At 42.7% G+C, this 144,179-nt stretch overlaps 1 long non-coding RNA gene across 1 annotated transcript; it reads right to left on the reverse strand.

The window, feature by feature from the left end:
• Nucleotides 1-25,644: 25,644 nt before the first annotated feature.
• On the reverse strand, nucleotides 25,645-117,467 carry LOC309826670. Its single transcript, XR_014297123.1, has 3 exons — nucleotides 117,281-117,467; nucleotides 74,367-74,405; nucleotides 25,645-25,686 (listed from the first exon to the last, which is right to left on the reverse strand). It is a non-coding gene; the product is annotated as an uncharacterized lncRNA (long non-coding RNA).
• Between the last annotated feature and the right edge of the window lie 26,712 nt (nucleotides 117,468-144,179).

The raw sequence follows: 144,179 nt of genomic DNA on the forward strand, positions 1-144,179 counted from the left end.
TTGATTAGGTGAAGGCTGTCATTTAGTTTGAACAGGGGTCTGTATTAGTATGTTTGAAGTACGATTACTTTTTGAAAGAATGGTTATATTTGTTAAACATTTTACATACTTTTCCTCATTTTATTCTCCCAACAACCTTGCAAGGCTGGCACCATTACTATTATAATTCTCACTTTGCAGATGAAGGAATTGATGCATGGGGGTCTTAGGTGACTTGCACAAGGACACAGGTCTAAGACACACAGTCACAATTTGAACCCAGGTTTTCTGATTCCAAAGCCTCCATCCTTAACCACTACACCAGACTGCTAGTGACAGAAGTCCCTGCTAGGGACACAACGTCCCCCAACAGAAATAGTAGCTGGCTCACAGGCCCCTCAGGGCCTCATCTCTTAAGTCAGAAGGGACATTTAAGCCTTTAAACTAAAAACAGTACAAGTTAGAGACGTATCGGGGCTCTGGAAACCCCCATGCTTCCACCCAGCTCTTCGACCCCTCCATCAGACACAGAAGAATCCCTGAACTACAGACAGTCCAGGGCTGGACAGGGTCACAGAGGGCAGTGGATTCCCTCCATACAGAGGCAGGAGAGGTTGGGCAGCACCACCACCTGCACCGGATGGGCCCATTCCATTTATAAAGAAGCTTTGTTAGCCAAGCAAAGAGAGCAGGAGAGAGCAAAGTCAGGGAGAATAAGAGTGAAGGAGAGGGAAATAAATAAGGCGACATTTTCTGAGTGCTTACTAAACAGCAGGCACTGTGCTATGTGTTTTTGGTAAGTCGTATTACATAGTCCTCCCAACTATCATGTGAGGTAGGAATTAACATATCCAATTTGCAGATGATGCTTGTGCAAGACCACACAGCAGCAGAGCAAGGATTCAAAGCCAGGTTTCTGATTCAAGACTAGGAAGGATTCCCTTGGGTTCTACAGATGTGCCTGGGTGGGGTGAAGAGCAGACTCATGGGACAAGGTTTAGGCTTCTGACATCACATCAACAAGCACTCCATTTTAATTTGCTTTGTAAAGGAAGGGCAGCTCCAGGCAAGGGTTTATTGGAATGAAAGGGTCCCATTGCTAAAAAACCACAGTACCATGCCACATCTGGTTCACACATCCCTTTAACCATCAATCAATCCCACTACATAGGCACATACTAATCACTTACTGTGTGCAAGGCTTCCTGTGCTGGCAGTGGCATTATGAAAACAAACCAGACATCAAGACACTGCCCTGATCTCACACTTTCTACATTCCAGTAGAGGAGAGAAGTACTGCACCTGACAGCAACAGTGCAAGGCAAGTATGGTAAATGCGAGTGCAGAAGCAGGCAAGTGTAACCAACTGCATGAAATAAGGGGAGGTTTTGCTGAAGATGCATGTTAGAGAGGGTCATAGGATTTATTTTTAAGCAGGAGGACAGAAGGAAGCAAAGGCAGGGGAGTGTATGAGGTATGTTCGGGGGATGAAAAGTCGTCCTTATGTCATGGGCACAGTAAGGAACACTTGGACACACAGGGGGCATTTCAGGGATGAGGAAAGCTCTGCCTTTGCTCCCCTTGTTATGCTGAGGAAGATGAGTGAAAGCTAGAGCAAGGTTTGTACCTGACACCCTTGATGAGTCTGAAATTCCTTCTCAGGAGCCAGGTGTGAACATCTTCCCTCCAGAAGATGAGGCCAGAAGAGCCTTAAGATGAGCAGAGATTGTTTGTTTGTTTGTTTGTTTGTTTTAAATATAAAATGTAAAATGTGCATTCCTTTTGACCTGGAAAATTCTCCTTCCGAAGAAGAGATCTGATTACAGAAAATATTGTAATAACATAAATGTCCAATAGTAGTGTGCTTGGTACATATATCAAGACACCTTCCTGTAATCGCACACTACACAGCTATTAAAATTAATGTTGGGGAAGAATACCTACTAACATTGAAAGATGTCCATGCTGTTTGTTAAGTAAAAGAAATTAAATTATGAAATAGTGCTAGAATATTATTCAATTCTTACCAAAAAAATAATGTATGGAGAAAAACACCAAAGTGTTCATAGAGGTTATATGATTATTGACGAGTGTGGACTTACTGATGATTTTGGCTTATCTATATTTTCTAAAGTTTCTACAATAAACACTTATTGTTTTTGAAATAAGAAAAAAACCAAGAAGTCAATTTTAAATGTTCTTTCTACCCAGTATAAAGACCTAGAAAAAGTATGTGGCTGGCTGTGATTCCTAGCTCTTATTTCTGTGACCTGGCTTGTTCCTAGGCACAGAATTCAAGGTTGGATATCAGAAAGTAGAGACTGAATCCTCACACGGCCCCTGTCCACTGGAGCATATGCTTCTCAACCTCTCCATTCCATCACTGCTATTTCATTTAATGGGAAAAAGGTATTTGAGTCAGTTCATACCTAGTGTGTATAGGCTATTATTTAATAGTAAGAGCTGTCATTTATTATGCATTATTTCCATGCAGGGCTCTGTGCTAAACACCTTCAAATTACCTCATTTAACCCTTCAACAACTGTGCAAGTTAGATATCATTATTTCCACTTTACAGCCGAGGAAACAGAGGCCCAAAGATATGTCACTAGCCTAATCCCTAATGACCAGTAAGTGACAGAGCCAGGTTTCAAACTCTGGTCTGACTCCAAAACCTTCTTCAGTCTTTACAATTATATGATTCTGTCCTTGTAAGGAACCCATTTACTAATCTTTATAGAGAATGCATATGTGTTGAAAGAGGTCTTCCAAATGTCCTGGGACTGGAATGAAAACCTCCATCCAGGAAATTGTCAAATGTGAGGTAATAGGTGGCAGCTGTGACAATAAATTATATTAAACAAGGTATTAAATGTTCTATTCAAAACGCCTCACCTCCTCATTAATTTACTACATTCTCCCACCAACTATGGTCTTACACATGTGGTGGAAATACTATAAAATGGTACGCTGCTGCATATCTCTTCCCAATTCTGCATTCCATGACATCTTGTTGGTAGCTTGAAATTGGTTACGGTGGGAGTATTTACAACATGGAAATTAGCAAATGCTATGAATCAAGGCTTGATTTTTTGTTTTGTTTACTGTCTAGACTTAAGAAGGTGATGAAGAAAATGTTAACAATATAAACTTAAACTGTTCTATCTTTGGCTGTTATAATGTGAGTAGTACAAAGAGATGAAAAAACATTCTTCCAGTATCTAATATCTGCCTCACTACAGAAGTTTCTCATGTCATTGACAACTGAATAAAGTACCGATATACGTCTTTGTTGTGTCATTCATATTGGAACTGTACTCATTCATCAATGATGTGAGCAACTTCTTTGCTGAATCAGATTGTAATCAGACATTTATTTGCAGTCTAGCTTTGTCAAACTATGCTTGGATTACTACTATAGGTTGGTTACAGATACAGGAGTTCAGCAAAAATCAACAAAAGCATTCTGTGATAATCAGCTGACTCTATGAGATTTACAATAAAATGTGTTATATTATTATTTGTAAGTTGTGGGCTATATATCTTTCATGTCAATATGTTATAACTTTTATGTTAAACACTTAAAGCGTACCCTTGGACAGAACCACGGACAACCTACATAGCTCCTCCAGCAACAAATTCTCTGTACAGACAAAGTCTTCGGGGATCCCCAGGAATCCCTAGGGGAGTGACAGTTCAGCCCTGGCCCCTTCTCAAAGACACGTGTCCCAACTCCCAACTTCTTAAGGTCACTTGATCTCTAGGCCCATCTCTCAAAGAGCTAACCACAGATCTCTTAATAGAATTAGAAAGTCTCCCCTGGACCATGAGCTGGAAACAAAATAAACTGGGTTGGAACCTTGGAAAAACTCAATCACAGCCTCTTAGTTACATGTGAATACTTCATTGTCACACTTACCAGGTGACATAGTTACTGATTTACATGTCAATCTCCCTTGCTAGACCATGACCTCCATGAAAACAGGGGTGTCTCTCATTCATCCCATGCTCAGCTAGAGTTCAGTCAATGTTCTTGAGCTCATGCATGAAGGCCTAAAGAGAGGGAGGAAGGATCTCCTTTACAAATCTGGTGTTGGCAGAATTAACATCTGTCTCGCTGTGTTATTTAGGTATTTCCTGCACGGTTCAAGAGCAATGTCTTGATGGTGATGTTACATCCAAATAGATGCAATAAGTCATCCAAATTCAATTCAGAAGTCATCCAAATTTTTCAAAATATACTGCACATATACTCGTTGTTCCTACTATGTAGGATACATGACCATCACAATTAATGAACAATATCCTTGGAGTTCATACAAACAAATAAGCCGCCTTTGCAAATATAACCCCCAAATTTCCAAACATATGGACTAAAGACACTTTACAATGTAGACTTGCCTCTTCAAGTTTTGTATTTGTAGAGTAGGGGCAAGAACAACCCATGGTTGTGTGACTCTGTGTGATGGGAGCAGGTCCCACATGTACAATTTTATCCAGGGGGTATCACGTCTACCTGTTTCAGAGTATGTAGGAACCCGTGCCCAGGGTACTTTGGGGACAGGAGACTGAGATGCAGAGAGGTGACTGCTATTCTCCAGAACACAACTGATCCTGACAGCAATAGCTGGCAATACCCACACAGGGACTGCTGCAAAACCAGCCATGGCTTAGACAGTTTCCTAAGTTGCGCATAGAATTAAAAAAAACAAAGAAGGATACCAAGCCATACACTTAAGGTAATTAAGTCATTACTTAATTCAATCAATGAAATAACAGACATCAAAACAGGACCGGAATTCTCCTTTGAGATCCAGATGGATATTGGTACTGGCCCATCAACCTGAATTCCATGCTTTCCACGGCTTTTCATTTTTCCTTTCAATGACTGGAAACCAAATACAGAATTTTATCCTCCTTAATTCTCTCTCACTAGAAGTTGGGAATTTTCTGACATAAGAAGCTAATTAAAAACACATTACTACTGCAAGGGTTGCCTTGCAGCTCACCTGGCATCTAGGGGTTAATCTCACACATTTAATACCCCACCTTAAACAGGAATTATAGGAGCCAGGAAGCAGCTTTCATGACAACCTTCCTAAGATGGTGCTACTTCTTCAGAGCACGACAGTCTAAAAAAAAGGGCATGCAAATGGAGATAAATGGTATGCAGGCCACCGAGGTAATTAAAAATGTATTTTCCATTTCCTAGTAATTGAATTGTGTACAAGCTGCAAGTTAATGAGGTCATCTACCCTCGAGCACTGACAGGAAAGCAGGAATAATTATCTTTCAATTTTTTCTTATGTAGCAATTAATTTTCACCATTCGCCTACACCTCATTTCCACTCCCCTCAATCCAGTCAGTCAAAGTCATGGCTAAACCGAATTGACAAGCAATTGATACGGTGGCAGCACCGAGCTGCCGAGGCGGGCAAGGTAATCAAGGGGCTGCAGCTGTTGAGGGCTAAGCGCTTCCAGGTGAATGTCGCCTGAGATTTCGCATTCTGCCACTCGGAGGACACGGGACACACAGTGGTGGCTGACAGAACATCTGGTGCCAGGTGGGCTGGGAAGAGGCACTGCTGACTTGGGAAGGCAACAGAAGGATGGACAAGGATTGATGGATGGACAAGACTTCGAAACAAAATGTCCCTTGCAAAAACCGTTATCCAAAACCGGCAGAGAAATGCTCAGCCACTCGTCACACTTGCCTTGCACTTACAGCACCATCAAACTTCTTGGAGCTTTCTGGCTGGTTGACTTTGGAGTGGGGTCCTAAGGGCCAAGGCTTCTAGAACTTACGGGCACAAAAAGTTTCTTATTTAGCTCAACAAAAGTTCACTTCTCTATTCAGTCATCTTCCTTCTAAGCCCACTGTCCTAAGGCCAGAGCATGGCGAGGTTGAGAGGGAGGGCATATATTCCAGTTCCACTGCTATCTGGCTCACTCAGCCCCAAATGCATCATGTTATGATAGGTATTGTCTGGAGTCTGTCCATCTGTGACTCTAGTTTGCCCAACGTTTAGATCAAGTCCTGGCCACCCCACTCGACCCCCACTTCTCTAATTGGTGAAATTAGAGCAAAATCTAAATACTTAAGAGAAAGAGAGAGAAAGAAATCAGGTCTTAAGAACAAGTTCCTACTATATAACACAGGGAACTATATTCAATATCCTGTGATAAACCATAATGGAAAAGAATATGAAAAAAGAATGTATATATATTTATAACTGAATCACTTTGCTGTACAGCAGAAATTAACACAACATTGTAAATCAACTATACTTCAGTAAAAAAAAAAAAAAATCAGGTCTTCATTCACTTACCCTATTCAGACTTATTAAGCACCTAGATAGCTCTTAATACTAAGTAGAGTGGTTACTCTGTTGCCCTGATATAATTATTAATAGCATCTACTTTCACTTTGAAAGTATCCCATAACGGATGGTAACTTAACTTAACGGATGGCCACCTGATCATAGGGTGCCACGGAGTGAAAGGCAGATATAGTGAGATTAGCAAGCTTCTTCAAAATTATAAGCCCCCCTCGCCACTCCTTGAGAGCTGGTTGCCATGACTTAACTCTTCTTTCCTTCCGTGTGTCCCCACAGTACCCAGCACCATCAGGGAACACAGCAGCCTCTCACTAAATGCACATCAATCACTTGGTGAATCCCACGTGAGATGCAAGTCAGTACAGGGAACCTACACCAGGCAATATCATTTTCTATCAGCCTCCTGTGCTGAAAAAAGCAGATCTGAGATAAGGCTAGTTTCTCCATTCCCAAATCAAGGTAGGCTTTTTGAAAAATGACAAACCAGGAAGAATACATGGTTGGAAATTTTTAGGTTTTCCCAGATATTTGCAAAAAGGGAATTTCCTTTTGAAAATATGGACTGATAATTTTGAATTAGAAAAATTAGCCCAGAGCAAAATGAAATTTCTCAAAAGCTACTCATTAGGACAACAGATATAAACTGAATGTCTTCGAGCTGAGCAGAAGGGCAAGGTGTGTCGCCTTTTTCTTTGTTCTTGAGGCTTTTGTTGCATCTTCATTCTCATAATGTCTATGCCATTTCCCCCAGGGGACCACAGAAGGAAGAGCACCTTGGATCCGGCCTTACTCTGATCAAGGCACGTGTGACCCAGGAGGGCTCAGAGATGCATGGTGGGACAAAAGAAGAAAGAGTCTCCCTCAAAAGCTACGAGGCATGGCAATCCTACTGCTAGCCATACCCTGAAACAACCGCAGAAGGAGAGTGCAAGGGGAAGCTCTCCCAGGCCACTTTGCAAAGGTGAATGGCTTGTTACAGTTCTGCTGCTCCTGCAGTTAAATGCACATCTGCAAACCCAGAACACAGGGAAGTCACCATGGAAAGATGCACTCTATCCCACAGTTGCTGCGACTTCTCATATAGGTTTAACTCTCACTGTCCCTGCCTTCCCCCAAATAAATCTCTCTCTTAAGAGGATAAAGAAGCTAGCATTGGTTTAGCTCCTACCATGTGCGAGGCAGGTTACATGTGTTTATTCACTTGATTTTCATAGCTATCCTATGCCCTATTAAGGCATCGATTTACAGATGAGGAAACTAAGGCTTGGAGAAGTTAAGGGATTTGCCCAAGACACACAAGAAAGATTTAAGGCCAAGATTTAAGCAAAAGGTTTAAGACCCCAACCCCTTCTCCTTTTCATCACTCAGCTGGACCAGGTGGGTAAGGTTTTCATCAGGTGGCTCTTCTTTAGTGCTACACTCATTTTCTGGACATGTGAGGTGACATCCCCACTGATGCCTGAGTGTCCATTCTTGGTGATGTCTGTGTTGAGCATTGCCCTCTTCCTCTTCTACAGTTGATCTCCACATGGGAGGGGACACATCTGTCTCTAATGCCTTGGTATGACAGAGTTTACTGGGTCACTTTTCTCCTGAATTATGCAGCTGTCAGGATAAAAGTTCTATGAGAAGAGAAGAAACCCAGAACCACGGAGAAGGACATACACGACCAGGCTGAGGTTGAATAGTAATTGGTCAGAGCTTTCCAGAGAAACAGAACCAACAGGATACAGATATAGATGTAGATAGACAGAGAGATAGGAATTTAAGATATTGGCTCAATCAACAATCAATTGTAGAGGCTTGGTGAGTCCAAAACCTGGTTGGAAACCCAGGAAAGAGCTGCAGTTCAAATCCAAAGGAAGTCAGGCTGTAGATGCAGGAAGAGCTGATGTCATAGTTCAAGTGTAAGGCCATCTGCAGCAGAATCCTCTCTTGCTCAGGGGAGGTCAGTCTTTTGATCTATTCAGACTTTCAGCTGATTGGATGATGCCCACCCACATTATGGAGGACAATCTGCTTTACTCAACGTCCACCAATTTAAATGTAAATCTCATCCAAAACACCCTCACAGAAACATTCAGAATAATGTTTGACCTGTGGCCCAGCCATGATGACACAGAAAATTAACAATCATTAGCAAGCAAGGAGGACTGACAAAGCTGGTGTCTTCTCAGAGCATCTCCTGAGTCACGACCTGGAGGAAGTAAGACTGCTGTGCAGCTTTGATCCTTCACATCACGTTTTTGGTTTCCCCAGAATCCCCGCCCCTATGAAATTGAGGAAATAAAGCATTAAGGATGTTTATTGGGAAAGATACATAACTGATTAAGGGTGATGGAAAAAGGTACTAAAGATGGGAGATAGTGGACCATGTGTCTACACTGGCAAGAATGATCCTCTGGAGCGGGAGAGAGGGGTAATTCAGGAGGGACAGGCAATGGCCAAAGGAACCAAGACCTGTAGACTAGGAGCCACTGGTAGCATCACAGAACCTCAGAGCCTGAAGAGACTTCTGAGTTCCCCACATGTCTACCCGTCAGAACATCAAGGTGAAACGACAGGCAAGGCTACTGAGCTAGTTAGTGGCCAAGACTGGGACCCAGATCTTATCAGTGACTTACTGTTTGTTGAGCACTTACTATGTGCCAGGGATTTATTTCACAGAGCAAGAAACTGGGGCTCAGAGAGATGAGTTGTCCAAAATTACACAACTACTAAGGGTTAGAGCTGGGCTTCAAGCCTGATAGTGTGTGATTCAGAAACTCAAACACTTATTCTCCACACTAAAACAGCCTCCCAGGCCAGGGTCCCCACGCCTTGCAGGGCTGAGTCACTCAGTCTCTGGAATGGCTCACCTGAAGCTACTCACATCCTTCTCAGGGCGAAGAGGAATGTCCTGACCTCTTGGAGGGCGGTTCAGACAACAGGTAGTGCTGTATCCGTGACACACAGACACAGAGCCTCTCAAGGTGGCAGACAAGATGAAGATCAGATCCTTGGGAGAGTCTATAAGAACACCACACGCGGGCACGCGCACGCACACGCGGAAGCGCTCACCAGCAGACAGCAGGGTTTCCCGTGGCTCTGTGAGGAGGAGGGGCTGCCAGCAGGATGCTCCACCATCACCTGCTAATGACAAGCTGTCCCACCCCCAGCAGAGCCCTGGAGCCAGTCTGCGCGCAGACACAAAAAAGCCCGACTTCGTTTTAGCAGCCAAGTTGCCATCCAAAGAAAAGATTTCCTGGGACAACAGATTTCTCTGAGGAGAACGCAAAAGGTGGACAGGTGGTTTCCCATCGAAAAGCATCACCCATGACTTCCTCTCCAGACTCCAGGCTGCCTGGTCGGGCCCAGAGAGCAAGGGAAATGCTGGCTCAAGATACAGAGATCTTTTGAAATGGAAATGCACCTTTGGAGTTATTTTGGCATTTTGTTTTAATAGATAATGGAAATTTCTTAGAAAAAAGTAAATGATCATGACAGCTACTACTTATTAAGCTTAATAATGGTAGCTGTAATTTATTGAGCACTTAGCATATGCCGGGAACTATGCTTTACGTGCTTTCTCTAATTTGCTCTTCACAACAAGTGTATGAAGAGTATTCTAGTCATATCACCATCTTATAGAGGAGGAAATGGCGTCTCCAAGAGGTTAATTCACTGCTCAAAGGACACCCAGCTAGCAAGTGCAATTGCTGGGGTTTAAATCCAAATCTACCTGATTCCAGAGCCTGTGCCCAATCAATGTATACGGGTGTGGGAGTGCATGAGTGTATGTGTATCTGAGTGTGTTGTGTGTGTGTGTGTATGTGCGTGTGTGTGTGTGTGTGAGATGATCTAACATAAAATGCAAAGCACCCTGGGCAACTGAACATCCAAGAAGCAAGAAGGACTTCAGGACAGAGTGAAGTCAAACCTTATCCTCTCTCCACCAACAGGTCCACACATTTGGGGGTGTGCAGGTGGAGCCCACAGCTCCTCTGTGCTCACAGGGCAGAGGTGGACAGACCCCCTGCCCTTTTCCACTTTGCCAGACTTCCTCAGTTTTCTAGGCATTAGTAAGATATGGGTTCCCTGGTGCCCTCCCCAATATCCACCCACTGCCTTCCCTTCCAGTATCTTTAATCACACTTAGAATAAAATCCAAAGTCTTTCCCTTGGCCAACAAAGCCCTGCACGATCTGGCTGGCTCTCCCCTCAACACTGCTGAGCTCCCCGGCAGACCCCCAACCTGGACTGCTGGTAAGAGAGAAATAAACCTCTCTCTTGTTTCAGCCCAGCATTTGGCGGGTGGGGGTGGGGGGGGGAGGCGGGTGGGGGGGGGAGGGTGTCTCCTGTTACAGCAGCCTAGCCAATATTAACTCATACTCGTGGTCTCTGACCTTGACATTTAAACTTCCTTCACTCTCCTCAAATCTCTGACCTGCCCTGTCCACTCAACCCCACACTCTCAGCAGATGACTTGATCTTCTATTTCAGAAAGAAAGGAGGCCAGCAGACGAGCAAGCACTCTCTCAGCTTTCACTACCCAACCACTTTAGGTGACATCTGCACCCAGCCTGTGACTCCATGGGAATGTCCCTCCTCCCGTCCCGGCCAGGATTTTTATCAGGGCTTTGAGTCCCATCCCTCCTGTTCCTCAGGGAACTCTCATTTTGTCTTCCCTTCTCTTTTTTATAATTCAACCTCCCCCTCTCAACTGTGTCCACAAATCATGTTCATGATTTTCTCAATAATACAAAAAAACCCACTAAGCCTCCTCTTGAGCACACACCACCCCTAACTCTCAAACGCTTAACCACTTTACAGTAACATTTTTTTTTTTTTTTTTTTTTTTTGCAGTACGTGGGCCTCTCACCGTCGCGGCCCCTCCCGCTGCGGAGCACAGGCTCCGGACCAGCGGCCATGGCTCACAGGTCCAGCCGCTCCGTGGCATGTGGGATCTTCCCGGACCGGGGCACGAACTCGTGTCTCCTGCATAGGCAGGCAGACTCTCAACCACTGCGCCACCAGGGAAGCCCTAAGGCCTTTTTACAAAATGCCACAGTTCCACCCCAGCCTCCCGCTCCAGAACTTGCACTTGTAAGTCATCACCCGACACAGGAACAAGAATAAGGATCTTCCCATTGCCCAGCGTTTCTCATCCTTACAGGACTCCTTCCTCACAATTACAAAACTTCCAAAGCATGTTAGAAATGCAGCAAACCTTCACCACTTTTAATCCATTGGGCTTCCTTTGCCAGTAACAGCAGGACTAAGAAAAAGAGCTACAGAAGCAGGAGATAACCGGTATATTTCTTTTAGTAATTTTCCTTTGCCGTAGGAGCCATTCTTCCCAAGGTGGCTCCTTAACTATTTTATTCTTGTATCTCTTATCCTTCTAAGCAATTAAGGAGCATGGTCACAGGCACAGGGGGAGGAAGTGTGACCAAGGGTCCATACCACCTGACTGGCCAGCAGGCTGTGAACCCTCCCATCAGCCTAAATGCCCAGCTGAGGGCTTGGCACGTGTATCACACTGATATCAACCATGCTTTTACATTAAGCCATTGAGTGGACATTTCTTTTGAAATAAACCCTACGGGCTAATGGTGGAATGAAATTCAATTCCTAATGGAAAGTGAGGGAGAAGCAAGTATGTTTTCTGACTGTGAATTATTTTAAAACGACACACACTCCAAGACAAATACCTTTCCCGGATCCGTTTACTGAAAAAGTTCAAGAAAAATTTTTTACTTGCAAAGCTCATGAGCAACTAGAATGAACCATTCCTACCCTACCAAGTTCATGCGTAGAGTTCCTCCCTGCTGTGGTTGCAGACTGGTGAGGTTGGTAGTCACCTGTTTACTTTCTTATAACTCTGCTTTGTAATCTTTTATCACACAGTCATAAAGTTGAACAAGTGTGTGTTTAATTCCAAAGTTCTGGGGGGATTCTGGAAGATCTGGAGGGAGAGAGGGAGACCCTGCAGCATTAGCTACAACCACCTCCAAAATCTTCAAAAAGAAGAAAATTGTTTTGGTAAGCCAAGCTAAAGAGGCAGTTCTTCAAGTCTTCCAGAGTAACACAAACCCATCCTGTGCCTTGAATCGAAGTTGTTTTTCCCCACTGGGCACCTCAGCAAAGCAGGGAGTCGCACGGTGCTTCTTATCTCTTGCTGTTGGGCTGAAGACGAAAGAGACAGACATTTCCACTGCAGTAGTAGGGTAGTAGGGACTGAATTGAGTTCTCTTGCAAAATATAGCTGGAGAGGACTCAGAAGTTACTGGCTGCTTCACAGCACTTGTGGAATGTGCCATGGAATAACCCAGGCCTTTACTGCCCCTAGCCAGACACCGTGGTCATCATCATGGTTGTAGTTACTGCTCTTGTGGTACCATACATTTCTATAGTCCCCATGTAGTTGACAGTGAACTTCGTGTATTAGCAGAGGTGACACAGGGGCGTGTTTCCTAGTGCTCCTTTCTCCTGACCAGTTCAGCCAGGCCACGCTCCAGTCCCCCCAGCAGGTAGAGCAGTGAGGTCTTCTCAGCATACTCACACTTACCTTGCCCTGGACAAAGAGCCTGAATGCTGAAGTTCAAGGCTCCTACTTTGAAATATCTACTCTGCAACTCAGGCTTGCCTGACCCCCCCACCCTTGCACTTGAGTCTCATTTTCATAAAATGCAAGCAATAGGTAGATTACCTCATAGGGTGGTTGTGAGGATTTAAGTATATTATATATGTATGTTAATCAGGATTTTTCATTGCAACCCACAGAAATGAAGTCTGGTGAATTTAGGAAGAAAAGGGATTTACTGAAAGGATTTTGGAGAGCCCACAGAGCTCGAGAAGGACTGGAGAACGGATCTAAAGCTTATGTTGCCAGGAACAACACCTGAAAGCACATCCCAGAACGAGTCCCCGAAGAAAACTCTGCCATGGCCACTATCCCCAGACACACTCTGGACGCTGACACAGGGTCACTGTCATGGTTGCCACCTCAAGCGGGATGTAGCTCTCGTTGGTCCTCCATCTTGGCCAGAATGGATTCTGCAGTCTCTACATCAACACATCGGTAGCTGCTGATCCACAGCCTGAGGCAGGTGCATTGACAAAGCCTGGGTCCTATGCCAGCATCTTAGGCGCAAAGGAGGCTGGGAGATTAAGTACCTGGCATTTTCAGCTTCTAAATGTGTGTGTTGGGAGTGAGGAGTTTTCTGCAGTTATAGGAAATGTGTTCAGTTGCTAACAGCCAAAAAGAATGACTAATATTCACTAACAATTGAAATAAACCAGTACCTGATGTGTTCCCTGTCACCCTTATACCCTATCTTATCCAAGCCTGGGTTGAGCACAGTATCAGAATGCTGTGTTGTAAAGACATTCACAGCCACCCCACGTGACCCCAAAACCCCATAAAACTTCCCACCTGTAACACCCACCTGTCTCCACATCCCAGTCTCTTTATTCTTCTCCCCAAGAAGCCAATGCCTATCTGATAAACAAGTCTGTGCTAAGTGCTGATGACTGAAAATGGGTTGGTTAGTGCCTGATTCTTTCCGGAATCTTCCTATTTTCCCTAGGAGATTCCAGGGGCCATAAAGGTTCAGCCTGAAGGGATTTAAAGCAGCTGTTAAATTTACCTTGGAGAGGTTCTGGTCAGCAAGGAGGTCTTCTGACTGAGGCAACCACTCTTCAGTAAGTAACCTGGAATAAATCAGTATCACCAACTCCCCATGAGCAGACCCACATGCTTATGTTTGGTGTCACCCGATCTTCCCCCCAAACCTCATATGATCTTCAGGGTAAGTATAATTATCTTCATTTGATAAATGAGATACCCAGAAAGGTTAAACGAATTTCCCAAGGCACTAAATCTGTTAAACAGCAAAGCTGAGACTGGACCCAGAGTTCCTGACTCCTATTAGGTGCTTTTCACTTTCTATAACTCCTGGCTGCCCTTCTCCCGGTCTTGAACAACCCCAGGGCTGTGAGTGAATAAGGGACCAAAGAAACCCAAAAGGCAGTCCTCTGGGAGGCAGGAGAGAGGAAACAACCCCGGGATGATCCCCTTCCTAGCGCACATCCCATTTGCTTTGATTTGACTCTCAGTGTTTTCAAATGGGTTCTGATCCCAAAATATTTACATTCACCAGGAAGACTAAGTACAATGGCTTCCTTTTGGTCTCAAAAATTGCAAAACTTAGGGGACGTACAACTACCACAGATGGAATCCAGGAGCTGAGGTGGGGTGGGGAAAGGGTCACCAAATCTGCAAACCTGTGTGAGCCCTTTTAGCTGCAGTGATGGGGAAAGGGCGCCATCTCTGAGCTGCATGATTAAAGCAACTGCAAATTAGTTTCCGCAAAGGTCTTTCCCCTTAAACTGAAAAGCACCGTGTAACGGAATTTCATAGACACTGCTTTGCAAATGACTTCACACCTCACTCTGTTCAGAGCTGAGAGGTGGCCGCATGCTGTGAATCATAAGAGACTGAGGCTCTGGTGGGGCTGCCGAACCTTCCTCCGACTGACTTCGACATCTAGACACAGACTCCTCTCCCCATCCCTTAACCTGGGAAGGGAATTAGTGAACTGAGAGTACTGGAGTCACTGCTACATGATTAGTAGTCTATCCCTCCCCCTCCCCAGGCTATTTACCCACAAACTGTGCTTTCTACACAGTCGGGCTCCTAGGGGTTGCTAGCTGGCTATGGATTGCCCAGGTACACACATTTTAAGTAAAAGGCTTTGGAAGTCTATGGGGTTTCTGAGCTCTAATGAGATTTCCAGTAGAAATGACTGAGTCAGGCTGAGAAAGCTATGCCGAATGCCGCACCATTTTCACCAACCACCTTAGCTTTCTTGGGGGTATCCCTTGAGCTTAATGTAGGAATCGTATTTCCTAATTGTCAGCAGCTCTACAGTGAATCAAACAGGTTGCATTTCAGTGTCAAGCCTGATTGACTAATATTTCCAGACAGCCCAAATCTCTAATTCATTCACGCAAGAAAAAGGTATTAGCACCTACTACGTGCCAGGCACTATGCCAGGCCCTGGGGTACAACTATGAGTCACGGCTCTCGTGGTGATTACAAATGACAGAGACAGGACACTTTCAAATAGTTGTTCCAACGAATGTAAAACTGCAACACTGACAATGTGATACTGTGGGCGGTCCCGAGAGAGAGCCCAGGAGAGGGGAATTAGACCTGGTCAGGGCATCTGGAAGACATCCCTGAGAAAGTGACCTTTCAGCTGAGAACTAACAGGTCAGAAAGAGCCGAGAGAAGAGAGAAGGGAAACCCTCAAGGCAGAGGGCACAGCACAGGCAAAGCCCAGTGAGGTCAGGGGCTTGACGAGAACTGGAAAAAAAGGCTAGTATACACCAAGCTTGGTGAGCGAGGGCAACAAGGCACCAAAGGAGCCTGAAAAAGGGGAGACCCTGCAGGGCTTTTCAGGACATGCAGAGGAGTTTTGTCTTTATTTGAAATGCAAATTGGATGCCATGGAAAAGTTGTAACTGGGATGAGGGCCATTAGAAAACGTCTCTCTGGCTGCAGCATGGTGGCCATATTAGAAGGGATGGCGGGGTGGAGTTTCCCATCAAGGAAAGTAGGTGCTCAGAGTCTCACCTATCCTGGCAGTGATCTGAGTCCCCCACAATCACAAGGGCAACGGCACAGCCAACTCAGGAATTCAGGACCACAGTGTGCAACCCCCAAACTCTTTCCCCTACAGAATCACCTAGTAGCACAATTTTAAGGTGTGATGTTGTCACATTCCTTCACCTCTCTGTGAAACTACCCATTGACACAGACAACAACACTGACAATAACCAGCACGAAGGTACCAAGTCCAATGGCGGGTTATCAGCACACACACGGTGATCTCTTCCCAACTATATGTATATATCCTCTGCCTAAGAGAGAAGTTCAAGTGTATGCTCTTTAAAATGGTAATAATTTTAAAAACTTAACCTTCACTCACTGTCTATTCAGTGATTCTCCACCGGGGCAATTTTGTCCCCCTCCCCTGAGGACATTTGGCAACGTGTAGAGGCATTTTTGGTTGCCACCCTGGGAGGATGTCTAACTGGCATCTAACTGTTTAGCCAGAGATGCAGCTAAACATCCTACAGTGCACAGGACAGTCCTCCAGAACAAAGAATCCCCCAGCCCCAAAATGTCAATAATCCTGCTATTGAGAAATCTGATCTACAGGGGCTCGAAGCCACAAGGTGGGTTCTTGAGTAACTGCATGAACAGAACATCACACACACACACACACACACACACACACACACACACACACACACACACACATACACACACACACACTGACCTCCATTTGACAGAGCTAGCGTTATTTACTTTAACAAGTGCAACTGGTAGAGGTGAGTCCTTCTGGGAGGACAAGTGTACCCTAGCAACAGAGCCATATGACTTGGCAGGTGCTGGGAAGGATTCTGGAGTAAAGGGAAGGGCAGTGGACACCTGGTCCTATCTTGTAAGTCATGAGGCCTCACAGTGCCATGGGGGTTAATAAGTCAAGAGCACAGTGGATCCTTCATAGCTCTCTCACTCCTAATGACCAGAGGCAGTGCCTTTGCAGAGAAACTTCTAGCAACTCAGTGGAGGAATGCAGCAGGAACCCTCACCACAAGAACAACCGGTAACTTCTCTCATTTTCCTCTTTCCCTCACCCTATTTTTGTGAGACAGGGACTAGCTACAATAGTCAACAAGGTCCGTTTAGTGTATGATCTGGCCTTGCTGTGACTAACAAGATGACTGGTTGTATATATCCTCTTTATGTTGTTCATTATATCACCCTAACGTAAAGTAATTTAACTTTGGTGGGATAATTAGGGTATTTCTAATCTAACTGATAGTCTGAATGAAATGAGATTTTCAGAGGGAGATTTGTGTATCAGGAGACTGGTGACCTCCAGCCCCAATTTTCACACAATGTATTTATCTGACAGCCCGACTTCCCAGGCATACTGAATCCATACATTTCCAAGCCTGTGTGTGATAGAACACACCCGCCAATGAGATTACTCTATTTATAATGAGATTTCCATGGGCTCAAGGAGGTAGATCATAATATTTTAACTGAGGCCTTCAGGCTGAGGGAGAAACTGTATGTTAACAGAGACCCTGAGATGCAAATGTACTCAAGAGGGCAAGTGGCCTGTATGGGGTCTCGGAGAGGCAACTCAGCAGGAGAAATAAAGGCAGAGGCCCCTGAGGTGCCTGCCTGACTGGGACAGCCCAGGGCCACCCCAGCAGGGCAAACATCATGCTGGGAGGGTCACAACAAGGCGGTCTTCACCTGCCCCTTGGAGAAGATGCAGAAAGAGTCTGCCCAGTAAGCCTGAGATAGGGGACCAAGGAAGGAGATCTGGAAAGTGGAAGCAGTAGAGGCCGGCAGGGTCAGGCCAGCAGCCTGAGCAAGCAGGCAGCTGACAGACCTACCGCCTGCTCCCCAGTCCCCCAAACACACCCCCAGGGGCCGACCCGCTCACCTCTGACCTCCACGCTGGCTCCAAACCTTGCCATTAGAGTCACGCTTTTACACCTGTCATCAGAGGCAGGACGCCAGCTCTTAGGAAAATACGCCCATTTTTCATTCCCATTTTTCATTCATTCATTGAGTACCCACATATGGCAAGCACTAGTAAGGCTCACAACAGATGAAGTCTCTCTTCCAGGCTATTTACATCCTTCTGGTTTTGTTGCTCAAGCCTCCTTAGTAAATTCCTGTAAATTCGCTTTAGAATTTAATTTGAGAGAAAAAAGTTTGTTTTTCTGGAAGAAATAATATGTTTTCTTTTATCAGATAATGAGAACTATGCAGCTCATCTGGCTCCCCTTGTTTCCTTGGGTGCCAGGAAGCTCAGAGGTTAATGTTATACTCAGTCGTAGAATTAGGTTGATGTTTTGTGTCTTTTTCTTTCTTATTTTCTATTTCTAGTGAAAAAGATTTATTTAATGCTTTTTATTTGTTGAGGTATTTCGGTATTTCAATACTCCTTTGGAAAGGAGTACTTTATTAAATATATTTATTAAAACATTAAGAAATAAACAAAGACAGAAGCATTGACTTAAAAAAGCCCACTGTTAAAAATCCTCTAGTATTTACTAAGTACCTATCAGTAGCAAACACTGGCTGAGCATGTAACGTGGGCCCTTTTCTAAGCACTTTGTACCTCACGGCAGCCTTTGCGGTAAGTAGTATTATCCCCACTCCAGAGAGGAGAGAATGAAGAACAGAGGCCTAAGCAGGTTGCCTGAGATTACGCAATCAGTAAGGAGTAGAACCAGGATCAAAACCTGGGCAGTCTGGTACCAAGAGCTGCCCTCTTAACCACTGCTTCTCAGCATATACAACTTACTGCACTGGGCAAAGGAAAATGTACAGTATACGTACTGGACGCCTCTACCAGGCTGCCTCACCTCCTCTGGTGCCCCATTTTGTATTCCAGCCATCGCTACAGCAACCGGCCACGCTGGTGCTCAGGTGTGACCTGGCAGCACCTTGCCTGGACAGCGTGGAGAGTCTCTCGCTTTCTGCCCTAAGGTTGCAGAAATCTGCTCAATGATTCTGACGCATGCACACACTTGGAAGAGGGAGGGACCTAACACCCCATGGGGCAAACCTTGACCAGTGAGGGATGGAGCCAGTGGATAAATGCTCCTATTTCTGTCCTGTGGGCAGAGAATTCTGAGGCCCATTCTACACAGCTCCTCGGGATCTCAGTGGAATACAGCTGCTGTTGCCCACACTGCTGATCAGCTCAGTAACGTTGGGTTGGCCTTCCTTCTAGTTCACTCCTCCTAGGTCCCACTCTACCTCCTTGGGGTCCATTTCTAATACAACAGACTACGTGTATGCAAGAGCTTATCTCAGCTCTGCGTTGTGGGGAAACCAAGGCTAAGACATTACAGTTCATAGCTTGAGGAGTTCAGATCAGGGTGACACGTCATCACAACAGGAAAAACTCAGTAACGATGCCTTAACAATCCATGACGAAGCAGCGACAAGAGTGACTTGACCTGTAAAAGGACAAGAGCACGGAGAAGTGAAAGAAGCAGGGAGAGACGATAAAGGTTTCTTGGAGCGCAGACACGCGTTCATTTACATGTCGTCTATGGCTGCTTTCCTACCACAACAGCAGAGCCTCGTAGTTGCTACGGAGACCCACGGCCCACCAAGCCAAAGATATTTCATATCTGGCCGTTTACTGAAAAGTGTGTGGACCTCTGATAGAGAAAAGCCAGAATGCTATGGGGATACAGAGAATGGGCACACATCCAATTTCTGAGGGTAGCTGGGAGGGTTGGACTGTTGAAGAACAGGAGCAGGGCATTCCAGGTAGAGGCAACAGCCGAACCGAAGGCACAGCGTCAACACGCTGCTGGCGAGGAACCACGGGTGGTTTACCACCGCAGGAGAGAAAGGGACCATGAGAGGAGAGATGGGCCATGAGGCTCAGGCAGAGATTTAAGGTCTCTGCTGCTCGGTTATTTCTCTCACTTTAGGATATTTCCTTCAATAGCCAAATATACTGTAACAAAGAGTAACTCCAGAGCTGGGTGTGTGCCTTCTACTGAACGGAGTTTATGGGGAGTTCGGGACAATTCTTTTCTTTTGATGAACAGCAGGAGCTGTTCTCGCGACTCGCGTCTCGCGAAGCAGCCCTCTTTGCACCCGGGCATCCCTGACATTAAAGGCCCACTGCCCTGCCCTCCTCAGGGGGAATGCCTCAGGATGTGCCAGCTCAGCCCTCCTGCCCCTCTCACTGCTAAACCACACAGAGCTGACACGTCACCATGACGGTCAGCCCCAGCTGAGCGCTCTGACCAGTCTCCCTGCAGGCCTGCCTTTTGTTTTCCTGGAACGAGGATGCAGGAACAGTCATGGGGGACTGAGACCTGCCCCACGGCTCCGAGAGGTGGTGCTTCTTCGTGCCATTGGGAAAGGAAAAACCCTGGGGGATCAGGATGGTCTGAGGATGCGTTATTTTGTTCAGTTCTTTCAGGAATATGTATTGAGGGAGGACAAAATACATGCCAGGCGGGGCAATCTTCTCAGGATACAAAAGAATGATGAAGGCCCTCTCCTGCCCTCAAGGGGCTCACAGTCTAACTGGGGAGATGGACGTGCTATTCCACAGCAGAGAGAGGCTGCCAGCTCCCCTCTGATGGGAGTGCAGCCCTGAGAGGTAAAGCTTGGAGGATATTAGAAGCTCAATAAACATCCTAAGAGAATCTGCTTTAATGATTATTTTGGAATGAACTACAGTTACCACATCAACTGCTGACATGAAAGTACATGCATAAAGTACTGAAGAATACTCCAAAATGGTTTATTCCCCCTCAAGAGATTTTCCTGACAATACTTATCTATACTGGTTGGGTGAACCATTTTTGAATAAGCAATGCAAAGGTGAATTTCAGTCCCCAAAGGACAGACTTAAAGATAACTTGGAAAACAAACTGGTAGTGCCAAGCCGCTGGCATTTAGATGCCCATTTCAGTTGTTTCAGATTTGGTTTAGATGGAAATGTGGAAAACCAACATTGATTTTTTTCAAAAAGAAAAAATAGTTAACATTTACTAAGCATGGACATTTTGTCAGGCACTGCTATGGCTTCATATGTTTTATCTCATTTAATCTCCCCAGGAATCCTCGAGGTAGATTTTAGTATTATTACTGTCTCCATGTTACAGACGAGGCAACTAAGTCTTAAACAGACTAAGTAACTTGTCCCCCAGCCATCACTGGAGGAGGCAGATGTCACCTGACAGTTTATCCACAGGGGCCGGACCCTTAACTACCACACCAACTGTCTCCCCTTACTGACTAGTCCCCAGTTCCTGCCTGAGACATCTTTTTTCAGCAGTTTGGCCCAGAACAGATCTCAGGATAAGTTCCTTCTTTGTGATAAGCAGGGCCCACGATCTCTGACAGCTGTTCCCCGCTCTTCATCATCATCTGAAACAATCAGTAAGCATTAGAGAGTACTTTTCCCTTTACAAAGGTGATAATTAGATAACAAGCTGAGATTAAAGTAATTACAGTTAGACAGCTGGCGAGGCAGCACAGTCATGTTGAAATATTGTTGGTACTTCAGCATCTGGTTCTAATAACAGCATAGGCTAAAGGATTTTACATTAATTACAGAACATAATTTAATATAAACATATTTAATTACAATTGATGAGCGATAAACTGTTCGAGAATGACTTAACCCCTTCCGCGTGTCAAAGTGATGGGAACCTTGGGCAGTCCGTGGCCTCTTCTGCTGTCTTTCTCTCCCTCCCCTGCCACGCCCTCCATTACTCCCTGGTTCCCTCGACCAGAGAAACCCCCGCCCCCCCAAAGAGGGAATCTTCTAGACAAGGATGTTGCTCATTGATTATCCCATGGTGTTTGGCACCTGTACAGTGCCACCTATCCTTAGAAAGCCAAGTGGAAGGAGGCGAGTGTGCAAGCCAGGCTGGGATGCATTGCTTCCACCTGACTAGCTGCCTTCCTCACATTGGCTCACACTGGTGAAATGAGGCTGCCTCTCCCTGGCTGGTCTTCTCAGTGTCCTCACACCTCTATATGCTGCTGGCTTGCCTTTTGACAGTCAGTGAGCAACCTATTAAACAATCCTCAGATCTCTTAGAAAACGTATAAAGGTAAACTCATTTTTTTGTCATGATCAGGAAGTCCCTGACCACAATAGTTAGGGTATTTTCACAGTTTTGGAGTCAATGTGTGATACCTGGAGGCTTCCACATGAAACAGGACACTATTCTGGCAGAAATTCTTCCTTACATGCTGCCAACCCCCATCCCTACCCCCAAAATTGGCAGAAGCAGACCTTGGATGAAACGGTTTACAACAAACTGAGACCACATAGACACAACCTCCACTGGATAAAGGACTCAATCATTAACTGCACATTGTCTTTCTAGAAGCCCCATTTACAAATGGAAGACTTCAAAAGTCACAAAAGCCATGTTGTGGACTGCACACATGTCTGTGTTCCCCCTAGATCATATATTGAAACCCTACCCTTTGATGGAATGGTATTAGGAGGTAGAGTCTTTGGGAGGTAATCAGATTTAGAAGAGGTCATGAGGGTGGCTCGATCTCTCTTCCCTTGGCCATGTGAGGATACAGCAAGAAGGCAGCTGTCTGCAAACCAAGAAGAGGGCCCTCCCCAGAACTCAACCATGCTGGTACCCTGATCTGGGCTTCCCAGCTTCCAGAATGGTGAGAAGTAAATTTCTATTGTTTAAACCACCAATTTACAGTGGTTTACAGTTTACAGTTTAAATTTCTATTATAGCAGCCCAAACTGACTAAGACACACCACTAGGTCTCAACTGCAATACAACTGAGAGTCAATCCAAAGAAATTACAAGGCTGATCCTTCCTTAGAAAAGAGTAAGTAGCCCTGGAGCGAACTGGGAAAATTCATTGTCAAGTTTCCCTATGACAAATGATGTGAAATTACAAATAGCCTCAAATACTGTTTTTACCTCCTGCTGTGGATTTCAAAGTATAAAGCACACATTCTCCTAAAAGCTATCATGAGTGCTGAAAAAGACGGTTTATTATTCATAAGTAAGCAAGTACAAGCTACTTCTAGAGGAATCACTGACAGGTGCACAAAAAGTAAAATTAGTGTGACAATTCAGAACCACATAGCATCCAAGAGAATGAGGCACTCTTCAAGTGAAAACATATCCTTTCGAAGAAAAAAAAATTTAATTTCCCTCACATAGTAAATATGCAATGTGAGAACTATAAGGTACTTCTTTTAGGTGAAGTGCTCCTGCAGAAATGAGGAAGGAACAGGAAGGGAAAGTAGCCAATAAAGCATTTGCTATTCAAAAAGTTACCACTGTCATCAAAATTAAAAGCTTGTGTGTGTCAAAGGACACTAGCAAGAAAGTGAAAAAACCTACAGAATGGGAGAAAGTATTTGTCTTCTTCTCCCTTTTCCCTTCATCCTACCCAGTGACGTGAGGCTCTTTTCTTGCACCTTTGCTTGTATGAAATCTTCTGCCAGCTTTCAGTAGGTATTCTGTGAGAATTGTTCCACATGTAGACGTATTTTTGATTTATTTGTGGGAGGGAGTGAGCTCCACCTCCCTCTACTCCACCATCTGGATCTCCAGGGGAAAGTATTTGTAAATCATATTCTATGATAAGGGTCTAGTATCCGGAATATATAAAGAACTCTTACAACCTAACAATAAAAATACAAATAACCCAGTTGAAAAATGGAGAAAGGATTTGAATAGGTATGTTTCCAAAGAAGATGTACCAAAGACCAACAAGCATGTGAAAAGATGCTCAACATCATTAGTCATCAGGGAAATGCAAATGAAAATCAAAATGAGATACCACTTCATACACACCAGGATGACTATAAGCAAACAGGTAAATAATTACAAGCTGTGGAGAAACTGAAATCCTCAGACACGGCTGGTGGGAATATAAATGGCACAGTCACTGTGGAAAACAGTGATGGTTACTGTTGATGGTTACTCAAAAAGTTAAATATAAAGTTACCATATGACTCAAGCAATTCCACTCTAGGTACATACCCAAAAGAACTGAAAACATGTCCACACAAAAACTTGTATACAAATATTCATAGCAGCATTATTCATAATAGCCAAAAAGTGGGAACAACCCAAATGTCCATCAAATGACAAATGAGTAAACAAAATATGGCTTATCCATACAACAGAATAGTATTTGGCCATAAGAAAAACACAAGCTGCAACGTGGACCAACCCTGAAAACATCATGCTGAGTGAAAGAAGCCAGACACAAAGGATTATATATACTATGATTCCATTTATACGAAATGTCCAGAATTGACACATCTATAGCGACAGAAAGGTTGCCAGAGGATGGGAGGAGAGGGGAACTGAGTGACTATTAACAGGTAGGGGGCTTCTTTTGGGGGGTGATGGAAATGTTCTGGAATTAGGTAGTGGTGATGGCTACACAACGTTGCGAATATACTAAAAGCCACCGAATTGTACACTTAAAATGGTTAAAATAGTAGGTTTTGTGTTATGTAAATTTTATCTCCATTTTTGAAAGCTACCACTCTGGGACCTGGAGCCTAATCCCACTAGGGAAGGCTGGGAGCCTGTATTACAGTGTGCAGCTCAGAGTTATCTCATCCAAGAGGTAAGGAAGCTGGGGTATTCATACATTAACTCCCATCAGTCAGTGACTGAAGGTTGCTTTTGGGGAACATTGATTCCTTGCACTTCTGGCCTGCCCGGCCAAAGGGGCTCTGGTGGCCAGAGAAAGTCCTTAGGCAAAGAAATGCTGGTGCTGACAGCGGATGGTCAGACCAGTGTGCCCTGAAAGTTACAGGCAAGGAGGTTTGGGCAGTGGACCAACAATCTGCTACTCTCTCATCAAGTTGTTTTAGGATTGAACAAGAAAGGCTGTGTAAAGGCTTTACAGTGCCAAACAAAGAGAGAGCTCTCAATAAATGCAAGTTATTTGTACAAAAGATGCAATAGGTTAAATAATTTGATCCACACTGCACAGTTAATGCAAGGTGGAGCTGGGATTTACACAGATCTCTCTGTGCAGCTCAATCTTTCACACAGACAATTATATTAACCAAACGTACAGTAACCAATCTTGCAAACACACCTCCGATGGCAACTGTGTCATCACGGCATTCAGAGGCTATCATAAACATCTTTACTCTCTCTCCTCCCCCTTATGCGCCCTTGGTGGGGGAAGCAGCTGCTTTTCTCACAAAAAGGCCTTGAGGGCTGAAGTTACTGTCTGCTCAAACTTCAGGGTTTGAATATTATGTAGATTATTGTGTAGTTGTTTAATTGAGACTCAAAGCTTGCACATTTACTGACAATTTAGTGCAAAGGACCAAGACAGACAAACACCTGCAACTGCAGAAGCAGCAGGACACTATCCTCACTAACCTATCGGTCCTGCTGTTCTCCAGAATAATCTGGCTCAACAAAGGAGGTGTACTAGCAGAAACACTAGAGGAATCCCCTGCATGAACTCCCACCAGAGAGCATGCCAGAGGGGTGACATGAGGATGGGGGCTGCAAAACCCACACCTACCTCATCAGGTACGGGTTGATGATCGTGTCTAAGTAGCTGTAGTACACAGCATTGTTCCCACGGCCGTGCTGGTCATTGTTCTGCCACCTCGTCTGGATGAGCAAGAAGTACCCATAGGCCTCGTGGTGCTGGTGGCAATCCTCAACTCTCTGATTCTCTGATGATGTAGCCAAGGAACGGATATTCCTAGGAAGCAGCCTCAAAACCCAAAAGGTCGTGGCTGGTAATTGCTGCCTTGGAGAGTACCTTCAAGAAAAAAAGCAATAAGGGATAAGAATGGTCTCCAGAAATCTTGATTTTAGTTTTACAAAAGCAATTGCATTACATTTTGGCCATTGGTTTCAAAAGGAAATTAGAGGGGACTTCCCTGGTGGCGCAGTGGTTAGGAATCTGCCCACCAATGCATGGGACACGGGTTCGAGCCCTGGTCTGGGAAGATCCCACATGCCACAGAGCAACTAAGCCCGTGAGCCACAACTACTGAGCCCACGAGCCACAACTACTGAAGCCCGCGTGCCTAGAGCCCATGCTCCACAGCAAGAGAAGCCACCGCAATGAGAAGCCTGAGCACCGCAACGAAGAGCAGCCCCCGCTCGCCACAACTAGAGAAAGCCCAAGAGCAGCAACCAAGACCCAACACAGCCAAAAATAAATTAATTAAATTTTAAAAAAAGGAAATTAGTTTTTTTTTTTCTGCTAGGAAATAAATCTTCCCTGATAATCCAGGTCCTTGCCACAAACCTATTTATTTATTTATTTTTGGCTGCGTTGGGTCTTCGTTGCTGAGCACGGGCTTTCTCTAGCTGCGGCGAGTGGGGGCTACTCTTCCTTGTGGTGCGCAGGCTTCTCATTGCGGTGGCTTCTCTTGTTGCGGAGCACAGGCTCTAGGCATGTGAGCTTCAGTAGTTGTGGCACATGGGCTCAGTAGCTGTGGCTCGCGGGCTCTAGAGCGCAGACTCAGTAGTTGTGACACACAGGCTTGGTTGCTCCGCGGCATGTGGGATCTTCCTGGACCAGGGATCAAACCCGTGTCCCCTGCACTGGCAGGTGGATTCTTAACCACTGTGCCACCAGGGAAGTCCCTTACTTTTTAAAAGGACTCCTTATTTTAAAAGGCTTTGGTACACATTGACAGAAGCAAGTGAAGCCTTTGTTTGAATTTAACTAGTAGGAATTTAAAGTGTATTTGTATGGGGGTGCTCTATTCCACAAAGTATTTCAAGGAGGGTACTGTTTCTGACAAAATCTGTAACATCACCAAGGGCATAGAGTTTGGGTAAACAGTATAAAGTAAAATGTTTACCAGAAAATATTATCAATTGGGCCTATCAACTATAAGGTTTTTTTCTTTTAAGTGCATTAGTTTTCTTTTAGAACAAAAGTAATGTCCTATGGAAAATGTTTAGATTATGCACAAAGGGGAAAAAAACCCCAACAACCCAACAATACCAGCTATTGACACTTCTGTGTGCATTATTCCAGTCTTATATTTATGTATCTACGTACACATTCTTAAATAGGACGTACTGCTCATGTTGTTTTGTAATCTCCTGTGCTTAACAATACTCTCTAACGATAAATAGAGAGAGTGTCTAAATATGCTTAAATATTCTCTTATATCACTTGCAGTGCTGGATTCTGTTATATTCCATTATATTGAAGCACCAAAATTTCTCAAATATTCTTTTGCTGCATATTGAGAATTTTGATTCCAAGTTTGTTAAATGGCACTGTAAATAAACCTTCGCACACATCCACGATCATCTTCTTAGGATAAATACTTAGAAGCAGAATTGCTGGGCCAAAGGGTAAGTGAGTTGTTAAGGATTTTGATATAAATTAATGCCCTCCAGAAAGGTGGTACCAATTCATACCCTCCACAGCAATGTACGAGCAGGCCAATTTCCTTGTCAATTTTAAAATGCTTTGTCAATTTGACTGTGTTCTCTCATTTCCATACAAATTTAATGAAATGTGCTAAGTGGAAAGATGACTGGAATGGAATACCAGCTATGATGGAATAACCGGTATCAGAATAACCTCTCTGTCTGAGAACAACTACAGGAGCTAGATGAAACATAAAAGAAGAGCTGTTTGATCATTGGAGGAAAAAAATCACAGCAGCAGGACTCTACAGTCTGTACCCCCAGGGACAGGGTAACACACTGGCCTCTGCTGTTTCTCATCAGGGCACTTGCCAATTCACCACATGGGGAATAAAGGCTGAAGAGGTAACAGCAACCTAGAGCTTGCAGTGGTCTTGCTGTGTTGGAAGAGTTGACAAGAACTGAAAGGCCAACATCCTGGAGAAAGTGAGCTGCAGAGAAGTGAGCCTAATAGGGCAGATTCCCCTCAAGGACTTTGCTGACTCACAAGCTGCACATGCTCAGAGAAAACAAAGAAACCAGCAGAAGCAACTGTACACGACTAAAATCTCAGGAGGAAACAGGAGTCTCATTGCACTGAGAACCCAAAAATGAGCTTTTAGAGCTGCCAGGGAGGAGGGCAAAGACCCCAGACTGAGTTTCAAAATACCAGGCCAACCAGGAAAGAAGAACAGAGGAATTTTTTTTTAATAAAATAAAATAAAAAGAGTCCCACAGACTCACACAGATTTAAAAATAACTATGAATAATATACATCACAGATAAAAGGCCCAACACATAAAGAACTCTAAAACTGAAGGAGGAAAAAGATCAAAAACCCAATAGAAAAATAAACAAAAGTCACAGACAGACAATTCACAAATAAAGATTTTAAATGACCTTTAAACATATGAAAAGATGGACAACTTCAGTTATAATGGAAATTATAACTGCAAATTATAACTATGCTGAGATACCATTTCTCAATGATTATATTTGGTAAAAATTACAAAGCTTGATAGCACATTCTCTTGACATAGCCATGAGGAAAGAGAGTTTTATACATTGATGGTGGGAATGTCCCCCCACCTTTATGGGAGGAGAATTTGACAGTATGTAACAAAACCACAAGTGAGTTTACCTGCTGAATTGCATCTAAGCATTTACCTTGAAGATACACCTTCAAGAATGTACAAACAAACAAAACAAAACAAAACAAAAACATACGAACAAAGTACATCACTATTTGTGATTGAAAAATACTGGGAAAAAACACACTTAGGAGATTGGTTGAATGAGCTATGGTATATTCACACAATGGTATATTATGCAACTGTAAATAAAAACTATAGAAGATGTGATATGGAGTGATTTCCAGGATATATTTGCTGTCAATCAATAAAAGCAAAGTGCCAAAGGGTATATATAGTATGATACGTTTGTGTAAGAAAGAAGAGGAAATAAGATAATATAAATGTATTTATTTGTATTTTAAAAAAAAGAAACTCAGGAAGAATGAGCCAGAAACTAATAAGGGTGCATTAAGGTGCAGGGGGTGAGAAAGGGGAAGTGACCCTCCTCTCAATATAGATTTCTGTGTAATTTTGAGTTTTGGAAGCATGTTAATGCTTTACATACATAAAATAATGATGATGATGAAGATGATGAAGCTAAATTAACAGAGATGGAGGGGAAAGAAACCAAAAATGGAATATAAATGAATAAGCCTATAATTCAAATGAATAACACTGAAGGGAAAAATAATTACTTTTGAATACAGAGTTTTCATTATATACCCACAGTTTGAAAACAAAAATCTTTTAACAAGTATTAAACACTGGTTAGTCAGTATGATTTTTTATAGTGGTAGGGTTAGCAATTCTGAAACACTTTCTGTGAATCTAAGCCTGGGCAAGTGAGTAAATATACTGAGGATAATGTGAACTAAGTTTGTCATTTGGAAAAAGGACGTACAAATATGGAAAGGAAAAAGACTAAAATGAACCTTCTGGTGTTAGATTAGATCTGGGAGCATCAATATGAACTCCTCGATTAGAGGCAGAGATAGAGATTTCCTAGCCCAGCTGAGGCTAGACATAATGGCACTCCAGTAGAAAATCAGCACACTTAGCGCCCAGATCTTAGTTTATAAATACCCATTTCCACAAAAAGGAACCAGGGCTCCTTAAAGAAAACAACTGATTCTAATGATGGGACAGATAAAGTAAAAGATGATCCTGGAATATCTTACTGTGCCAGAAAGTAAAGAAATGTTCAAAGAATTATGGGCATGTTAAAAGTTCATGGGAGGGGGCTTCCCTGGTGGCGCAGTGGTTGAGAGTCCGCCTGCCGATGTAGGAGACGCGGGTTCGTGCCCCGGTCCGGGAAGATCCCACATGCCGCGGAGCGGCTGGGCCCGTGAGCTATGGCCGCTGAGACTGCGCGTCCGGAGCCTGTGCTTCGCAATGGGAGAGGCCACAACAGTGAGAGGCCCACGTACCGCAAAAAAAAAAAAAAAAAAAAAAGTTCATGGGAGGGACTTCCCTGGTGGCGCAGTAGTTAAGAATCCACCTGCCAATGCAGGGCACATGGGTTTGAGCCCTGGTTCGGGAATATCCCACATGCCGTGGAGCAACTAAGCCCACGAGCCACAACTACTGAAGCCCGCGCGCCTAGAGCCTGTGCTCCACAGCAAGAGAAGCTACAGCAATGAGAAGCCCGCGCACTGCAACGAAGAGTAGCCCCCGCTCACCACTGCTAGAGAAAGCCTGCACGCAGCAACAAAGACCCAACGCAGCCAAAAATAAATTAATTAATTAAAAAAATTTTTTAAAGTTCATGGAGCCTGCTTGAGTGAGTTCCCAACGGCCAATTTGAAACATTTGAGCATCAAATTTCAAAATGAGATCAATGCATTATAACCTTTTGAATTAAATAAGAATTAAATCTACCAAATTAATAAAGGGGGGTGAAGGAAAGTTATCCCTTACATAAGTATGCTCAGTAATAAATGTAGAAAGGATAATGGAGTTAGAAAATCATCATTTTGCAAATATCATAGTAATAATTGATTCAAATATCATAGTAATAATTGATTCAGTCAACAATCATTTACAGATGCTAAAATATACTGGGTACAGGTTTGGTGAGGAGCAGATTATTTGCACTGTCTCAAACTATTTCCCCACAAATTATTTACTCACTACAAATTAATAATGGTACGTTTATGTTGGCTCATACTGGTAAGATAGCTCCTTATCCAAGTTATCAAAGTTAATATCACTAATAATGAAGCAAATGAACATCAAATGCCTCCTGATATGATGGACTGTGAAGGACACAGTATCACTTTTGTGTTATTTCTGCCAACAAAGCAATATCTGAATCTAATCATGATGAAACACCAGAGAAACCAAAATTAAAGAACATTCTACAAAGTAATTGTTCTGTACTCTTCAAAAATATCAAGATCATGAGAGACAGATAAAGAAGAATTGTTTCAATTAAAGGAGACAAAACAAACATGACAACTAAATGCAATGTATGATCCTAGATTACACACTAGACTGGGAAAAAGATGTTGCTAGAAGGGACATTATTGGAATAATTGATAAAATTGTAATTTAGACTGTAGATCAGGTAACAGTATTGTATCAATATTAAACTTTCTAATTTTGAAGTTGTACTTTAGTTGTATAAGAGAAATTCCTTGTTTTTAGTAGATACAAACTGAAGAATTTAGGAATAAAGAAGGATGACATCTGCAACATCTTGCCAAATGGTTCAGAAAGAAATAATGTGTGTGCGTTGGGTGGGTGGGGTGATAATACATGTACATGGAGGGGAAGATGATAAAGTAAATGAGGACAAAAATGTAAAAAATTGGTGAATCTAGTTAGAAGATATACAGTAATGCTTTCCGCTATTCCTACAAGTTTTCTGTAAATTTGAAGTTATAAAAAAATCAAAAGTTACCTTGAAAAGCTATCACTAATATGTTCAAAAAACAGATTAAAAAATTTGATAATTTTACCAGAGCATTGGAATCTATGAAATACAATCATTATATTATGAATTCAATAGATCAGTTAAACAATAGACTAGTCACAGAAGGGAGAACTAATTAACTGGAAGATAAATCAGTCTAAATATTTAGAATGAAGCACAAACAGATATAAGACTTTAAAATACAAAACAAACATAAGCAAAAGATAGGACACTACTTTTTTAAAAAGTAGGAAAGAGAGAGATAATGGGTAATAAGCAATATTTGAAGAAATACTGGCAGAAATTTTCCCCAAACTGAAAGAAATGAAGCCACAGATTCAAGAATCATTATGAACACAAGCTGGATAAATTAAAGAAAACCAAACATAACAAAACTGCTGAAAACAAAGACAAAGACAATCTTAAATACAGGAAAAAAATAAAAGACACTTTACCTTCAAAGCAACAACAATAAGATGACTTATTCAATGGAAACAATAAAAAAGACAAAAGAGTGGCACCTTTAAAATTCTTAAAGTAAATGATTGCAGAGCTAGAATTCCACACCCAGAGAAAACATCCGTCAAAAATGAAAGCAAAATAAATAGTCATTTTAACAAAAACTGAAAGAATTTATCCCAAACAGACCTACACTAGGAAATGCTGAAGAGCACTCTTCAGATAGGCGGAAAATGACCCTCAATGAAAGCATAGTAATGCAGAAAAGAATAAAGAGCAATGGAAAGAGTAGATAGATGGGTAAATTTAAATTAATAATGACTGCTTAAAACAATATTAATAATATCTTGTGGCATTTAAAATATATATGGAATTAAAATATCCCAGAACAGTAGCAAAAGAGATAGGAGGGTAAATTCAGTTATAGTGTTTTATAAGATCTTTTCTTTTTTTAGTAAGTGATAACAATCCTAATTTAAGGTTGAGTATAAGTCAAGGAAGCATGATGTAACCTCTAGGATAATCAGAAAAATATTAGAAAAAGAATATTTAATTAACAAAGGGAAAACTAAACAATAAAGATACTTTTCAAATCCAAAAGAAGACAATATGTCAGGTGAAAGGACCAAAAAATAGATGAAACAAACAAAAAACAAACAGTATAGTGGATTTGAATAAAACTTAGCAATAATTACATGAATTATAACAAACTACTCCAAATAATAGGCATAGACTGTCAGAATGGATTTTTTTAAAACCCAACCACACGTTATTTATAATAGACACACCTTAAATATAAGGACACAGAAAAGTTGGTAGTAAAATGATGGAAAACATACAAACATGAACAAGAAAAAAGGCTGGTAGAGATATACTAATGACAGACAAAACGATATACTAATGACAGACAAAACAGATTTTAAGGCAAGAAGTAATACTACATATAAAAGAGAAACTTTCGGTAAAGATAAAAAGGTCAATTCAACAAAGATTTCATAACACAGACTCAAATATAGTAAAAACTAACAAAACTAAAGGAGTAATAAACCAATTCCCAATTGCAATGCACAGCTCTAACACACCTCTCTCAATAGCTCAAAGAAGAAGCAGAAAATAATCTATAGAAAATTAGAACAACATGATTAAAAACTTAACACAGGACCCACTGACTGTAGAATACACATTATTGGTTTTTTTTTCAATAAATTTATTTATTTTATTTATTTATTTTCGGCTGTGTTGGGTCTTCGTTGCTGCATGCGGGCTTTCTCTAGTTGAGGTGACCAGGGCCTACTCTTCGTTGCGGTGCATGGGCCTCTCATTGCAGCAGCTTCTCCTGCTGTGGAGCACAGGCTCCAGGCACACAGCCTTCAGCAGTTGTGGCTCACAGGCTCTAGAGAGCAGGCTCAGGAGTCATGGCGCATGGGCTTAGTTGTTCCACGGCACGTGGGATCTTCCCGGACCAGGGCTCGAGCCCATGTCCCCCTGCATTGGCATGCAGATTCTCAGCCACTGCACCACCAGGGAAGCCCAAATACACATTATTTTTAGGTACATATAGAAGTTACCAAAATAAAGCATATACTGGGTCATAAAACAAATCTGAACAAATTTTAAAGAATTAAAATCAGAGTCTATTCTCTGACCACAGTGGAATTAATCTAAAAATCAATAACAATAACTACAACAAAAACACAATTTTAAAACTCCCCAAAAGCCTGAAAATCAATTAATAAAGTTAAATAAGAAATCACAATGGAAAATAAGAAAACATTTTCAATAGAACAGTAATAAAAATATGACATATAAAAACTTGTGGGATATACCTAACTTGCAGTTAGAGAAAATACAATAGTTAAATGAAAATCTAAGGATGAAAATGAATGATCTAAGGATCCATCTCAACAAGCTTGAAAAAGAGCAGCAAATTAAACTAAAAGAAAGGATATGAGAGTAATAATGAAGATAAGGACAAAAATCAATAAAATAGACATAAAAATAATAGAGGAAAAGTCAGTAAATTTTTTCTATAAAGGGACAAATGGTAAGTATTTTAAATTTTGTGGGCCATAAGATATGTCACAACTACTCAACTCTGCCACTGTAATCCAAGAACAGGCATAGACAATACATAAATGAATGGAAATAGCTGTGTTACAATAAAACTATATTTACAAAAACAGGCAATGGGTTAGATTTGACCCATGAGCCACATTTTGTCAATCCCTACAGTAGAAAATACAATAGAGCCAAAAGTTTGTTCTTTGAGAAAATAAAACAAAACAAACAAAATTCATAAAAAACCCAGTAAGACTGTAGAAAGAAAAGAGGGGACAAATTATCAATATAAGAAATGAAAAAGGGACACCACTACAGATATCACAGGTATCAAAAAGATAAGATGATATAAATAACTTTAGATCAATAAATTTGATAATTTAGATGAAATGGACAAATTCATATTTAAAAATACTTTAAAAAATACTAACTTACCAAAACTGACAAAAGAAGAAACAGAAAATTCAAATAGTCCTATATCCATTAAAATGTGAATCTATAATTAAAGCCTGTCCACAAAGAAAACTTCAGGATCAAATGGCTTCATCAGTAAATTCTTTAAACATTTCATGAACTACCACCAATCTTATACAAATTATTCCAAAGAACAAATAAAGTGAAGTCATTTCTGAACACATTTTATGAGGCCTGTACAGCCTTGATACCAAAACTTATCAATAAAGAAAAAGTATTACAAGAAAGGAAGAGTATAAAGCCAATCTCTCTTATAAACATAGATGCAATAATTTGGCAAAATCAAATTAAATATTGGCAGATCAAAGCCAGTGATATATAAAAAGAATAGGCCTCAACCAACTTAATTTATAACACTAATACTAAGCTGGTTTAAAACTTGAACGTCCATCAATATAATTTACCCCCATTAACTAACTAAATAAGGAAAGTTATATAGTCATTGAATATATGAAAAAAAGCATTTGATAAAATTCAACGCCCATTTGTGGTGTTTAAAAATCCTAACAACGTAGGAATAAAAGGAACTGCCTTAACTAATAAAGAATATCTTTTTATAAAATCTGCATTAAATATATTAATGGTAAAATAGTGAAAGCTTTTCCACTGAAATTGGGAATGAAATCAGGATGTCTGCAATCACTTCTATTAAACACTGTACTGTGGCCCAAGGAAAATAAATTTATTGTTTTTAATTTTAAGAAAAAATATCACCATTGTTCACAAATGCTATGAGTATATGCCTAAAATATTCAAAATAATCTACAAATAAATTAAGGATTAAAAAGTGAATTTAGTGAAGTCCCTTAAAAATCATATTTAAAAATCAATTGTATTTGTAGATACTAACACTAAACAATTGGAAAATGAAATTTTAAAACAATACCATTTACATTAGTAAAACATAAGCTACCTAAGAATATCTAGCATCAAAAACACCAGATACCTAGGAACAAAACTAGTCAAAAATGTGCAAGACCTGTACACTGAAAACTACAAAACACTGCTAAGAGAAATTAAGAATGACATAAATGGAGGGATATACCACATCCGTGTACTGGAAGACTAAGTACTGGAAGGATATCAGTTCTTCCCAATTGATGTAAGTTCAAGGCAATAAAAACCCTAGCTGGCTTTTCTATGAAAACTAATAAATTGATCATTCATTTTACATGTAACTGTAAAAGACTTAGAATAGTCAAAACAAACATGAAAAAGAATAAAGTTGAAGAATTTACATTACCAAATATTAAGATTTATTATAAAGTATAGGGTAATTAAAACAGTGGTATTGGCACAGGACAGACAAATATATTGATGAAACAGGGTCTAGGAAACAGGCCACTCATATAAGACCATGCAATTTATGAAAAATGTGCCACTGGAATGCAATGGGGGAAAGGATAATATTTTTAATAATTTATATTTTTTAATGAAACTTTATCCCACCTCAAAACATGCACACAATTCAATTCTATATGAATTACAGAACTAAATGTAAAAGGAAAAACAATAAAGTTTCTAGAAAGTAATACAGACTACATTTTTAGCATTGGGGTAAGCAAAATAATCCCTTATACAGGATACAAAAATCTCTTATTATAAAAGATTAATAAACTTAACTTCTTTAAAATTAAGAACTTAAGTTTATCAAAGGACACCAGTAAGGTATGCACTACACATATCCAAAAAGAACTAATATCCACAATATATAGAGAACCCCTACAAATCAATGAGAAAAAAAAATACACAACCCAAATTAAAAAATAAATAAATAAGTTAAAGATTTGAATAGGGACATAATGAAAGATGATATCCAATTGGCCAATAAGTGTAATAAAAGGTACTAAATATCATTAACCATCAAGGAAATGTAAATTAAAACCATAATTATTTCCCATTTAAACCCTCATAATGGCTAAAATTTTATTTTGTTGATGAGGATGTGGAGCAACTAGCACTTTAATACTCTGCTGGTGGAAGTGTAAATTGGTGGACAAAATTTAGCAATCTATTTCACAATATCTACTAAAATTGTACAACTGCATGTGCTATGACCCAGCAATTCCACTCCTCGGTATATAGTCCATAAAAATGCATATATATGTCCCCCCAAAAACACATACAGGAACATCCATAGCAGCATTGCTCATAATAGCCCCAAACTGAAAACAACACAAGTATTCATCAATAGTAGAATGGATGAAGAAAAAGTGGATATTCAGACTTCCCTGGTGGCGCAGTTGTTAAGAATCCGCCTGCCAATGCAGGGGACAAGGGTTCGAGCCCTGTTCCGGGAAGATCCCACATGCCGTGGAGCAACTAAGCCCATGTGCCACAACTACGGAGCCCGCGTACCACAACTACTGAAGCCCATGTGCCTAGAGTTCGTGCTCCACAACAAGAGAAGCCAGCCACAGCAATGAGAATCCCATGCACCTCAACAAAGAGTAGCCCCTGCTCACCACAACTAGAGAAAGCCCGCGTGCAGCAACGAAGACCCAACACAGCCAAAAAAATAAAAATATAAATAAATAAATGTACTTTTAAAAACTGTATATTCCTATAACAGAATACTATACAACCTTGAAAAAAGACTTTCTGCTACACACAATCACATTAATAAATCTCACAGACATAATTTTTAGGGAAAGAAGCCGAAAGAGTAGCTGCTGTATGATTCCATGTATATAAAGTTCCAAAACATCAGAAGTAATCTATGATGATAGAAATCAGAATGATGTTCACTTTTGGGTGGGGCATAACGACAGGGAAAGGACATAAAGAAGGCTTCTGTAGGGTTAGTAATGTCCTATACCTTGGTCTGGGTGGCATTTACATGGGTATATTACTTTGTCAAAATTCGTCAAGCTTCTTTCATCTATAAATGTGTTATACTTCAATTAATATTTTTTCCCAAAAAGTGTGCAATGTAAACAAAAATTATGATTACACTAAGTTAAGACTCTAGTGGCCACAACAATTTACTTTTCCTTCATATACATACAAGGAATTTATCTCTTGTCCATTCACCCTCATGCAAACTCAGAAAGCTTGAGGGAGTCAAGGTTCTTCTTTATCCACATAAGGCCTTGTTATATTGGTTGCTTTGTGGATATGTACATAATTATACAGCCCCAAGCAGGCACTGACAAAGATGGACTTTAATTCTCACGTAGTAGAAGAGCAAGTAATTACTTAGAATCTTTGATGACCTGAAAATAAACTGCCATCCAAGTGACATTTAAAAAGAGACGTTTCTGAACTTAAACATCTTTACTTGAAACTTTCCCAAGGAATCAACCTTCATCGTCTGCACCTCTTGGTAACACGCAGGCTAAAATTCATCCACTTGAGCAAATAGAAAAATCTCAAAATAGAAGAGTGCTCTGCCTGGTACTGAGTACCAGCTGGCATTCTGACTGACCACTAAGAGAAAGCGGGGGGAAGTCATTTCTTAAAACAACTTTAAAGAACTATGTCATTAAGCACACTGGCATAATCCAAAGGAAATCAATTTTGACAAGTGCTTCACAAATATTCAGACTTTACAAATAATACTAAGGGCATTCTAAATCCTTTGGGAATGTGTCTTGACTCCACAGAGAAAGTTGCCACAAATGGGCACTTTCCTGAAGTCTAAATGTGTGGGGGAGGAGGAGCCTGCCGTGCAAAGAAATTCTCAGGAAGCTGTGAAGATATTAGCTATTTTACTCAATTTATTCCAAGCTGAAACATAATAGTACATTATAAATCTGTTTTGATTGTACTTAATCTAATGAAAAAATGTTCATCTTTTTGATAAGTGCTCATTAGTCATTTTTTTCTGACACAAACAGACAAGAAAGATGTTCTTGTGCTGCATTTAAAACACAACTCAACTAATTACAGTGCAATGACTCAAAGAACAAAATCAACGTGCTGAAGTTTCTCACTTGAACTGTCTTTATAGTTGAATTAAAAGTCTAACCAAAAAAAATTTAAAGGGCCCTAGCAGTGTGTTTTATACTTAGGTTGAATAACGTTTAAGTAAACAAAGGCTAAATTTTAGCACATTATATATATACATTTTAATATTTTCTGTCAATTGCTCTCTAAGAATAGTTGCTGAATTTACTAACAAAGGGGTATGTGTTGGGGGCGGGATGCCCTCTGTTTTGGAAGTGGTGATAAATTTGCATAAGCAATTCATTCTGTTTCGTTCATCTGGTTCCTTGGAGACCAAAAGCCAAGGTGTAGATAATACCTGGTCAGGGTTGGGGCCAGTCAAGGGCCAGGGAATAGCATGAAGCTAAGTGATCATATAAGAATCAAGCCTATTTACAGCTCAGGCTTATGCCCAGGACTTTTAGAAATATCAGATGTTTTGGGCTTTTTGGAATCACAGAGTATTAATCTGCTGAAATATTATCTTGAATGAGTCTAACAGAATTAATGCCATTTCCTAAAATGCTTAATTTATGCTCCAGGAAGTATTTTAACTAATCTGACACTTTGGGTATCTTAGAGCTGGCTATGACTCAAATAATCATTTAATTGATTTTTTATAATTTATTTTTTATTACAAAATATATTAACCTGAAACTAGAAACTTTAGAAATTATTTTAGCTCTATGACACATTAATTATGCATATTGTATGCAAATTCCCAGGCAAAACATCACAAAGAGCAGTAAGTAAAATGAATTACTTAAATATGTTACTTCTTCCTACCCTCTCTATGAAGTCAGTATTTAAAGGAATATATGCAACTTTTTAAAGGCTCATTTGAATGAACAAACAAAGCAAGAGAACAGTCTAGCACTGAACTCATTCAGAGGATGGCTGTCAGAGCCACCTTCATGAATGATTTTGCTGGCATTTTATAGTCTTTAGACATTGGCTACTAAGAAAAAACACACATCTTGTGTCCAGCAGGAAGTCAAATTGCTCTAATCTTTGTTAAGAAAATGGCTATCCCTCATTAACAAAGCTGTAGACACAGTATAACCATCTTGAAGCAAAAATGCATAGCTTGGAGGTCAAGAATTCAGGGTGGAGAAACCAAGATTCAAGTCCCAATTCCACCACTTGCTCTTCAAGGGAACCGGGACAAGATTCTTCACTTCTCTAAGATTCATAAATGAGTAGATGTTGGGGGAAAGAACATCCACATTGCTGTTATGAACATTACATTCAATAAGATGACAGGTGGAAAGCACTTAGCACAGGGCCTGACATATCATCAGGATTCAAAATTTAGCTGAGATTAATGAACCATCAAAAGGACTTGAGTCTCAGGGACCTTTCTAGGAGTGAGGAGCCACCTTTCTTCCCTTTCATCCTGTGTCATTTTCAATACTCCAGCGTTGTCTGGAATGAAAAGGCAGACCATTTCCCTATATCACACTAACTGGTTGATTTCAGGCATCAAACCTACAACCTTGACCTTGTTATTATCATCCCAGCAGAACCAGCTCTCTTTATTAGACCTCACTTCAAGGTGTCAGAATGTAAGAGAAATGCAGTACACGGTGCATTTGGTCATTATGGGTCACCACACCTTTTCTGTAATTCTACTTTTGGATTTATATTTCCATTCATACTATTTGGCACAAAGGAAAAGTTTACCAACTTATTAAGTAATGGAATGGGCTACATTCACTTTACTCGAACTTCATCTAAAGCAAATAAAACCATCAGTGTTTCTCAACCCTATACATGCTTATCAAGGCTGACTCGAGTACCTCATTCCTCCCCATTAATATAAAAAGTTAAGAGTCAACTGTTATTGAATGCTTACTAAAGTCCAAGAACTTTATGAAACTCTTTCATGGACTATCTCATTTAATTCTCAAACAATCCTAGACAGTAGGTACTGACATCCTTACATTAGGAAAGTGAGACTCAGAGAGGTTAAGCAACTTATTTAAGGCCATGCAGCTAGTAAGTGACGGAACCAGGATTCAAATTCAAGTTGGTATGACTCCAAAGTTCACGATCTTTATCACAAAACTGTAACACCAGAAAGAAGTCACAGAGATTAGCAGCAAACACATCCAGGGGCATTCACATCAGTAAAAATTAATTGCAATGAGGTCAGAATTCGACACCAATTAAGTGTTATTCTTTTCACTTTGGGGTCATCTGGACACTGCTTAGCAAGTTCATTCTTTCATTTATTTCTGTATGTATTTACTGAACAACCACTATGTGTTGGGCACTGTGCCAGGTGAGAAAAATGAAAACAACGTATTTCCTAACCTGGATTTTCAGTTACTTCTCCCAGGCCTCATCCAAAAGTGCAGGGACATCCACTAGGAGTCCTTTCCTCAACTGCCATGCTTTGGACAAAAACAGTGGACTTGAAAATAGAGGAAGTAAGATTTTCCATACGTTATACAAGTTAATCAAGTTCTCTTTTCCAGTTCTTCAGGCACTGTTGCTGTCTGCAATTCCCCAGCGTTAAACAAAATATATGAGGGGCTTCACAATCTTCCTCAGCTCACCAGACTCTTCTTCCATTGTTCTCCACCATGTGGCCTAAGTTCCAACCATGCTGAGCCGCTCATATTTTCCGAACACATGGGGCTCCTTCTCTTCCTCCATACTTTTACATACGCTGTTGCTTCTGCACAGCATGCCTATTCCTCTTAATATTTCAGTTCACCATGTACAAGCCAGCTCAAACATCACCTTCTTTATGACATCCTTCCTGATCATTCCCCACAGTCTGTCTACAACCTTGAATAATCAGACGGAGTTTGATGGTCACCTCTTTCGTTCTTTCAACAAACTATTCCTGCAGTTGAAACAGATTTATGAACAAACAGACCAATATCCCTGCCCTTGGGAAGCTGACATTCTTGTGGTGGGAGAGAAAATAAATATAAGAAATAGGCAAATTATACGAATGTTATAAGCTGATAAGTGGCATGGAAAGAGATTGGTAGGGTAAGGAGAGTGGGACTGAGGGTCGAGGGGAGGACTGCACACAGGAGGAGCTGCAATTAAAAGCAGTGGTCAAACTAGAGCCAATTAAGGAAGTGAGAAAGACATGCAGAAGGTGAGGGCCTCTGAACATTTTGCACTACTTCTCCCCACATACATTTCGCATCTCTCATTTGCATTTCAGTCTTCCTCATTAAGCTGGGAGTTCTCCAGGGGCAGGGACTAAGTGAATTATCTTTTTCCTCCCAGTGTACAGTTCAGCACCTGGCAGGAACTGCTCAATTTATTGTTTGTTCAATGAACAAATGAAAGAAATAAACTCTTCCCAGGCTCCACAGTCAGAGAACTGGTCATTTCTCCTACCCCTACATTTTTTAAATGGTCATTTACTGTGTTTGCTTTCAGCATCTCCAATAATCTTCCTGTCTTCTTCACCAGTGATCTCCAAAGTATGGGATGTGCACCAAGGGGTTTCCAGGATCACCCAATGATGAGAGGCCTGGAGAAGCAGGAAGGAAACACTAGAACTTCTATTCATGCGATTTTTTAATATCAAAACTAAGAGAAAATAAGCACTACTGAAATATAATATATGGGTTGAGGCTGATACCCTCACTCACAGTGGGCCCTGAAATGCCCAAAGGAAGGAAAGCTTCACTCAAGAATGACATCCCCACTTGGACAGGGCCCGTTGCTGTCACTGTTTTTGTTTTTCTTTACATTATACCCTCATCTTAGCAAGCCCTCAACAAATATTTGATGAATAAATGAATGAATATTACAAATAGTGAAAGTTCTGGAGAACTGTCTTTGCACCTCAGTGACCCCTGGTAAGGGCCGGGAAGAACACAGACGTCAGAGACAAAAAGGGCTACACCCATTATTCAAGTCAAGACTTCCCTGTTACCTCAGTCACCTCAACCAAGGAGCAGCAGCCCTGGTCTATGAAGGGCTTATAGGAGAGGGAGAAAAGGATTTCTTCCTTGTGCCGTTGACTTGTCGAAAGGAAGAAGCTTTTTCATCAGGCTTTTCCTTACCTCCCAACATTCCCTTCTTTATAAACTAGATTCTGATACCTGAGAGATTCTCATGTTGAGTAGGACTCATCCAGCCTCTGTCTTGATGGAAAATAAGTGGTGTGCTACTTAATAAGGATACCAGAGTAAACCTTTGACTTTGGTATCCTGGACATGGCCAGGCAGGGCTGCTAATTAGAAATGGTTAGCCAATGCAGCCTCGTGGTACAGGCCCAACAAGCTCTCCCTCAAACCTTCCCTGGGAACAACAAAGCAAGGGTGTGCCAAGGCTACTCAGTGACAACTGGGCTACTGGGTTCTGATCAAACTGTGTAGACTTTCTTCCTCCTTCTCCCCTCCTCCCGGGGTTGGAGACCTAGTACATGAAGATGACAGAGGAAGGCAATCATTTCAGCACAATGATAGTATAGGAGACACCCAATGAGCTGTTTCTCATACTTTGCAAATAACTCCCCACCCAGAAGAGACACTGTGAAAATCCCCTTTAACCCCATCATTCAGTGCCCTGGTGCCATCTGGTCAAGAGCACAAGGGAATCAACCAGCATAGAAAGAGGTAAAACACTGAGGACTGGGAACAAATGAATAAAAACTGAAGAGGGCACCAGGGAGACAGAGAAAAGGTAGGAGATGAAGAGAGGAAAGACTTACTTAGCTTCCCAGAACCACTCTCACCTATAAAACGGGAATGATCATTGTAAAGTCCTGAAACTAGGTATAAGTTAACACCTGCACAAATATAGGGAGGAGAATCTCTGATAAGAACCAGGGATTTTAGTTGACTACAAGGTCAGTATGACAGTGTGACGCATGCGAAAGTTAAAAAAAACAAATACAGTTTCCAGCTGCGTGAATAGAAGTAAAACTGTTTGCAATAAATAAGGCAAGAACATTTCTCTTCTTTCTGCACGGCTTTGAGGTACAGCATTCAGTCTCAAGAGGAACTCTCTTAAGTTCCAGGGTAAAATGACCAGCATAGCAAAGGCCTAGAAATCACAGCACCTGGGATGATCATGGTGAGACCAGCAGGGATGGCTCCCACAGTAAGTACACAGAAACCCAACCCTGCTGACCACCTTGCTCTTGCCTCCCCACCTTTTATGCGAATCTAGCCACTGTTAGCCTCTTCCTGATTATGAAACCACCCTCGGACAACAAAGGATTTCACTAAACAGGTCAATCTGATCTAATATTTTGTGTGTATGTATGTGTGTCTGTTTAAATATATAAGCATTTGTTTATATCCTGCCTCGTTATATAAAAGGAGTTCAAGGTGGTTTACAGTGATATATATATAAAATGCAAAGTAGCATACAGTGGAGTATAGATGAGAAAGATAAATACTCTCTTATTCTACCTCTTCTCCTCCCCCACGCCCATTTTACCTTGCGTTCCCCAGTCACAACTGCCGTCCAGCTTGACCCAACATCTACTCCCAATAAGCCTGCTTCAGCAACTGCAGCCTGAGTCAGATCTGCATATTCAGAGTCATCTTCTCCAGCACACTCCTTCAATCCCTACTTAACACAGTTGGTTAGGAACCAGAAACATAACAGTGACAAGACGAGGCCACCGCCTACAAAGATTTCACAGTCCAGCAGCCCACCTTCTTCCCAATGGATAGGCAGTTTAAGAAACTGGCCACGTTGTTTAGATAGTTGAAATTTAGGGAGACTGGATTGCTGTTTCCAAACTTTGAAGGGCTCCAACAGGGTTTACCTTTTCTTTCAGTTTTTAACTATGCTATTTTATGTGCACTTTTATTTGAAGAGACCTTAACTTCCTTTTGGATCTAAGTAAGTTATAAATTAGAAATGAGTAAATACAGGGCAGCAATACAGCAGAGCAGTTAAGTGCAGAGGTTTTAGAGTCAGCTATTTTGGTTTCAAATCCAGGCAGCCCTGGCTATTAGCTATGATTTTTAGATTAGATTCATTTAGATAACCAAGATTAGACTTTGGACAAGTATTTAACATCCCTTAGCATCAATTTCCTCATCTTTTTTTTTTTTTTTTTTTTTTTTGTGGTGCGTAGGCCCCTCACTGTTGTGGCCTCTCCCGTTGCGGAGCACAGGCTCCGGACGCGCAGGCCCAGCGGCCATGGCTCACGGGCGCAGCCACTCTGCGGCATGTGGGATCCTCCCGGACCGGGGCACGAACCCATGTCCCCCGCATCGGCAGGCGGACCCTCAACCACTGCGCCACCAGGGAAGCCCAATTTCCTCATCTTTAAGATGAGAATATCAATACATTGTGAAGATTAAATGGCATGATGTATTGGGTTGGCCAAAAAGTTTGTTCAGGTTTCTCCAAACCAACTTTTTGGCCAACACAACATGTGAAGCACTTCGAGCAGGAGCTGGCACACAGTAAGCGGCCAAGCACTGGTAGATAGTTATTAAATGTAAGCGTATTTGAAGGCATATTATGCAGAAAGGGAAATCTTGATACCAGTGAGCTGAATTGTGACTTCATTATCATCAGCTCTAAAAACAAATTCTGGGTTTCCTCAAATTGATATTTTTACTTATTAGTATATGGAATAAGTTTCTAACTACCAAAACATTTAAAAAACTGCAACAACATAGGGGTAAACTCTCTGTTGTTACAAGCGGACAAGCAGCAAGACCCCCTCCATCATGACTGTCATTGGAAGGGAGTTGGGCTCCGGGTCTTATAAATTTCTTTCCTACTGTAAGACCCTGAACTTGAATTAAATCTACCGTAGAGTGAGAACAAAAGAATCATGCTAGCTTGACCTCAGAAGATGAGATTCGAAAAACTGGAGAATGGAGCCTGAGTTTCCACATAGCTGGAACTGCTGGCTCAGGGTCTCTTCCCTCTGCTGTCACTGAGCTGCCCTGGAGCCCAAAGGGAGGGCGGCCTCACTGAGGCTGCCGGCTCTGGAGGGGCCCCACTAGCCAAAGCCGCGACTGTCCTGGGGACTGTGGGCCAGTTCCCTGAAACTTGGACCTTGAAGGCCACCTTTATTCGCACAAAGAAGATTTTTCCATTTGGAGGTCAACATGTCAGAGGAGATTGGTTCAAGATGGTGGAGTAGAAGGAAGTACTCTCACTCCCTCTTGCGAGAGCACCAGAATCACACCTAACTGCAGAACGACCATCGACAACTCACCCCACATCCAAAGACAAAGGAGAAGCCGCAATGAGACGGTAGGAGGGGCACAATCACAATAAAATCAAATCCCATAACCACTGGGTGGGTGACTCACAAACTGGAGAACAATTATGCCACAGAGTCCACCCACTGGAGTGAAGGTTCTGAGCCCCACATCAGGCTTCCCAACCTGGAGGTCCGGCAACGGGAGGAGGAATTCCTAGAGAATCAGACTCTGAAGGCTAGCGGGATTTGATTGCAGGACTTCGACAGGACTGGGGGGAACAGAGACTCCACTCTTGGAGGGCACACACAAAGCAGTGTGTGTGCATCAGGACCCAAGGGGAAGGAGCAGTGACCCCATAGGAGACTGAACCAGACCTACCTGCTAGTGTTCGAAGGTCTCCTGCAGAGGCTGGGGGCAGCTGTGGCTCACCACGGCGAGGGGCGGGGGGGAAGGACACTGGAAGCAGAAGTTCTGGGAAGTACTCCTTGGCATGAGCCCTCCCAGAGTCCGCCATTAGCCCCACCAAGGAGCCTGTGGGCTCTGGTGCTGGGTCACCTCAGGCCAAACAACCAACAGGGAGTGAACTCAGCCCCACCCATCAGCAGACAAGCAGATTAAGGTTTTGCTGAGCTCTCCCTGCCAGAGCAACACCCAGCTCTACCCATCACCAGTCCCTCCCATCAGGAAGCCTGCACAAGCCTCTTAGATGGCCTCATCCACCAGAGGGCAGACAGCAGAACCAAGAAGAACTACAATCCTGCAGCCTGTGGGACTGTATGGGACCTAATGGGACCTAATTCTGACTTAATTAAAAGCTTTTGCACAGCAAAGCAAACTATAAACAAGACAAAAAGACAACCCTTAGAATGGGAGAAAATATTTGCAAACGAATTAACAGACAAAGGATTAATCTCCAAAATGTGTAAACAGCTCATGCAGCTCAATATTAAAAAAAAATCCAATCAAAAAATGGGCAGAAGAACTAAATAGACATTTCTCCAAAGAAGACATACAGGGCTTCCCTGGTGGTGCAATGGTTGAGAGTCCGCCTGTCGAGGCAGGGCACACGGGTTCGTGCCCCGGTCCGGGAAGATCCCACATGCCGCAGAGCGGCTGGGCCCGTGAGCCATGGTCGCTGAGCCTGCGTGTCCGGAGCCTGTGCTCCGCAATGGGGGAGGTCACAACAGTGAGAGGCCCGCGTACCGCAAAAAAAAAAAAACTACAATGAGTATCACCTCACACTGGCTAGTATGGGCATCATCAGAAAATCTACAAACAACAAATGCTGGAGAGGGTGTGGAGGAAAGGGAACTCCCTTGCACTGTTTGTGAGAATGTAAATTGATACAGCCACTATGCAGAACAGTATGGAGGTTCCTTAAAAAACTAAAAATAGAATTACCATATGACCCAGCAATCCCACTACTGGGCATATGCCCAGAGAAAACCATAATTCAAAAAGACACATGCACCCCAATGTTCACTGCAGCACTATTTACAATAGCCAGGTCATGGAAGCAACCTAAATGCCCACCGACAGATGAATGGATAAAGAAGATCTGGTACATATATACAATGGAATATTATTCAGCCATAAAAAGGAATGAAATTGGGTCTTTTGTAGAGAAGTAAATCAGAAAGAGCAAAACAAATATCGTATATTAACGCATATATGTAGAATCCAGAAAAATGGTACAGGTGAACTGGTTTGCAAGGCTGAAATAGAGACACAGATGTAGAGAACACACATATGAACACCAAAGGGGGAAAGCGGGGAGGGGGAGGTGATGGTGGTGGGATGAATTGGGAGATTGGGATTGACATATACACACTAACGTGTATATAACAGATAACTAATAAGAACCTGATGTATAAAAAATAAATAAATAAATCAGGAGGAAAAAAAAGAAAAATTGAAAGCAGTTTTCTGAAGCACTGCAAAGATAAGGGATTCCTGGACCTGGGAGGACTCATCTGGCCAGAGGCCAGAACAAAAAGGGCTGAATTATTTTCGTTGGTTCCTGGAAACCAAATGCAAATCTAACCAATAATCAGTCAATATTTATCATATCCAGGATTATGAAAAGCTCCAGACATGGTCCCAGAAACAGAATATGAGGTCATTAAGGATGACAGTGACCATGAACCTGCCTTTTTATCTCAGGATCTGGGCTGTGTCCTCTGAGGCACAGGTCAACGGTGGTGCTTTCAGTTGTAAGCTGCCAGGCCTAGGTCTCACTCAAATTTGCTCAGAGATACCATTCTTCAGTTCCTCTCCTAGACAGTGAAGCACATGCTTTGAAGAGCCACAGCATTTAATTCTGGAGACAGTTACCGCAAGGCTGGTGATGATATTCCCAAAATATGGTTCCCTTGCAAAATATTGATCAGAAGCATGAAGGTAAGGAGTAACAGAAGAGCCTCTGGCCTGAATATTTTTAAAGTTTGCACCTGAGCGCCTGAAGGAAAAATACATCAAATCAAAGAAATTTTAAAATCTGAAAAATACTTGTCCTTATCAGATAATTTTAAAATAAATTGTTTTTTTGCGGAACGTGGGCCTCTCACTGCTGTGGCCTCACCCGCCGCGGAGCACAGGCTCCGGATGCGCAGGCTCAGCGGCCATGGCTCACGGGCCCAGCCGCTCCGCGGCATGTGGGATCTTCCCGGACCGGGGCACGAACCCGTGTCCCCTGCATCGGCAGGCGGACTCTCAACCACTGCACCACCAAAGAAGCCCTAAACTGTTATTTTTAAAGCTACTTTCCAGTTCCTTACAGATGAATGTTAACTTTGTTCCCAATCAAAAGCTTTTTTATGCATTTGGTCGCAAGTTGTCATGCTGCCTACAATATTTGCAATAAAGCAATTAGAAGCCATAGAGTAAACAAAATGTGTTCAGTAGGATGGCAGGCTCAGGAAGCAGATCAGAAATATTCACACACTGTCTGTCAGGGTGTTTTCTGGCTTTTTCTCTGTTTTATTCATTTATACTAATGTGTGGACAAGGGGGTTGAAAACATTTTGCTAAGAATGAACCCCTGAGTTTTATATGTAATTTCTAAGCTTATCCTCGGGAAAGAAGCCACAATCTGTTTTCAGATAAGAGTAAAACACTTGCAATTCCGCTTGAAAAACAACGTCCAATCTTCCCTTAAATTGAGATGCCAGAGCAACTAGATTGCGATTTAAATCAGAGAACAACATTAGCCCAGGTACACCAGGGTGGAAGGAGAGGCAGAACAGACACTGGTAGATAGCCTATGAATTCAAAATGTAGAGCCTTCCTCCTGGCCCCAGCCAATTTTGACTTCCAACAAATTAGAGAAATATATTGGCAGTTCACCTACGATTCACTGGTAAACAAACATATTTCACCAGCTACTTCGTGACCGTCTTTGAGGTGAGCCTTTTAAAATTCCATAAAGGACTGGGCTGTAACAATAACTGCTGGAGTGCACAATAACCCTTGGCAGGGCTCTAATGAAAAACAAAAATCTCCACCTAATTCCAACAATTTGCCATAGTAACAGAAGCCTTCATATTATTAATATTAGCATGGCCTGAGGAAGAGTTAGAACCTCAGTGAGGGGCAGGGACTGACAACAGCAGCTAAAATACTGCATCTCCTGGTTAAACCCAATGAGATTCGAGTTCCAAGTTGGGTTCAAAAAGCACAAATTCGGACCGATATCAATATCAAGGATGGACTTAGCCAAACAGCTTCATGTGCAGCAGAAATGAACTGATCATCCTGGTTGGATAGGGGCTGGGCCAGCTAAGGCTTCTTTGTGTTACGGGTGGGTAAGTGGATCCGTTTGTTCGTTCTTCTTTTTTTTTTTTTTAACATCTTTATTGGAGTATAATTGCTTTACAATGGTGTGTTAGTTTCTGCTTTATAACAAAGTAAATCAGTTATACATATACATATGTTCCCATATCTCTTCCCTCTTGCATTTCCCTCCCTCCCACCCTGCCTATCCCACCCCTCCAGGCGGTCACAAACCACCGAGCTGATCTCCCTGTGCTATGCGGCTGCTTCCCACTAGCTATCTGTTTTACGTTTTGTAGTGTATATATGTCCATGCCACTCTCTCACTTAGTCACAGCTTACCCTTCCCCCTCCCCACATCCTCAAGTCCATTCTCCAGTAGGTCTGTGTCTTTATTCCCGTCTTACCCCTAGGTTTTTCATGACTTTTTTTTTTTTTCTTAGATTCCATATATATATGTGTTGGCATACGGTATTTGTCTCTCTCTTTCTGACTTACTTCACTCTGTATGACAGACTCTAGGTCTATCCACCTCATTACAAATAGCTCAATTTCTTTTCTTTTTATGGCTGAGTAATATTCCATTGTATATATGTTCCACATCTTCTTTATCCATTCATCTGATGATGGACACTTAGGTTGTTTCCATCTCTGGGCTATTGTAAATAGAGCTGCAATGAACATTTTGGTACATGACTCTTTTTGAATTATGGTTTTCTCAGGGTATATGCCCAGTACTGGGATTGCTGGGTCGTATGGTAGTTCTATTTTTAGTTTTTTAAGGAACCTCCATACTGTTCTCCATAGTGGCTGTATCAATTTACATTCCCACCAACAGTGCAAGAGGGTTCCCTTTTCTCCACACCCTCTTGAGCATTTATTGTTTCTAGATTTTTTGATGATGGCCATTCTGACTGGTGTGAGATGATATCTCATTGTAGTTTTGATTTGCATTTCTCTAATGATTAATGATGTTGAGCATTCTTTCATGTGTTTGTTGGCAATCTGTATATCTTCTTTGGAGAAATGTCTATTTAGGTCTTCTGCCCATTTTTGGATTGTGTTGTTTGTTTTTTTGTTATTGAGCTGCATGAGCTGCTTGTAAATCTTGGAGATTAATCCTTTGTCAGTTGCTTCGTTTGCAAATATTTTCTCCCATTCTGAGGGTTGTCTCTTGGTCTTATGGTTTCCTTTGCTGTGCAAAAGCTTTGAAGTTTCATTAGGTCCCATTTGTTTATTTTTGTTTTTATTTCCATTTCTCTAGGAGGTGGGTCAAAAAGGATCTTGCTGTGATTTATGTCATAGAGTTCTGCCTATGTTTTCCTCTAAGAGTTTGATAGTGTCTGGCCTTACATTTATGTCTTTAATCCATTTTGAGTTTATTTTTGTGTATGGTGTTAGGGAGTGTTCTAATTTCATACTTTTATATGTACCTGTCCAGTTTTCTCGGCACCACTTATTGAAGAGGATGTCTTTTCTCCACTGTATATTCTTGCCTCCTTTATCAAAGATAAGGTGACCATAAATGCGTGGGTTTATCTCTGGGCTTTCTATCCTCTTTCATTGATCTATATTTCTGTTTTTGTGCCAGTACCGTACTGTCTTGATTACGGTAGCTTTGTAGTATAGTCTGAAGTCAGGGAGCCTGATTCTTCTTACAAACTGGATTAAAGGTTTCACCTCCACATTCCCATAAAAGTAAGCACACCTGGGGATAATCATAATCCCAGATTCACCCACTCTTCTCTTTGAGTTCTGTAACCAGATGAGATCCCTGCTGGCAGAGAATTGAGGGTTTAGTGGGGAGGGAGGGAACACGTTCTGATTGGAGGAGTTTCTATTCCACAGAGGTGCCTTTATCTCTGCAAATATGTCCCACTGGCAGGTTTGCTGGAACCAGATCTATCTCTCCAAGGCAAGGGCATTTCAGGACTCAGCCTAAGGTGGCATCTATTTAGTCCAAAAGTTTGCCATCAATAGAGCCCACAATCTGCCTAGCAGGGCCTGTGTGGTTCCCCCCCGCCCCGCCCCAACCACTTCCCCGGTGAAAGGCACTAATCCCAGGTGAGGGGAAATAGCCAGAGTCGAGAGAGAGAGCCTTCACAAAATAATTTTTGCAAAGGTTCAGGTAGTGATAAGGAATGGGGTGGGGGGGGGATGATTTGCATTAATCTAACATCCTAACATTAAATTCAGTCCAAGTGGGCTTTTGTCAAAAATCATACCAAATGCTGGGAAATGATAATCAACTGAAAGCAAAGTGGTCCTTCCTTACAGAACGGTTTCAAATTCACCATCTTTGTAATGGGAGAGGAGGATCTGGAGATAGGGAAGTGGGTTTCTGAAAGACACTGCAGATCACAAATGTGCTGATCTAACACTATCAATGACATCTCATCCCAGATGGCAAGTGAAGGAGACACTGGGATTTAAGGCACCTAGACACTTGCCAACAGAATATGAAGACATTAGGGGGGAAAAAAAAACAAGAATCCTTAAATTGCGGTGTTTAAAAGGCATAGAGGTCTAAAATTAATCTAAGGAACAAGTTCAAGAATAATAAGCATCTAAACCTCAGAATAATGTGAACTTCCAAATGCAGAGAATGGGGATGCTGACTAAATTCAAATCTGTTCAGAGACCTTATTCCAGGGCACGAGGCTGAGCTGCTGTCATGTACACAAGTGGGGTGTAAAGTCAATGGGATTACATTTTCCTAATTATTTTCTCCTTGAGCTTTACAGCACACACACAAAATGAGATCAGCCGGGACCTGCCTCTCTAACAAATCACTCCGATTTAAACATTGCTCACATAAACGAAGGGGGTGGGGTGGGGGAGAGAGGCACAAGGCTGGGAAAAGACAGAGAAGGGCTTCTTCAATCACAGTTGCAAGGAACAAAAACCTGGAGGGGGAAAAGAGTTGTTGGACTGCCACCAAATCTCTCCCACTGGAGACAAGAGCCCATCTGCTGAGCTCGGCAACTTCGCTTTAACTACCATTCAGCTCGCGTCTCTGCAGAGATCTGTCTGCCGAACTGGCAGATGGACCCCTGCTTCCCTGAGTCGCTGTGTTATTTGTTTAATAAATTTAATTAATATCCATACTGCATTGGATTTCTCCCAGAAAGGAGGCCGAAGTGTTCCCTTTCCCAATAGCTACATGATGAGTGATTTTCCGGAAAAGAGCAGATAACGGTGCCCCGGGGCACGCAGAAAAATTAAAAGTACTGTGTGCGTACGTTTCTTTACATGTATTAATTTTTTGCTATGCACTAATATAGTTTTGATGGGTATTTTAACTTCATGAAAGTACGCAGTTCTAAAAAAGGCAGATTATCGCTTTTTTCACATCAGTTATATTTGTTGGAATGTTTTTTAAAGAATCCAATCCAACTATATATTTAACATTTTTATCTATTTCCTCCCAAACGGTGGGTCATGAATGTTAAGGAGGTTCCCTTTGGCAAACAGGTAGCTCCACGACCGTTGTTAACAAACTGAAAAATCTCCCTGGTCATGTTGAACTTATATGATTTCCTAAGCTGAAAAATGTGGCCACTGCAAAATGGAGAATAGAAAAGGTCTTAACAAAATCAAGGCAGTAGCATGCTCCCTCGTCACTAACTGCAGTGCCAAGCTTCTTGGTGACAGAGTCCCTGCAATCAACAAGTATGAATTAAAAGTGTTTTACTTGCCTTGTTATTCAATGTCATCCTGTCTTTCTTGGCACCATATTTCATCTTACTCTAGATTTCCCAGAGTATGTTCCAAGAAAGAATAGATCCTTGAGGATGAAAAAGTCTAGGAAACGTTATGTCAAAGAAGGTTAAACAGGCTTCTTCACTGCAGGACTTCTCAGAGCCTTTAATGTGCTAATAGGTATTGCGAATATTCCTGTAGAGGAGGGTGGGGTTCAATATAAAAGGCAGCATTTCCCAAAACCCAGACCTGTTTGATTCATCACTATATCCCAGGGCTTAATATAGGGCTTGGCAAATAGTAGGTATTCATTAGTATTTGTTGAATGAATGAATCAAAGGAACAAATGAATGAACAAAGAAGTAACTTCCCCAGTGGTTTTGCTTAGGGATAACCCTTGGGCACCTGAACCTGACCACTGATAAGATTTTATTAAAGAACAAAATCACCTCCATCCTAAGGAAGAATTGAAGGAAGTTAAATCAAATATTGAATTTGGAGGGTTTCACTTTCAAGGTGCTATTTTCTTATATTAGGTTTATTCTGCATTTAAACTCTTCTCCACTGTTCAATATCCTAAACAATCCCCCTTTCTTTTACATATCAAGAAAACCTGATCTTGTAGAATTTTGTAAACTTCTCAGCTCCTTGGCAGTACCCTAATTTACTTGTGTTTGATATGCATAATCTCTTCCTAGGAACTGAATAATGAATTCAGTTCAGTCGCAGGCATTGAGCTGGTGATAAAGATAAAAAATTACTCCTTTGAACAGAATTATTTTAAATGCAAAAGCTAAAAAAGGCAGAATTATTTTGAGAGTTTATTGATAATCTCATTGTTAAACTTGTCAAATTGAAATTAAAGTTTTATTTAATAGGAAAAAATAACAATTATTTTAATGTAGGTTACCCCTTCTGCATTTTGTCTAAAACAATCCCCTATTGCTCATTTTCCTTCCAGAATTTTCCTACAATATTCCATCTTGTTGATACAGCACTGAATTCACTCATCTTTCTGCTACAATTTCAGACAACTACAGCCCTTCCTGCTAATTAGATATGTTCATAGAGAATGCAAAGAACTGGCACTGGATCCTACATGTCCAGAATAACTAGATGATAGAAATCTCTCCTCTAATTCTGCTGGCTACAAATTTCTAAACTTAAAGAAAAAACCTTCTGTTACCTAGTGATTTCAAGCTGCTGATTGCAGTTTTATGCTGAAAGATCTCAGAAGGCTTCGCTAACATTAAAACCTTTAGAAGTAAAAGGAGAAATGAAGCCTTAAATAAGCGTGCATTTTTAAAATTTCCTGCATCAAAATATTTCTTGAATTGGGAGAATGAATAATCAATAGATAGAATTCAGAAAATATTATGAGCTAGATTTTAGGAAGTAGGGGGGAAAAGAAGGGGCAGGAAACTTGATATTAATTGGATGCCTACTTACATGCCAGCCACAGGGTACAGTACTTGTAATAAAAATAATCAATGAGAGCTAACATTTAGTTATGTGACAGATACTGTGATAAATCTTTATATGGAAATCTATTCCTGACAATAGTTACTATTATGATGATTTTAAGGTGAGGAAACTGGGGCTCAGAGATGCTAAGCAATGTGCCACAGGCCATACGACTAGTAAGTAGAGTGGGAGAGCCCAGATTTGAACCTGGCCAATCTGACTCCAGGCCTTATGCTCCCAACCACTATGTGTTCCCACCTCTTGCATGTATTACCTTATCTCAGAGGCTATATACAACAATATCAGATGCTCTCGGCCCTTCCAGATGGAAAAAGACATGATGAAAATATTTTGCATTAATACTCCAAATATATGGTAATGGCAGAAATTTGTTATAACTTGATGTTTTATGTTTATAAAGACAATCCCTGAACTAAAATCTGTTAACTTCATCAAAAGCCAAGGTCCCTCTGCACTGACGTAGCTGTCTTTTCCTCTACCAGATTTTCTAGCCTATATTTCAATGTGATTTTCTCTTGCAGGTATCATTTTCAATAGTCTACCTAATGTGATGTGCTGTAATTGATTATATCCCCCGCCAACTCCCTCCTCATTTTAGGAGCAGCAATTAATACAGGCACCTCTATTCAACAATAAACTCAGACAAAAAACAAATAAGTACCTCTCTACAGTTGTCTGCCTTCTCCCCAAAAGACCTCATTTTCCTGTAAGACAACATGAAATCTTTTGTTTTGTGTGTGTGTGTATTGTTGGTTTTTTAAAATAAATTTATTTATTTATTTATTTATTTTTGGCTGTGTTAGATCTTTGTTGCTTTGCGCGGGCTTTCTCTAGTTGTGGCAAGCAGGGGCTACTCTTCGTTGCAGTGCACAGGCTTCTCACTGTGGTGGCTTCTCTTGTTGTGCAGCATGGGCTCTAGGTGTGTCGGCTTCAGTGGTTGTGGCATGTGGGCTCAGTAGTCGTGGCTCATGGGCACTAGAGCTCAGGTTCAGCAGTTGTGACGCACGGGCTTAGTTGCTCCGTGGCATGTGGGATCTTCCCGGACCTGGGCTCAAACCCATGTCCCCTGCATTGGCAGGCAGATTCTTAACCACTGCACCACCAGGGAAGTCCCTATTTTTTTTTTTAATTGGAGTATAGGTGATGTACAATGTTGTATTAGTTTCAGGTGTACAGCAAAGTGAATCAGTTATACATATATCATATATCCACTCTTTTTTTAGATTCTTTTCCCATGTAGGCCATTACAGAGTACTGAGTAGAGTTCTCTGTGCTATACAGTAGGTTCTTATTAGTTATCTATTTTATATATAGTAGTGTGTATATGTTAATCCCAGAAAAATTTAACAAATATTTTGGTTGGTAGACAAAATAAATACTAATAGGCACACATTGGGCACCATCTGAGTGCCGTCTCTCTGCTACTACATGCCAGCTTGGATACATTCTGTTATCCTTACTTCACATAGATACTGTATTAGTTTATTCATTGTAGTATAACAAATGACCCCCAAACTTTGCAGCTTAAAACAATAAACATTTATTATCTCACCGTTTCTGTGGGTAAGGAATTTGGGCACAGCTTAGTTGGGTGTCTCTGGCTCAAGGTCTCTCCAGAAATTGCAGCTGAACTGTCAGGTGGGGTTGCAACCTCACCTGAAGGCTCTAGCCAAGTGGGGAAGGATGTACTTTCAAGCTCATTCACGTGGTTGTCAGCAAGATCTATTTCCCCAAGAGGAGTTAGATTGAAGGCATCAGTTCCTTTTTGGCTGTTAGCCAAAGCCCACCCTCAGTTCCTTGCCACATGGCTCCTCTCTGTAAGGCAGCTCCCACTGTAGCAGTCAGCTTCCCTCAGAGAGAGAGAGAGGCCAAGATAGAAACCATGGTATTTATGTCACTTAATCTCCAAAGTGACATCACACCACTTTTGCCATATTCTATTTGTTATAATTGAATGTAGGTCCAGCCTACAATCAATGACAAGGGATTACATAGGGTTTGAAAACCAGGAGTCAGGAACCATTGGGGGCCATCTTAAAGGTTGCCTACCTACTTCCAATGTTGCATTTTTGTGCCCCTAAAGGGAAAAAGACAGACACACACACACACACACACATACACACGAAAATCTATAAAATAATTCTTATTTCCCAATATTTCTGTTTCAAAACGAAATGAACACATTTAGGAAAAGTCATTCGACAAGTATTTAGAGTGGCTAACAGGACCAGACACTGTTATTGAACGTTTTCTAAAAGAAATAACTAAAATGGTGTTGTAAAAATTCACCAGGACCACTTCTTTCCCCCCAGGCAGAGACAAAGGAGAATAAAGATTAAGACAACCATCGTTCTTTTCTAATTAGACCACCTCAGCATTTACTGTTACAGACTATTTTAAGAATGTCTTCTGAAGCTAGAGCAGTGCCAAGCAAATCCACTTGCCCACAGATATAAAACACATTCTCGGGGCTTCCCTGGTGGCGCAGTGGTTGAGAGTCCGCCTGCCGATGCAGGCGACACGGGTTCGTGCCCCGGTCCGGGAAGATCCCACATGCCGCGGAGCAGCTAGGCCCGTGAGCCATGGCCGCTGAGCCTGCGTGTCCGGAGCCTGTGCTCCGCAACGGGAGAGGCCACAACAGTGAGAGGCCCGCGTACCACAAAAAAAACCAAAAACAAAACAAAACAAAAACATTCTCTAACACCAGCTTTAATAATGATAGCAGTGCTATTTTGATCCCCATATGCCTTCCTCTTCTGTCTTATAGCTCAATTGATCAGAACTGAGCTATAAGGAAGAGGTGTATTATTTACTGATTCCCTTCAAAATTCAATATATTGATACATTAAGCAGGGACCATCCACAGTAAATAGTACAAACTAGACACCTTGTCCCTGATGCTAAGAAAACACTTAAGCGTCTCCAGAATTTTAAGTGTCTCAAGGGAGAATAAAATGAGAAGGGTGAAGGAACACATTTTTTTAAGGTGTGTATTTATTTATCTATTTATTTTTGGCCGAGCCCCCCTGCAGTGGAAATGCAGAGTCCTAGCCACTGGACTGCCAGGAATTCCCAGGAACACATTCTTAACTGAAAGAGCGTTTACCAAAAAGAAACTGAGAAATAACCTATATGGGAAAATAATCTGAAAAAGAATGGATATATGTATCTGTATAACTGAATCACCTTGCTGTACACCTGAAACTAACACAACACTGTAAATCAAATACACTCCAATATAAAATAAAAAAATTTAAAAAAAGAAAGTGAGAAGATACAGAATTACCTGAATCTACCTTGAGTTGGCAAGACCTCCCCCACCCACCCCCACTGCCACCAATCAAAACGGGGACTCACAAGATGGCTTAGGTTCAACTATAGAGAAATAATATTCCATTTTGCACACCTACGTTTTTGAAAAAGACTTATTACACAAGCAAATAAATACTTTACAACCTGTAATAAATGCCAAAAAGGAAAGAGGGGAAAATGATAGAGGGAGAGTGATAGAGAATTGCTTTGTTGAGAAAGATCCCTCTACAGAGGTGATATTTAAGCTAAGACATGATGGAGCAGAGAAGTTTCCAGGCATGTAAAAAGTAGGACAAGGAGTTTTCCAGGTTGAGAGTGAAACTGAGCAAGATCCTGTGGGGCTCCCGGGCACGGAAGCCTTCCTGTCCCCCGTTTCTTGTAGGCAAGACACCAGCCTCCGTGACCTTCCCTGGGTTCCAAAGGGCAGATTCGAACAGTTGCTAATCAAGGGAGAAGCAGCCAAGAGACCACCTGAGGCGAGATTAAAGGGACCAGAGAAGCTCATCAAGATTAGGAGACCGACCACCTGAGATGAGAGTAAAGGCATGCAGACCCTGCACACACCCTAATCTTATCAGCAACCCCACCCTTGAACTATTGCTATAGAACTCCTCATCAAATCCTCCCAAGTTGGGACACATAGTTTTTCAGGGCAGGAGCCCATTGTGTCCCCCTTTGCCTGGCAAGGCAATAAAGTTATCCTTTTCTACTTCACCCAAAACTCTGTCTCGGAGATTTGAATTGGCACTGGTGCACAGAGGCCGAGCTTTCGGCATCAAGAGGATAGCATGTTTCCTGATAAGAGGAAGAGGCTGGCATGCTGCAGGAATCGAAAGAAGGCCATCTCTGGATGAGGCAGAGAATGGAATAAAATGAGATCACACCAGCTACTCAGAGGGAAATGGATAGGGCAGGACTGGCAGTGGCGAAATCAGTTATGAGGCTGCTGCTGGAATTTAGGTAAGAGATGGTGGTGGCTCAATCTGGAGCATTGTTAGTGGAAACAGAAGTTAGAGGCAAGAAATATTTAGGAAGTAAAAATAAGCAGTGAGACTGGATAGGAGCGTGAGAAAGAGGTGGAGAGAGAAAATGAGAAAGTGAGAGAGAGAGAGGAAGAAAGATGACTTCTATGTGGACAAGTTCCATGTGTCTGGATTAATAACGTGGCGAGCGGTATGCTTCAACGTGACCACCTCTTGGCTTTGAGAAAACAGCTTCCCATGTGCCTCAAGAAAAATTCTGAAGAACCCAATCGTCACTTCTTTTTATCCTCTCAGCCACAGGAGAAATCTTCCATTCATTGGGAAATCAGACAGGAAACACACTAAAATGCCTCCAGAAAGAGGGCTGAGAAGTTAAGAGTATGCACAGAATCCAGAGAGGGTCTTCATTGACCATATATTCCAACCATTTTATTTTAACAGATGAGAAAAGCTTGGCTCAGAGAAGTGAAGGAGCAGGACAGTTAACAGCCAGTTAAAGGCAGAACGAAGGCTAGAATCCAGTTCTTCTGATTGGACCAAATACAAATGAAGCAATATGACAAATGAGTACAATGATTACATGTACTTAGTAGCCATGTATCCATAATTTCCTTTCCTCCCTCCTCCAGTCCTTAGTGAAAGAGGTATGGCATTTGAATGCAAATTGCAGGGGGTGTGGGCAGGTGATATTTTGCATCGATCTTTGAAGAGAGCCTGCTAAACATACTCTGTGGGACACTCAACTGTAGAGGTCTAAATGTTATTGAAGAAAAGGAAGGAAAGATGCAAGGGAGGGAGGGAAGGACAGAAGGACAGAGGGAGGAGAGAGAAAGAGAGAGAGAGAAAGCTGAAATTTTTAACCTCAAATTACATTGTTGAAAATGAACAAATTTGGACCCTATGTGAACCTTAATGTGATGCCTCCTTTGCTTTACTAGGTTATAAATGATATGAAATTTGTGTGAAAACTTTTAATATTTCAATTCCTAAGTCTAAGAATCTAATTTTATAATCTTTTCTACATTTTTCTAGTCTTCCAATTCTAGTAATTTTCTAATATCAAGAAAGAAACGGATTATGAATTCAGAAATAGGTAACCAATGAAAACAGAGATGATAAATGCAAGCTATTATGATTTGAGCTCTAGTATTCCCTTCCCAAATGATATTTCAACCCTAGAGGCTTCTCAACCCATGCCCCAATCCACTGACATTTATTTTTAACTCTCCTTTACAAACCCATTCCGATACAAATTTAGAGAAAAATCTATGTAAAAGATTTCAAATTGTTATTCATCTCACAGTAACATGTTTGACTAAATTCAAGTTCTCAGGAAAAGGCAACACTGAGTGAAGTCTTCCATGCAAACTTACATCTCCAAGCTTTCAAAAAAAAAAGAATGCTTATGTCAACAGATACAATTTTACGTGAGAAACAAACAGCTTTCATGCACATTTACACCCACCAACAGAGAAAACAATCTAGCCTAGAGCAACCTACTTTTCCTAAAATTATGGGTACCCTATGCAAGTTGAAAATGTCTGTTTGAAAGCTTTAAAGCCAGAATTAATTTTGTTTGTTTTAAGATAGCCACCAAGTATCTTTCCTCTTAACAGGAAATTAGTTCTTTGGATCTGGGCACATTGCAACTTTGAAGTTTGGATAGATCAATTGCCTCTCTTTCTGTATTTCATGCTCCCACACTCAAAATGGCTGGCTCAATTTAGAGAACATTTTCCTCCAAACACCCCTCATTGTAAAGCACAGTGCGACTGCTCAAAAAGTTATGAGTCATGGAAAAGAGGAGGTTATAAAGCCTTTCTCCTCTAAACTAAATAAAAGCATTTACTGCCAACCACAGGAGAGGAAAGTCAAATCAGTCCTCCTGCAAGCCAATGAATCAGTTCTATAGCCTCCCACAAGATTCTTCTCAAATAATTTGCAAAAGAATTAGCACAGCCTTCACCAAAGGAGTTGAAAAAACATCCCACTGTGTTTCTATAATTCACTGATGAATTTATGAGAGTTGATAATTTTCTTGTCAACAGAAAGATCCAACTTCACTCTTTTCCAATTCAGTTTTGTATGTAAGTGATACCTTGCAGTTTAAATAATAAACCTTAATCAAGTAATGAAATAAGGTAACCCCTGGCATTTTACTATGTCATAAACAAATTCAACCCCACCACATCCCCAGACTATCTCAGGACCAATGTATACTCAGTCCACAGCCAAGGGATTCGTGGGCCTTTAATCCCGTCAGGCTGGGGAGAAAAGAGGAAGAGAGACAATGAATGGTCCAAGCCTTCTCTTTCCCCCATGCCTTTCTCCAGTGTTTTCCGCCAAGAAAGCAAAGGAGTTTTTCAAACATTTTCACGATAGTAATCTATTCACAGGGACCCAAAAGAAAGTAAGAGTCCATGATTCTTCTTAATATAGAGAAATAAATACTACCACTAGCTACTACTAGGTGAGTGCCTCTTCCACAGAGGTAAGCATTTATTTGTTTGTTTGTTTTTGCTAAGTTGTTCATTTTTTAAATATAAATTTATTTATTTATTTTTGGCTGTGTTGGGTCTTCGGTTGCTGCACACGGGCTTCCTCTAGTTGTGGCGAGCGGGGGCTACTTCTCATTGCGGTGGCTTTTCTTGTGGAGCAGGGGCTCCAGGCGCACGGGCTTCAGTAGTTGTGGCACATGGGCTCAGTAGTTGTGGCTTGCGGGCTCTAGAGCGCAAGCTCAGTAGTTGTGGTACACGGGCTTAGTTGCTCCGCGGCATGTGGGATCTTCCCGGACCAAGGCTCGAACCCGTGTCCCCTGCACTGGCAGGCTGATTCTTAACCACTGCACCACCAGGGAAGTCCAGCATTTATTATTTACCTAGTTTTCCACTCAAAGGCTATCCCCACCCCGACCCCTACCTCCATCCCAACCCCCAGCCGCATCACCCAGTCCACTGCCAGGGCAGAAGGCAGCACGCACTGATCTGACTTGTAACGTGGCTCCTGGAAAGTAGTGCGTCAGGTGACCAATCACGAGCCGCCCTCTAGCGGTGCCTCGACAGTTCCTCTGAAGACCACAACTTGGGGTAAGTGGTAGAGGCAGGTGGCTCAGGCATGTGCCAACTGACACCACGCTAAATTCACCTGTGGGCTCTCCCATCAGTTCCACCTGTCACACACGTGGATGGGGGGTGGTGCATGTTTCACCTGAAAGACAGTGCCTGACATTGACAAATCAAATTCCAGGAATCTCAGGCCCAGTTGGTGTCCACATCAAGAAGCACCCACTTTTTTAGGAACATCCTCAGATCACAGCAAAATATTAGGGGTGAATGAGTTGGTGGAAAAGAAGGGCCTAGACTTTCCCCTGCTTGGGCCCACTCCATCCTTCAAAGCTCTAGAGAGGATTTGATTATCCATTTTGTGTTAATATTTATTTACACACCCAACACTGCAACACATGTTGTCTTCCAAAAACTCCTTAGGCAAATGGTAGTTTTCCATCATATCACAAGGTTATGCCGATGTCACTGGTAACTGTGGCACCCTACGATTTTGCACATATATATTCCTTTTATAAGCATTACATTCAATTTTGAAAAGCTTACCTACCTGAGGTCCAGATCTGGATTCCTCCCTCCAACTAGAAAAAGTAATAGAACTAGTAAATTTGTGTGTGTGTGTGTGTGCACGCACGTGTGTGTATATGTGTAGGAGAAGACTGTTAGGAATGGAAAATGAAAATTCTGGGAAAGACTAGTCGTTCAATCAACACAGCCCCCCTGGCCTAGGTTAAGAAATATCTTAGGTCTGAATGGTGCTTTACAAGCACAGCTTTATAGTTTATAAGCATATCTGTTTCTTCACAAGAAGCCTCATTTTGCCTAAAACTACCAAGATGTGCCGTGGTTTAGTACAAGTTGTAAACAGAATCCTATACCCAAGTACCATGCTTCTTCAGGCAGTTTGCACTGTGAGTAGATCTTTATCCCCCGACATTCACAAATGTGGGAGAGAGCTGGGAGAAATCTTATGACCCTAAAGAGTCTTAAAGTCTCTAAGCCAAAGTAAACAGGCCAAATGTGCTAATCATCAGACAAGTGTAGAAGGCTGAGACCTCCACTCAGAGCTTTATGAAGATATTCTCAAGTTCCCTTTATCGCACGTAGGATTTTCAAGATATGAAATTCACTAAGGCACAAACGGAATAGAATCGCGTTGGTATAATCCTCACATATTTCTGCCAGCTGGGATCCTGGATGTTGAGATGTGACCGCCTCTCCATGGGCCTGAAACCACCAATCTGTTTCACCGGGGTCGCTGCACAGCCATCAGATGGGAGACACTATGTGGTCACTACCCTAACAAAAAGATCCAAAGCACCGACGTCTAGGGAAAAGGCTACAGCTCCCATTTCCAGTCTCCCGAGCCACCCCAGTCCCTCTGCGATGGAGTATCAATAGAGAGACCAAATGAATTGTTCACTTAATTGTGCTGTGCAAGCTGAATAATTGCACGCTTTCCAGAAAGGCTTTGTAACCAGTGAGATGGCACTGGATCTGCCAAAACCTTTACCTTGAAGCCAACATCCTTTCTTTCTCCAGGCTCTCTCCTATCACAAATAATGGCAATCCTGGTATTATTTCCAGAGAAGGCAAAACCATGGCAGGAACATCAAAAATCATGTCTTTCAAAATGGAAAGATTTCCATGAAGCTGCTGCTGAGAACTGCTATCTCCACATATGCCAATGGGAAACCTTTAGTCACAAACCCGGATTTAGTGCATTACACACTGAAACAGCCAACAAATGGCAACATGAATCTACCTTTAGGGTGAGCAGAATTGGTCCATTAAATATAATGACCACATTTGAAAGAGGATACAAGAAATGTGATGAGGTAAAGGCTTCAAAGACATGGTTCAACATTGAGAAGTCTGATCTCAATTTTGGAGATCCATTGGAGACCCTGATCTCCAGCCATCCACCCCTCTTCCCAGAGGCAACCACTGTTTCTTGTTTCCTTCCAGACCAGAGATCTAAATATTTTGTATACTCTATTTTATAATAATTTTCCTTCAATATGTTCTTGCCTATTTACTACCTTGTTTTTATCTCTTGCAACAGTTTTTCATTAATAATAATCAGGGTCTTTTCTCCTGGATAGGTCTATGTTTATATAGTTTGAGATTCTCCAATTGGCGGTTTCTTCTCAGATGCGATAATCCCCCATGATACAGTTTAATCAACATGTCTCACTAACAGGATTAGGACTTTAGAAAAAGCAGTATGCATCAGGATCTGACAAGAATGCAAAGTTGCTATTTTTCTGCAAATATCCTTCAAAACACCAAGAGATTTAAAACAAGTAGAAAATACAGTGTGGAGCAGCCACCAAACCAAAGTTCTAAGCGGGTTTAAGTTTTGACAGGACAGTGTTATCCTGATTCAAGCGCCAGCTGGCTTGGATGTTGAAACATCAACCGCTTCTGATTTTTCAGGTTTAGATTGGTCCAGAGCGATACAGTTCTGCTTCTCAAAAGTTTGGTTTATACCACTTTGCTTTTACAAAAGACCTACATTCGTACATGTTTGCACTAATCAAAAGAAATCGGAAAAGGATTTTCGTTTTTATGAAAAAGAGAAAACAGCGTTCAGCATTTGCTCTGCAGGCAGCTGTTACAGAGGCAGCTCGAACCCTAAGCAGGGAGAGTGGCACCTCCAAGCTCCTTCCCCAGGAAATACACTGGGCATCTCAGCGTCAAGCTGCCACAGCTCTGAACTGTGCCTGTGCTTTATCTCAGTTTATTTTGTGCATCCATTAGCAACATGTGTCCTAAGTTAATTACTCCTTCACGTTCAGCCATTTCAGCTCAGGAAGGGTTTCATAGGAACGCTCTACTTTCTGTATTGGCCTGAGTGTTTAGAAGTGGGAAAGAGATGATGGATGCTGGGAGGGAAGCTAAGCAGGGTGCCACCCACAGTCGGAGAGGCCTTCCAAAGAGTCCTTGCTATGAGAATACCCAAAAGGAAGGTAACATGCACATTTCAAACACTCTAGGTGAATTTTTTTTCCTTCCCAAATCCAACTGAGGCTACGGATAGTTAGAGAGGAAAAAAAAAAGACCTAGGTTCTAGTTCTGGTTTTGTCATGAATTCAATGTACCCTTGGCCTAATCACCTTCAATTCACTCTCCCCATTTATAAAATGAGGACCTTGGCCGTGATGAGCTCTGAAGCCCTTTTCACCTTTAACCTTCTCAATCCAAGATGCAATTTCTATCCATATATTGACTTATATGCCTGTCATATGGGCATAATTTTTTTTTATTTCCCACAAATTTATTTGCCATGAAACAACAAATTTTGCATAAGTATTTTAAAATCCTCATCAGGGAAAAGAAGTGACACTAGTGGAGAGCTGTCACTTTGAAGATGTCCATCATCCATCCCCCCTCCTTGGCAGCACCTAGGTTTCTTTAGGGGGAAGTATTTATGTACAACTTGGGGGGAGATAAGTTCAAGTGTCTATCGCCTCTCCCAGTACAAAAGCTTAAGAGGAAACTGGAAGTTCCTTCTGCCAAATTCTCCTCTCATAAATCAATACATCCATAGGATGGACATGTGACCCATCAAATTTTCCCCCTCAGACTCTGAATCTGTAGAACAACGCAAGAACAAGAGAAACAGCTGGAGTTCATTCACTCCAGAACTGATACCCAGGCAAGACTATTGAGTAATTCCTGCTACAAGGCTATTGTTTCATTCTGAAGTTTTCCCTTCAATTCTACAAACGACCCTGTATCCTCCCAATAAATTCTTTTTTCTGTTTAAGTTGGTGGTTTGCTGCATAACAATCCACTCCAAAACTTAATGGCTTAAAATATTAACAATTTATTTACTCACAATTCTACAGATTGGCAATTTGGGTAGGGCTCAGCTGGGATGGCGTATCTGTGCTCCATGTGGTACCAGCTGGATTCATTTAAACATCTGCAGTCAGTGGGTAGATCTGCTGGGGGCTGACTGACCCTGGATTGCCTCAATCACTCACTTATTCGGAAGCTGGCTGGAGTTATCAACTAGAACACCTCAGTTCTCCACGTGGCATCTCACCTTCCAGTACGCTAAACTGGAGAAATGTTCAGAGAGAACAAAAGCAGAAGCTGCAACTTCCCTTATATCACATTCTATTGGTCAGATACTTTTTTTTTTTTTAGTTTTTATTGGAGTATAGTTGCTTTGCAATGTTGTGTTAGTTTCTACTGTACAGCAAAGTGAATCAGCTATACATATACATATAGCCCCTCTTTTTTGGATTTCCTTCCCATTTAGGTCACCACAGAGCACTGAGTAGAGTTCCCTGAGCTATGCAGTAGGTTCTCATTAGTTACCTATTTTATACATAGTATCGATAGTGTATATATGTCAATCCCAACCTCCCAATTCATGCCATCCGCGCTTCCCCATCAGATAGTTTAAAACCAGCGCAGATTTAAGGGGTGGGAGAAGAGACTTCATCTGTTAATGGGAGGAGTGACAAAGAAACCTTCCCAAGTAAAGGTGCTACAGGGAGACATGATCCACTGGGAACCATTACTGTATGAACCTACCATGTTAGAGTTAGTTTCTGTGGCTTGCAACCTAAGAATGATAACTAATCCACCAATCAGTGGAATGTGACACGGAACACATTAGATTTGGGGGGCTTCAACCTTTAGGATATTTTCCCTGATTCTACATCACATATTAATGAGATTATTTGGAAAGAATATGGTGTCATGGTAGTGGGACTATAAGAAGAATGAATTTAAAGTGAAATTATCATGGTTCAAGTCCTGCCAGTTATTTAGCTGTGTAATTTTGAACCTACATAATCTCTGTGACTTCATTGACATATATGAATGAATAAATGAATGAAATGGGGGTGATAAGATTTGCCTGAGTTGCAAATATTGTTGGGGATATGAAACAGTGCAACTCTGTGAACCACAGGCAATCCTCACTGCACTGTCGTACAGGACCAAAAAATGATCATGCAAGTTGAGACTGTGCAAAACTGTCTTAATGGGAAACACTACAATTGTTTCCTGACCTTTAAAAATTTTTGTCAAAACATTAAAAACTCTCTCACTATTGGTTATAAATGTATAAGGATATGAGAAAAAGAATAAAACTGATGTTTGTTTAGTACACTATTATTTAAAGTATTATACTAAAAACACTAAAAATAAAGTGTCTTATTTATTTGTACAAAAATTATCAAGATTAGCTTGGGTGGTGCTTGCCTTCTTGTCATCATATAACTGACAAGCCAGCACCTTTTCTATGCCTTGGCAAATCGTCACACTGCTTTTTACGTTGGAAGCATCTGCTTCTTTTATTTTTTAATTTTATTTATTTATTTTTTATACAGCAGGTTCTTATTAGTTATCTATTTTATACATATTACTGTATATATGTCAATCCCAATCTCCTAATTCATCCCCCACCCCGCCCCCGGCTTTCGCCCCTTGGTGTCCATACGTTTGTTCTCTATATCTGTGTCTCTATTTCAGCCTTGGAAGTATCTGCTTCTAACATTTTATCCCTTGTGTTTTTAATGTCATGAAATATCTCCAAGAGTTCCTTTTATGTGAACTTTTTGCTGGTGTCACTTCCTCTAGGACATTTTTATCCTTTCATACAACCACCTTCCTCATTTATGTCAATAAATTTGCCTTCACTAAGTTCCTTCGGATGCATGTCTTTCAAAAGGCAGTAGTATCCACATTCCCACAATCCACTATTTCTTCTACTCTCCATTTATGTTTGATTCTAACTTCACTTTCAGCATTATTACTTTTGTTTCTTTGTTGCACTTTCATTTTTGTTGGATAATTCTCTTTTTAAGTTTCCATATTTGTAAAATGTCACATGTGTTTATCACTGGGAAACCAGGAAGCAACACAAGCATACACTTTGCTGTCTGTTTGTGAACTCAGTAACAGATGCATAGTAACAATCACTGAAAGAAGTGACAAGATTGGTCACTGATCATGATGTGCATCTGTCACTTATGTAGTGACCTGTGGACTAAAGAGCTAGCAGCAAAGTTTGTACCTTATGCAACTTCTCAGTGAATACATTGGTAGCTAAAATTTGAACTGTGTTGTTGGCAGACTGGTGTTATTTAAATTGCAGTAACGGAAATTTGTGCGTATCAGAACTATGCAGAGTGAGACCTTATTAAAGATTATGTTGAGTTTAATTATTGTCACAGTTGTTATTAAAGATAGAAAGACAGACCTCGGGGGCTTCCCTGGTGGCGCAGTGGTTAAGAATCCACCTGCCAGTGCAGGGGACACGGGTTCAAGCCCTGATCCGGGAAGATCCCACATGCCGCGGAGCAGCTAAGCCCATGCGCCACAACTACTGAGCCTGCACTCTAGAGCCTGCGAGCCACAATGACTGAAGCCTGGTCGCCTAGAGCCCGTGCTCCACAACAAGAAAAACCACCGCAATGAGAAGCCAGTGAACCTCAACAAAGAGTAGCCCCTGCTCGCCACAACTAGGGAAAGCCACGTGCAGCAACAAAGACCCAACGCAGCCAAAAAATAAACAAATAAATTTATAAAAATAAATAAATTAATTAATTTTTTTAGAAAAAGAAAGACCTCATTCTTACTGTATTAAAGAAGGAGTTCAATTTAACTCAAACACTACTAGGCTCCAACAGTTTTCATCTTTGCCACTGCAAGGTCAGCAGACTAGTACTAAATGCAAGCAAACAAGAGGGGAGGAGGGAGAACTGAAGAAACTACTGCGTTTTAACCTTTCCACATAGGCCTAGAGGAAAATAGAGCACACCAAACCCAAAGGTCATACAAAAGTAAGGAAAGATATTGTCCAAATTAAGTAGCTCTTTTTACTACTCTTTACTTCCAAGGCCAGAAGGAAAATGTTTCCATACAGCTTTCCAGGAATGTGGCTGGTAGTCTCCCAATATCCACTTTCTTTTCTTTCTTAGTAACAGAACACCAATTTTTGGCTGGTTATGCTGCTACCCAGAATATTTCCCAGTTTCCCTTGCAGCTAGTTGTGTCCACATGATTTAATACTGCCCAGTGAAATGTAAGTGAAAAGATTGAGGGGATTGGGGGGAACTCCTTAAAAGGAGCTTGTTCTATTAGGAGAAGCAACCTTTTGTCCTTCCTACCGTCTAGAATGTGGGCAAGATATTAGAAAGTCATGTTAAACTATGAGGCAATGTTGAGAATGGAAGCCAGGCGTTGGGATGGTGGAACATAAATACCGACGGAGCCTGAGTCCTACGTGGTGTTATGCAAACATCATACCCAGCTCTGGGCTGCTTCTCTCCACACGACTTTATGTGTATTTAAGCCACTCTTTCTTACCCACATCTGAATACAGTTCCTAACTGATAAAATGAATACTCTTATCTAGTCAATGGGCTATGTCAGTGACCCAAGCAACAGTGACTGACTTTTACACAACAAAGGTCCCAAATGAGTCAGAAACACATAGGCAAAACAGGACCCTCCACATGGCGTTGGACATTTAGGGGAACAAAACTTATGGTTGTTTTGTAAAGTCCTAAAACAGATTCAAATAATCAAAACTCAAACACAGACCTGGCTTAAGAACTGTTTGGACCAAAGAAAAGGGGGGAGGGATGAGAGGGAGGGAAAGTACTAGCTCACAGCAAGCTTGCTATGAATCAGAAAGTGTGGATGGGAACTAGAAGCCCCAAAATATAATTCGGTATAAGGCTGCCCTCATATGAGTGTCTAGAGGAAAACAAAGGAGGTCCTAGCTCAGTGCTAGTCTCACGTTGAAAAGGACATTTAACAAACAAAAGTAAATTGAGGTGACAGCAACCAAGGTGTCTGGACTCTCCATTTTGTGAAGGATGGGAGGAAGAACTGGAGTTATGCACCTGGGGGCAAAGAAGACAGAGAAGAGATATGACTGGTGTTTCAAATACGTGAAGTGCTATCTTGTAGAAGAGAACTTTGCTTTAATCTGCATGGTTTCAAGCATTAGAACCAATGAGTGAAATAAAAATAAAACATATTTCAACTTAATAAAAGAAAAAACCTTCTGAGAATTAGAACTTTCGAAAACTGGAATGCACCACTTTGTAAGGTAGTGCGTTCTTTGACATGGTAGTGGATTGTTTTAAAAGTAGGGACGATAATGGAATTCAGGACTTCTTCTGAAACTCAGGATAGGAAATAAAACACTGTTGTATCTTGGGCTTCCCTGGTGGCGCAGTGGTTGAGAGTCTGCCTGCCGATGCAGGGGACATGGGTTCGTGCCCCGGTCCGGGAGGATCCCAAGTGCCGCGGAGCAGCTGGGCCCGTGAGCCATGGCCGCTGAGCCTGCGCGTCCGGAGCCTGTGCGTCCGGAGCCTGTGCTCCGCAGCGGGAGAGGCCACAACAGTGAGAAGGCCCGCGTACCGCAAAAAACAAACAAACAAACAAAAAAACACTGTTGTATCTTGAAATCCTTGAAAAAATGAAGTGATTTTGATTCTAAGGTGACTATCAATGAAGAATAAAGAGGAAGGGAGCTCTGCATCGGATGGGAAACCAACCAGGCACCCCTTCTATTCTCACTGTGCTATTAATACTGCTATTAATAATTAGTATTTTCCTGTTACGTGTGAAGTAGTTAATAGGCAATGATGCAGGTGTTGAACAAATGTTTCCTGAGGAAAATCATAATGATTGTAGTGGCCAGAACTCTTCCAACAAGCTCAGAATAGTCTGGGGATAAAATAAGAAATTCAATGGCAGGGGTAATCTCATTTCAGGCTCAAACAATAGGGTCAGAATCTTTCTCCATCTCTTGGATCAATTTTCTCCGAGCTGGCTTCAATCTCAGGCAGACTCTTACCATGTAGAAGCCCAGACCGCCTCTGTCAGCTTCATACTTCATTCCCTATAGAAATTTCAATGGGGCTTCCCTGGTGGCTCAGTGATTAAGAATCCGCCTGCCAATGCAGGGGACATTGGTTCGATCCCTGGTCCGGGAGGATCCCACATGCCGTGGAGCAACTAAACCCGTGCACCACGACTACTGAGCCTGTGCTCTAGAGCCCGCGAGCCACAACTACTGAGCCCGCGTGCCTAGAGCCAGTGCTCCGCAACAAGAGAAGCCACCGCAGTGAAAAGCCTGTGCACCGCAATGAAGAGTAGCCCCCACTTGCCGCAACTAGACAAAGCCGCTCGCAGCAACGAAGACCCAACACAGCCAAAAATAATAAATAAATAAAATTTTTTAAAAAAAGAAATTTCAATGGACAGAGAACTCCTTTTACTCAAAAGTCTTACAGTTGACTTGGACTAACCCGGCTTCAAACACAGCCCATTGTTTACCCAATTACTGTGGGCTTTGGCCAGGCTTGGGTCACATGAACTGAGAATAGGGCAGGGGTGGTTTCCACAAGGAAAAGAAACTTCTGATGTAAGGATGCTGTGAAGTTAAAAATAATAAATGGCCACTACAATGACAACAATGAATGTGGTAGATTTTTTTAATGGCAACTTCAGTGGAATTCGGGGCCTATTCTGAATCTCAAAATAGGAAATAGAAACACTGTTTTATCTAAAAATCCATGAGAATACGAAGTGAATTTGATTCTACGACTTAATCTAAAATCCTAATACTCAGGCAAATAATAATTTTAACATGTCTGTCTTTTCACCAATTCCCTCTTTTTTTCTTAAGATGCCTCTGTTCACAGACAGCCTCATCACACAAAGTAATAGCAAACGAAGAGAAAAGCATAAAATGTTTACTGAAGTGGATGAAGTCACGGCATGTAAAGAAAAATTATTCATTAATAGCTGAAAAAAATTCTTCTCTATATTTAATATTTAGGTGACATATTTCCATTTCAAGTGAAGTAGACATTATAGTCATGAACAGCAAACAGAAACACAAACTCCATTTATTTGTAAAATAAACTCATTTTCTTTTCATATCAATGCAAAAAATGACCCGATGCCATATGTTCCATCTGCCATGATTCTAAGACAGCAAAGCTATACAATTTCTAGATCATTAACTTGTCTTCCTATTTTTCCATGTCTTATGGTTCTGCTAGGTAAGTGTTCGTTCATTCACTTTGCTAATGCTACCTTTTATAGGTTTGGTATTTCATTTGCTCAATTACTCCATGCAAAACTGCAGCAGCCAGTGAGTGCGTGTGTGGGAAAGAAAAGGACCCACCCCACAGTTTCTCTAAAAGAACAAGAACTCAAGACTACACTTCCAATGGTTTCAAACAAAAGGGGGTTTTGTCTTTTGCTAGTCTCAAGTTTGAAAAAGGCATCTATACCCCCTCATTTTATATCATTGGAGCCAGGTTGAATGCCACAGTATTCAGGACAGCACAGTGGTACAACATAGCAGCATGTCAGCTCTGTAAGTAGTGGGTGGCAAGATGGGGAACAGGAAAGTGTCCCTATAGTCACATGGGAATCATGGAAGGGTCAATGGAAGGGAACAGGAGCAATCATGGGTCCATAGGTTATCTGCATAAACTCAGAGAAGTAGAATTCTGCAAATAAATCCCAAAATTAGACCTGAAAAATATAATTCAGGGTCATTGCAATGATACAAGAGAGAGAGATCCTGAGGTTAAAGCAGCTGTGTATCATCCCTGAGTTTTCCATTTTTATTACATTGCTTAGCTATCCACAGAGTTTTCTTTGGGCCAGTTTAATCTATTCAAAATGGCTGCATGAGACTGAGACCATTATGAAAAAACTGTGCTCAACTTCTGAGACAAGCTGTAGAATTCACACTAAATAGCCCAGTCTATGTGACTTAGAATATAAAGTCATCAGTAGATGCTTACCCAAGAAATCAAACAGGAACTGGTATACAAGCTGCACACGAAACATGTTAAGAGGATGAAGGAGCAAAGTAGTAACAAGAGGTTTAAGAGAACGCAGCAACTCATGACAGGTACATGCTTACACAATTAAATTTACTACTTCTTTTTTGGAGATAAACTCAGGAGTTTATAAAATGAACAGACATAATAATAACTACAAAAACGCCATCATGATTTATTGAGCATGAATAAATCATTTAAAAAATCCAGCATTGGGGGACCTCATTGAGTTCTTTCTATAAGTAGGCACTAATAGCATCTCCAGTTTATAGAAGAAAGTGGATCTCTGAGAATTCTGTGTAATTTCTTTAAAATCACACAACTAGCAAAGGCAGAGCGAGGATTTTAACTCTGCCAGTCTGATTCCCAATTCTGTGCTTCTAACCACCAGTGCTTTTTTCTTAAGCACTTCGCATGAACTCACTCATTCAAGTCTCATAACAATCCCAATAAAGTGGAAATTATTATTTCTGTTTTTCTAATGAGAAAATCAAGACAATAAATCATTTGTTCTAGGTCACACGGCTGGCCAGTGGCAGAGCCACGACTGGAACTCATGTCTGTCTGACATTAGAGCTCACCTTCATAGATAATGTCACAGGCTGCTACTTGCCCATCAAAATCTATTCTCCTCTTCTTCCTGGGTATGAGTCTGCTTAGCCAAAAACTACACTTCTGCGCTTCCTTTGCAGTTATGTATGACCATTTGACTAAGTTCTCACCAAAGGAACATGAGTGGAAGTGATGTGTGCAACTTCTGAGTCAAAAGGAACTCCGTGGTCACAGACCTCCTCTTTCTCTTTCTCATGAACTGGACCTCAGAATAGCAGGGGCAAAGCTTCAATCATACAGACAAGGACTATATCCTAAGGGATGACAAAGTGCAAAAGTTGGAGGAGGGACTTCCCTGGCAGTCCAGGGGGTGCAGGTTGGATCCCTGGTCAGGGACCTAAGGTCTCACATGCGTCGAGGCCAAAAAGTCAAAATATAAAATAGAAGCAACATTGTAACAAATTCAATAAAAGATTTTAAAAGTGGTCCACACCTAGAGAGTGTCATACTGAGTGAAGTAAGTCAGACACAGAGAGGGAAATATCGTATGATATCGCTTATAGGCAGAATCTAAAAAGAAATGATACAAATGAACATATTTACAAAACAGAAACAGACTCACAGACTTAGAGAATGAACTTATGGTTACCGGAGTGAGGTGGGTGTGTGTGCAGGGAGGCTGGAGGGAGGGATAGTTAGGGAGTCTGGGATTGACATATACACACTGCTATAATTTAAAAGCATAACCAACAAGGACCTACTGTGTAGCACAGGGAGCTCTGCTCAATGTTACGTGGCAGCCTGGATGGGAGAGGAGTCTGGGGGAGAATGGATACATGTATATGTATGGCTGAGTCGCTTTGCTATGCACCTGAAACTATCACAACATTGTTAATCGGATATACTCCAATATAAAATAAAAAGTTAAAATAAAATGGATAAATAATTTGTGGTTAAAAAAAAAAGTGGTCCACATCAAAAAAAAAGAGACTTTCAGAAAAAAAAAAAGTTGGAGGAGCCCAATTTCCTGAATGACTGTATAAAGCACAGCTGCCCCATATATCTGGACCACCTTGGAACCGTTATATGAGAGAGAAACAAATTTCTACATTGCTAAACCACTGTACTTTTAGAGTGTCTTGTTACAGCAGCTTAGCTGAACTCTAATATAGTCAGCAAGTACTATCACACAAGCAAGGAAAAGATGCCACAGACTTAGATAAGAAGGCAGGCATGAGGGTGTGAGGGAATCAGTGAGACTAATATTCGAATTACTTACCCTTTCTACGAAATCTCCATTGTAGAATATTCTTCATTCCTAAAGACAAAAAAAAGTATTCTGAACAAAAGATACCTGTAAAACATCATCTAATGAAAAGAGCAAAACAAGACAAAAACAACAACCTGGAATGTAACAGCAAGTACTGGGAAAGTGGTGAGATTTTCATTTCTTGTTTCTACACTGCTTTATGACACTTCAGCTGACTAAGAATCTTTTTGAAATGATATCTAAATTGGCTCTCTGTAGAATTCATTAGAACAACCAAGCTAGAATCCATTAGAACGTAAGAAAACAAAATCCCCTTTAAAACAGGTGTACTGAAATGAGCCCAAATCATAATACTGTAACATACTAAGTCAGTATATCTGGACATCACTTCAATTATCTTCATTTCATCTCTACATTGTGTGTTGCCTCTCTTGGACGTGTTGTTCTGGGTCATACAATGCAACCTCCTTTGTCATCTCTTTGAAAGATATCAGGAAATATTGTAGGGGCCAATCTTCAATTATACACCCATCCCCTGAGTCTGTGGTTACCCAAAGAACCCATGGGATCTTCCAACTGAATCTGAGAAACCTTAAGTTTTAATTTTTTAAAGTAAAAAAAAAGCATTCCTGTGGAAAGTAGTTTTCATATATTTAAAGATCCACTAAAATGATCATAACGTTTAACTCCACATCTGGGTGCTTATTTTAAAGAAATGATAAAAAGTATTATATTTGTGAAGATGTTCACTGAAGCATATTTTCAAAAGGGGAGAAAACTGTAAACCAAATATAAAACAGCAGTGAAAAAATAGTTAAATAAATGATGGTTCATCCCTAGGGGAAACACAAGGCTGATATTTAAAAACAAATCCAGGGCTTCCCTGGTGGCGCAGTGGTTGAGAATCTGCCGGCTAATGCAGGGGACACGGGTTCGAGCCCTGGTGTGGGAGGATCCCATATGCCGCGGAGCAGCTAGGCCCGTGAGCCACAACTACTGAGCCTGCGCGTCTGGAGCCTGTGTTCCGCAACAAGAGAGGCCATGATAGTGAGAGGCCCGCGCACCGCGATGAAGAGTGGCCCCCACTTGCCACAACTAGAGAAAGCCCTCACACAGAAACGAAGACCCAACACAGCAAAAATAAATTAATTAATTAATAAACTCCTACCCCCAACATCTAAAAAAAAAAAACTATTAAAAACAAATCCAAAGCAAAGGTACTGAGAAATAAATCAAACCTTTCCTGTTATCTTTCAAAGAGATAACAAACATTTGCTTTGGATGATCCAGAAGAACATGTCCAAAGGAGGCAACATACAGTGTAGGGATTACAGATTCTGCAAGTTAAATGATATCATGGAGAAGCAAACAGACAAATTCAAATTGGGTACTTTTACCGGGCAGTTGACCAGGGTTTTCAACAAGTTAATGGCATTTTTAAAAAAGTGAGTCTGTTGTAGATTAAAATAATGTTGAGATGTAACAACCATTGCAATGTATAGATCATTATTTGTATCCTGGTGTGTATGAATCAAGATTAAAGAAAGACATTTTTGAAATAATGAGGGAAATCTGAATATGACTGGATTATATGTAATATCAAGGAATTACTGCTAATTTTGTTAGGTATCATAATGGTACTATAGTTGCATAAGAAAATATGTAGAAAATATTTTCTAGAAATGCATAACGAAGTATGTAGGGGTGAAAAGACATAAGGACTGGAACTTGCTTTAAAATACTTCAGTCCCAATAACAGCCATAACAACAAAACACAAAACACACAAGAGTACAAGTTCTGCAGTAGCCTGCCTGAGTAGGTCCAATTTGTATCCAACACTTACTACTTATATGACCTAAGGCAAGTAACTTAACTTCCCAATGCCTTGGGTTCCTCTTCTGTTTACTAGTGATACCAATCACGTCTCTTGTCTTAGGTTATTGTGAAGATCATATGAGATGAGCTCCGTAAAGACCTCAGCACGACATGTTAGCTATTATTATCATCACTATTAACCAGTATGCTCTTCACTCATCTAGGACCCCAAACCCCACTCACCAAAAACACTTAATCCCTTGAAATCTCTCCTCTGTCTTTCTCTCCAGGTCTTGGCTCCTTCTTATTCCCTCCCTCCCTAGCCTGTTTCCTTCTTCAGGATATAGAGCCTCTGCTTTTTTTTTTTTTTTTTTGTGGTATGCGGGCCTCTCACTGTTGTGGCCTCTCCCATTGCGGAGCACAGGCTCTGGACGCGCAGGCTCAGCGGCCGTGGCTCACGGGCCCAGCTGCTCTGAGGCATGTGGGATTTTCCCGGACCGGTGCACGAACCCGCGTCCCCTGCATCGGCAGGCAGACTCTCAACCACTGCGCCACCAGGGAACCCCGAGCCTCTGCTTTAATTGTTAACAATGAACTAACATTTAATTAATTTTTAAAGTGATTTTCTTTTTAAAAACTAAATTAGGAAAACTATGGAACAACATGGAAATCAAGAGAATACAAAATTAACTGGTAAAATTACACCCAGATATAAACATGGAAAAGGATCAAAGGAAAAGTAGAATGTATAAATGTAGACGTTCTAGTAAATCACTTATACCTAGGGATTTCTGTCATTAGGTTCAAGCAAGAAATTTTTTTAAAAAAATGCAAACTCCACAGAGACTCCACCTAAGAGACCCTAAGAACAACTGAATAATACGTGTGTGTGTGTGTGTGTGTGTGTGTGTGTGTGTGTTTCGATGGAGGCATGTTTGGCTGTTATTGGCAAATCTAGAGTACAAAGAGGAAGTGGAAGACATGAAATAATAAGAGCAATGGTAATACTTCTGATCTCATTGAGTCCATGGAGTCATGGGTGTGTGATCTGTGCAGTCACACAGTGTCCTGTGCTGAGAAGCGCCCCGCACTTGGTTTAATACCCTGCTATCACCATTTTGAAATTCTTAATAATTTTTAAACAAGGGGCCCCACAAATTATGTAACCAGTCCTGACTCCACCTTATGAGATTGGCACTATTATAATTCCAAGTTAAAGATGAGAAAGCTGAGGCTTGAAGATGTTAAAGGACCTACCTAAAGTCAAACAGCCAGGAAGTGATAGGATTTGAACACGAGCTCTCTCCACATGAGAATATGGAAAGAATTCAGAGAGAAAGATAGAGAATGGGATAAAGGAGAACAAAACGAAAGCCAAGTAAGCCAGGAAACTAGGATATTATCATCTATTTGGGGGCCAGTTCCTGACTGATTATGCAAGCAAGGTCATGGGTTTAGGCTGAGAGTTAATGCCACCCCAAGGAGGAGGCCATTCTATAGTCCGTGCCAGGCTCTATATCACAAGACTGTCTGAGTAGAACATGGAAAGGGTGCAGGCACTCATCAGCCCTTCTGGAAACATCACGTACCGGAAGAAAAGTCCAGAAGTGCTTTCCCATAAAAACTGGCCAACTCTTTGGAGGCTCCTGTGTTCCTTGGAAAACTAAAGTAGTCAAGGATTAGAATGACCCTGTCACTTTGTTTAAATGAAACGTTTAAAAAATTTTTCAACACAATGCTTTCTTAGTTTAGGCAGCACAGAAAATTGTTGGTCCATCCGTGTCCTAACAATCACCCCAGAAAGTCGCACAGCTCTTGCAGGCATCAAGGACACTCATGTTCTCCTTCAGACCCACCCTTGGGCTCCCTTTTGCCTGACTCTGGAACAAGCCAGGACTGGGAGGAACGCAGAGTCACACAAAGTCTTAAGGGTTCTTTCCAAGAGGTTTAGTGGCTGTGATTGTTCCTTTAAATGGATCATTAGACTTAGAGCACATTTCTAAAGAAAAAAAATCTTAGACCTCAGGGAAACAGTTCCCAGATTAGCGAAAAGAAAGCAATCCCTCAGATCCCATCTGTGGTTTCACTTTGGGGGAGGTTAAATGAATTGTGTTCTGTTGTGCTTCTTCCATTAAAGCCAGAGGGTGAGGCCACAGCCCTGCTTGGAGAAGGTTGTGAAGACTCCTAATGGCAATTAATGGGAGTGAGACAGATTTTCCATAAGAAGCCAGTCTGTAGGGGCAAGCCTTAGGCAGGGAAGAAACTCCTGTCCCTCCCTGGGACCCTCTTCCCATACCTGGATGTGCTTCCTTCCCCGTGTTTGGGAGGGACACCCTCTGCCAAAGGAGGAGACCAGTGTGGAGCTGAAGGCAGAGTGGGGTTCAGCTTTGCAAATTTCCTAATCCTCTGAGCAGCTTTTTTTTTTTTTTTTTTTTTTGCGGTACACGGGCCTCTCACTGTTGTGGCCTCTCCCGTTGCGGAGCACAGGCTCCGGACGCGCAGGCTCAGCGGCCATGGCTCACGGGCCCAGCTTCTCCGCGGCATGTGGGATCTTCCCGGACCGGGGCACGAACCCGTGTCCCCTGCATCGGCAGGCGGACTCTCAACCACTGCGCCACCAGGGAAGCCCTGAGCAGTTTTTTAATATACAGATTCCAGGATCTGCTCAAGGGCAACTGAATTGGAATTCTGAGGAATGCTCCCAGATTGTTTTGTTTTCTTTTGTTTTAATTCATCTGTTTTATATTTCCCAGGTGATTCTTATGCAACCAGCCCACACTGATCCACAGAATAGTTTTCAGAACCACTAGTTTTCCATTTTTTTTCCCCCTGTTGCTACGTTTATTCCCTTCTGGGAATAACTTGTTATCCCTTCTGGTCTTAGGGACCTGACCAGAGTTGTGTATCCACCCCTTCCCTTTGCAATACAGCAGTAAAGGTGGACAGCGCCCCCTCAAGAGAGAATGGGTGATGGCAGCAATGCTTAACTAGTTATGTCAACCCAAAAGGAAAGTGAATTTCAGGGACCAAGACTTAGCGACAGTGAGGCTGAATCCTGCATCAACCACAGTAGTTCTGCATTTATCTGTTATATATACTGCACTTCCTTGTACATTCGTCTGAAGGAAAGATTCCATTGCAGGGGGCAAAACGTTTGAAAAATATTGCCTTTTATAGAACCATAACATAACCAAAACACATTTCTTCTTCAGTTACATTTTAGGCAAACAGAATTTTTTTCTATTTTGGGCTACCCTGAAAATTTTAAGTATCATCTATAACATGGATCCTGTGGGAAAATATGAATCTGAATTCGAGATGGCAAAAACACATCTCCCTCACCACCAGCAACTTCCCACTGACTGAGCAGCAAGATGGGATTTGTTGTTGCCTCCCTGAATACCCTCAACCCCATCCCCAAGACTAAAGTGACCCCTAGCTTGGAATAAAGGAAACTCTCCCCGAAGCCAGAAGGGAATCCCTAGTCCCTCCCTTCTCCCCTTAACCGCCCCCTGCAGTGGCCACAAGGACTGGAGGTCGTCCAGTGGAAAGAGACACCAGGCACATTGATTCCCTGGGGCTCAGGAAACTCCCTGCACCAGACCCCTGGCTATGCCAATAAATGCCCCAATAAATATTTTACAGGCAAAGAGGAAGCTACGGACCCACTGTCATTACAGTATGTTAGAGTACGCGCTTTGAATCGCTTTGAGGATCTAGCTATGAATCACCCACATGCTCCCTGGGGAAGAACAACATTTGTGGAGTTAGCCCTGGACACAGATTAAAGCAGATTCACGTGGTGACCTTGTTCCTAGCCTCACGACTACAATATCCCAACCAGGCAAGGCCAAAAACCCACCGCGGTACGAAGTAAGGCATTGCTAACGACTTCATTTGCCAGACTTGTGTTTCTCCTCTCCTCTACCTCTGCCTGACAAAACCACACTCTAGTGACTGCTGAGTCGGCGCAGGAGCTAAAAGTCTTGTCTGTTCCTGGTGCTAACTAATGAGTTGAATCAATGAAAAAAAATCAATTCATACCTGAAAACAAACCAATCCCAAGCATAAATAACCCACATTGCACCACATGTGTCTTCAAGGGAATACATTTATTTAACTCAAATTTCTCAACCAGCCGCATCGACAGCTCCAATAATGACCTATAGGTAATGACCTAGTAACAGGTAAAGACCGGTAATCGGTAATGACCTATGACATTTGAATGCTTACCTAGGAGACCTGAAGGAGCCTCAGCTGCGAAAGACTGCACTGCGCTCGCTAAACTGTGTTTATTGATACAGGGAAGTTAAGACTCACACATTTCCTCATATATACAGGAGCAAAGTTTGAAACCAAAGAGGTTTGGAGAACAGTCCTCCTAATTATTAAGGACAATGCTTTGGGCATTCCAGTTATGAAGAGATTGCCTCATGATTGCACTTGTAACAAAGAAATCTTTTATTCATTCATATATTAAATAATAATGGCAGCCAAATACCAGGCACTGTGCCTGGCCTCTTTTCTAATCACACATCCCTAAATTCCACCTTCTAAATACACTGGGTTGCTCACAATGCCCAGAACCTGCTCTGCTCTCTCCAGGGCTCTACACATGCTGCTCCCCCTGCCTGGAATGTCCTTCCCCACCTTCCATAGGGAGTGTACACACACACACACACACACACACACACACACATTCACCACTGCTTTCATCAACTTCCAGCACAAATATCTCATTCTCATTCACTCAGCTCAAAGGTCATTCCTTCCAGGAAGTCCTCTCCTCTCCTATAGTAACACGTGCTGCCCCAAGTTTGTCTCACTGAAAAATGGAGGCTGTTTACTGTGTCTCTCTTCCAGTGGGCTCTGGAGAGCAGGAACTTGGCACTGGGAAGCAGTTCCTTTTAGTGTTAGAACACAAGCCCTGGAACTAACTCCCTGGATTCTAATCCCAGGTCTATCTCTTAATCACTGCATAATTTGGGGCAATAACTTAATCTCTCTGGGCCTCAGTTTGCTCATCTTTAAAATGGGGATAACAACTGTGCCCATCTCCTTGTGTTATTAAAAGGATTGCTCAATACATGTAATTGTGTTACATGTATTGTGTTATTAAAAGGATTGCTCAATACATTCTAATTATTATTAGAATAATGCATTGCTCTTATAATAGTAAGAGCTCAATAAATGGTTTTCTAAAAATTTCTCCTGCAGAAAGGTAGGGAAAACTTACCTGTGTACACCTCCATTATATTGTGAAAGGGTACTATAATTAAATGACTTATCTCTTTTAAAATGTTCAAGGATAAAAGTGGCAAAGACCTATAGAAACAAGCAGAACCAAATTAAAAGAAAAGCAAGTACTAGGAGAAGGTACTTGCAATGCAATTAACTAACAAAGGGTCTGTTTCCAGAAAAGATTTTCAGAAAAGAAGAAACAAAAACCCTCCTATGAATCAATAAGAAAATCAGAGACTATCTAGTAGAAAAATAGGCAAAGGGTATTAATTATAAATAAGCATTTCACAGCAGAAGAAACCTGAATGACCTACATAACTATGCAATGATTCTCAGGGAACTAGAGGTACCATTTGATAGCCGCTAGATAATGCCACGTGTTGCTGAGGATATGGGAAAATAGAAACTCTTGTATAGGGCCGGTGTGGGTAAATAGGCACAACCACTTTGGAGAGTATTTTAAAAAGGAAAATTGAAGATGTGCAGTTCCACTCCTGGGCGTCCACCCTCCTGAAGCTCGTGCACGTGTGAACAAGGAGACACGTTCCAAGATGTTCACTACAGCATCGGTTGTAATAGCAAAAGAAGTAAAAGCAACTTAACTGCCCATCAGTTAGATGCGTATATGTCAAAATGAATAAATCTCAAAAATATAGTGTTGAAGGACAAAAAGCAAGGTACAAAAGCATACTGATAGTAAATGCAAACTGTAAAACTCAAAACAACCCTAAAGATTATTTAAGAATACGTACAGATGTAGTAAATGTAAAAAAACCATGCATGGGAATGTGACATGGATATGACGTGCCATCTTTAGGCTAGAGAAAGAGGTGAAAGAGAGGGGGTAGGTTTTGACTTTCATTGTTCTATTTTCTTTCTTTAAAAAAGAGAGCCAAAGGAAATTTGAAGTAAATATAGCACCATATGAAATCTGAATTGTGGGTACATGGGTTTCTAGACAATTACTTGCTTTTCTAATTGTTTTAGATACTCAATAATTAAACATTTTATGACACGTGAACTTATGAATAAGAAAAGGTACTATAAAATTAGCGTTTCTAGGTACATTTCAAGAAACTGAATATTCAGACCTTTAATAGATACTCCATACCTTCACTGATTCCACTAAATGGATGACTGCATGAGGGGATGGGCAGACGGAGGCATGGATAGATGGATGGATGGATAGACAGATGAATAGGTGGCTGGATAGACTGACATTCAAATATATAAACATACAGAGACAGAAGAAATAAAGTAGCTTAGTGAAGTGAAAAGTTTTAATAAAGTTGTATAAAATGAAGTGCTCAGGCTTCGGAACTGAAATCCCAGCTCTGCCAACCCTTAGATCGCTGCCTTGGACAGGGTCACCATGTGAACTGCACAACACCAAAGGGCACCATCTACATAGACGACAAGGTGAATGGCGCCCCCTGGAGTTGTGCGACGCCCCAGCCCTGATGGATAAATGCCGTTACCTCTCTGAGTCCTCATTTCTTTATCTGTAAAATAAGTCCAATCATACCTGCCTCACAGGGCCTTTAGGAAGACTAATGAGACAATGTATGTGAAGTGCTTAGCACAGAATGCAGCACATGGTAAGGAGTGAGAACATGGTAACCATTATATTATCCAGGTGGTACTAGGAGAATGGACACTAAGTCTGGTGTTCAAGAATAGGTTAACGTGCAACAGCAGCCCTAGGAGCTGTCTCCTTAGGATTTAAAGAAGTCATCCACTTTCAGTAGGAAAGTAACCTATGTACCTAACGGCACACCTAGTGAGTTCAGGATCTTGGTGACTGTAAGTTTTCCAGCAGGCACTGGAGTGTGTTAAAGCAGCGGCCTTCCAATCCACAGTTCTGGGGTTCACTGGAGCACCTCAAGTTCAAGAGAGTAGGGTTAGGGTGGGCTGTTGAGGGCCCAGATCCTCCCCCTGCCGTCATCGGAGCAAATGGGGCTTTCTGTGCCCTTAGACGCAGGCGTCTCTTGGCTGATGTGAGCGATGTAAGACCGAACAAACATAAATCCGATTCTATGTAACACTTTCCACAGAGCATCTATAAAATGTTCACGGTGCATAAACGTACACAGCAAGCACAGCCATGACGTGTACGGTGCACAGAGAGAAGGGGGCGGGGAGTGGGCAGGAGGGAGCAGCAACACGGGGCAGCTGGAAGCCGTCTCTCCCGTTTACACTGGCATCACACAGAAACCAGTCTCACAAGTTAAAATAAGCTGGCTTGCGCGCGCACACACACACACACACACACACACCAGACTTAACATAAGGTCTCCCTGACGGGCACCTCTTTCCGTTCTATGTCTACATAACAAACCACTCCAGAATTTAGTAGCTGAAAATAACAAGGACCGACCAGCTCTCCTGGCTGTGCCCTTTGCTGGGTGATTCCTCTGCTTTACTGGAGGGCTTGCACATCTTACTGCAATCAGCTGCCGGGCACCTGAGCTGGAGGGTCCAAGATGCCTCCCGGCACTCAGGGCCGGGTGCTGGCTGGGGGGGGCCTCACGTCTCCACGTCTCCTCCGTGTCTCCTCCCATCCTCTGGTGACTAGAGCAGCTTCTTCACCCGGTGGTCTTGGCAGTCTCAGGGCAAGGACCCAAGAGGAGGAGTGGGCGCTGCAAGGCATCTAGAAGCTGGGGCTGGGCTTGCAGTGTCACTTCCATACATTCTGTTGGTCAAAGCAAGTCAAAAGGCCACCAGACACAAGGGCAAGAGAAGCAGATTCCACCCCTTGATGCTCTGGAGAAGCAGCAAAGTCCTCTTGCAGAGGGGTCTGCAGGGACTGTGGGAGGCATCTTAAGAGACCACCTGCTACAGGGCCCTTGGAAGTCAGGCATGGACTGGGCGGGGCTTCTGCCTATGATTTGTTTCCTAAGAAAAAAAAGTCCATGGTTAAAAACCACTCCATTAGAGCAAAAAGGCCAGAAAATACTATGAAAATAGGAGTGAGGAGCATTTTTTTTTTCTCCTGAAGAAAAGTCTTCCTGGCAGGAGCAACAGGGTTCCTGAGGAAGGCGAGATTTCTCCTGCACTGAGCAGTGGAAGTCATATCGATGTGGCCAGTGAAGATGGTGAACAAGTGACTGGGGGAGGGGAGACTGGTCCTCACTGGAGCAGGTACCTAAGACTTGTCCTCCTAGGACAATGACAATGGAGTGTGATGCTCGTGTGTTGACAGGCCAAGCTGTCAGGTAAGAGAGAGGTGGGGCAAGGTGAGAGGAGCCCCACTGGCAGGGGAGGGAATGGCACTGAGGGAAGCAAATGCAGAGAGAGGCAGAGCTGCTCAGGGACAGGGACACCCCTCACCAAAGGGACAAAAGGCTGAAAAGTGACCCTCCGGAACTCTTCCTTTCCTCTTTTGGAAAGAGAGCAGGAAAAATAAGAAAGAGGCTTTGTCAAAATAGCAAAGCCTTATTAATACAATAATTGGACACTAAGTAAACGAGAAGAGAGTTCATAATGCCCTGACAACTCAAAAGAAGAGGACGAAGGAGAAGAGAACAGAATAAGACTGAGATTCAGACAATAACCCAGCCATTCCGCCCCCCTCTAAGAAACAATCCAGCTCCCTCTGTGGGGACAGGTGGACACGTACAGTCACACTTGTATACGTGGGTTTATAATTGGTTTCATTTTATTCCACAGTAAAGTGGGTTAATGGTACATCCATATTGTGACAACATTCTCTAGCAAATGTCCTCATTAGGAACCCTAACTAGCTTTCCATTATTTCAAAACTGTCCAAATCTGGGTAGACCCCAAAGACCATCTGGAACCTGGACTTCTGCCCGGGGAAGCAAGGGATTGTCCTTCATTAGACCTCTCCATGCCCCACCTCTCTGAGAGAGAGACAGAGTGACGGTGAACACAGTGGAAAACAGCATTCCCTGATCAAACATTTGGTTTTATGATTTTATCTTCCTTGTAAGTGACCATGTTCATGAAACTTCGAAGGAAATTTTTCTGGTGCTTTGGCTATTTAACATGAACGGGGACATGCATTTGTTTAAGTGTGCATCGATGTGTGCATACACGTGCAAAACACTCATCCAAGAAACCGCAGAAAGTACTGCTATCCTTTATTTTATCTTTAAACTATTTGAGTTTGAAGGGGAAGCTTTTTAAAAATCAAGAATAACTTCAAAATCCAGAGGGGAATTGCCCATAACGTAAAACCATTCCCATTGATTCATCATTGTACTTCTGCAACCGTTGCTTGCTTCAGTAGCTTGTCACTGTCGTGGGTGTGTGTAGGGGGCGGGTAGTCATAGGGATCTCACAGAGCAGATAAAAGCTGATATAGATTTTAAAAGTCAATCATAAAGCTCCCCCAAGTGGATATTTTTTAAACTACGTCAAGAAACCAGCCACTGTATCTAGGATTGTGATCAACTCTGAGGCCCCATATAGGCTTTTGATGAGCAGCAGTGACCTGGCTTATCCATTATTTTGTACATAATTTAATAAGATCTGCATCTTGGGGAAAGAATTCTATAAATGTTAAAAAGCATCTGCAAAAACACTCCCCCTGGTTTCCTGGGAACTTAACTCAGCCTAGAAGCTGCCTGTGGCTACTCTTGGTCTTACCTGGACTCAAAGGATCCAGGGATACAGTGATTTACAGCTACTCGGGGGTGGAAAATCTCCCTGTGGCCCCTCTGGAAATGTGGCCCCTGTCCATTCAGTTGTGTTCCTTATTCCACTAGCTGGGCTGATTATACTGAATTTCTTGGCACCCCTGTTAAACCTGTCACTTAGATTCCAGAACAAATTAAGTTTGTTGAAGGCTCTGCTCTTTCTCTCTATTAAAATATTCATTTCTACTCTAACAACCTGAGAAAAACTGGCTAAAAGCCTTGCGGTATCCCCTACAGGGAGTGCCATTTTTAATGAACCCGCAAGCATCATAAATAAAAAATAACTGGTCTTAATAAAGAATTGATAGAGCAGCTCTGGCCCCAGATGGGTGTCAATGGGGAAGCTACTCACAGCCCTGGGAGACCCAGTGCAGCAAATGAGTCTCCCAGTTAGATAGGGAAGGCCCCCATCCACCAGCAAACTCCACACAGGGCAGCATCAATGCATAACCTTCCATAAAACGGTTAAATCGAATGGGTCTCAGTGGGGGTGGATGGTAGAAGGGTGACATGAAGGTCCTTCATGGGTGGTGATAAGAGTAATAGCTAACATTTCTTGAGCATTACCATGTACCAAGCATTATCTTCCCAGCAAACCTACCAAATGGGCAGTATTATCCCCTCCTCACAAATGAAGGCTGACAGAATTTATATAAGCAGCCCAAGCCCTGAATTCCAACCTAGGTCTGACCCTAAACCCAAGTCCCTGCACTAAAGTCTTGATAAAAGCTTCAGAAACACTGCTTAAAACTCTTAATTCACTCCAGTTATTTTTTGGCAGAAGATGGGACATGAGGTCAGCAATCGCAGCCTCCACATGCCCCTGGGGCCAGGGACCCTGGCTGGAATCCCGGCCCCCTTCCTACCAGGCCAGAAGGCTGCTCACTCTGACCCCATCCCAAGGCCCCACAAGGTAGCACGGGACCCAAAACCCTAAGCTCCAGAAAATAAACTAAATATGTACTCTCACCGCCTCTGGAATCAAGGCAGAACTGCAGCCCTGCCTCTGTCATTTGGGGATTGTGTTACACTAAACAAGTTATCTCATCTGTCTGAGCCTGCAAACTCGTCCATCAAACAGGGATGACAGCCTTAGCTGTTCACAACCCAGCCTTGTTCCAAAAGGATTTAAGGCAGCTAATAACACCGACTTCACTGAGAGGTGGTCCGAATAAAACATGATTTTACTACCTGTTTATGACAACAGCACTTGTTTTGAGAGACTCTCCATAAAGAGCCCAGCACGGAGCCTGGCTCACAGTGGACTGGCAGTAAATATGTCCCTGCCTCTTGCCCTGGACCACTCACAATCCTCCCAGCCCTCCCACAGTGCCTTCCCAAGGGCTCCCCCCCAGCATCACCACCCCACTCGCATAAGCCTTCCATTGCTGTGCCTGCTCCTTCCCAGCTCTTCATCCTTTCATGACCTTGGGATGGCGGGGAGGAAGGTCAAGAAAAAGCAGCTGAAACCACCCTGGCTTCCCGGATCTCGCTCCACAAGTGCGTTCACAGGACAAGTGCTTAACTGGACAAAGGCTATTGTTGTAGTGATGTCCCCTGCAGGAGAGGCTGACCTCACTTCATTCTAAACCTCTTTCCCACAGAATAAAGGCAGGAGGACAGAGGGAGGCCGCACCTGAGGTAGCCCAGAGGGTGACATCCACACAGAGTGGGGCACTGGCACAGGCAGTCCAGATTAGCAAATTCTTTCTTCTTCAACCGTACTGTTGTGTTTAGTTACAAGTTTCAGACAAGTACCATTTTTGAGAATGCTAGCACTCCAGACTCCACAGCCAGACCACGTTGTGGAACCTCAGTTTCCTCACCCATAATGCTGGGATAGTGATAAATCATACCTCGTAAGGTGGTTGTGAGGCCTGAGTGAAGTAATCCGTGTGAAAGCGGGGCATATAGAAAGTGCTCCATAATACTTAGTTTTTATTATCGGAGCTAAAATAATCTTGTGCTAGCCTCAGAATCCGGCTGCCAGTTAGAACGCCACCGTTGATAAGGAAGAAAACATTCGAAGATGCAAATCACAGGTTTACAACGAACTTTTGACAGTTTGACTTGTTACGAAAACAAAGAAGTTACCGTTCAACTTTTAAACAGTTAGCTATATTAGAAAAAGACTGCCTGTTCAAAATCAATGCAAAAATGTGGGATTGATTACCAAAGATGGTGTTGCAACAAGCAGTATCCTTTTCTTCATCCAATGAGTCTAGTGTGATCAATTTTTTTTTTTTTTTAATGTATGCCTCTCGTAGCATCATGTCAAAAAAGTTTCTTAGGTTCAGGGTGTGAGAGAACCTAGTCACACTCAACCCTCACCCCAAGGCCATCTTTAAAGTCTAAGTGGCAACAAGGATCTTCATTCACTGACAGCTAACAGCTACATGACTGAAAGGGTTTTTTTTGGTTGTTTTTTTTTTTTGCGATACGTGAGCCTCTCACTGTTGTGGCCTCTCCCGTTGCGGAGCACAGGCTCCGAACGCACAGGCTCAGCAGCCATGGCTCACGGGCCCAGCCGCTCCGCGGCATGTGGGATCTTCCTGGACTGGGGCACGAACCCGTGTCCCCTGCATCGGCAGGCGGACTCTCAACCACTGCGCCACCAGGGAAGCCCCAACATGACTGAAAGTTAAAAACATTTTTCAGTGGACTGTTGGGGGTCAGACAGAAGAGCATTCCTTCCACCCACTACCCGGGTCAGAACCTATGCAGGGGTAAAGCCAGGAAGCCCAACCTTGGTCTTGTCTTAGGTGGGAAGGAGAAAGGTCAGGATTCTTGTTGCTCAAAAATAGCTCCCTCACAATCCCACCAATTGGTTTCACTGAGTCTACAGAGTTCTCCTTTTAAAAACAAATATTACATAGTAAAGGATTCTAAAGAGATGCTCCACAGTAAGAAACTGGTTTTCTCTAGGTGGTAGGATTGTGGGTGATTTGGGGTGTCTACATCTTTGTTTACCTGTATTTTCTAGTCTTTTTACAGTGAAAAAGTAAAAGTTAATTTTGATTTTGAAAAGGCCTTTCCCGGAAAGATTAAATAAATTATATTTGGTAGGAATTACCTTAAAAATGGCAAAAAGCAAATCACAATGAGATATCACTCCACACTTATTAGGATGACTATCTTTTTTTTTTTTTTTTAACGAAAAATAATGAGTGTTGACAAGGACATGGAGAAACTGGAACCCTTCTGCACTGCTGCTGGGAATGTAAAATGGTGCAGAGCAGCCTGGCAGTTCCTCAAAAAGTTTGACTTAAGGTACCATATCACCCACAACTCCCCATCTAGGTATATATTTAAGAGAAATGAAAACGTAGAGCCACACAAAACGTGTACACGAGCGGACATCATTCAGAAGAGCCAAAGAGTAGAAACAACCCAAATGTCCATCAATGGACAAACATAAATAAGATGTGGGATATCTGTATCATGGAATGTTATTTGACCATAAAAAACAATGAAGTACTGTTACGCGCTACTACACGTGTAAACCTTGGCAACGTTATGCTAAGTGAAAGAAGCAGTCACCAAAAAACACATGATTACATGTGTTACATGATTTCCATTTATATGAGATGTCTAGAATAGGCAGATCTATAGGGACAGAAAGTAGATCAGCGGTTGCCTAGTGCTGGGGAATGGGGAGATGGGGGAATGGCAGCATAAGGGTACAGGTTTCTCTGCGGGGTGATGAAAATGTCCTCAGACTGACTGTGGAGATGACTGTACTTATTTGTGTCATATCTGAGTAGGGTGAGTAGGGTGGGACTGCTGACTTGTATGAGGAGGGAGCGACTTTGGGTCGGGAGCACATTGTGGGAGATCGGAAGTCCCTGGGGAGGAAGAGCACGGCAAAGAGACTGCAGGGCACCAAAGACAGGGTATGATATGCAGCCGAAGGATCAACCTGCACAGACTGGAAAAGTCACCCCTGGTCCTTGGCACAGGCCTGGGTTGCTTCTCCTACACGCGTCCAAGCATTTTACAATTAATGAATCAACATTACTCCCCATGGCTCGCCTTAGGCACTAGGAAACTACTGGAAAGAGAAAGGCAGAGCCAGGAATCAGACACTGACTCCACCAAAATCACACAACTCAGGCTAAGTCAGCAGTGATTTCCCAAAGCTGGCTGTCCCTCAGAATCGCCCAGAGGGTTTGCTGGACTCTCTGCTTGTTTGGAAATGTAGACTGTTGGGCTCCACGACCCAGATATTCTGATTCCACAGGTCTGGGAGACAGCCAGGAATCCTCTACCCTTTAGATGTTTCTTCCATGCTTCTGACCATAAACCAGGCATAGGAACTTCTGAAATGAATGACAGCCCCTCTTAAAATATTTTTTAAAGGAAAGAAGAATAATCACATTTTTAATTTAAAGAAAAGCTTTAGCTTTCATACAAAAAGAATATATAGAAACTGCTCAATGATATGTTTTTGTGATCCCTGGTAAAGCTGCAAAACTAACTTTTAGAAGAATAAAAATATTCATGTCTCCACAACTTACCAATTCTCAGCTTTACCCAGGTATCACAATCAATTCTTCTAAACTGTTCCTAAACCACTGCTTAAATATCATAGAATTTAAAAGCTGAAGAGCCTTGGATACTCCTTCAGCAACCTCGTGGTAGACAAGACGCAACGTCAGCCACAGAGATGAAGTGTCGTGCTCATCCAGGGAGCCGACCCAGATCAGGACCAGGTGGTCAGAGTTCCAGGCCTCGCTCTGCTACATCCTAGGACATTCTGCAAAAACAGCTTACACTGGGTCTGCAGTTGCAGTAACCTTAATCCCTGTGGACACAAAGAAATGGCATTTAAGCTATACCTCAAACTCTAGAATGTTAGGCCCATTCTAACAAGAAGGAATCTACAGGTTGCACGACCAAAATCCAAAGAACAGATGACCCAGTTCCATAAACCATAACCAACCAACAAAAAGTGATACTGGAGGATAAGGGCTTGAATGGGAGTCTTCTGAGAGAGATGACTTATTAACCCTCCCAGGCCCCAACCTCCCACGCCTTGTGAACTATGCAGGTGGCATTGGCATTGAGGGGGCACCACTGCAGCTGCTGCTGCCCCTGTAAACATGTGGCCACCTTCACTCTCCAGGCTTGTATTCCCCTGTCACCTTTCCAAGGCCGCCTGGCAACCTCAAGGAGATTTGCCCTGAACTCAGATGGAATGGAATATTGGGTTTGTGATTTTTGAGGTCTGTCCCAGGCATGATCAGTAACAAGCCCTGCCAGTTTCCCCCTGGCTGTGTCCCCAGCAACTCCTCTGCCTGCCTAACTGGCCCTGAAACTAGGAAACCAGATGTGTCCCAGTGGCTGCTCGCATCAGGACACAGGTGGCTGGTGGTGGTTTTTTTTTTTTTTTTTTTTTTTTGCAGTACGCAGGCCTGTCACTGTTGTGGCCTCTCCCGTTGCGGAGCACAGACTCTGCACGCACAGGCTCAGCGGCCATGGCTCACAGGCCCTGCTGCAGAGCGGCATGTGGGATCTTCCCAGACCGGGGCATGAACCAGGGTCCCCCACATCGGCAGGCGGACTCTCAACCACTGCGCCACCAGGGAAGCCCCAACTGGTGGTGTTTTGATTCATAGGAATGAGAACAGTTCACTTACAGGAAGTGGGTGGAGTTTATATGGAAATGTCACTAAAAGACATCATTGGTGTGAGAGTGACACTGGTGCAATGGAAGCACAAGGTTCCCATCAAATAACTGAAGTCTGGGTGACAATTCTCCTCTATCCGCCCTGGGAACTGGGTCACATTAGTTAACGGCTCTGATTCCCGTTTACTCCTCTGTAAAATGGAAGGGACAGTTAAGATGTCTTACCTCCCAGTTTCAGTTTTGTTCACATTTGTAAAAAAAAAAAAAAGAACTTTGCTAAACTCTGTAGTCTACACATGTAAATTGTTATTGTTACTACACTGTGTAGGGTTAGGAGAAGGGTGATAGCTATCAAAAAAAAAAAAAAATCCACCAGATAATAACAAGAGCTACTATTCATTGAACACTTACCAAGACCTTTGCCAAGTTCTTTCAATTTACTCCTCCCTAAAATCCTATAAGGAAGGTATATTACCATTCCCTCTTCAGAGGGGAAAGGAAACAGAGAAACATTCGGCCACTTGCACAAAGCCCCACTGCAAGGAAGCAGCAGAGCTTGACTTTGAACTTAGGCGTCCATCAAGTTACCAGACAAGTAGTCATCCTTTCTTTTTTAACTCTTCTAATGATGGATAACAGTGGCAGAACTCTTTTTTTATGATTTTGGGCTTAAGGTCGGAGGGGCGCTCCTTTTCACTGCAGTTTTAAATAGCTGTGTGAATCATGGCATGGGGCTGTGTTGCCAGGTTCTCTTACCCTCTCTCCATAACGTAGCTACTCTTTCTGAAAAGCCCTGCCCACTTCTGGCCGCCTGGCTCAGCAGTTCTCTCATGCGCTCCAATGTTGCACTTTCATCAAATTGGCAAGGGCTTATCCAGATCTGCTTGATAGGAAGGAACCGGCTGCTTGTGTCTAAAATCATCAGAAGGAACAAGCCGCTTGTCACTGGAGCAATACCTTACATGGTCTGGGCAAATTCGCTACAAGGTGAAGAATTTTGCAAGAGGAAACACGCCCATGTTTTTTAATCCACAGAAATATCTCCAAGCAGAGAAGCTCAAAGAAAAGAGTCAGCTTTCACCAAAAAAAAAAAAATGTTTTTTAAGTGATTTGTGAATCAGCATCTGAGGCCACAATGGAAACAGAGGCATTACTCTTCCCTGCTGCCCCCAGCCAGGGGGACAAGGGTGTTTATCATTTGAGGCTCAAAGGGGCCTTCCAATCACCGGAGCCAGAAAGGTTCCCTCACAGGAAAGGCCCTCACAGGCACTGAGCTGTTGGAGGAGAGCTAGACACCCATCCTTTAAACAAGGGCAAACACATCCCAAAGTCTCCATCTTCCCCACGGTTCTTCTGATCACAAAGCTTTCTCGACCACTGCCTCCTCATGGGACAGGGGCCTGCCGGAAGTCCCAACCCTCAGCAAGGCCTCTGAGGCCCCTTTGCGAGGGTCCTTCACGAGCCAGCCCCTCACGCATCTTCTCCCTCCCCACCACCCGTACTGCAGCCTGGCCAAACCATTGTCTATATCCTGACTCCCGCTCTAAGCCACAGTGCCTGGCGCACAGGGGCACAATGCAACCATCATTTGCTGTATTGGTGAATACTTGCATCTCCCTTAAATGAGCCATGTTCTTTTTTTATCTCCAGGTCTTGGTTCAAGCTAACTTCTCTGATTGAACTGTCTTTCTTATTCCTCTAAGTCCCTCTCTGTTTAAAAGAATCAGCTTTGTCACTTGGGAATTCATCTTTGACCCTTTCTCTGAGCTGGGTGAGGGACACCAATAACCACGAAGATCCTGGGTGTGATGGAGAAGAAATGGGACCTGGTTTTGCTTTAATGAGCACATCTGAATTTACATTCCAAACGAGTGGTGTTCCCTTTAAAGAAGTCATCAGTCCATTTTAAGAGATCAGTTGGGTTTCCGGTGTTAGTAACCCTCTTAGAAGGGTTACTAAGAAATACATTAAACTTCCCAGAACATCACACCACTAAGGGTGGCATCACTCTTCTTGTCTCCCAGAATTCTGACTGAACCAAAAAGGCAGGGCTGGAAGTTCATCTCAACCCCTGCCCAGTTTACAGATGTGGAAGCTGAGGTCAGGTTGAGGTCATCCCAGAGCTCAAGTAGGAAGCTGTTGGCAGCGTTCAGACAAGACGTCAGCTCACCTTTAAGCCAATCACACATTCAAGACCTTAATCTTTTCATCCCACACTCAGGATAAAAATCCAGTAAATTTCCCCCAGTACCTGCTTTGAATCACATTCACAAGTTTTTGGGTTTTTTACTTGTTTGTTTTTTGCTTCACAAGTTACAGAATAATACTACAATGCTGAAAATTTAAAGCAAAGGTGGAAAGCTGTAAGAGCTCCAGACGGACTCATCATATAAGACAGATTATTTCAAGACACAGGGTCATCCCCAGGGAACAAAGGCAAATCCCAAGGTTCCAAGGCCACCAGTCTTTAGTCCAACGTTCCTTAAACATCAGTGCTTCGCATATCCTTACCTCAATTTTTGTCATATTTGAATACCACCTTCACTATTATTTATTTACGTATTTACTTTAACTCACTTTTCCAAACATAAATATCCAGTTTAACCTCAGCCTAAGCAAAATAAATAATAAATAATCCAAGAAATCACAGGTTTGGTATGCTTTTATGTCTTCCTAGCACATTTAAGATGAATACATAACTATTAAGACAAAAACTATTCATGTGTCCCTTAAAAATCGCCCTGTGTACTTCCGGTAGTACGCATGTAACATTACAGGAAATTGTGCTTTTACCCCAGAGCACAGCTGATTCCATCCAAAGCGAAACTCTTCTCCATAGTTTCTATTCAGTCTTCTGTATGCACCTATTTTATCTGAAATGCCAATCAGTGGTAGCATGTGCAGATCCCGAACTAAAGCTTATCTCTGCACTAAGAGCTTTTCTTATCAACCTCTGGATCACTATGCCTTCCACACATTTGATCTGTCACTTTGTTTGAAATAATCCTTTACCCTAACGTTCTTCACTGACTATTAATATATTACGAACAAACAGCAAAAATAATTACCCTTTCACCTAGGAAAACACTGGTGACTACGACTTAATGGTCTACCAGTGACATACGGCTTTTACCCAGCATAATGGATGCAAATGTGTAACAGGATATGGGTAAGTTATTTTCACACAAGCTGTCACTTGTCACACAAATTACATGGGCTTCTATTAGCCGTTTAATTCACAGATTTAAAAACAAAAACAACGAACTCCATTCACAATACCTGCATCAACCCTGGATCTCCTGGGGAAGGCAGAACCAACCCACAAAACCACTGAAGAATAAAGGCTGTGGGAAGAACATTTTCCGCATGTACGAAATTCTGCTGTGTGTGGATGGCAGTGTTAGAGTTGTCCAAGGATTCCGAAGTCTTCAGAGGAGAAGAGGGAGGCCTGAGATTATGAGAGAAGCCCAAACCTGGATGCCAGGTCAGAGAAAGGGACTCAGCGGTTGATGAGTCAGCCAAGCCTGAGCCAGTTAGACTGGCGGGGCGCCGCTGACGCCATACAAAGGCGATGCTAAAAGGTCGGCTGCTTTACATCATCAATCTAGACTGGACGGAGCCCTCAGAGAGGGGCCTTTCATGCACATTCCTGAGGAGCGATGTCCGGGGACCGAAGGCCGAGGAGCCTGTGTTGCCGGGGGCCCTGGAGCCTGAGGCTGCAGCTATGGGGCCAGCCCTGGGCTCTGTTACCATTTTAGGAAACCGGCAGATGCTTTTGCACCCTGATCTGGTTTTATTCATAGCCCTTACATCTTAGAGTTGGTATATTTTACATTTTCCCTCCTTATAGTAATAATAATAATAATAGCTAATATTGATCCAGTACTTAGCATGTACCTGGCACTGTTCTAAGCAGCTGCAGGTATGAACACATACATGTAGCATCCCCGAAAGTTGGACCTGGAAGGAGCCTCAGCTATTGTGGTAGAAGGCACCCTGGACCTACATCAGGAGACGAGTACCTTGCCCCCTATTAGCTGTGAGATCTTGAGTGAGTCCTGCCTCTCCCTAGGCCTCAGTTTTCTCAACTGGTGAGACGGTGAGAGAATGAGAGGATGAACAGGCTTCTATCTGAATGCCAACCCTGAGCCCACTGAGCTGTCCGGGGCACAATGTTGGAGTGGGATTCCGTTCCCCAATCCATTAGCAATGGCTGCCACCATGGGCATGGGAGCAGGGAGTAGGTGTATCACCTGTTCATCATCTCTAAGGTCCCTTCCTGCTCCAATTACCTGAATTCATGGTTCCAGCCGGACTGCCTCACTAAGTGTAGTCTCTTTATAAATTAAAAAAGAGAGACAGAGTAAGGATTAGCTTTGGAACCTTGGATACCTCATTTCTGTCATACAGTACGTAGCCTTTGACAAGCAGCTGAATCTCCTTAAGTCTCAGTTTATTCATCTACAAAGTAAGGATAAAAATATTTAACCTGCACAGTAGTCTTCAGGATTAAATAAATGTGTAAAGCAAGTAGCACGGTGCCTGGCACAGTGCTAATGTTCAATTAAGTAGAAGCTGTTATTGGTGTTTTCATCACCATCATCATTATGAGTCTATCAACCCCAAACTGGGTTTACAAAATTTACTGAGCCATGGTTTGTAACTTAAAGAACACATGCTTACAATGAAAACTGACGATACCATCGTTCTTGGAGAATAAACTTGAGCCCCTTCCCAAGGAAATATAATTTAGATTTTTTATTATAGAATATTATAAAATATACAAAAATAGAGGATATTATAATGAACTTCCATGGACCCATCACTGGGCTTCAAGAATTATCAATTCACGGCTACTCCTGTTTCATTTATTTCCCCACTCACTCACCCCTCTTCCAGACAACCTGGATCTTCTTTTAAAGCAGATCCCAGGTTTCATATCATTTCATCTGTAAATATTTCAGTATCTATCTCTAAATAACAGAAAAGATTCATTCTTTGTAATTTAAAAAATATTTGTTTTTAATTAAATGAAATGGCAGCAAGGCATAATTAGGAAATTATTTTCTCACATCTCTAATAACACACCATAAAAGTCGCTACAAGTGTATGTATTTAAAAAAATAATAATAAAGGGATGGCTCAGGAGGCCACGTGGGGACTGCGGTATGCATGATTTATTATAGCTACACAAAGTGAGTTATTTCATTCTTTCAGATATCTATGACACCGCTAAAACGCTGAATACATCAACATCAGAATTAATCATGAATAATATTTAATTAGTGCTTGACAAGGATCAATTTGGCAACTCTTTTTGTTCTTTCTCCTTCCCCCAAATAGAAAAATAGTCATAAACTAAAGTGTTTTATTTTTTCCATCTGCTTCTGGTAAAGCGCATCCCTGAATTGCTAACTTAGTTGAGATCTCCTGAACTTTCATATACCCAGGTAATTAGACTCAGATGCTGTCCGGACTGGGATTATAAATCAAGTCTGTGTATGTAAGCAGAAAACAGACCACTCACACCAAGAGAGGGTGTTCTGGCAGGTCCGTTTCTCACAGACCTGCCCTCAGAGCAGACGTCTCAGCAGAGCAGAAAGAAGCTTTCATATAGTTCCCGTGTCATTGAACCCCTTCTCTCACTGCTTCAACCCCCAGAAAGCACTGATTATCGGCTGAATTCTTTATTTACAAAAGAAAAAAAGTCCTTTTGGGCACTCAAGCAAAAATTCTGCCCAGAGCTGCACTAGTAGGTACAAGCCAGGAGACTAAGGCACGCCGGAGGTATGCAGTGATGGCATCTTTCCAGCCAGACTGTTAATGCCCAAAGCGCTTGGTGCCCAAATTATTTGTGTACCACTTCCCAGTCAGGGAGTTTCGTTCTACAGCAGAATGATTAGAATTTTCAATCCATCATTTTGTACCAAGATATGCATTCACTGAATTTTAACAGAACAGCAATATTTGTTTCAGTTAAGTTAGTATTTTAAACTGTGCAGCCAAAGGCTCCTGGGTTTTTGAAGATGTAAGAAAGGAAGTGTTAAATAGTTGTTTTTAACTTAGAGGGGGGTGTCATTCTAAGGGGTTGCCTTTTCTTTATCTCTGACTTATATCAAGTAAAATGAAGTTGAAATGCCTATTGGAGACAGTACATATGACCTTGGGGATTTGGGGATTTGGAGATCAGTTAACATTTGTTAAATTCTATGTGCCAAGCTTGGTACATCCTGTATCCCACAGAAGCCTCACAACACCCCTGGGGTTGAGGGATATGGTCATTAACTTACGGATGAGAACACAAAAGTTCAGGTGGCTATAAGAGGTGTCCAGAGTCACTGAGCTAACATGGATGAGGTAGGAGTCCAGATTCGGGCCTTTCTGATCCCCCAGTCCAGGTTCATCCCACACAAGCTGATCCTATAATGGATCTTCCATCTTCAAATATAATAACTAATATTTATTGAGCACTATGTACTAGGAGCTTTATATGCACCTCGTTTAATCCTCACCCAGTGTTGTCCTGATTCCCATTTTACAGATTAAAACAATAAGGCTTAGAAAGGATAAGTGACATGCCCAGGGTCACAGAGAAAGTTCATCTGACTGAAGGGCCCTTCCTCTTAACACTCTGCTACACCTCTCTGAAAGGCAAATTGGGCCACAATCATAATACAATAATGTAAATACACTATACTTCAATTTTTAAAACACTGGGCCACATTCATGATTTTATGAGAGGTACAATACTCTGAAGTCCTGAGTTCCCATAGATTTGTAAATACTGCTCACTGCCTGAGCAGGCGCACAGTGATTTCACACTGTGTAAGGGCACAAATAATTAGAATTCTAAGTCCTCCAACAGAGAACATTCAACACACACACAGCTACTAAGGACACAAGCGAAAACGGGTACAACTGAATGATTTTTTCACAAAGGGGAGGAATAGTAAGAAAGGAACTGGCCAGAGTTTATCATAAAAAACTAAGCTCTTAGAAGAGATGATTGAAATAAAAATTCTATCTGCTTTTATCCTCCCTATACCAAATGCTGAATTTCCCTCCTCCGTGACTGGGGAGATGAGGTCAGTGGATCTTGTTTCTGCTCCACTGACTTTTCCACATGCAATCTGATAACTTCTGGAAACAAACCAATGATTACAAGATCATTAAAGTATGTTATTTTAATTAAAGGAGGGTCCTACATGGAGGGGGGAGGGGCAGTAAGCCTGTAAGCAGCAACCCAAGTATCAGGTGAGAATCCACTCAACACGGTTGGGCTCACCAATCCCTTCTTCTGGTTCTGCCTCCACATCACAGCCTGATTGGGCCCAATTTTGCTTTGAACCCACATCAAACTGGGTCAGCCCGCCTAGATCCTCACATGTGACATTTTCCAGATACACCTTGAGCAGAGAAAAGTTAGTGCATTAAAGCAGTAATCACTGCAAGTGCTAAAAGAGAGGCTTGAAATTTAATAGGGCTTTGAAAAAGAAAAGAATGAAAGTCTAGACTGCCAAAAAATAAATTGGCATTGTTGTAAAATTGTGTTGCACAGCGAGAATACAAATATTATTCATGTTAAGGAAAGGGTTGACCTACGATGTGATTTATAGGCACTTCAAATGCAGTACAGGAAGTAAACGGAAAAATTAGGGTGTGGGGTCACCAAGTAGGCAAGAGTCAACTTAAGGGTAAAGTTAAAAACTTTAGGAAGGGAGCACACAGTTCAGCTTGCCATATAAATTAAGATCTGTCCTCACTTAGAAAAAAAATAGAAAAAATTAAATATTAAGGTACCCATGTTACTAAAGGGATTTTCTTCTCTACACACAAGAAAATAGAAAATTTGTTATAGGGTGAGAAATGCCAAAGGGATATTTCATAAAGAAAACAGAGAGGAGGTTGATGCAACCCAAGAATCAACTGTGTTATCAGTCAGTAATGTAAACGAACCAGTTACAAGTTAACAGGCTGTAGAGACACCCTCCTGAGCAAGGACAAGGATTCAAACTGAGTTTTGTTTTTAGGGATGTGTCATTTCATTTTTCATTAAAATAGTCTAAATTGGTCTGGACAGTTCCCAAACTTGTCAAGGGCCAGGAAAGAGTGACTGAAGCAGAAAGAGGTGTTCAACACAGTGAAGTTCCAGGCACTCCGCTTTCTGGCCATTCTATTTAAAATACCATCAGCATGTTAGCATTAAATGTTGTCTTGCTTCCTTTCTTTTTCCCCAGAGAATATGAATGTTTCCCAAAGACCCACTAGAGGGCAGAGCTTTGCGATGTTCTGAAATTAATAATTGCTCAACCAGCCCAGCTTCCTGGCTGCTACCAGGGGTAATCACAAGAATGGCTGATTGCAGCTCTATTTACAATAGCCCGGAGATGGAAACAACCTAAGTGTCCATCATCGGATGAATGGATAAAGAAGATGTGGCACATATATGCAATGGAATATTACTCAGCCATAAAAAGAAACGAAATTGAGCTATTTGTAATGAGGTGGATAGACCTAGAGTCTGTCACACAGAGTGAAGTAAGTCAGAAAGAGAAAGACAAATACCGTATGCTAACACATATATATGGCATCTAAGAAAAAAAAATGTCATGAAGAACCTAGGGGTAAGACAGGAATAAAGACACAGACCTACTAGAGAATGGACTTGAGGATATGGGGAGGGGTAAGGGTAAGCTGTGACAAAGCGCGAGAGAGGCATGGACATATATACACTACCAAACGTAAGGTAGATAGCTAGTGGGAAGCAGCTGCATAGCACAGGGAGATCAGCTCGGTGCTTTGTGACCACCTGGAGGGGTGGGATAGGGAGGGTGGGAGGGAGGGAGACGCAAGAGGGAAGAGATATGGGAACATATGTATAACTGATTCACTTTGTTATAAAGCAGAAACTAACACACCATTGTAAAGCAATTATACTCCAATAAAAATAAATAAATAAATTAAAAAAAAAAAAAAAAGAATGGCTGAGACTGCAATCCTGACACGGGTTCGTGCCCTGGTCCGGAAGATCCCACATGCCGTGGAGCGGCTGGGCCCGTGAGCCATGGCCGCTGAGCCTGCGCGTCTGAAGCCTGTGCTCTGCAAGGGGAGAGGCCACAACGGTGAGAGGCCCGCGTACCGCAAAAAAAAAAAAAAAAACAGTCCCAATCAAACAAAACAAAACAGGGCAAGACCCTTGAAAGGCCCTGTATCCCTCCTGGTAAAAGGAAACCAGGGCTGTGGCTGTGAGGGGCTCAGTTACTGCCTAATGCAGGGCCGCCCAGAAGGGGGCGCTCCATGCCGAAGGGGTCAAGACACAGCCAAGGCTCAGACATCCAGTGCGCACCAGCATCCTTCACCGCCTGGAAAACAAAGGCGGGTGCGCAGGGGCTTCCCCCACCGAGCACTCCACTCACATGCCTGAGACTACTTTTCACTGCAGTCCTTCCCCCCTTGAGCAAGGCCTTGATGTTCATTTTACTCTCATTTCATCTGCATATAAAAATATTGGGTGAGAAAAGCCAGGATATCAGGAAAATACACTCCGGGCCTAACGCAGCTCTTACTTTCAGCCCTCATTGAAAACTCTCACTGGCCTCTGTTGTGCTGTTAGCCTGGAGCGGCCAAAGTTGAAGACAGTATCCTGAGGGCTGCTGTGATACACAGAAAACAGTGCCTGGGAGAAATCTGAGCTCTGAATCACTCTAGGCTGCCACGGATGGCTCCTACAAAACCCCACAAAACCCAGAGGTCACGCGGGCCTCTAAGAGGCATTCTCATGTTGGAAGACAAGGAAGTATGTTCCTGGGGCCCCGAATCCCTTCACTGCTCGGGGACCTGAACACAGGGGTTAGAACTAATTCCCAGCCATCATCACCCACCCCTGCAGTAAGGGTCCTCATTAACCCATGTCCTCCTAGCGTGTCTATCAGAGAGAAATCTGATCTCAGCTAAGAGTGTGGGAAGGGGCAATGGGACTTTTCTCTTTCTTTCAGACTTTGAGTTAGAGTCCCACACCAGGTATAATTAAAATTTTCATACAGGCAGCCTCTGCCGAACTGCTCTAAGCCTCAGTTTCCTAACCTGTTAAAAAGTAAGAATAAGATTAACTATGTCATGGGATCACCAAGAGGCCGGAATGTGGTAATGAGGTAATCCGTGCAAAGCCCTGAGTGCCGGTTACTTTTTGGTCAGCCTCTATTCGCAGACCTCCGTCTGCCCACCGCCTCACGGGATGGTCTGCTTTTCCACCAGAAACTGTGTGGTGAAGGAGGGTGACCTTAATCTAAGCAAGTCTATTTCTGCGCATCACCTGGAAATGACTCCAAATTCACCTTGTGATCTCATAAATAGATGCCTGGTTTCTTCATCTGTAAAATAATACATAATTCCCTCTTAGTTTCCTTAGGGATCCCAGGACAATGCATGGTTCAAAACTATTTCTAGGGTTGCATCTGCGGCTTCAGTAGCCATGCCCCATACATAGCAGGTTCATCTTAAGCTTGTGGACACCTAAGAGCCCCGTATCTTTTTCACAGGGGCTACCCCTAAAGCAGACCTCCATCGCCTCCAGCTGAACATTTGCCCTGAATATGGAATTGCATATTTTTATTCTTGCAGGTTTCAGTGCAGGTTTCAGCCTGTTAAGGTTATTCTGAATCTCCAGTGGGATTCTCTCCCAGCTTTAAGTCATCTCTAGCTTGCAGGGGGAGGCGGCATGTCCAGGGCAAACTATATGCATTTAACATACAATTTTTTTCATGGTCAAATCACAGAAGAGGAGAGGGATTTTAATATCTAAAGCTAAGTATGAAGGGATGAAGGGGTAGAGGGCATTGATGGGCGATGGGAGTCTCTACCTGTAGGGTGCACTGTCAAAGTGAATGAGATAATGTGGGTGAAATATTAGCATAAGGGCTAGCACATATGGTAACTATTGTTATTATTGTTTTTATTATTATTAATGTGTAGTTTGGTCAATTTAGGGCCTCTTTGTCTCCTGTTGTTCAGCCTTGACCACGTGTTCACACCCAAACCCAAACATGGTTTGGTGCAGTGGGACAAGCACAGGTTCAGAAGCTTCATGACCTTGGGCAAGTTACTTAAGGTCTCTCAGCCTTAGTTTCCTCATGTAGAACATCAGAGTACTAAGAGCACCTCTAGAACTGGTGTGAAAGGTAAAGATATGATTATGTGTTTGCATAAGTGCCTAGTACAATGGGCACTTGCTATGTAATAGTTTTTACCATTATAAAAGCAGGTACTTGGGCAACTTGTTAATTGTCTCAGTAGAGGAAAGACACTTCAGAGAAAATAGCCTCGTATGTAAGGCTACACTAGGGTTCTGTGGATTTCAATAAGCGATTCAGGCAGGCTCTTCTTTCTAGCCACTATCCCCCATACCCCACCCCCAAGACGCACACACACACACGCACACGTACACGCAGAAAACTCTAAGAGCTTTCCGTCAGACTGGAATAAAACTTGAAATCCATCCAGTGCTGGGTCTGATGCTACCTGGATGAACCTGGGCAAATCAGTGAAACTATCGAAAATCTACTTCAGTAGAGAAGTTGTAAAGATCCAGTTAGAAAATACATGAAATACATGTAGAAAATGACTTAAAAATTCAAAAGTATAATTATAATGAACCCTCCTCCACCGTACACATAAAAGCAGCCCCCCATGAAAGGACGTCATATAGGGTGTTTTGTTAAGTGACACAGCCTGGTGAGGGAACTGAAATAAACATTTTTTAAAAACTAATATGTGTCACCATAGTTTAAATGAAATCTAGATTTAATGACTAACGACCAAATCATGTCAGAGCTCAAAATTACACACCAGTTTCCTCTTTGCTGCTTCCAACAGGCTTTAGCACCAAACCTAGTCTAACCGTGACTGTTTTAGGTGTTGTCGTTGTTAATGGCTTTTGTTTTAGGCCTAGTTCTCCGGGGGCTCTGCTAAGAGGGAGTAAGCCGCGGCAGCTCCGTGTCTAATGCTGGCCAGTCACAGGCTCGGTTCTGGAGGCTGGGCGCACGCCCCAGGGAGAGGACAGCAGCAGGCTGGGTCACCCCATGGCAGGGAAGGTGGAGGAGTATATGACCCAGGTTGCTAGAACTGGATAAACAAACCATCAGCACTCGGATTCAATGGCTAAATCAGAGCAAAGAGGGTCTTCGGAAAGAGCCCAGGGTGATGCTCGGTTTATTTAAAATTTCCTCCCAGAGCTGTTCTTATAATAACCCAGGCAGTGGTTTCTGTAAAAGCCAGATTAGATCGTCCTGCCCTGCCTTTTAGAAGTTTCCACAACAGATGGAGGGACACAGCTTTAGAGCAAACCCCAACTCACATCCGTCTGCATTCGTTATTGGCCCTGTTCTCAAAACGCTATACGTTATCTTGAGCCTGTTTGTTTTTATCTGTCAGAGTGGTTTATTGTTAGGGAAATGTGGTGTCAGCTGTCTCTTCCCCACCATCAAAGCCGCTTCATTAAAGTTAATAGTGTTTGACTTGCAGAGATTCTCTTACCGACGGAACCCAAGAAAGCTCCTGCTGGCTGTTATTTTTCCGGCAGTAAAGGCACCAAATGGATGCAATAACTGCATTAACCTTTTAGGAAGAAGACGAAGAAAACCATACAGCATGACTCTATCTAACAGCTGCTTAATAAAGGCACCTTGAATTCACGAGGCTAACTCTACCCTTCAGTTTGGGACAGGGTGTCAAACTATCTGACCTGTGTCTTGACTTTGCCACTCAAGGCTCTGTGGCCTGTAGCCTGTCACTTCCCCAGTCTGAGCTTCAGTTTCTTTATCTCAGAAACGAGGGGGATGGATCTGAAGGAAGCCTTTTTTCTTCTAACCGGGGAATTCTTTGGACAAAAGTAATCTTACAATGAAAACTGATGTATAAAGCAGATAAAAGCAAAAGTTTTCTAGCTACAGGTGAGGAGAGAGACCAGAAGACCTACCTTCTCGGCATCTTTACCCTCCTCCATACCCACCCCCCACCTAAACCCATCCCCCCCCTCCCCCAGGGGGTCCTGAGCAACCTCTGTGGGCTGCCACCACCACTCAGGACTTCCTGGAACATCATTTGAAACCAACTGGCCTCGGAGGAATTATGTTTAAGGTCTTTTCTGCTCAGACTCTGGATTCTGTGATTAAGTAACTGGAGTCAAACCACATGAGGACAGTTTCTAATTAGGGTAATAACTTTATGGAAGAGTCTCTGCTCAGTGCCAGACAAACATGAAACAGTTTGGGTTTTGCTTTGTTTTCTGTCTTTTAATCACTGCTGTCAAATCTCCCTTCCCATTTGGAGTGGTGGATCTCAAGCAAGTTCCATTACCTCTGGGTTCCTGTCACTGAGTGCTAGTTAGTTCCGTTTGAAATCTCAAACTAACTCGATTGAAATCTCATCGCCTCCCTCTCCTGCAGGGCAGGCTGGGGCTGGACGTGGGATTCTTCAGGATGCTCCCTCACCGAGTGGGCCGCCCTCACAGGTGGGAAAAGCAGCAAGAGAGTCAAACGCTACAGCCCTCATCACGGTGCATACCTGACACCAAGATAAACTCAGGCATCCTCGCCCCCTCAGCCTCCTGCCATCCCGCTCCAGCCCTCTCCTCTGCTCCAGCAGGCCAGGGGACAGATCTGCAAGCCCAAGCAGTAGGGAAACCTAAAGCCAATTTTCCCTTCTTGCAAGCAAGAAGGAATTTCCACCATTTAATTTGTTGAAGGAATTACCCCCTAGCCTCTGTCTCTCCCTCACTGAAAGAGGAGAAAATCATCAACACTGCTCTTCCAAAAGGCTGTGGCCAAAAAGACTCTCTTCCTCTCTCCCTTCCTCCATAACCTCCATAAAAGGCCTTCAGGATGGGAGAGGAGACTGGGTCAATGAGTGGAGGTAGAGGACCAAGTAGGCTGCCCCAAAGTAGGGGGTGAAGGGGAGGCAGGGGATGGAGAAGGGAAAGGGAGGGGCCACAACTGTCATTGGCTTTCTTTAAAATGTTGCATTTTCTACCAGGGCTCTAGTTGCCAAATCCAGTACTGTAGGAAAAAAAAACCAACCCACCAAACATCCTGTACACATGTAATACTAGGGTGTCTACCAGACTATGTTTGTGTTTATACATGTGTCTCAGACTTGGATGGGTACCAGCACATGCACCTGTGTAAAACTCTAAAGAATTCCAAATCACACATTCAGTTCTATTTTTTTGACCCGAGTCTCTGACAGAGAAAAATAAAACTAGAGCGAAAGGAACCATTCATTCATGCTTCCATGCATTCAGCACTGTCTATGGAGTCTTTCCTTAACACCAGGCACTTGAGCGAGGCAATGACAAATAAAGCATGTTCTCTGTCTGGTCATGGTTATTCAAAACCACAGAAATAATTCCATTTGTATAACACTTTAGCATTACTTTTCAAGAAGGTTTTAGGATCCTCACAACCATAAGATGGTTACGGTAGATATAACCATGATTTTACAACCAAAAAAACAGACACATGGGAAGGTTAAATGACTTGTCTAGTCCCACAGATAGTTAAGTGCATGGCGGGGATTAAAATTTAGGTCATCTGACTTCTGGTCACAGGCTCTTTCTGTGTGATCAAACTGTAACCAAATGTATCCTGTGATTTCCTTACAGCTGCCATTACAATGACTGTATACTCCAGACTTCCAAGGATCTTTTCAATTTCAAATGTTCTGTTCCCCTGTCTTCCAATCTTCCAAATTTCGCTTGTCAGACCACCTGAACTACTTCTGAAAATATAGTCATTTGTACCAGCTTTAGGTTTGAAAAATATAGCTTTTTTAGTTCAAATGGACTGAAGTTAGATGTAGCCTTTATAATATTAAGACGAGGCAAGAGTCACAGTTTTTCAATCAAACCACCCTTTGGTGTAGAAAATTATTTTGCTACACACATTATTTAAACTGTTCTGAAACCTACTTTGACGTTCTTTTTATTAATCTTTTTCCTGTTTCAAATCCTTCCATCAGGCATTTCTGTCAGGCTTCTGAAGGGTCCCATATGCACACTTCCAGTGCAGAAATTGTGTTCTTTTTTGGTTCATTGGAATCCTTCAGAATGTCTGGCACTGAAACATACTGGCTTTAATTAAAAGGCTATGATTTCTGTGAATTCCCATTAAGCTAGTGAAAAAAATCTGCATTTGAAAAATACAGTTAACACATTAAGATACAGTTGTACTGAAAAATGGTTCATCTTTAAAAAACGACTTAAGCAGATGAAACTAAGCTGCCTGTAATAAAAATATGCTCATTTTTAGTAAAATCCTTCACTTCTAAATAGAGGGGTTAGCTTACTATATATGTGGCCAATTAGCCATAAAAACTCAACTAGACATGAACCGTGCAATCCACCAATTCGCCCTCTGACGTTAAAACACAGATCCTATTAACAGGAATGTAATTTAAATGGTTAAAGAGTGATAAAAGGGCTTCCCTGGTGGCGCAGTGGTTGAGAGTTCGCCTGCCGATGCAGGGGACACAGGTTCGTGCCCCGGTCCGGGAAGATCCCACATGCCGCGGAGCGGCTGGGCCCGTGAGCCATGGCCGCTGAGCCTGCGCGTCCGGAGCCTCTGCTCCGCAACGGGAGAGGCTACAACGGTGAGAGGCCTGCGTATCGCAGGAAAAAAAAAAAAAAAGTGATAAAGTACATAACTATAATCTGATAGGGTTTCGAATATGATACTGCTGTATACCCATGACAGATCAGTTTTGAATTATGACTCCAGCAAAGTTTGAAATAGCTCAAGCATGATAATTAGGGATCCACAAATTCAAGAACTGCATTATATTATGTTATATATTATATTCAGTCACACCTCTTTGCCCATGAACAGAAGCATATTCTCTAACATTCAGATAAAAAAGCCATGTGAATCTTTCAAAATTCTAGGTCCTGGATGCCCTAGAAACCCCTGACTTAGTTTCCCTATTCAACTTACTTATCTTTAAAATGTGACATAACTCAAGATAGTTGCTCAAGAAACAATATGTAAGAGGGCCCATGAAGTGCAGAAACGTTCACTGGTTCCTGGGGAAATGCACAAAGAGCTGTCAAAATAATCACTTCTCTCTACATCAGGGACCCTCATACTCCATAGGGACATGCCTACACGGGCACAGGAAAGCCAGTGATAAGGAAGACCTGGGAGGAAGATGTCTGATCCACTTATTATTAGCTTCATAAGGCATAAATGTGAGCTGATGTGTCTTACTCTTTATTATAAAATAACACCCTTTACATTTATGGGATAGGCTTGAGCCCATCAAGAAGATCCTGATGGCTTGCCAAGGAATTGGTGAGCTCGCTCTGAGAATCACTGCTCTAGTGATTCTCTGCTTATAATATTGAAGGTAGGATTTCTTTTATAAGCGTTCATAAATGTAAGTAAAATGAATTATTTTGGAAGACACACTAAATTCCAACCATCTCAATTAATTGTCTCATCTTTTTAAGTGGCCACAAAATAGTGTGCTGCAGCCCCCTTGATCGTGCAATTCCAGGAAGCTCCCATCCTTAGAATCAGATCCTCGGGTCTAATCCAAATCCCATTTGCTTAGGATCAGCACATTCCCTCTGGTTTTATATTCATTGGAAAAAAGAGACATCTTGTGACACCATTCTCCAAATACTATGCCACCATCACAAATTTAGAGACTGGCTAGGAATCATGAGCCCTACCAGAGGACCTGGGCCCTGCCAGAATGACCAGACCATGTGGTCAGCTAATGTGGTCAAGCTGGTGTCCTTAAGAGAACTAGCTTCTTGGAGGAGAGGGAGGAAATCAGCATGTGAACACTGGCAAATCAATTCTATTTAGTTCGTGTAGAATAAACCCACTGGGTATGAAGACCTCCGTTCAAAGTTCACAAAATGTTACTGAAGTGTTTTACATTAACAATCAAAACATAAAACTCAAGAAAGAGATCCTGTCATTGCTGGCTTTCTAACCAAGCTCAGATTCATTCCCTCCTCTCCATTTTCTGCTGCACCTCTTGAGGGGCATTATATCTTGCCTGGACCATTGCAGTAGCCTCTTAACTGGCCCCTCTGCCCTGAGTCTCTCATTTTTCACACTGCTGAAAAGTTAGTCTTCCCAAGTCCAGCTCTGATAAAATTACTCCCCTGATCAAAAACCTTGAATCATTGCCTCCCGTTGCCTGACAACAGAATTAAGATCACATCCTTTAGGCTGGGATTCAAGGCACTTGCCTCTTTCTAATGTCGTTTCCCACATCACTCCAAGGTGAGTGCAAGGGCCACTGCAAGGCCCACCACTCCTCTCTGTACAAACTCCCAGAGTTTGCTCTTGCAGTTCCCCACCTGGAGTACTGTCCCCTGTCTTCATTCCATCTCCTCTTCACTCCTCTAAGACAAGATTCTACCCATGTTTAAAGGCCTAGAGGAGGGAAATTCTATCTTTTCGATAAAAAAGTGCAAAGAGCAGTTCCTGGTTCATAAGCACTCAATACACCTTATCCGTTATCATTGTTGTTGCTGCCATGAAGTCTTTAATCTTCAAAGATGAACTAACCCCTTCCTCGTATGGGTAGCTCTCTTCAGATATGTCTAATTACATGTTATTCCCTTTCATAGTTATTTAACTATATATTTCATCTCCTCTTACAGACTGTAAGCTCCTTAAAAAGATCTTATTTCATTCACTTTTGTAGCCTCCATGTCAGACTACGAGGCCTTACACACAAATTTGAAGAAAAATGTTAAATATTGCCCTAGGCCACAAGGGGGCATGGTTGAGCTACTCTAATAGCGGAATCATCCACCAGTCAGTAATAAGGCCTTTAGAATCGAAAGGCTTTTCTCCCTTCAAAGTATATTTGTAAATCTGTTTAAAGTAAATATATACACATTATGTGTGATTACAACTCTACTCATGTTAACATGGAAAGATAGCTGCAATATAGTGAATTTTTAAAAGGGATAAGCAAAATAGAATTTATATGGTCCAATTTTTATAAATATCTATACTTAAACATACACAGGAAAAATCAAAGTCTGGAAGAACACCCACCAAAATGTTAGCAGCTGTTATCTCTAGTGGGGGAGAGGGAAAAAGAGAGTGGTAACATGGAGGGCTTTATTTTGTATCTTTCTGGATTTTTAAAATAATCAATACATAATAATTTTATAATAGAAAAATAAAGCTATTTAATTCAGAAAAATCTCAAAGCAGAGTGTTTATTTCTCTTGTCATCTCATCTCCAGTCCCATATTTGATGTACTTAAAAGTAAATACACAACTTTGAGAATTTTCTGATAGACTGAAGCAAAGATTTTCAAAATCTCTTGGGACACGGTGCCGGTGGTGTCTCAGTAATTTTTTATGGTACCCCTGGGATGAAAGAAATACCTACCAGTTCCACTTGTTAAGTAGTTAAGTCCAAACAACTTACTATTTATGTCCTAGTAATTTAGTAGCCATTTAAAAGAATAATACAGATAAAGTGAAAAAAATTTTCATTTCATTCTTAAATGATCACAATTACTTATTCATGTACTGTGTACACCTACTGGGCACTGTACAACTTCCTAAACTTTGCAATCAGATGGGACACTGCTCCGCTCATTTCCTACTCCACACTGATTCCACCCCCACACTCGATTTTATCACAGCAGCCACCAAAAACCCAACTCCGCAAAGATGTGACATCATTAAAGGAATGAAGCATGATCTAATGGTGAAACTACGAACACTTCGAGCTAGTGGTTCTTGAGCATCCCACAGATGTTGAGTACAGCTCTGCTTTCCTTAAAAATTTAAACTATCTCACAGCACCCTGTGAGTTTACTGCAGCACCCCCAGGCACCGCAGGGCATAATTTGAGAATCAATAGATTCACATCATAAAGCTGGTTGTTCTCTGTGAGACTGGCAAAGGGGGAAGAAACCTCATTAAATTTCCTTGAAATTATTCCAACCTAATAGCTCGGTCAAAATTATTTTGTTTTCTCCGAACAAAAGCCTTCTGGGAAGGAGAAAAGGATAGTGTGGGAAGCTGAGCTGACCTCTGGACTCATAGTTTCCACGTCCCCCCCATTCCACCAAAGTCCTCTTCTAATCCGTTCTCTCCAACTCAAAACTAAGTACCAACAGCAGCCTCCAAAGCAGCATGTCCCCGGGAAACTCCCAAATTCTTCTCCATGGTGTCTGAGCCTGGATCTCCAAACATCCTACTGACTTTTCCACCTTTCTACCCAACTGTTTTGAGGCCACGCCAAGAGGCAGGAAAGCACAGCAGGCCCTAACACTGAACTGCTATCAGTGAGCTAGCCCTGGTCCCTTCCCAAATCAAGAGGGATTTTCTCCTGCCAGGAGTCACCAGTTAGCTCCTGGGACCAAGCCCTCCAATCAAGTCCAGAACTGCTATCCAAATCCACTTGAAATAGGGATTAAGAAGCATTTTTTTCTCCAAAGTTTAATGAATCCAATTTCACATCTTGATTTAATGAGACGATTTGTGATTTTCTATTTATCAACTCAAATATAATTAAAACAAACCCAAAAGTCATCACCAACTTGTGTGGAAGGAAGCTCCGTGCAGGGACCACTTAAAAAACTTAATCAAGATCACATGTAGGTGGAAGCAACCCAAATGTCTACAGATATCAACAAATGTGGCATATACATACGATGGAGTACTATTCCATCTAAAAAGGAAGGAAATTCTGACCCATGCTACAACATGGATTGCTAAGTGAAATAAGCTAAACACAAAAGGACAAATACTGTATGATTCCACTTATATGATGTCCCTTGAGATCAAATTCATAGAAAATAGGATGGTGGTTGCCAGGGGCTGGGGGTTGGGAATGGGAAATGAGTGGGTATGGAGTTTCACTTTGGGAAGATGAAAACGTTCTGGAGATGTATAATGGTGATGGTTTGTACAACAGTGTGAATGTACTTAATGCCACTGAATTATACATTTTAAAATAGTTAAAATAAATTCGTGTTTAAAATAGTTTTTTAAAAATCATGGAGATGACTTTGTGGTAAGGGGAGCCTTTGATTTAACTGGAATCATGTCCCTAAATGTCACTTGGAGAGCTTGCAGCAAACCTAGAGATGAGTCCATTTGGATGATTTTAAATACATACATGAGGTTTCAAAACCCAAGGACCCTGTTCTAAAGGAAATGATGTCTAAACAAGAACAGTAGCAGCGCACCAATAATAGAAACAGGGCTTCCATGTCTTCTAGCCCTTCAGGAGGAAGAGAAAGGATTCCTAAGAAAATTCAAAATCTCCCACAAATTTCCCAACCCTTCAGGAAAGAGTGTGAAATTCTCACTCATCTTCCATTCAAAGTTGATACTGCACTTTCCCTTTGCTATAAACCCAAGACATGATGAAGTGGTACCTAGAACAGCAGCCTGAAGAGAGGGGCAAATACTAACTGACCTGGGTCCCAGAACCCAGCGTCCTGGGTGTGAGGTGTCCTATGAGGTGTGTCCTGGCTGTACTGTGGTACTGATGTTGTTAAAGGTCCAAAGTACTCGGCTTGCTCTTTCCTTGCAGGCCTGGTCTGCTGATACATTTCCAAACAGCGTTCTGAAAAATGTTTGGGGAGGAGGAAAGGGGCTTTCTGTGGTCAGCTGGGGAAATGGTGTATGATGCTTTCTCTAAAGGCTCAGAGAAGTCCTGCAGGATAGAAATTTCAACTCCAGCTTTCTCACATCCTCATGCACTAATTATTTAAAAATATCCCTAGCTCCTCCTCTTGACTTCTCTGTTTTGTCAATGGCATCCAATCTCAAATCCTTAGAGTCTTTTCTGCGGTACGTGGGCCTCTCACTGCTGTGGCCTCTCCCATTGCGGAGCACAGGCTCCGGACGCGCAGGCTCAGCGGCCATGGCTCACGGACCCAGCCGCTCCGCGGCACGTGGGATCTTCACAGACCGGGGCACGAACCCGTGTCCCCTGCATCGGCAGGCGGACTCTCAACCACTGCGCCACCAGAGAAGCCCTAGAGTCTTTTTTAATTTCTCCTTTTGTCAACACATTCCATCAGTCATCAAACTATAAATTCAGCTCCAGCCATACCTCTTCCATCAAAACTTTTTTTTCTATGTCCTCTGCCATCATTCTAGTTGAAGTCCTTATGATTGTCCCTCTTGACTATCCCCAAAACCTCCTCACTGGTCTCCACATCTTGTTTTCTTCCCTCTTGACAACCACCATCAGAAGAATGCTTCTAGGCTGAAGCGCTGAGCATGTCACAACTACGCTTAGGAATCTTCAGTGGCTCCGCACTGCCCACTGGATCAGGAAAGCCAGACCCCTCAGTCTGGCAAGTGAGGGTGTTCGTGGTTCGCACTCCAACCTGCCCTCCTGGCCTCATCTCCCACCTAACGTTCTAGTCAACTGAACTACTTGCAGGCCTCAAGATTTCCTAACAACCCCCCCCCCCCCGCATTTGCTCTCCTCAATGAACCTTCTCATTTTCCCCTTGTCTTTATCCAACTTCGAAGTCCAGCTCAAATACTGGAATTGCTGTGAAATCATTGATCTTTGCTTTGCATTCTCCCAAACACTTCAATTGTTGGAATCTCATAATTCATAATACAATCAGTTTTGATTAGCATCACGTCTCAAAACAATCAATAGTATATTAACACGTTACACATTGAAGGACTACAAACAACTTTGAATATCAAACTATCCTATTCATCTCTGTATTCGCCCTAAGTGCCTAACACGATGCTTTATACAAAAAAAAAACATTTAACAAATGTCTGTTGAATGACATTTAGCTGTTTCATACTATCAAATTTTTAAACCTCAATTATATTCTTTTTTTTAAGATCTTTTTGATGTGGACCATCTTTAAAGTCTTTATTGAATTTGTCACAATATTGCTTCTGTTTTATGTTTTGGTTTTTTGGCTGCGAGGCATGGGGGATCTTAGCTCCATGACCAGGGATCGAACCCACACCCCCTTGCATTGGAAGGCCACTGGACCACCAGGGAAGTCCCCTCAATTATATTCTTAAACCAGCAATAGTCAATTTTCTTTTTCTTGCATCCTAGACCTTTCTTCTGTTGAAATCTTAGATGGAATCCCAATACATATTTTATAGAGAGATTTCATATGTGTTTTAGATAAAAAGTAAATAAAACACATATAAGTGGCATCCCATTTTATATGCATTTATTTTAAATTAAAATATGTAGCATTTTAGCATTTCTCATTATTAAGTGAACTACTGAGAACAGTAGGCAGTTTTGATGAATATAAAATTTCAAGTAGAGGGTGAGAAGTGGCAATTTGCAATCAGCCATTTCTGGATCAAGCTTATTTCTATATTTTGTCTTGGTTTCACACAGTTGAGAATATACTGATTCACACAGATAAGTCATAATGTGCAATTCTATGTCAGTGGACCATTGGTAGGGTAATGAATTTCCTTATTTCTAAAGCGTAGATACAACCTGCTATATCAGCAACACATAAGAAAGCCATACAGAGCGGTCAAGAACACAGACTGATTTAAATCCGGGATCTCTTATTTACCTGTGTATAACTTAAGCAAGTTATTTAGCCTAAGTTCCCACATCTGTAAACTGGAAATAATAATAATTCCTCTCTCATAAGCTTGTGCAAGAAGAAGACAGGCCACATAAATAGGAGACATCAGAGTGTGCAGTCTTAATGTTTTATCATCTATGGAGCAGTTACTAAAACATTTATAAGACATAAAGTATAAAGAATAGCAATATCACAAAACCCACCCAGTTTAAGAAAGAAAGAACGATGGTTACTTTTGAAGTCCCCAGTGTGCCCCTTCCTGACTCCATTCCCGTTTCTCCCCCGCGAGGTAACTGCTACCTTTCCCATATTGCATTTTTAAAAAATGTGCTAGCACCTACTCTATTAGTACGTGCCAAGCTCTGAGTATACTACTTTCTAGTATTTACTCCATCTAACCCTCAAAAGCACCCCATGAAGTGGATAACATTCTTCGCATCTTACAGTGAGGAGTGTGGGCCATGGGGATGCCTCGGGAGTCCCTGTCCACCGACACAGCCAGGCTTGAAACACAGTTCGAAGCGCACTCTCACGCTTCATACTTGAATGAACATTTATTAAACACACACCATGTGCCAAACACCATGCTGGGCACTGCAGAGCTTAAGGAAAAGCTTCTTCCTTGCTGGCAACTGGCATTTTCCAGAACCTCGGGGTTCCTCCCCCTGCTGCGGTCGCTAACTCAGCCCCCAGGACGTGCAGGGCAGCCTGTAAGGCCCCGGGAGCCCAGAGTGGCCTTGAGGAAAGGCAAGCGGACCCAGACGCTCTACCTCGGTGTTGCCCAAGGTGGTTCTCAACCACAATCAATCCCCGAGGAACCACGGAAGATTCCAAACTTTTCTGCCCCCACTCCCAGCGTCTTCCTCACCGAGGCTTCCTCCAAGAAGTGAACCACGTAGGAATCCAGAGCCTTTGCCAGCAACAGGCCAGTCGTGGCTTCGTGAATGACCCAGCCCACAAGGAAAGACCTCGACTTTAGCGCATGTCACTCCCCTAATTATTCCCTGTGCTGGGAGTCCAACAATAACAGCGCATCTTTCATAAGCAGCTCCCACCATGAACTTTGGAACCTTATGCATGCAGCCAAGCACTAGAAAGTGCTAAAGGGTCAGGGGGTTTGTGTGGCCAGCAGTCCCAGCCCTCTGGGGGAGAATCCCACTCGCTCTCTGGTCCAAGATCTGGACCCAGAAAAACTGCCTGAGCTGCCTCCAGGGCCTCCTTCCTGGGGCTGGTGGGTCACCATGCGTGGGTCCTTAGAAGGGCCAGTGGGTCACACAGCAGCTGCACCCAAGCTACCCAGGGAAAAAGGGGGGGTGGGGGGGGCAGGAGACGTTTCCTTGAGGGTCACAATCACTTAGCAAATGCTCCCAAGGCTACACTCTAAACTGCAAAGGTTTTTTTTGTTTTCTGTTTTTAGTATTTACTAAATACGAGTCCTGGTAGACCCCGGGAGCTGGCCAGTGTATGGTTCTAGGACATTAACAGCAAATAAAACAGCCAGGTCCCCAAATGACTGCGGTGGAGCTAGGCAATAATCAAATTAATAATTTCAGATCGTGGTAAGTGCCTTGAAGAAATAAAGTATCTTTGGTGCATGACGGTGGGCAGGGAAACGGATATTGGAGCAGAGATCTGAGTTAGGCCGAGCAAGGGAAGCAAAGGCAAGAGATAATCATTCCAAGCAGAGGGGACATCAGTACAACCATGAGTTCTCTGGTTTAACGCTGATTAGGGGTTTAAGAAATGTTTGCTGAAAAATTAATGTTCTCAAAATTCTAGTACAAGGTAGAGTTGAGTTCTTAAGGGTGCAAAGATCAAAGTGCTATATTGGAAAATTTGTTCTTGGCTTTAACTGAAGAGCAAAGAAAATGTGTGTGAATATATATGTCTCACTAGGGTCTTTTAAAAAAGCCTTTCATGTCCTTTATCCTTTAAACTTTTATAACATAGGTTGAAAGCATGATACAATCTGTAACTTCCAGCTCACTACTGAGAGATCTTTTGCTCAGAACTAAAGAAGACTTCCCTTCTGTTAGGAGGTAATTCACCTCCCTTGTTCCAGAATTTGAAATAAGAATGCCGTGTACCTCTGAAAATGCAACTATGTCAACATCTGTGTGCACATGGACTAGGCGGTGGGGAATATGGGACAGGGGCAAGGTTGTCTTCAATATTCCTTTTCTGTTACTAAAACTGGGTAGAAAAGAATACACGTGCACAACTGTGCAATCTCCTTGTCCTCTGATGTTAATAGATGTGTTTTTAACTGCTGTTTATATCCCATTTCTAACATCACTACCATCTACATCCTCTCCAAGCCAAAGAAAGTTGAAAAGTGCACGAGGTCTTTACAACCTTGTACAGTGACTGCGCCTGCTCAAGTACAATCCGTGTGCGCCCTTCTTTCTCTCTCTAGACAGAATTTCTTGGGGATTCTTCAGGTCCCTGGCCGTATTTCTCCCTAGGCTCTTATTAAAACCAGGTGTGCGGGAGGCGGGCCTTTTGGGACAGAGAAGCCTTCTCTAGGCCCAAAGCTCCCCCTTCCGCTCTGTTTTCTAGAGGGGATTCATGAGCTGAGCAAAGAGAAAGCAAGCAGCTGGTTCTGACTGGCGAGCGGGGGTGAACTTGTCGAGACGGGCACGCGGCCTGGCTGGGCAAGGGCAATGTGTACAAGGGCAGAAAGTGAGGTTGGGCTGGGGGTACACAGCCAGTGCCCAGGGGCTTTTCCGCCCAGTGCCATGCAGGAGCGTTTTCCGCGCGCAGTGAAAGGCCCCCAGGTCCACCGCGCTCTGTAGGGCGGGGAGGAGCGGAGGGAAGCCGTACAGCGGCCGCGTATCTGAATTTGATACGCGGGCGGGCTCGGGCCAGACAGTGGCCTGCGCCCGGGGCGCGCGGAGGAGCCGCCGGAGACCCCGACTCCCTCCCGGGGCTCGCCCGCGGCCCCGCGCCGGCTTCCAGAACGTCCACGGGATGCGCAGTGCTTACCCTCTGTCTTCCAGGGACCGGGGCGGCCCGGTGGGGACCGGTCGTGAGTGATGCGGTGGGCCGGGCCGCGGAGCGCTCAGAGCGACCTCCCAGAACGCCGCAGCCCGGCGCCCGAGAGCCTGAGCTTCCGGGGACGCGGGGCTGCTCTACGCGAGGTCTCCGTGGGCTTCTCTGCCCGCGACCGTTGACCCGAGAGCCTAGGAGCCGAGCAAGGCTGCAGCCGGTGGCCGGAAGGGGCAACAGTTGGGGATGGGGAGGACAGTTGGGCCGCGAAGGCGGCGCCCCCTTTTCGAGCTCGCAGTAAAATTCGTGCGAGCGCTTGAAAGCCTCACGCCGCAGCCCGAACGCCAAATCCGGCCCAGCGTCTGTGAGGGCGTTGGCTACTTATTAGGGTCAAAGATTGGAGTGCTGGCGCTTTGATCACACTCTAGAGTAGGAGACAGGCCTCAGATGAAAGAGGAGCATGTTAGGGCACAAAAAGTTAAGGTGCAGAGAGGAACAAAAAGACCCCAAAAATGTGCTTCCGAATTTTGAGTAGCCATTTCCTATTCCTTGGACCAAACATCAAGCCGACCAGTTTTCTCATTTTCTCTAATTGCTGTTTAAAATTTTGAAGTCATTTGCCAGGGTCTGTATAGCCTTTCAGCCTGACAGCCTTGTTTTCTGAGGGGGTTGCATGAATTTTAGGTGAGCCCAGGAAATAGACAGCCAGCCAGACAAGGTTAGAAAGCCCTTCCATTGCAAACGTTTGCCTGACACACTGGGCTCCGTAAAAACCACTCCAAAGTGGGTCACTCCAGCACATCTTCTGGGCTTGGTGCCCTGTTTGATGGGAAAAAGTGTTCTCAGCCTTAACCCCAAGATCCTGTGACAACTAACAAGGAAACTCCAGAGAAGTTTCCAGATTCAAGCAACCCTAGTGATTTCTGGCAAAATACTGCCGATGCCAGTTTCTCAAATTTTGGTCCACGAACCACCTACAGCAGATTTCTGGGGGAATCCTTGTTGTAGGTTCTGGATTTAGGGCCTACACTATAGATGACGACTTAGATTATGAGCGATGAGCCCAGAAATCTGCATTTTTAACAAGCTTGCCTTGTGAGGTGTCTGCTCACTATAATTTGAGAATTACTAGACTTGGCCCTTTGTTTGACATTGCTGAAATGGTGCTTGTTTTTCTATCTGGAGCCCTCTCTCAAAATTCTCAACGGTATTAAACATTCTTTTTTTCTGTTTTTTTTTTTTTCCAAATGTAGACTATAAAGTTTGACTTCCAAACAAACTGTGCCTTATTTCATGAACTTTTTTAAACGACATTATGCCAAAAGCATTACTTCCCGCTGTATAGAGCTCTGAGCACATCCTGAGGGTAGGTAGGTGGGCTATACTTTGTGCCTTGTGCTAAGGCACAAAGGGCTGTTTGGGCTCTTTGTCTTTTTTAATTTATTTTTAGCTGCGTTGGGTTCTCGTCGTTGCACACCGTCTTTCTTTTAGTTGCAGCGAGTGGGGGCTACTCATCGTTGTGGTGCGCGGGCTTCTCATTGCGGTGGCTTCTCTTGTTGTGGAGCACAGGCTCTAGGCACGCAGGCTTCAGTAGTTGTGGTGCATGGGCTCAGTAGTTGTGGCACTCGGGCTCAGTAGTTGTGGCTCCTAGGCTCTAGAGCACAGGCTCAGTAGTTGTGGCGCACAGGCTTAGTTGCTCCACGGCATGTGGGATCTTCCTGGACCAGGGCTTGAACCCATGTCCCGTGCATTGGCAGGCAGATTCTTAACCACTGCGCCACCAGGGAAGCCCCTGTTTGTCATTCTAAGCCACACATATTCCTGCCATGCTACAGGAGGCTGAATGTTTTATGTCCCCTACCCGCTCCCCCTGCACTGCCTGCCAGATTCATTTGTTGAGACCTAATCCCCAGTGTGGTGGTATTTGGAGGTAGGACCTCTGGGAGATGATAGGTCATGAAAACAGAGGCCAGCGGGATTGGTGTCTTTGTAAAAGAGGCTCCAGAAAGCTTCTGCCCCCGTCCCTCTATGTGAGGACGCAGCTAGTAGATGGTGCCTATGAGCCAGGAAGTGGGTTCTCGCAAGACACCAAATCTGCCTGTGCCTTAATCTTGGACTCCCAGTCCCCAGAACTGTGAGAAATAAATTTCTGTTGTTTGTAAGCCACCCAGTCTATGGAGTTCTATTATAGCAGCCCAAAGGGACTAGGACACCTGCCAATTTTTCTAATACTGCTTCACTCAGGCCTCAAACAGCACAGCTTTTCGTGGGTGAAACAGAAGCAGAGTCTGTGATCAAGATGGTTTCCAAACTGAACTGCACAACAAAGGCACCTATGGAGCTTTTTAAACTACCGAGACCCACACAGAATCTCAGCAGTCCCAAACGTATTTGTTTGCAGAACCTATTTCACAAAGCATCTCATGGGACTAATGAGCGGTCAAAAGTATTGACGGTGCTGACAGAAGTAGCACTGAATTGAATTTGAGGAAATAATTAAAGGCATAAACAGAACATTTGCAACAAAAATGTTCAACACACAGTTGCTTATAATAGAAAGAATTTGGAAAGAACCCAAATTTATCCAGCAGTAGAAAGTGGGTTAAATAAATGATGGTACATTTATATGAAGGAATACAAGGCAACTATTAACATAGTTTCAAGAATATTTATTGACTTGGAGAGATGTTCTTGATGAGTAAAGTGAAAAGTGCAACATGAACAATTGCTCTCTTCTTGTTTAAAAAAAAAAAAAAAAGTCTAGTGCTAACTGACAGAAGACCCAAGAAAGCAGACTCCTAAGCTGATGATAATGAACACTTGAAAAGAATCCTAATTTGCACTGCAGAACTGGAAAACCACAGAACACAGAGCTGTAGTGGGAAGGCTACTGAAGAAGCAATTCAATGTCCTCTCCAAGTCATTACAGCTGGGTGACCGTCCTCCACCCCAGCAAAACACTGGAGGCTTATTTCCCGGAGAGGCTACGTGCATTAAAAACAAGAGGATTAAATGAAAATTTAAATACTGCCCAAGCCCTCTCCAGCAGGCTGGAAGCCTGACATACGTCTTCCAGAGAGGAGATTGCAGAATTCTTCTCTGGTGAATTTGGCCCGCCAAAGAGAAAAGAGAAAAGATACTGACATGACAGGCTCCTGATCAGATCCAAGCCCATAGCTGACAAACCCCATCCACACACGCACAACTTCCAATTAGCTTTTTTTTTTTTTTGCCCCACTTGGCAGATACCAAGAATTACTTCTTGTAAGAAGAAAGATTCTAATGTTAAAGAGATGGTAGAGCAGACAGCAAAAACAAAGGCTATTAATGGAAAAGAAAACCCGTTTGTTTCTTTTTCATGAAAATTCTCAGAAAGATAAAAGAGTATATGCACCCATGAAACAAGAACAAGCTGTTAAAAAAAAAAAAAAAAGGGAAATGAGAACAAGGCAGAGCTCTTGGACATTAACTATACGAAAAACAATGACTAGGGATAAACGATATAGGTGAAAATAAAGGACAGGCCAGATCAACTAAATGATAGGAGTTCCAGAAAGAGAGGACAGAAAAAGATAGAGGGGAGGCTGTCATTAAATAAATAAGTTAATTAATCAATAGGATTTCCCCAAATTGAAGGACATGAGTCTCCTGATTGAAAGGACCTCTTGAGTGCCCAGAAAATAAACCTACATGAGGGAACATCCTTATAAAATTTCAGAATATTTGTACAAATAGATTTTAGCCACTTCTAAAGATAAAGAACTGAGTGACCTAGAAAGCATCAAGAACGAAAACAGCTTCAGACTTCTCAGCAGCAGCAGAAGTTGCAAGGCAATAGTAGCTAATAGTTCAGGTAGACTCTAACTATATGGTACTGTATTCAGTGCTTTACAATTCATCCTCACAACAGCCCTATGAAATAGGTGCTATTATCACCTTCATTTTACAGGTGAGAAATCTGAGGTACAAAGGAGCTGACAAACTTGCCCAAATGACAGAGGTAATAAAGGCTAGGATTTGAAACAGGCAGACTGGCTCCAGAGCCCATGATCCTAATGGGTATATCATATACTGAAGCAGCGCCTTCAAAATTAAAAGGGAAAAGTTCATGCAACTCAGAATTATATACCTGGCCAAGTTATTATTAAGTGATAAAGTAGATAATTTTTGGATACGCATATTCTCAAAAATTATACTTCTCATAACTCTCAAGGACAATTATTGTACAATTTCACTTATATAAGGTGCCTAGAATAGTCTAATACATAGAAACAGAAAGTAGAACATTGGTTACCAGGGGCTGTGGGGAGGTAGGAATGAGGAGTTGTTGTCTGATGTGTACAGAGTTTCCATCTGGGATGATGAAGTGGAGATGGATAGTGGTATGATTGCACAATAATGTAAGTATAGTTAATGCCACTTAAAAATGGTTGAAATGGTAAATTTTATGTTAAGTTTACCAAAAGGAAGAAAAAGCTCCTATAGGAAAAAGTACGCCGCCCAAATGAGGGAGTGAAGCAAGACAGAGGAAAGTTAGGATTCAGGAAGCAAGAGATCCGACTCAAGAGTAAGGCAAAGGAATCCCCCGGGTAACGAAGAAGGGAGATCCTGGGATAGCGGCTGTGCATCAGGCTCAGGAAACAACCATTTCAGAAGGTGCAGGGAGTGAAGTTTCCAAAAAGATGAAATTGATAGAAGACATGATATTTTTCTGAACTTACTGAGAAGATATACAGCTAACAGGGAGAGAATTTGAAGCTAAATTAATAATTACATAAAAACTTAAGCAGGGACTTCCCTGGAGGCGCAGTGGTTAAGAATCCACCTGCCAATGCAGGGGACACGGGTTTGAGCCCTGGTCTGGGAAGATCCCACATGCTGCAGAGCAACTAAGCCCGTGCACCACAACTGCTGAGCCAGTGCACCACAACTACTGAAGCCCGTGTGCCTAGAGCCTGTGCTCCACAACAAAAGAAGCCACTGAAATGAGAAGCCCGCTCACCGCAACGAGGAGTAGCCCCCCTTGCCACAACGAGAGGAAGCTCGCACACAGCAACAAAGACCCAACGCAGCCAAAAAAAAAAAATTTTAATTAAAAATTTTTTTTAATTTTAAACTTTTTTATTAAAAATGTTAAAAAATGTTTAATTTTTAAAAATTTTAAATCTTCAATTAAAAATTTTTTAATTAAAGTTTTTTTAAATTTTAAAACGACTTAAGCAAACAAACAAAAAATAAGATAATTATTAATCCCAGGAAAACTTAGTGTTGTGATACAAAGGGAAAGTAATCTTCATACTTTTTTGTACTACGTGACTCAGTAGTGAATTGCATGTTATCTAGTCGTGATAATGTGAACACTAAATATCGATCTAACCAAAGGTTTATGCTAGATCTGCATCAAGAAGATGAGGGTGTGAGTGTTGCGTACCAGGGTGGGCAGGTGAGGATGGAAACTGAATTCTTATATGCCTTAATGGAAATCAACAGATAATGCCTGAAAAAGAAAACTCAAGAAGTGACTTAGATATATGTGTTAAATACCAAAATAAACAACTATAAGATTTAAAAGTAGTTGCCTGCAAAATAAAACAGAAAATTGAGGAGATGGAGTGGTTTGGAAACTGCTGTTTTTTTGTGGTATATCTTGGAGAACTGTTTGACTGTTTAAACCATGTGAATATATAAGTTTGGTAAAAATCGAAACTGATTTTCAAAAAAGAAGAACAACACAACTCTAAAGCTTCTCCAGAAAGTCCAGAAAAGCCTGTTTCTACCTCCTGGTTTCCTCAAATCAAACTTACTTTTTTCCAAGCAGTAGTTTTCTGCATACTTCTTCTGTGATTTTCTGCCATTGTACACACGTTTTCATAAAATAGGCTTTTGTGAGCTAGCCTGGGAATGTAACCATTGCTTATATTACTTCTCTGGAGACATGTATTTCAAGTTCTAACCAAACAACTTCCAAAAATCCTTTCAGAACTTCTCCTGTTTATTAACTGGGGACTGTATTATCCATTCCCATAAGACTTTACATACAATACAGCTAAAAAGACATTTGAAAAATCACAGAATATTACGATTGCATTTGACACTGTGCCAGCTGGTACAATCAGTGAGTGATGTGGCTACTGGAAAGAAGAAGGGTAGGAGGAGAGTCGTCAGGGGAGACTGTGTCAAAGAGCCTCAGTTCAAGCTGAACGTGCAAAGATGGATTGTAGATTTTTTAAATGGTGGCATCAATCAGGACTTTCTATGAAAGTGACAGACACTCAACCCAAACTAGATAAGCCAGAAATGGAATTTTTTGGCTCACCTAACTAGGACATCCCAAGGGGTCTGGCATCTGGCAAAGATTGATCCTGGGTCCAAAAGAGTTGCTAAGCTCTCTTCATCTCCATTATTCTCCTCTACAGCTCCAGTCTTACTTTCCAGCTTTGCAGCATGGGGTGCTGATGAGGTGGATGGGTAACTCTATTGGCTGTATGTCAAAATCCCAGGGGAAGACCCTGATTGGTCCTCCATGGGTTCAGGTGAATGGATACAATGATTGGCCAGGCCTGAATCAGCTGCCAGAAAGGGAAGATGAGGAATAACCTGCTGGGCTGCCAAAAATAATACCTATTACATCCCAGTGTAATTGTACATACCAAATAGGCTCTGGTGGAGCTATATTAGAGCCTCGGCCAACTGGCAGCGTAAGTAAAAATGCCTCATAAATGCTAAAGCACCATGAAATGTTGGTTGTGAGTCAGTACTAAATGTAAGTCCACATTGGCCCTACCCAGCCAAACTGCAATTACTCCTGGATCCTCAGCTCTCTGAATGTTTTAAGTTTTTCTTTCCTCCTAGCAGATTCATTTGTCACAGTTTCCCCGGGTACTGGCCTCTTTCTTCTAACAGAATCTGCTTCCAACTGCAGTGAAAAATTTGTTCATGTCATTTTTCAAAGGAAGTTAGGAGGAAAAAAAATCTCCACAGTTGGAATAGTTCGAAACTGAAAACATAATGGATGGATATGCGTGTAATCAGATTGCTCTCAGCATCTTTCACTCTACCGTTTCTCTAATCTGTTGAGTCACTTTCTTGGCCTCGTTGAGCCAGTCCTCAAATAAGCCAAAAATATTTTGCTGATACTAGCTGCAATTTACTGAGTGATAGGATATTTGTAATGTACTTTGAGACTGAGCTTATAGCCCTGAAGATTAGGCAGTTAATTAGTAGAGAAATGTTTTCACCATCTCGGAAAAGCAAACTTCAGATTAATTAACAGTCTATACTGGAATTTCCAATTTTTATAGGCCTACTTTCGATGTCTGATTTTTAACTCAGTGTGAGGTGTTCCTTGACTGCTGACAATGTAAAGTAGGCTGATGCCTAAATGTGTTTCCGATAAACCTCTCATTGATGTCAACACTTGAATACCTAATGCTACACTGAACTTTGTATTCGAAGATAGTATGGATGAATGCTAACGACTTGTGAGTCTGAGTTTTGCTGAAAAGACCTTAAGCCAGACTTTACAGATTCTCTGTAATGGATACTAGTAAAATCTTAGGGCAGGCCTTCACTTCATTTGCACAAAATTACCAAAACAAGACATTACTAGATGATTACCCAAGGCCATTCTCCATCCATTTTTTCCTTGCCAGTCTCTTCCCATGACAGAGACTGAATATGGCAGGTATTCACTTTCCCAGCCTCCTGTGCAGCTAGCGATGGCCCTATGATCCAGGTCAGGCCAGTTGGAATGAAGAGAGAGATGGCTGGGATATTTGAGGGAGAGATTTTTCTTACCTCAGTGAAAGACAAGGTGCATGGGCAGAGAGCCTTTTTATTTGCATTCTTCCTGCTTCTTCCTGTTTGGGCCACATTTGAGAAGGTAATGCCAGGAGCTCTAGCAGCCATTTGTGACCATTGCTGAAACACTGAGCATGAAACTGAGAAAAAGCCCAAGTCCCTGGGAATATCACTGAGCCACTACACCCACTGGAATGGCCTGCTTCCACATTTCATGCAAAGTGAGATTAATCATCGCCTACGTTTCAGCCATTGGGCATTCTGTCACTTTCAGCCACAAGCATGCTTTATCTTTAAATGATTCAAAGATACGAATTATTTACCCAGTGCTCATTCTGTTGATATGCTCTCCCCTTCTTGACTGTACCCAGATTTTATCTGGGTATCCAACCTCTCTCTATATCCCATGTAGCCAGTGGAAGCAGATTCTTCCCTTGTTTATAGGGGTGATCCTTGGTTGGCTTAAGTCAGTCAATAAATTCCACTCCCCTGGAACTGAATGGAGGATTCCACTCAAGGGTTAGCTACAACTTAAGTTGTCCAACCAGAGTGAATCTTTGGATTCTTGCTTGGAATGCCGGAAAAGAAGTGCTCTCTTACCTTCTCAGCTACTCACATATGAAGCCAAGAATGCTATTTTGCCACCATGAAGTAAATTAGCCTTTGGAAGAAGTACATGCCTCAGAAGGCAGAACAGAAAGACAGAAAGAAACTAAGCCTATGATAACGTTACCGAGGTGTTGGATCACTGTAGTTTTGGACTTGCCATTACGTGAGGGCAAAAATCTCCTTTATTAAAGTCAGTTTGAGTTGGATTCTCTGTTCTTTGCAACTTCAGAATGCATTCTGATTTGATATACTTCCTATCTAGACTGTTAGGCGACAGGCAAAGAGGAAAACCAAATGGCAATCTTTTAAGAGGCAAAAGCGAAAACACCTCTCCATAAATGAACCATATGGGTAGGTGCGTGGTCATCCATCATCCTTTTCTTCTCTCATCGAAGATAGAGAAAAAACGATGTATTGAACTGCCACATGTAATGTGCTCTGCCACTTAACTCTATTGGGCTTTGAACAAGTTACTTAAACTGCTTGTGCCTTGGTTTCTGTGTATGTAAAACGGAGACCATGATAGTATCTGCCTTGTAGGGAGGCTCTGAGATTAAATGAGATAATACATGTAACGTGCCTCTAATGGGGCCTGTTCATAGTAAACACTCAGTAGATACTAATTATTATGATTATCAGGATCCTCAGTCAACTGGGGATTGTGCTAGAGAGGACCAGTGTCTCCTGCCAAATCTTCCAAATGATCTCTGTACAAGACATTCTCTTGTCGCTGAAGAGCTCACACCTCTTCTTTTGGTCAAAAGAGAACAAAATAATATTCCTGCAGATTTCCAACTGCACAACTTCTTAGCTCATGCACAGACTCTCTTACTCAAAGCTCGGTCCTGCCTTTCAGAAGGGCCTGGAGCACTGATTCTCACCCTCCATGAAAGGAGGTGAAGAACACACCCATCCTCTTACCCCAGGAATCCAGAACTAGCCCTGTTCATGGCAGCACACCAGCACAGCATGAGGAGAAAGCCCACCCTGGGGAGGGGGGCAGTGTTTGTACTTGGCAATTGCCCACCTCACCCTGCAGTCCCCTGGGACAGACCAGGATGGATTAGTAAACCCAGAGGGAAAAGGAGAAACCCAGAGACTGAGAAGCAGCCTTTGTAAACAGGGTTCATGGAACGGCTGCATCGGTGATTTCATCCCTGACCAAGGATGCCATAAAAAAGAGAAATATTCAGTGATCATCATTTCAGGTCACTGTAAAAGACTTAGAATCGGGGCCCAGAAAGCTCAGGTTCCAGCAACATTCTGCTTTGACAGGACCTTAAAATGCCTTCTGGAGTCAAGTCAGGGAGAAAAATTCTTAAGGTAACTGAGTGCAGCACATAACTAAGTATGAAGAATCCACTCTAATTGCCAAAAAGGAATATGGCCAAGGCTCCTAAGGAAAGGGGGGAAAAGTGAAAAAGAAAGCAGAAACATTATGATAAGAAGAAAAGGGATGTTCATTTTCAAACAGGAGATAAGATATGGATTAAAGTTCATCCTCAGAATAACGTAGCAAGAAACTTTATAGCCAAACTGACTCCAACCGGAAAGGTCCCTGTTTCTCGGATCTCTTTGAATTATAGGGAAAACTAATTGGATCTTCATGTTTACCATGGAGGAAACCAAGTGTTACTCAGGATGTAAATCCTGGAGGTACTTTAAAAAAACAACACTGACCTTTACAAGCCTCTAAGCTTATAGATCTGTAAGGAGAAAAGAAAACTTGATTTCCTGACCTTTGCCTAGTTCCTTGTCTTTTTTTTTTTCTCTAAACAGGGGCCTCCAATCCCCTAACTCTCTTCCTGGTGTTAATTTTCTGACTGTGCCCTCTGTCCCTGGTCAGAGCCAGGGGAAGGGGATGGGCCCATTCTCCATCTAGACTCGACAGAGACCGGTCCAGGTTGAGGGATGACTCCACCACTCAAGGACCCTGGGTGAAGCCTGCTACGTCTCAGCATCCTCCACTGTGTCTAGAAGGTGGCTCACCTCTTCAGCAGTCCCACGACAATGAGACTAGCCATCATGTTCGAGCACCTACTGTGTGCTGGGCGTTGTGGTATGACATTTTTAGACATTGTCTTTTTTTTTTTTTAATTTGAGCTTTTATTCTTTTTAAGACAATCTGTTTATTTATTTACTTTTCTCTTTGGCCATGCCACGCAGCTTGTGGGATCTTAGTTCCCCAACCAGGGATAGAACTCGCATCCCCTGCATTGGAAGCTCAGAGTCTTAACCACTGGACCCACAGGAAAGTCCGACATTGTCTTAATTAATTAATCCTCACAACAACCCTATGAGTTTGGGCCTCTAACTAGCTACACGTCTCTCTCCCATTTCACAGATCAGGAAAACCCCTGTTCCGTCACCGTTTCCTCTCTCCTCCTTTCTTTATCCCACCTTCCCTGTGAGCCAAGAGGTGAGATCAATGAAGGACAGAACCATTTGAACTCCCAGAGTCCTCCGGGTTAGCGGGGCAGTTGTTGTAGAGCTGAGGAAACTGAGGCCTAGAGATGGAGGCCCACCAAGTTCCCGAGAGGCAGGGTGAGGAGCCCCCAGACCAGCATCGTTCACTGCCCCACACAGCATTCTTTCATTCACTGAAGTCTGGTCCGGGAGGCCACAGTGACTCACCATTCTTCCGTGTGAAGTAATTCCTTTGCGGTATCTGGCATCTTTAGTGTCTGAGTCTACAGTGAGAAGAGAGGGGAACTTTAAGGTCATTGCAGGATTAGAGGGAAAAGTGGGTAGCGAGGGGGAAGAGGAACAAATGGGCACACCAGGGAGAAGCCAGACCATGGGAATGTTAGGATCCTGGGGCGGGCAATGGATGAGGCTAAGTGATTTGTCAACATGAATTTATCCCTAATCCTCACACAAAGATGACCCTTCTCGTAATAGGCAAGGAGCTAGGCAGTGTGATCTGAGATATGCCTGCCTCAGGGGCCTGTATAGGGGCCCAAATCATGACTCTTTGCCACTCAAATGGTTTACAGCAATGTCTCCTGCTTTTAAGTCATTTGCTTACCATTATGAAGATTTTTATCGTATTTGTGAACCATCTGAAATATTATTTGCTTAAGAGTTTAGCAATTTTCGGGACTTCCCTGGTGGTCCAGTGGTAAAGAATCCGCCTTAACAATGCAGGGGACGCAGGTTCAATCCCTGGTCAGGGAACTAAGATCCCACATGCCACGGGGCAACTAAGCCCGCACGCCACAACTACTGAGCTCACGTGCCTCAACTAGAGAGCCTGCGTGCCACAAACTACAGAGCCCACGTGCCCCGGAGCCTGTGTGCCACAACTAGAGAGAAGCCCTCACACTGCAGTAAAAGATCCCTCATGCCTCAACAAAGATCCCCCGTGCCAGCAACTAAGACCCAAAGCAGCCAAAAATAAATAATAAAAATAAATAATTTTAATTTATTAATAGTAAATTTATTATTAATAAATAAGAAATAAATCTTTTTTTAAAAGAGTTTAGCAATTTTTAAAAACATAAATAGATACATTTTAGGAGAAATGTTGTATCAGTACTGTAAGGAGAAAGTCAGTATCATTTGCCATAAATAGTGGCATAGTAATAAGTACAATGAAAACAAAACAAGGTTATTAGACTCTTGCTGGCTAGTTGCCTGTCAGAGACTCTGAGCCTGAGCTTTGTTCTTTCTTTGTTTTAGAGGTTACCAAGTGTTAGGTGTTAAACACAGGGCCAAATGGAAATTATCTCCTTGACCTGAACCAGAAGGATTGACAGGAAGTGAAATGCTGTTGAACATCACCTAAATCACCTTGAGAACCGCCAGTGGTCTTGATCTCAGACATTAGGGAATTCTGTGGGCTCCTTTCATGTTTCTCCAAAAAGCAGCAACAGTTATACATAAGGAGGAACAATTCATCAAAGACCTATTATCCAGCTGTGAGTTGGGGTGATTCACTTCTCTGGGCCTCAGTTTTCCTCATCTGCAAAATGGGAGGGTTAAAGCAGATAATGTCTTTCAGTCTTTTCCAGCTCTAGATCCTACTGCCTCTATAACCTCAGGAAACAAATATCGGATCTGGGACACAGGACAGCTTGGGTGTAATGGGCAACCACAAGGTCATTTGAAAGGTGGTAGAGAACAGGCTAGCAGCCCTGAACACTGGAGAAAGGAAGGTGTTTAGAAGTACCACAGGTAAAAGTCACCCTCTTCCCAGCCTTACCCAGGGCCACCAAAATAACATATGCATCCCAAGAATGCTCAAATGATGAAAGTGTTAAACTCTGATCTTTTCATATTCAGCACTTGGATTTCAGAGCTAAATTGCCTAATTTGCAGTGAGAAAATTACACTTCATTTTCCTTTAAAAAAAAAAAAAGTATTCTCTTAAATGGAGCATCCTGAGTAGGCTGGTTTCTGTTTGACTGAGAGGTGATTTCGAGCAGTGGTTAGGAACTTGGCCTGAATTCCATCACTCACTAAGGGTATGACTTGGACAAGTAAGTCTCCATCTTAAAAGGGGGGTTAATAATGATACCTACTTGTGGTTCCACTTGTGGTGGTGGTTACCATTATTCAATTGTGCTGGTTGGATGAAGAAATATGTGTAAAGTGTTTGGCATAGTATCTAGCAAACAGTACATGTATAAGCAAAAATAGTAGCTGTTAGTATATCGTGCCTATCTCATCTCGGCCCTTCTACTTGCTATCCCAATACAGCCTCTCTCCCACTCTCTCTCTCTGCACCCCCACCCCCACCCCACTCTAGTCCTTCCTTCCTGTCTTGGTGATCACCTTTCTCATGCTCCGGCTGGTACCTCTCTATATGTCTGTCTCCACGTCCTTTGCCAGACACAGTCAGCACTCAATAAATCTGTTGAATTGTGTAGAGGCCCCTTTGAAAATAGTGGAAGCAGCCTCTAGCTGAACACAGGAAGGATTTTACGGGGACATTTTTACACTGCCTTCAGACTGGCTGCAGAAAAACCGAGGCCGAAAGTGTGTTATATACGAGGGATATTTGTGGGCATATGCCATCTTTATAGGACTTAGTTGAAACAATTCCTTGTTTGCTCAATTAAGATGAGGAAAAGAACGTAATCTCCCACTTCTGTTTCATTTCACCCCAGGATAAGGAAGAAAAGAGGATGCAAGTTTCCTAACTGTCCTGGTTTTCTTCTTGGGCTCATCTAAGTGTGTTTACAAAATATATACAGCAGATTCCTTAGTAACACACACATGATTAGCCCCTTCTGATATCTGAAAGATATATGAATTGCTGAGCTGCTGATGAGAAAGATCCACGAATAGTTTTTTTAATTGGTTTAGTAAGATTATTTCCAGTCAACAGTTCCCTGGTTTAGTGACAGAAGATAGATCTGTTTTCCATAAAAAGTGAAATGCCAGACTTTTGAATCACTCCAAATAAAAAACATTCCCTTAAAGAGTCACTTGCTATCATTTGTTTTATAGCAAAAAATAAAAGTCAAGATAGAAACTATTATCACAGAATGGCATGCTGAAGAGGCACTAGCAGTGATAAGAACACAAACAGTTCTCAGTCCTCCACTAAATTTCCAACTACTGCTGCAGGATATGCTGTGCTTCGTTGGAAACAAATAAACATAAACCAACTTGCCCTCATTTGTTTCCATCAGCTCAATAAGAACTGGTGTCTCCTACTTGTACAGCACTTTAGAATAGAAAATGCTTTCCTAATTTTTATTTGGTCTTCAGAACATCCCTGGGAGGCAAATAGGGTGGGTAAGAGACGTAACATCAGAAACAATCCACATGTCCACCAACTGACGAATGGATAAGTAAAATGTGGTCTATCCATACAATGGAATATTATGGGACAATAAGAAGGAATGAAGTACTGATATTGCTACACCCTAGATGAACCTTGACAACGTTAGACTAACTGAAAGAAGTCAGTCACAATGGACCATATATTATATGATTCCATTCATACAAAATGTCCAGAATAGGCAAATCTATAGAGACAGAAAGTAGATTGGTGATTGCCTAAGGCTGAGAGAGCCTTAGGGATTGGCGTAGGAAGTAGCCAATGGGTAAGGGGTTTCTTTTGGGGGGTAGTGAAAATGTTCTAAAATTGATTGTGATGACCGTTGCACAACTCTGTGACTATACTAAAAGCCAGTGGATTTTAAAGGTCAAATAGGCAAATTACGTGGTTTCTTGTATCACAATAGAGCTGTTTTAGAGAGAGAGAGAGATGACACTGTGGAGTCCGCTTTTGACATTCATGTGGCTTCCATCTCAGGTTTGCCACTTAGGTACTACGTGACCTTAGCCACTTATTTCAACTTTCTGAATCCAGCTGACCTCTCTCAGAAGTAGTAATGCCTCCCTTGCAGGGTGGTGTGGGGAACCCAGGCAAGGCCCACAGAGTGCCTGAAACAGTGCTGCACGTGCAGTCTGCTCGATACATGGCGGCCGTAACAAGGACCGTTCTGACGGTGAGCTAGCTGAGGCTCAGAGTATAAAAAGCCTTGGCAATGGATACGAAATGGGCCTGACTGGCCTCCTGACACATGGCACTGACCTGCCTTCTTCATGGTTGAGACGGAACAGAAAATCAGAAAGAACGTCAGATTTGGAAACAGAAGAACTAGGCACTTACTCCCTACTGCCTGCTAGCTCTGTGCTGGCCATGAGGGCTCAGTAGAGGGTTAGGTAGATGTGGTCCCTGTCCTAATGGAGTTTACAGAGCAGCAACTAGGAGAACCAGACTTGCTTCACAATCCTGGGCAAGTTATTTAACTTTTCTAAGGTTCAGTAACTGCTAAGTGTCAGATGAGAGTAATAGTCATGCAACATCTATAAGACTGGTGTGACCATTTAATCAGATTATCTATAAAAAGTACTAAATACAGGGCCTGACACACGATAAACACTAAAGAAATAACCGTCATTACTATTTTATTATTATCATCTGCAGTAGCATTGTATCTGTACTAGAGGACAACCTGTTCAACTTCCGTCAGCGTATTTATTTATTTATGAACTGGAGGTATTAATGGTTATCTCTAGCTTTTTATTGCAAGCCAGATAAGAAAATCTGTGTAAAAAGCATTTTTTTAAACTTTTTATTTTATATTGGAGTATAGTTGGTTGACAATGTTGTGATAGTTTCAGGTGTACAGAAAAATGATTCAGTTATACATTTTCCCATTTAGGTTGTTGCATAATATTGAGCAGAGTTCCCTGTGTAAAAAGCATTTTTGATATGGGATTGTTATTTTCATTCCATGAAAGTAGCACCACTCAGAACCTTGAGTGAACCAAGGTATTGCTTTGTTTTGCCTCAGATAGCAAGCCCTTCTAAATTACAACCCTGGGAAATCAAGATGATAGTAAATTATTCAGGCCATCTCCTGGCCTGGGGGACTTAGGGTTAGGGTTCAGGTAGTAAGTCCTAGAGTAAGTGGACGTGTAGCCGGGCTGCAGATTGATGAGTGCTGAGAGGAGCCGGTTATTTGATCCCCAGGAAATGTTTCTGTGCTGGGGTCACTGTTGCCAGCTTTTGAATCAATAAGGCAGCACCTTTCAGACCAGAAAGTTCAGTTCTATTTATCAAGTCAAGAGAAGTGAGAGGAGCAACAAGCATGATGAAAGCCGGGCTCTAGCTAAGCCTACAGTCGGCTCCAGTGTGAGAGGGACGGACCCAGGCAGAGCAGCTGCAGCTTTCCAGGGGCTTCCCAGGATTTCCGGGGTCTTCCTTCAAGAGCTCCACCACTTTCTCACCTCTCCAGACACTGATCAGCACACCCTCCTTCATTCCATAACCCTTTACTGAATGCGCAGCAAGGGCCAGGCACTGTTCTAGGCACAGGGAATCTTCATTCATGTATTTGTTCAACAAATAAATATTGAGCACTTGCTGTGTGCCAGACACTCTGATAAATGGAACAATGGCTGAGACACGGCCCCTCCCAGAGCTTCCAGTGTGGGAGGGAAGAGAAGTAAGTCAGCAATTACAGAGGATAAACAGCATAAGGGAGGACAGCCCAGGGTGCTATCAAAGCACAGGGGAGGGACACCCAACCCAGTTTGGAGGCTGCCTCCCCAGTCTGAAGGCCTGAGTTAGCCTTCAGGCCCCCAGGAAGTCTCTGTGCCCAACGGCCAGAGCAGGCACACATTGTCAACAGACACAAGAAAGAAACAACCACCCAAATACGGGTTCTCTCAGTGACCCTCTGTTCATAACTTGAAATCAAAACACCCCCTTCCACCCCCTTCCTACTCCCTCTCCAATATGTTGACTTGGCCTCTGAAGTCACTAAAAACTCCCCAAAGGGAGGAGACCCCTAGAGGCGAGCTGGCCCCGTGTCAAGGAAATGAATCAAACTCACACTTTTATGTTATGGCATCACATCCCTCGGGTACTTTTCCCAATTCGTGTGTTATCTGGCCTCCATGATTCTCCCGGGGTTCCCATCTAAAGTACTCCCTTGAGCGGTTTCCCATCAACCCTTACTGAGATTTTTGTGCAAGGAGGCACTTGTCACATGCCAGGTCTGGGGCAGAGGGAAAGGATGCTCAGCAGAGCAAGGGACTTGGCTGTCTGGGTGGGGCGATGGGCAGAGGATGCTGGCTTTCCTTACTGGAGTGAAAAAGGGCAAAAGAGGAAAGACACAAGATGAGCTAGATTAAAAGACTTTCCTTGGGAGATAGATATGTATTCATCCCTCTATTCTTGACTGTGAATGGAGTGGCTTAAAACAGTGCTTCTCAAACTTAAGGTGCGTGGGAATCATCTGGGGTGGGGTCTCACTAAACTGCAGCTTCTGATGCAGCACCTCTGGGGTGAGGCTTGAGGTCTGCACTTCTCAAAGGCTCCCAGACAATACTATGTTAGTTACCGATGGCTGCATAACAAATGACCCCGAAACTGAGCAGTATGAAACAACAAGTACTTGCTATCCCACACAGTTTCTGAGGGTCAGGAATCTGGGAGCAGCTTAGCTGGATGACTGTGGCTTGGGCTTTCTCATGAAGTGAAGAGCCAGCTTGTGAAATGGCGGCAGGCTGCAGTCTCCGAACGGACTGGATCCTCCGCTTCCAGGCTCAGGCACGTCAGTCCCTGATGGCAGGAGCCTTCAGATCCTCACCACGTGGCCTCTCCACAGGGCAGCTCGTGGCATGGCTTCCCTGAAGACGGAAGCCACAGTCTCCTTACACATAATCCCAGAAGTGACAAACCATCACTCCTGCGTATTCTATTCATCAGAAGTGAGTCATTAACTCCAGCCCACACTGAAGGTGAGAGAAATTAAGCTCCACCCCTTGTCAGGCAGAGACTCAAGACTCTGTGGACATATTTTAAAAGCCATCGCAAATACCATTGCTGCTGGTCCTTGGCCCATACCTGGAGAGACAGGGTTTAGAACAGCCTCCATAGTCATAGAGCTGAGGTTGGAAAGTACCTCATCTGATAAATGGGCAGAACCGTGGCACCTCTCACGTAGGGTTGTTGCCTTATGAGATAACGCACAGAAACTGCTCGGCACAGTACCTGGCATGTAGAAGTGCTCGGTTAATGGTAATCAATGTTATTATTGTCCATAATGTTATGGTTTGAGAAGCTGACCTGCTTCCCAGTGTCAGGCCCAGGCGGCTCCGGGCTTGGCCCTCTTTGCTCCTTGGTCCCAGTCCCACACAGCGCAGGTGAGCTAACGCAGGAGGCGTGGACTGCACTGGGCCAGAAATCCAGAGAGCCCTCCCTTCTCACTGTTCTGCAGCCTCCCACACAGGGCTGGGGGTTGTGGGTGGAGGGAGGGGAGCAATGCCTAGACAACATGAAACCAGTGTTTGGATGCAGCACAGACAGCCTTGAGGTGGTGATGGCAGATTTTAAGGGTCATCTTAGAAGAAGACCCACTGAATCAGAATCTCTGGAGATGGAGTCAGCTAACTACATTTATAACACACTCTCTGGGGTAATTCCTATGCACACTAGCGTTTGAAAAGCACTGCCGACAGATGTGAGAGATTTATTTACTCACCTGCCTCCCCCCTCACCTCCCAAAGAACAGGAAGGCTTGACTTTGAGTTCCTGAGAACAATAATGAGCTGTCCTCTGGGGGCCCCGTCCGAGGCCAGAGCTGGACTGGCCCTGGGGTTGACCCGGTGCAGAACTTCTGTCCTGGTGACTAATGCTCCAGCGCGGCCCAGCCTGGCTGTGGTTTGTCTGCAGGCCCCATGACAGGCCCATCCACCCAGATAACTGCAATCTTGCCTTGTGGGATCAAATACTGGCTTGGGATTTATGAGTCCAAGAAAAGACATGGCTGTGCTAGTGAGGGGGTGGTGGAGGGCGGGCGGCAGCCACTTCTCCCCCGGGAGCCTTGGCTCCTTACCTGGCTTTGGGCTGCCCGGCAGGCCCAGAGGACAGGCTGCTGACTGTTTTGGGTCTGAACAGGGTCAGGGTGCCGGTGAAAAGCAAAGCAGCTGCTTCGCATCTCCACTCGGCCCCTTCTGCTTGTGTCGGAGGGAGAAATCATTGCATGGTACACGCTGGTGCATTGTGTCATCTTAGAAAGAAGACGAGGTTACAAATTAAAAAGCAACATTCTCCCATTCCAGAGCCAGGGAATGGAAAAGGCGTTTGTCCTTCATACCCCCTCAAAGCTGGAGTTGATGGCTTGCTGAGGGCTGAGCTGCTGCAGGCCTGAGTCGTGACCTGCAAACAGACATCTTTCTCTTCATTATTCCTTTGGGAACGTGGGCCTGTGTCTTAACAATTAGGAAGGGTGAACGACTCCAACCTCGCTTTCCAGGCGTTCAGTTCTCACTGATTGTAGCAGGGCAGCATTCATTCACTGATTTATTCATTCATTCAACTGACTTTGATGAAGTTCTGTTTGCCAGGCACTTTCCTAGGCAACTGAGGAAACAGAAACTACCAAGACAGATCACATTCTGGGGAGGTGCCGGTGGAGACAAATAATACACAAGGAAGCATAAATTAACGAGATAATTTCCAGCTGTGATGAAGCAGGGTTGGAGAGTTGCTAGGAGAATTTTTAACAAGCATTAACCTGTGCTACCTTTGGAGAAAACAAAGAATAAGAAAGTGATTTGCAACCTAGACTTCAAGTTCTTTCACCATTTCTTTTCTGAAATGGTTACCTGACTTAAGGACCATCTTTCACTCGCCTTTCACTTTCCATTTTGTTTGGATGGAACATCACGCAGCCTCCCAGCACAGAGACCCCATTAATAGCACAGTTGTTACTACACAGATTTGTCCAGGTCAGATTTTATTGCTTTTGGCCCAAGGCGGCTGCAAAATTTACAGAGCAAAGAGAGGTACAATGTGGTCTACTGAGCAAGTTACTGAGTTAGAGTGAGTTTCTGTGCTTGAAGATACTTAGCATTTAAAAGCAATTTCATAAAAGTCATCATTAGACTAATATATCACCATGGCAATTCAACAATGATGTCTAAAAGTTTTAACTGTGATTTTAGAGCAGCCAGTACCAGAAAAGCCTTGACTATGGGGTTGGGGTGCTTTTGTTCATACGATTTGGGGGTGACTGAACCCTCTGAGACGTGTAAGATGCCATGAACCGTGGAAAATGCATGTGCATTCACATAAAATTTCAGGGTGCGTGAACTCCTAAAGTCCATTCGTGGATTCCCCTGGGGATCCACGGGCCCCTGTTTCCTGCTCTAAAATTTACACTCATGGAAAGATATCCAAGATATTTTTTAATGAAAAAATAAATAAATTGCAGACAGTATATACAGCATGATCCCGTTTTTCTCTTGAATGTTATATATATATGAACAGTCCATACCTGAGGCGAGTGGGATCAAGGGAAAGGATTACTTTTACCGTTTATTCTATACACTTCATTTTGAATTATTTCAGATAGCAAACATTACTTTTGTAATAGTAATTTTCTTGAAAATTTAGCCTCCAAAAATAGGAATCATGCCCATGACTGAATCAGACAGTGCACACTTACCATTTCTGGGCAACTCATCTTGACTGAGAACCAATACTTACTAGAGACTGTGGTGTGGACTAGAATAGAAGGGGCTGAATACAAGGGTCATGTGGAAGGTCTCTCTCAGGGCAATTTAGATATAAGGTTGCTGGATTTAAAAGAGTTCAGTTGGAAGGCCATGGAATAACTTGGAAGTACATTTCTGAATGCATTTGTTTAAACTGAGGAAAGAGTAAATTAAGCATGCAGAACGGTCTCCTCAGATGATTTTCGGTGATGTTGCAGAGGTCTACAACACAAAGCATTTTGATCAAAGATCTCTGTTCTTAGAGACTGATGCCAGTAATAGCCCACGATGAGTTCTCATCAGAAAGAAGCAGAGCTGACACAGGCAAGGGAGCGATGAACCCAGCTTCCACAGTTCCAAACCTGGGCACAATTCGCAGGGAAGGCTTACATCTAGAGGGTATTTGATGATGCAGAGAAATTGGGTATCTTATGTTTAAAACCATGACCTCCCTCGCATCTGACCCAGAGCTGCTCCCTGCTAAGGTGGTGAGTAGAACAGATAAAAATATTAAGGGGGGCTTCCCTGGTGGCGCAGTGGTTGAGAGTTCGCCTGTCGATGCAGGGGACACGGGTTCGTGCCCCGGTCTGGGAAGATCCCACATCCCACATGCCGTGGAGCAGCTGGGCCCGTGAGCCATGGCCGCTGAGCCTGCGCGTCCGGAGCCTGTGCTCCGCGGTGTGGGAGGCCGCAGCAGTGAGAGGCCCGCGTACCGCAAAAAAAAAAAAAAAAAAGTATTAAGGGGACTTTGGTGGTCCAGTGGTTAAGGCTCCGTGCTTCCAATGCAAGGGGTGAGGGTCGATCCCTGGTCCGGGAAATAAGATCCCACATGCTGCGGCCAAACAAAGAAAAAAGTACTAAAAAAGGCACTTTGCATTCAGGAACATTTATTGCTCTGAGCGTGGGTTTTTACAAAACCATTCAGCTTAGCATATCACACGGTATATAAAAGGGAGCTCAGCCGTGCAAAGAAGAGAGACCAGGCCCTCCTCTGAATCAAGTCCTGGTCTGTCTTTGCTGCTTTCCTCCCAAGGTGAAAGCACGAGTTGCTGAGAGCAGGCGTGGGTCAGCTTCTGCTCTGTTTCCCCTGGCCTTGGGGAATGGATGCCATTTACATTTACTGGAGCCACTCCATCTGCTGTGCACATGCCCAGGCCTCTTGAGCTTAAGCTGGACAGGGTTAATCACCACACTTCAGAATGGCTCTTCCAGGGGAGGCAGGAGAATGACGTGATTAAGTTAGCTATTATCTATGTGATTTTAGTGACACAGCAGAGCTGCTGCAAGACAGGGCCTAGGTCTTGCAAAGGTCTACCTGGCATCTCGGGTGAGGGTGACACTTCTGTCCCACGTCCAGAAAATGAAAGCATTTATGGAGTTAAGATCATTCTGACCCCTTCTATCTTCCATCCCCTGTCCCTCCTTGAGACCAAGGCCATCAGAGGGTATTGGGATGGCCCATGGCATCAGTAGCCTATTATCCAATAGCTCATCCATGACTGCCCCCATCTTCCATCCCTAGAGTGTTTTCCAAGCTACACAGTACAGCCCCATGAATTAGTTATCTAATTTGAACCTCACAGTATATCAGTGAGCACCAGATGAGTGTCCCCACTTTACAAATTAGGAAACTGAGGCTTGGAGAGACTAAGGAATTTTCACCAAGTGCGCTCAGCTCATTAGTGGAAGAGAAGGCACTTGAAACCAAGTTTTCTGACCCCAAGTCCAATGTTCTTTCCCCTCCACTAGGGGAAATTAGGCAAGTCACCACAAACAAAGCACAGTCCAGCACTGAACCAGAAAGCATCCCTGGGCATGATCTGTGTTTTTCCTGGACACAGCAAAGGAAGCAATCCTTTGCCCCCCAAACAAGGATAATAATAGCTAGCTACATAGTTCGTACTCTGTATCAGACACTTCATGGATATTACCTCTCCTGATTCTCAAAACTATCCTAAATGGAAAGTACCGTTACTCACTTTATTAATGAGGAGACTGAGGCTCAGAGACATCAGATGACTTGTCCATAGTCACAGACTAAAAGTGGCGGCGTCAGGACTTCATCCAAGCTGTGGGACTCTTAACCACACACTTGCCTCCCGCTCCCGGTGGGCTTGTTCCTCAGTTCATTTGTCAGGCCACCCACCCCAGGCCTGACGCCCTCAGGACCTTTGCTTGGTAGCAGTTTACTTGATGGAATCGAGCAGAATGCTTCCACCTCATCTGTTAACAGCCCTTCAGCAGTGGCGCGTTAGGGCCCTTAAACCAGCAACACAAAATCCTCTCTTTCTGCAAAATTGGTCTTTCAGATCAGTCCATGAGGACACAGAGACAGATTCCTCAAACAGAGTCTCACTCGGCAGCATAATTAATAAATATCCTGAAAAGGGTCAGGGGAAAAGATTTGCTGCCGTTTTGCTGGGCATCTGGGGAGTGAAACACAAGCAATTCAAATACATTTTTTATTTCCACTCATTGCCTTTGTCAAGAACCTCCATATTCCATAACGCCAGATGAATTAGGGTTGTTTTTTTCTAATAGTTCCATGTTTAAGTGAAATAAGACACCTCCTCCCACCTCCCCCTGATAAAAAGAAAAACCACATACAAAGAAAGAGGAAAGGCAACAACCTAAGCCTCTGCTGTTGACAAATGCCACGGAAGAAAACTTCCTTTTGTCCGATACACTGTTTCAGAAAAGAAACTTTTTTTCTGAAGGAAATAAATGCAAAGTTGATACAATTTTGGTGGAGAGAAGTAAACTTGCAATGGATTGCCCCCAGAAAAATGTGCTGATAATGAAGGCGGGATTTAAGATTTTGAAGAGGGTTTATGCCAAAAAGAGAAAGCAGTCCCTTTGCCTGTGACTTGGAAGTCTCAGCCCTTCGAGCCCCGGAGTTCAGCTTTGGGTTTTGGTGTTCTCCTTGAAGACTCGGGATGATAGCTGGTGTCTCTGCGGATACAACTTGAATGAATTCCCAGGATAATGACCCGGCCTCCCATGATTTACTAACATCACCGCTGCACAGCCGCCCCATCAGGGCCCACTAATCCTTTAATGGTCCCTGCAGTGTGTCCAGGGCTGCGCCGAAAATTCCACAGCCCTCCCTGGAACACTGAGGGGAACTGAATGCCCTCTCCCCTCCCCGCCACATCTCCCCAGCCTCACCCCTTATCTTATCAGGTAGCTAATTCCCACAAATTATTGTGTGATTCAGGCAGAAAAATGAAACTGCTCTCAAATCATAAATTTGTCACTTTCTGGACAGCTGCTAAGTCAAGAAAATCTTGACCAAGTGGCGCTTAGTCATTGTTCTGGACAATTAAGACCCATCAGTGCATTTGGTAATCTCTCTCTCAGAGCAGTGTTTATTGATGGGTCGGAAGAAAACCGTTTATATAGAGATTTAACATGGTATCCACTCTTAAGTGTAATCCTTCATCACGGGTAATGGGACTCCAGCATATGGACCCAGGTGAAAGGTCTCTGTGGCCCACAGCATCCCATCACTGTGGCCATCCTCGGGCCCAGTACTTGCCTTGAGACGAGCAATACCCAGGCTTCCTAGATCTGCTCAGTGTTGAGAGTAACTACCGGGACTCTCACAGAGAAAGCCCGTGGGGTCCCACGAGAACTGAGCCTCAGAGAGAACACCGAGGAACTTTTCTTCTAGGTTGTATATACAAATCTGCCTATTTCTCACCAGCTCCACCACTACCAGCCTGTCCAAGCCACCTCTCTCGGGCTGTGGCAGGAGCCTCCTTACAGATCTTCATCCTTACCCCACTTTGGTCTGTTCCCCATACAGAAGAGTGAGGGATCTTTTAAATATTTTTTTTAATCGAGTTAAAATTCACATAAAATGAAATTAAACATTTAAAAGTGCACAATGCAGTGGCTTTTAGTGCATTTACCACGTTGTGCAACCATCACCTCTATCTAGCTCTAAAACATTTCATCAGCCCCAAAGGAAACCCGTACCTGGTAGGCAGGCACTCCCCGTTCTCTCCTCCCCCCACTCCTGGCAGCTGTTAGCCTGCTCTCTTTTTCTATATATTTGCCCATGCTAGACATTTCCTTTAAATGGAATCATACAACATGTGACCTTTTTGCCCGACTTCTTTCACTTAGCATGCTTTCATGTCTCACTCATGTTACACCATGTGTTCTTTTTTATAGTTGAATCATATTGTATTTTCTGGATAGACCACATTTTGTTTATCCATTGATTAGTTGATGGACATGTGGTTGTTTTCACCCTTTGACTACTGTGAACAGTGCTGCTGTGAACATTCTCCTACAAGTTTTTGTTTGAACACCTGTTTCCAATATTTTTGGTATATACCTTGGATTGGAATTACTGGGTCACGATCCTTTTAATTTTTAAGTCAGATCATGTTACTCTTCTGCTCAAAACTCTCCAATGGCTTCCCGGCCAGAACGAAAACAAAAATCTTTACAATTCCCTGCAAGCTCCCTCCACGATCTGGCTCCTGCAACTTCTCATCCATTAGTTGCCCACTTGGCCCCAACAAACTGGCCTCCTTACCGGCCCTCAAGTACACGATGATGCCCCATCCCAGGCCTCTGCACTTGGCTGTTTTGCCTGGAACACTCTCTTCCCTCACCTCCCTCGGATCTCTTTCCAAATAACGACCCTACTTAAAATGGAACACCTATGCCTTTACCCTGATTTACTGTTCTTCATTTGGGTTAGTTGTTAATGTTTTTTCTATTTCCCCCAATAGAATGTAAGCGCCATAGGAGCAGAAGTTTTTGTTTTGTTCATTGACATTCCCGGTGTCTGGAACAGAGCCTGCACGGGCTAAAAACAACTAGCCTGACCCACCAGCAGGGTGCTTTCCATATCAAGCTATCGTGTCTCTTTATCTCCAATTACAGCACGCGACATTCGTTCAATCTTTATGCACGTATCAGATCTTTTTTAAAGGTTCAACACAAGTAAATTAGGCAGCGCATGCAAACAGAAGTATTCTACCTATATTAGCGCAAATGATCTTGACAAGAAGCCCATGTGTTAGCCTAGTTCATAGGCTTCTTGTAAAGAGGTTAAGTGACTTGCTCGGCGTTACACAGCTAGCAAGAGAAAGAGCAACGATTTACACCCAGCAGAGTGTTTGCTCTTAAGCACTATACTATATAATCTTGCTATTTGAATGCATTGAACTAATGAATGAACACACAAAAAATATTAGGCTTAGAGATCCAAATTTTCATTTCAAAAATCAAAAAAATAGGCTTAAATCACTTGCTGTGGTATGGGATATTAAAATATATTTTCTCTGACAGCTAAGAAAGAGTTTTGCATCGTGGCGGGATAGTTACTTAAGCCATAACGGAGTTGACTTTTGCGGATGTGTGAAAGCCAGAAGCACAGACAAGCCATGGAGTAGTTCGTTCATTTGATGGATGTCTGTGGTGGGTTTGAATTTCAACCCACACATTCAAGAGCATAAGAAATATAACTTTCTTTTCTTAGAATGGAACTTAATTCCTATACGTCAAACTCCCACATCACTGAGGTCTAATCTTGGTCAACGTTAGAAGTTCTAGCCTATGTTTCAGGGGACTCACTGCCAAAGCATGGAAGGTGGTCTTTCTGCTGTTCCATGAATCTGTGTGTGTAGGTACCCACTGAGACGCTTCTCCTGTCTGCCTGGCCCCTCCAGGCCTGGAGGGCACTGGATCTTCAGCTGGGCTGCCTAGGGTGCTCCTCCACCCTGACTACCTAAGACACATCACTCAGCCACGCCTTCCTGGGGGCTTGCCTTCTCCCTTCTCAAGCCGCATTTTCTTTTTCTACCTCCTCCTACCTCAAGGAATGTTTTTCTGGTCTTCAAGAGAAATCTCTGCTTCTTTTAAATCTTGGTCATTTCTTCTTAGAGCCATTCCCTTCATGACTTTTTGGCAAATACAAATATAAAAATACATAAAAATTCAAAAGCAGGACCAGCTGGCCACTTCTTCTTGTCATACCTATTTCCTGAGGAAAAGAACCCAGGGATTAGCTGCTACAGTAGGAAGAGGGAGAGCAGAAGGCTAGGAGAAAAATAAAGAGGTAATATTCCCAAAATAGCATCCTGCCACATGTTACTGAGTACATACCATGAGCCAGTCACTGTTCTAGGTGCTAGTGATATAGAGGGAGCAAAATCTGCACAGAGGTTGTGTTTGTTTTCTGTTGCTGTTACAGGAAATTACCACAAACTTAGTGGCTTAAAACAACATAAATATGTTTATATTATACTTCTGAAGATCAGCTGTCCAAAATGGTCCTCACTAGGCTAAAATCAAGGCATCCTCAGGGCTACATTCCTTCTGGAAGCTCTAGGGGAAAATCTGCTTCTGTGCCATTTGCAGCTTCTAGAGGCTGCCCCTTGGCTCATGGCCCTACATCGCTCTGAGCTTTGCTTCCTTTATCGTATCTCCTTTTCTG

This window comes from Grampus griseus (genome assembly GCF_964374135.1).
Source record: "Grampus griseus genome assembly, chromosome: 8".
Taxonomy (NCBI): domain Eukaryota; kingdom Metazoa; phylum Chordata; class Mammalia; order Artiodactyla; family Delphinidae; genus Grampus; species Grampus griseus.